The sequence below is a fragment of the Hyperoodon ampullatus genome (assembly GCF_949752795.1).
Source record: "Hyperoodon ampullatus genome assembly, chromosome: 7".
Lineage (NCBI taxonomy): Eukaryota > Metazoa > Chordata > Mammalia > Artiodactyla > Ziphiidae > Hyperoodon > Hyperoodon ampullatus.
The window spans coordinates 76,712,324-76,856,502 of NC_136920.1; the positions used below are offsets into that span (position 1 = coordinate 76,712,324).

A 144,179-nucleotide genomic window follows, 5' to 3' on the forward strand; every position below is an offset into this window, starting at 1 on the left:
GTCTAAAAGTCACAGACCTTAGTGTACCCTTTATAAAGGCCACATTTTCACAAAAGATAGCATTCTTGTAAAACACCTTTATAGAAAGAAAAAGCTATATTTAGAAAGTCCACTCAGTGTTCAGGGTTTTCTGAAGTCGTACTGCTGTTTATAACCAGGTGTAGGCCAGTAGGACAACACATTTGCTTTAATAGCTGTCCAGATTTCTTGGAGTTAAAGATAAGTTTTTCATTATTCTAAGTGTTGACCTAAGAAATTATTGAAAATAAGAATTGTTCTAATTTACTTCTTGAATTGCCCAGTTCTTACATGGCCTGACATGAAAGGTGATTTAAAAGATTGCATTTAAGTTTGGACATATAGCCTTCATCCTGCTGTTTCATCACAGACCTCTTACAGGATAAACACGTGCAACTATTTTGAGTTTCTGAATGGGAGTGCTCCTTATAGTATTTTCCCCTTATAAATTTCTTGCCAACTTACTCCAATTTGAATGCAGGTAGAAATTTATAAATTTCTCCAAGAACTTATTTTTATTTTTATGAATCTTACTGATTTTGTGTTAATACCGAGGACTTTATCAAATTCATAGACATTTGATAGAATAAAAAGCAAAAGCATAATTAGGAAAAATCCAAAAACCTCAAATAGAAAATAAGATGCTATGTTGTTAGTAACAGAAATTAGCACAAATAGACTGAAAAACTGACCACCATTGTAAACTGAGCTTTTAACTATGGGAGTCGCCAGGAAAAGGAGGGTTACCTGACTCAGGGGTCTTCTCCTTTGTTTGCCTTCTTTTAACAATCTCAAAAATTAAAGAAAGGTTGAAATGACAATAAAAATAATTTATTTCCCAAACCATTTGAGAGTAGTTGCCAACACAATGCAATGTCTCCCCCAAATCCTCTAGTATTTCCTACAAACATATATCCAAATATAATCAGGAAAATCAGGAAATTAACACTGACACATGACTACAGAGCTACTAATCCTCAGACCCCTTTCAAGTTTTGTCAATTATCCCAATCATGTCCTTCATAATGAAAGGATCAGCCCAGTGTCGCATGTTGCATTTAGTTGTCCTGTCTCTTTAGTTTTTTAATCTGGAAAATTTTCTCAGGCTTCCCTTGAATTTCATAAACTAGAAAATTTTAAAGAATATGGATCAGCTATTTTGTAGGATTTAGCTGTTTGTATTTGTCTCATGATTATTCAGGATATGTGTAGTTGGCAGGAATAACACAGTGGTGAAGCTCTGTTCTTCTCACTGCTTCCTATCAAACAATTTCGGCAAACTTTTAACTTGTAACCTTACTGGAATATTATTTTACTCATTTGATTAAGGTGTATATCACCCAGTCTTCTCCATTGTAAAGTTATTTTTTTCTCCTTCATTATTAATAATTTTTGTGGTAAGGCACTTTGTAATTATGTAAATATCCTGTTCCTCATCAAACATAATTTATTCAATTTAATGATTTAAATCAGTATGAACTCATAGACTCCTCTTTTATTCAATTGACTATAATACGTTTCTACCATTATTTATTTTGAGGCTTAGATTGTTCAAGATTTGTCCAGTGGAAACCCCTTCAGTTTGGCTTCTATATCCTTTGATGTTTCCCAATTATTCTTTGATATCTCCCTTCTTCTTCTTTTTTTTAACATCTTTATTGGAGTATAATTGCTTTACAATGGTGTGTTAGTTTCTGCTTTAGAACAAAGTGAATCAGCTATACATATACATACATCCCCATATCCCCTCCCTCTTGCGTCTCCCTCCCTCCCACCCTCCTTACCCCAACCCTCTAGGTGGTCACAAAGCACCGAGCTGATCTCTCTGTGCTATGCGGCTGCTTCCCACTAGCTATCTATTTTACGTTTGGTAGCGTATATATGTCCATGCCGCTCTCTCACTTTGTCACAGCTTATCCTTCCCCCTCCCCATATCCTCAAGTCCATTCTCTAGTAGGTCTGTGTCTTTATTCCTGTCTTACCCCTAGGTTCTTCATGACATTTTTTTTTTTAGATTCCATATATATGTGTTAGCATACGGTATTTGTCTTTCTCTTTCTGACTTAATTCACTCTGTATGACAGACTCTAGGTCCATCCACTTCACTACAAATAACTCAATTGCGTTTCTTTTTATGGCTGATCCCTTACTTCTTGAAACAATAGTATGTTCTAGGGTCATCTTATATTTTCCCTGTAGTGGTTCTAGAATCAGCCATTTCTCCAAAGACCTTTAGTTCCTTCAGTTGGAGAGCTGTATTTAGAAACCAAGATCTGGACACTAGGTGTATTCATTGCTCTTGGGAAGCAGTGGTCCCAGGTACTCTCAATAGGCAGAGCTAGGGGATTTATGTACATATATACATACACACATATGAAAACACATATTCATAACCATTTACACATATTCACAAACACATTCATAAACATATGCATACATATAGTCTATGTTTATTTCTATAATGTCTCTATATTGAAAATCATGTGTTCACATTAACATCCTCCATTCCCTTTCAACACCCTTTCATTCTAGTTTTTGCCCTTTTCATATTTTAACTCCCTCCACAGATATTAAAATAACACTGATTACCATATTCTTAATATCCTTAATTATTTGATCAATCTTCCTGTATTTAAGTAAATTCTTGTAGCTGCCACTTTCCCATCCACACATTTTCTCCACCTGGCACGGGTTATGACAATCTGTACAGAGTGGTTGCCAAGGCCACTTCCTCATGTGGATGCCCTTTCACACGAATCAGACTTCAGCAGTCAACTCCAGGCTCCCGTATGCAGACATCCTCTCCCCTTTCTCAGACTCTGAGACCCAATGCCAAGTCATGTGGTTCCTTGAATGCCCACCTCCCCCATGCTGACAAAGGGTTATTTTACCTCACTTAATGGACTAATTTGTTCAAGAAGGGAAGGGATCACAACACTATAAAGCAGTTATACTCCAATAAAGATATAAAAAAAAAGAAGGGAAGGGACAAGGAAGGGGATGAAGAAAGGGAGGTGGACAGGGATGAACAGGCATCTTTTCTTTCTAAACAATATTTGAAGAGGTCCTTCATTTAGAAGTTGCAAAGACATTATGAAGTATCAGCTGAAGAACTGAAACAACGACATATATTTACACATCTGTATCCCTACATCTATGACACACAATGTACACCTAATTTTATAGCAACCAAAATATAATTTAACAAAACTTATGATGCTTAGCCATACACTTTAATACTCAGCAACTTAAAAAAGTATGCAGTGCCATTTGGCTGTTAACTATCATCCATTTATATGAATGGATTTGTAAAACTCCTAGCCAAGAGTGCTTGGGATAGCGTCTCTACTGGTCCTTACTGGATCCTCTTCTTCTTGTGTCACTCTTTTCAGTCATTTGTTGATTCTCGATTGTATCTCATTGGTGACTTGCATGACCATTGGTAATCATATCTGGGCAAATACCCCAGCTTGGTGTCTCTCAAAGGGCTGACTGAAAACCATCTGCAACAGAATCAACTGTGGTACTAGATAAAATTCAGGTCCACAGGCCCTGTTCTGATTTCCTGCTCAGAAGCTCTTTAGAGAGTAATGAGTATTTGGAAAATACCTTAGCTAATTCTCACACATTAACACTGAAACCATGGTGTAGTGTGCATGTCTACAATTCCTCAAAGTTCACGGTTTAAAACACATAGGTCTCACCAACTACAGTTCTTTTATTTTAGCTTCATCAATTCACATTTGTTATTTAACCAACTTGGCAATTGCCAGATGTGTGAATAGCCGCCAAAGTAAAACGTATCTATCTTCTGCAAAAATGTCTTCTACCAAATGTCTCTACAAAATGAAATGTAAATACCTTCTAAGATCTTGCTTGGAGGAATCTTACAGATTTTTTAAATCTTCCAGGTTTTAGGGAATAGCAAGTGCAAAGGCCCCGATGTTGGGAAAGCCACTGCAGAAAGAAAATCTGGATGTGTGTGTGAGAGAATAGTAGTAGTAAACGAGCTTGGAGAGTAGGGCAGAAGAAATACTGAATAAAGCATGTGGGACAGGTAAAAAGTTTAATTTTTATTCTAAAGTGATGGGAACAGGTTTTGGGAAATAATGTAATATGATTCACGTTTTTTTTGTGATTATTCTGGCTATTGTATTGGTTATAGACTATAAGGATTGGGGCAAGAGGGGAGGAAGCAAGGAGGTTGTGGAAGAGGCTGCCTATTGCATTAGATGAGGCAAGCAATGATGGCTTGGAGTAAGTAAAGACGGCAAGAGTAAGGTGAGAGGTAGGTGGATTCAGGATGTATTTTCAAGTTAGACTGGCAAGAATTTCTGATGGACTGGACATAGGAATTGTGGGAAAGTGAGAGTTTAAGGATGAATCTAACATTTTTGGCCTGAGCAACTGGATGAGTTATGGAGCCAGGGAAAACTGGAGTGCAATGGATGGATCAAAGCAAAATATTTAGTTTTATTTGCTAAGTTTGAGATGTCTGTTATGCATAGATTGGAGATATTTAGTGGGAAATTGGAATTAGGAGTCTGGAGGTTAGGTGAGTGCTTAGGGCTAGAAGTATGAATTGGGGAGTCATAAGTCATCTTCCCATTAAAGTAATGGGACTAGATTAAAACTCATGAGTAGTTAAGGTAGATGGAGAGTGAAGGGGGCCAGGAATGAGCCTTAGGGCATTCTAACAGACGTTGAGGGATGGGAGGCATCACCAAGGGAGACTGCCAAGGAATGGTGAGTGAGAGGGGAGAAATCTAGGAGAGGATGGTGTCCTGGTAGCCAGTGAAACAACATATTCATTCTGGAAATTATGAGGTTCATTTCCCAAAGTTTCTTGAATTGATGATCATTTGAAACTTGGTATTTTAAAAAGAGCTTTAGCAAACAGAAAAGAGAATAATTTTCTATCATGAGTGATTGATTGCAGTAGCATGGGGAATGGAAAAGTTGTGAAAAGGGAATCAAGAATCTATGTAAAAGACAATTTTAAACAAAAGTATTCATTTAAAAAACAAGTACACAATATTTAGACATTATATTTTGTCTTTGTGTCAACAGCAGCTACAGCATGCTGTAAGTGAAAGATGAAGGATTACAGTTTAATATCAAATCAGGGAAAAAGGTGAAATAGTTGAATTCTTTGTAGATTTTTAATAGATTTCAAACCTCTATTGGTTTTGAATAATGTCATATTTCAAACATAATTTTCTAAATAATCATAACAATTTTAGAATCAGAATAAACCTTATATAACCTTATATAAAACTTATTTAAATGCACATGTAGTTCATTTTTATGGGTAAAACTAGGACTCTGGTCTTCTGATTACCAGTACTATTTCTTATTGCAACACACTGTTTAAATGTATAGATGATTGAAAAAAAGAGCATACCAGTGATCTCTTAAATGTTTTACAAAATATTAAGTAATTAAAATTAGGGGAACTAAAGCTCATGAGGATTAAATTACAGGAAGAGTTTATAAGAGGGCAAACAAGTAGGAGATGTATTTCCACACAGATAAATATGAGGTTTTAGTAGAAAATGACCAAAACTGCATTTATAAGGTCACGATACTAGCTAAATGAAATAAAGACAACCATCATGGGAATAACATATAATTTTGAAGGTGAATTTTGAATATGGAGACTGATACAGATTAACATCTGATTATAATAAAAATCAGATAGGCAGGGTAACAAGGTCTTCTTCATCCAATCACAGCTTATCAGGAATAAGGGAACCTCTTGATACTTTAGTATGTGCCATTTTAGGACAATGAACTTGCTACAAAGTGAACACATGACATAAGAAATAGTTTAGAAACATAAATATGATTCAAGAAATTCATGGATGGTGAAAGCTATGTTGGATTATTTCAAAAAGTTAGGGATGACTAGGTTAAGTAACTTCTCTTTTTAATAACAGAATAACTGTCACATGAAAGATCTCACTATGCCATTGACAAAGATAAAATCCCGGGACGCCATGGCTTCACAGTCTAATAGTCTAGAGATACAATGTCCAGTATAGTGTCCATTAGTCACAAGTGGCTATTAAATACTTGAAATGTGGGCAAGTTTGACTTAGGAACTGAAATTTTAATTTTATTGAACTTACCTTTAAAAATTTAAAAACACATGTGACTAATGGCTGTCGTTTTTGACAGCACTAAGAACATTTCCATTATCATGGAAAGTTCTATTGACCAGAGCTGACCCATAACCTTTTTATTTAATTTTACATTTATTCCTCTTTGCTAAGAAAATCCTCTCTTACTAAAAAACAATATTAGCAAGATGGCTAGATATAAGCTCAAGATGCAAAAATCTATTGGATTTCTATAATCCAGGAACAAAGAGAGAGCTTAAAAATTATTTAAAATGGAAAAAAAAACTACCTAGGAATAAATCTAAATAAAAATGTGCAAGACATTTATGGAGAAAATAAAACCTTATTGAAAGATAGTAAAGAAGTCTTAAATAAATGGAGAGGTACATCTTGTTTATGGATAGAAAAGACTCATCATAATGGTGTAAGTTTCCCCCAACTTAATTTATATAGTCAATACAATTACAATAAAAATACTTAATAGAGGTTTTACAGGATTGCCAATTCTGAAATTTATGTGAATGGTCAAGGACAGCTCAGACACACCTAAAAAATCCATTCATTCCAAAATGGTCCTGGAAAACTTAATTATTCATAAGAAAACAAAGAAATTGGATAATACAGACAAGTCGATTGTAAGTGCATTAATGGCTTGAATATAAAACAAAGATACACTAGAACTTTCAGAAGAAAATATACTATATCTGGGTAGCATTAAACTAGGGAAGGACATTTTAAGTAGAACAAAAAGACACTAAGCTAAAAGATAAATTTGATTTCATTAAAATTGAGAGCCGCTATTTATCAAAAGACAAGATTAAAAAAGTTAGAAGGTATGAAATAACTTATTTGTGTCATATATAGCTGACCAAAGATTATTTGCTTGTATTTAAAAAACAATACAAATAAGTAAGAAAAAGATAAACAGTAGAAAAATGGACAAAAGATATTCTCTGGACTTCACAGAATAGGAAACATAGGCCACTATTAAACAAATGAAAGGATTCTCAGCCTATCAGTAATTAGGGAAATACAAATTAAAATTGTTATGGACTGAATTGTGTTCCCTAAAATTCGTATGTTGATGCCCCATCTCCCAATGTGGCTGTTTGGAGACAGGGACTTTAAAAACATAATTATGGTTAAATGAGGTCATAATGGTGGGGCCCTAACTGATATGACTGGTGTCCTTGTAAGAAGAGAAAGAGATAAGAGGGATGTATACACACAGAGAAAAGGCCATGTGAGGACATAGCAAGAAAGCAGTGGTCATCTGCAAGTCAAGGAAAGAGGCCTCAGGAGGACCCAAAACTGCCAACATCTTGAGCCTGGACTTCCAGCCTCCAGAACTGTGAGAAGATAAATCTCTTGTTTTTTAAGCCACTGAATCTGAGGCATTTTGCTAGGACAACCTGAGCAGACTAATACAAGGAACAAAAGACTAGAATGGTCATTCTAACTGATGAAGCTATAGAGCAAAAGGGCTGAAAATTGATTCCATAACTTTGGAAAACATTTTGACATGAATTTTTAAAGTTGAATATTTGAATTCCCTACAACTCAACAATTCTACTCTTAGTATGTCTACTCTTTTACTTTTGTTAAATCTTGCACATGTGTACCAGGAAACATTAAAATAAATGTTCATGGAAGTACTGTCCGTAATAGGCCCCAAACAACCCAAATATCATTAATAGAATAATAAACACATTTTCTTGTATTTATACAATAAAATATTATACAGTAGTACAAATGAATGAACACTAGTTAAAGTGGATGATCCTTAGAAACATAATGTTGAGTAAAAAAAGCAAGCACAGAAGACTAAAGTATGATATCAATTTTATAAATCTCAATAATAAGCAAAATCAGATAAAAATTATGTGGATGTTGAACATAAAGCCAAGATCAGAGTGATTTCTGTGGTGAAAGCAGGAAGGTGGGATCAGGGTAGAGAACAGAGAGAAGACTCAGCAGTTTTGATTCTACTTCTTAGTTTTGGTGGTGTGTTTGCAGGAGTTTTTATTATTTCTCATAACTTACATAAAATTAAAGATATTCTTCTATATATTATCTAATAATATTTAAAAAATCAAAATCCATTATATACCAAAGATAACCCCTAGACATTAATTATAGAGAGTCCACTTTGAAACAACATACATAGTTACTCATAAATCTTCTGTAGTTGAAAGCTTTTAGCTATGAAATTCTTCCCCCTTCATATGAGGACTTTATGTTCCATAATGAAGGGAAACTGTTCCTACTTTGGGACAATTTGCCTTCTTTATTTAAGTGATACTAGTCCTTTAGCTGCCTAGAAATTTTAAAAACAACTGATAACTACATCTACTGCCTGCAAGAGAATAAAGGAAAAGGAGCATAGGAGGCAATCTCATACATTATTGATAAACACATACAAAGACAATATTTGTACAAAGCTATTTCTCCATATAGCAACTCTGAATTTTATTAATAAATACATATATATATATATCAAACATTAATAAAAGAATAAAATCCAATATGAGTACATTTGCTCTTTTTTTGCAATTAGTTCCAGGATTCTATTTTAGATTATTACTTCATATCTGCGAGAGTTGGGTGTGTGTTTGTGTGTTTGGTTTTGTGGAAGTTGCATTGTGCTAAAGTTTACATTTCTTTCTTCAATTAAATGGCTTTTCTTATCCCTTGGGAATACTGAAGCTAGCAACAGCAGATTACTACCTACTGGTGGAAAAGTATCAATAGCAACTTTAGCTGCTAGTGATTCTGAAATTGCCCTTAACTTTGTCCTTCTAAAAATGCTCCAAGAATTACGTTTTGCAAATCCACAGATTTACTATCCATATTCAAGTCATTTACGTGGACAAAGAATGTAGCCTGCGGTATCAGTAACAAAGGATGTTATAGCCATCAAGCCATCAGCCACTGAAGCCACCCCCAATGCTGCACCCTGAGGGGATTCAGGATGGAGAAAACAGGATACTGGCCCTAGATAATTAAAGTGCATATCAAGGGAATGATTTCCATGAGACCAGATTCTTGCAACTCACCATATATAGAAAAGTACTAAATTTATTAACTTAAGATGTCTAGTTTCTTTAATTAACAGTAATCTTTTGATGTTCCAACTACCTGGGGTTTTTTTTGCAAGAACCCCTAAATATCCTGTGCCCTCCCTTACCTCTTCAGAACAGTCCCTCAGAGCTATCTGAGAGGCTGTCTCCTGATTTAAGTCCTCAGTATGTCCTCCAAATAAAACATAATTCTCAACTTTTAGGTTGTGCACTTTTTTTCAGTCAACATTTAATTGTATGGCTCACGTAGGTACTATGCCTAGATGTAATGGGATGAGCTGTAAATTATTAAAACTAGATAAATTCTGTCAGCTCTACCACTAGCTGAGATCAGGCTTTCTTCTCTGGATACTTCTGTCATAGACCTTGGCAGATATGGGGTCTGTGTTGGTCTTCAAATTCTTCTTAGAATTGTGGGGACTCATTCATTCTTTCAGCAAATTTTACTGCTTATATTCTGTGTGTCAGTTACAGTGCTGGGTCTTGAAATACAGAAGTCAACACACAAAAATACAAGGATAAAACACATTTTCTACCATATTAACTTTTTCCATTCATTAATTCATCCCTAAGTCATTCAACACGCATCTTCTTATTGAATATTGATGAGGGGTCAAATGCTATGCTAAACACTGAGTATATAACTGCAAATGAGATGGATAGGCCCTGATTTTGATGTCACTACTATCTTTTGTCCTGCCATATAATGGGACAGCTTCATTATTCCCTTTACCCTAAGTTTTTATCACAAATTGCTAATGAAAATAAAACTGTTAGTGGAGTTTCAACATGCATAGGTAAATGAGAACACAGAACTCCCCTTTTGCATGCCCCATTCTCCTCCTTCTAACTCCCTATGTGAACTCACTTTGTCCCAAGACCAAGAATTTGTGCCCCAATAAGAACCAAGCTGATTTCCTCACACTGACTGGGGCTATTGCTCACTTAGAAGACTTGATGCTTAATTTTGATAAGCAACTAGAAGACCATGGAGACAACCTATAAAAATGATTTGTCTTGGGAGAAAATACTAAAAAGGGTTAATGTGCTGTTCCACATGTCTAACCTCCTGGGATTAAACCACAGGCACCAAGATCACCAAGTGTACGTGGCAACAATGAGCTAAAAATGAAAAGAAAAGCATCATACTGTTATTGTATTCATCTTCCCCCAAGGCACTCTCGGATAAACACCACAACCACTAAGGGAATTGAGAACAGCTTCCTTGTGGGGTAGGTTATATATGCATCATTTTCCAAGAAGTTAAATCATATCCAGCTATCAGCACACCTTACTTAAGGTGATTGTAATGTACGAGATTAAATGTTCCTGACTGGAAACCTTCTTGTCCTCAATTCATTGGCTATACTGGATTTTTTTTCTTGGGCCAGACCTTCAGACTTCTACCAGAAATCGTTCCTTTGGGGAAACCAGGCCTTCCCAGAAACTCAGGAAACTGAAATGGAGACAGCAAGAGAGAAGGAAATTATTTGGACATATAGACCTCAATTGTTTGGTTTTAAGTAAACGTCCAAGCAAACATCTTCTAAATGGTATAATAACTTTAGGGAAATTCACGGTTTATAAGTTTGTGTACTGATAAACTGAACATATTATAAGAGTACAGGTGGCATTTTGTGTCTTCAACTCAAGCAAAGACTTCAAAAGAGGCCCAGTTATCCTTTGTTCATTAAGACACAAAGAGAGGGCCCCGCGCCCCCGCCGCCGCTGTCGCCGCCTCGGCGTCCCCCGGCTCCAGTACCTCTCCTAGGACAGCGCCGCCGCCACCGCTCGGCCCTGCCCGCCGCCTGCGCCGCGCAGCCCTTACGCGCTCCCGGATGGCGCCTTCCTCCCCGGACCGGTTTATAATGTAATAATTCCAGAATTTTATCATACAGTGGAGTAGCTTAACAACTGTCTATGTGCTTCCCATGATATGTTCTCTACATTATGAAAAGCTCTTGGTGCTGCAGCCAGGAGTCAGTGCTGTGCCTCTGAAGTGGGAGAGCCAACTTCAGGACATGGGTCCACAAGAGACCTCCCAGCTCCACATAATATCAAGCAGCGAAAATCTCCCAGAGATCTCCATCTCAACACCAGCACCCAGCTTCAGTCAACGACCAGCAGGCTACAGTGCTGGCCACCCTATGCCAAGCAACTAGCAAGACAGGAACACAACCCCACCCATTAGCAGAGAGGCTGCCTAAAAACATAATAAGGCCACAGGCACCCCAAAACACACCACCAGACGTGGACCTGTCCACCAGAAAGACAAGATCGAGCCTCAACCACCAGAACACAGGCACTAGTCCCCCCCCCACCAGGAAGCCTACACAACCTACTGAAACAACCTGAGCCACTGGGGACAGCCACCAAAAACAACGGGAACGACGAACCTGCAGCCTGCAAAAAGGAGACCCCAAACACAGTAACATAAGCAAAATGAGAAAACAGAAAAACACACAGCAGGTGAAGGAGCAAGATAAAAACCTACCAGACCTAACGAATGAAGAGGTAATAGGCAGTCTACCTGAAAAAGAATTCAGAATAATGATAGTAAAGCTGATCCAAGATTCTATTTCCCAGATCCAAAATCTTGGAAATAGAATAGACAAAATGCAAGAAACAGTTAACAAGGACCTAGAAGAACTAAAGATGAATCAAGCATCGATTAAAAACACAATAAATGACATGAAAAATACTCTAGATGGGATCAATAGCAGAATAACTGAGGCAGAAGAACGGATAAGTGAGGTGGAAGATAAAAGAGTGGAAATAACTGATGCAGAGAAAAATAAAGAAAAGAGAATGAAAAGAACAGAGGACAGTCTCAGAGACCTCTGGGACAACATTAAACGCACCAACATTCGAATTATAGGGGTTCCAGAAGAAGAAGAGAAAAAGAAAGGGACTGAGAAAATATTTGAAGAGATTATAGTTGAAAACTTCCCTAATATGGGAAAGGAAATAGTTAATCAAGTCCAGGAGGCACAGAGAGTCCCATACAGAATAAATCCAAGGAGAAATATGCCAAGACACATATTAATCAAACTGTCAAAAATTAAACACAAAGAAATCATATTAAAAGCAGCAAGGGAAAAACAACAAATAACACACAAGGGAATCCCCATCAGGTTAACAGCTGATCTCTCAGCAGAAACTCTACAAGCCAGAAGGGAGTGGCAGGACATAATTAAAGTGATGAAGGAGAGAAACCTGCAACCAAGATTACTCTACCCAGCAAGGATCTCATTCAGATTTGATGGAGAAATTAAAACCTTTACAGACAAGCAAAAGCTGAGAGAGTTCAGCACCACCAAACCAGCTTTACAACAAATGCTAAAGGAACTTCTCTAGGCAAGAAACACAACAGAAGGAAAATACCTACAATAACGAACCCAAAACAATTAAGGAAATGGGAATAGGAACATATATATCAATAATTACCTTAAATGTAAATGGACTAAATGCTCCCACCAAAAGACACAGATTGGCTGAATGGATACAAAAACAAGACCCATATATATGCTGTCTACAAGAGACCCACTTCAGACCTAGAGACACATACAGATTGAAAGTAAGGGGATGGAAAAAGATATTCCATGCAAATGGAAATCAAAAGAAAGCTGGAGTAGCAATTCTTATATCAGACAAAATAGACTTTAAAATAAAGACTATTAGAAGAGACAAAGAAGGACACTACATAATGATCAAGGGATCGATCCAAGAAGAAGATATAACAATTGTAAATATTTATGCACCCAACATAGGAGCACCTCAATACATAAGGCAAATACTAACAGCCATAAAAGGGGAAATAGACAGTAACACACTCATAGTACGGGACTTTAACACCCCACTTTCACCAATGGACAGATCATCCAAAATGAAAATAAATAAGGAAACACAAGCTTTAAATGATACATTAAACAAGATGGACTTAATTGATATTTATAGGACATTCCATCCAAAAACAACAAAATACACATTTTTCTCAAGTGCTCATGGAACATTCTCCAGGATAGATCATATCTTGGGTCACAAATCAAGCCTTGGTAAATTTAAGAAAATTGAAATTGTATCAAGTATCTTTTCCGACCACAATGCTATGAGACTAGACATCAATTACACAAAAAGATCTGTAAAAAATACAAACACATGGAGGCTAAACAATACACTACTCAATAACGAAGTGATCACTGCAGAAATCAAAGAGGAAATAAAAAAATACCTAGAAACAAATGACAATGGACACACGATTACCCAAAACCTATGGGACGCAGCAAAAGCAGTTCTAAGGGGGAAGTTTATAGCAATACAATCCCACCTTAAGAAACAGGAAACATCTTGAGTAAACAACCTGACCTTGCACCTAAAGCAATTAGAGAAAGAAGAATAAAAAACCCCCAAAGTTAGCAGAAGGAAAGAAATCATAAAGATCAGATCAGAAATAAATGAAAAAGAAATGAAGGAAACGATAGCAAAGATCAATAAAACTAAAAGCTGGTTGTTTGAGAAGATAAACAAAATTGATAAACCATTAGCCAGACTCATCAAGAAAAAAAGGGAGAAGACTCAAATCAATAGAATTAGAAATGAAAAAGGAGAGGTAACAACTGACACTGCAGAAATACAAAAGATCATGAGAGATTACTACAAGAAACTCTATGCTAATAAAATGGACAACCTGGAAGAAATGGACAAATTCTTAGAAATGCACAACCTGCCAAGACTGAATCAGGAAGAAATAGAAAATATGAATAGAACAATCACAAGCACTGAAATTGAAACTGTGATTAAAAATCTTCCAACAAACAAAAGCCCAGGACCAGATGGCTTCACAGGCGAATTCTATCAAACATTTAGAGAAGAGCTAACACCTATGCTTCTCAAACTCTTCCAAAATATAGCAGAGGGAGGAGCACTCCCAAACTCATTCTACGAGGCCACCATCACCTTGATACCAAAACCAGGCAAGGATGTCACAAAGAAAGAAAACTACAGGCCAATATCACTGATGAACATAGATGCAAAAATCCTCAACAAAATACTAGCAAACAGAATCCAACAGCACATTAAAAAGATCATACACCATGATCAAGTGGGATTTATTCCAGGAATGCAAGGATTCTTCAATATACGCAAATCAATCAATGTGATACACCATATTAACAAATTGAAGAAGAAAAACGATATCATCATCTCAATAGATGCAGAGAAAGCTTTTGACAAAATTCAACACCCATTTATGATAAAAACCCTGCAGAAAGTAGGCATAGAGGGAACTTTCCTCAACATAATAAAGGCCATACATGACAAACCCACAGCCAACATCGTCCTCAATGGTGAAAAACTGAAACCATTTCCACTAAGATCAGGAACAAGACAAGGCTGCCCACTCTCACCACTCTTATTCAACTTAGTTTTGGAAGTTTTAGCCACAGCAATCAGAGAAGAAAAGGAAATAAAAGGAATCCAAATTGGAAAAGAAGAAGTAAAGCTGTCACTGTTTGCAGATGACATGATACTATACATAGAGAATCCTAAAGAGGCTACCAGAAAATTACTAGAGCTAATCAATGAATTTGGTAAAGTAGCAGGATACAAAATTAATGCACAGAAATCTCTGGCATTCCTGTACACTAATGATGAAAAATCTGAAAGTGAAATCAAGAAAACACTCCCATTTACCACTGCAACAAAAAGAATAAAATTTCTAGGAATAAACCTACCTAAGGAGACAAAAGACCTGTATGCAGAAAATTATAAGACACTGATGAAAGAAATTAAAGAAGATACAAACAGATGGAGAGATATACCATGCTCCTGGATTGGAAGAATCAATATTGTGAAAATGACTCTACTACCCAAAGCAATCTACAGATTCAATGCAATCCCTATCAAACTACCACTGGCATTTTTCACAGAACTAGAACCAAAAATTTCAAAATTTGTTTGGAAAAACAAAAGACCCCGAATAGACAAAGCAATCTTGAGAACAAAACACGGAGCTGGAGGAATCAGGCTCCCTGACTTCAGACTATACTACAAAGCTACAGTAATCAAGACAGTGTGGTACTGGCACAAAAACAGAAAGATAGATCAATGGAACAGGATAGAAAGCCCAGAGATAAACCCACGCACATATGGTCAACTTGTCTTTGATAAAGGAGGCAGGAATGTGCAGTGGAGAAAGGACAGCCTCTTCAATAAGTGGTGCTGGGAAAACTGGACAGGGACATGTAAAAGTATGAGATTAGATCATTCCCTAACACCATACACGAAAATAAGCTCAAAATGGGTTAAAGACCTAAATGTAAGGCCAGAAACTATCAAAATCTTAGAGGAAAACATAGGCAGAACACTCTATGACATAAATCACAGCAAGATCCTTTTGGACCCACCTCCTACAGAAATGGAAATCAAAACAAAGATAAACAAATGGGACCTAATGAAACTGCAAAGCTTTTTTTTTTTTTTTTTTTGTGGTATGCGGGCCTCTCACTGTTGTGGCCTCTCCCGTTGCGGAGCACAGGCTCCGGATGCGCAGGCTCAGCAGCCATGGCTCACGGGCCCAGCCGCTCCGCGGCATATGGGATCCTCCCAGACCGGGGCACGAACCCGTATCCCCTGCATCGGCAGGCGGACTCTCAACCACTGCGCCACCAGGGAGGCCCTGAAACTGCAAAGCTTTTGCACAGCAAAGGAAACCATAAACAAGACCAAAAGACAACCCTCAGAATGGGAGAAAATATTTGCAAATGAAGCAACTGACAGAGGATTAATCTCCAAAATTTATAAGCAGCTCATGCAGCTCAATAGCAAAAAAACAAACAACCCAATCCAAAAATGGGCAGAAGACTTAAATAGGCATTTCTCCAAAGAAGATATACAGACTGCCAACAAACACATGAAAGAATGCTCAACATCATTAATCATTAGAGAAATGCAACTCAAAACTACAATGAGATATCATCTGACACCAGTCAGAATGGCCATCATCAAGAAATCTAGAAACAATAAATGCTGGAGAGGGTGTGGAGAAAAGGGAACACTCTTGCACTGCTGGTAGGAATGTGAATTGGTACAGCCGCTATGGAGAATGGTATGGAGGTTCCTTAAAAAACTAAAAATAGAACTACCATATGAGCCAGCAATCCCACTACTAGGCATATACCCTGAGAAAACCATAATTCAAAAAGAGACATGTACCAAAATGTTCATTGCAGCTCTATTCACAATAGTCCGGAGCTGGAAACAATCTAAATGTCCATCATCGGATGAATGGATAAAGAAGATGTGGCACATATATACAATGGAATATTACTCAGCCATAAAAAGAAACGAAACTGAGCTATTTGTAATGAGGTGGATAGACCTAGAGTCTGTCATACAGAGTGAAGTAAGTCAGAAAGAGAAAGACAAATACCGTATGCTAACACATATATATGGAATTAAAAAAAAATGTCATGAAGAACCTAGGGGTAAAACGGGAATAAACACACAGACCTACTTGAGAATGGACTTGAGGATAAGGAGAGGGGGAAGTGTAAGCTGTGACAAAGCGAAAGAGAGGCATGGACATGTATACACTACCAAACGTGAGGTAGATAGATAGTGGGAAGCAGCCGCATAGCACAGGGAGATCAGCTCGGTGCTTTGTGACCGCCTGGAGGGGTGGGATGGGGAGGGTGGGAGGGAGGGAGATGCATGAGGGAAGGGATGTGGGAATGGATGTATATGTATGACTGATTCACTTTGTTATAAAGCAGAAACTAAAAAAAAAAAAAAAAGAAATCTAAAAACAATAAATGCTGGAGAGGGTGTGGAGAACAGGGAACACTCTTGCACTGCTGGTGGGAATGTGAATTAGTACAGCCGCTATGGAGAACCGTATGGAGGTTCCTTAAAAAACTAAAAATGGGCTTCCCTGGTGGCGCAGTGGTTGAGAGTCCGCCTGCCGATGCAGGGGACACGGGTTCGTGCCCCGGTCCGGGAGGATCCCACATGCCGTGGAGCGGCTAGGCCCGTGAGCCATGGCGGCTGAGCCTGCGCGTCCGGAGCCTGTGCTCCGCAAGGGGAGAGACCACAACAGTGAGAGGCCCGCGTACAGCAAAAAAACAAAAAAACAAAAAAACAACTAAAAATAGAACTACCATATGACCCAGCAATCCCACTACTAGGCATATACTCTGAGAAAACCATTATTCAAAAAGAGACATGTACCAAAATGTTCATTGCAGCTCTATTCACAATAGCCCGGAGATGGAAACAACCTAAGTGTCCATCATCGGATGAATGGATAAAGAAGATGTGGCACATATATACAATGGAATATTACTCAGCCATAAAAAGAAACGAAACTGAGCTATTTGTAATGAGGTGGATAGACCTAGAGTCTGTCATACAGAGTGAAGTAAATCAGAAAGAGAAAGACAAATACCGTATGCTAACACATATATATGGAATTTAAGAAAAAAAAATGTCATGAAGAACCTAGGGGTAAAACAGGAATAAAGACACAGACCTACTGAGAATGGACTTGAGGATATGGGGAGGGGGAAGGGTAAGCTGTGACAAAGCGAAAGAGAGGCATGGACATATATACACTACCAAACGTAAGGTAGATAGCTAGTGGGAAGCAGCTGCATAGCACAGGGAGATCAGCTTGGCGCTTTGTGACCACCTGGAGGGGTGGGATAGGGAGGGTGGGAGGGAGGGAGACGCAAGAGGGAAGGGGTGTGGGAACAGATGTATATGTATGACTGATTCACTTTGTTATAAAGAAGAAACTAATAAAAAAAAAAGACACAAAGAGAGGGCCAAAAGGGCAAGTTTCTAAGTCTTTTTCTTTGAAATTCACTTCCTTTCTTCAGCCTTCATCAAGATCTTCAGGAAATTAACTTTACTAAAGTTAATTATTCATAAAATAATCATACGAACCTGCAGAAGACTATTTCACAGAGACCTGTAATGTACAATACCCATTGCATACATGCACCATGAGCTTGTCTTTTCTAGCACTGGCATACACAAAACTCTCTGTGTGTGTGTGTGTGTGTGTGTGCACATGTGTGTCTTTTTTTGTGATGGAGCCATAGGGAGAAAATAAATCTATTGGCTGCAATTCAGTGATGTAGAAAGATTTAAGGGTAAAGGAAAAGGCTACATCAAGTGAAGCAATAAAGTCATGAGGTTGTGCTTCCATAATAATAACAATAGCAGTCTTCTGTAACCAAGGGAGCAGGCTCCTCAAATTATAGTCACACCTGTTAGACCATCTGCCCATAAATTTCACACTATCATTAATGGAAAACAAATGGCACTGTCTCTCCTTCCCTTTATCCATTGGCCATTCTCATATAAACGATTTTTCTCTTCAAGGTCATGCTCTTTCCTATCTGTTTAAAAACATTAGGATTTAGGAGGAGAGATACATAATGTGCCATGCCTTGGTACCTGTACCAGTGATGGCTCTGTAAGGACCACTGGATTGTTAGGAGGCTATAAATTGAATTCCCCTAGAAGCAGAACCTGAGGCAATAATTTGAATGCAAACTGTTCATCTGGGAGGTGCTTCCAGAAAACTCAGAAGTGGAGTGGGAATTGAGAATGGAGGCATGGAAGGAAGCCAACAGAGGTGCATTACTGAATAAATTACTCCTGCAGGAAACTGCTGCCAGTATTTCAGGGGAGTTCTGTGAAACTCTATAGAACATGTCTCAGAGCTATCCCAAGAATTGGTGAGAAACTTGAAGTACTTATCTTCCAGTCCCCTCTGTCCTTGGTTGAAAGCTACACCCAGATACATTAATTCCTGTACATTTCTGGCCTGCCCTAAGGTGGATAATTGCAGGTGGTAGCATGAGTCTATCAGCATATACTGGAATGATGGGTGCTGGGGAGATATGAGTGGAGCATTGAAACCATCTAATACAGTCGGGGCAGGAGATATTAATTATTGGCTTGCAAGTCCAAATGGGTAAGCTTAAATTCCTGGGTTAATGGTTTTACTTTGAGGTATTTAAGCATGATGTATGAGTAAAAATTTCCTCTATTAAATCAAGTTGAAGATCCTAAGTCCCTAATCTTCTGGAAAACTGTGGGTATCTTTTTAACAGATTTTTGAAAAGTAACATGATTAAGATTTCAAACTGACCATTCATTCATTCATTCATTCACTCATTCAACAAACATTTATTGAACACAGAAAGTAGGCCGTGGGTTAAACTAGACACCAGTGTTACTGTTACTAAAATCATTATCGTGCCACCTAGAAGTCAATGTATTGTGACACTCAAATAAGAAAATCCATAGTTACCGTAAAAATTATTACAGAGTGATATAGGAAGACACGGTAAGACTTTAATTCATGCTGCGGAGAGTAGTATATGGGGGATATCAGTAGGGCTTCCTGTAGAAGGCAATTGAAATGGATATGTAACATGAAGGAAGGGTGAATTTTTGAGGAAAAGAGAAGATAAATTCATGTTTGCCAGAAAACGAATGGTTAAGGATCAGTCCAGAAAGGAGTTCCATTCATAATCAGTATAAGAAATGTCACTGGGGCTTCCCTGGTGGCGCAGTGGTTGAGAGTCCGCCTGCCGATGCTGGGGACATGGGTTCGTGCCCCGGTCTGGGAAGATCCCACATGCCACGGAGCGGCTGGGCCCGTGAGCCATGGCTGCTGAGCCTGCGCGTCCGGAGCCTGCGCTCCGCAACGGGAGAGGCCACAACAGGGAGAGGCCTGCGTACCGCAAAAAAAAAAAAAAAAAAAAGAAATGCTCACTGGAGTGTAAGAAAAGAAGACGATGGAGAGGGTGGTAGAAGCCAGACCATGAATGGTCCATGTATGTATAATAAGTGCTATGGTGTAGTCTTTGTGTTCCCCTCCAAATTTATACGTTGAAATCTTAATTTCCGGAGGTGATAGTATTAGTAGGTGGGGCCTTTGGGAAATGATTATGGTATTAGCAAAACCTGTAGGTTGTAAATAAAGCTGTGGTCACAGAGAAGTTTATGTATTCAAATTAGATTCTCTAAATGTAAAAGGGACAGGAATAAAGCAACTAGAAGATAACCTATCACCCTGAGGTAGGCAGCTCCTGGACTGTACCTGGTGGTGAAGGCAGGGCAGAACTTCAGGAGGCCAGCTGAGAGCACGGTGAACGCCACGTCAGGAGCAGTCTCCAAGAAAGAGCACTTGATGTACAAAGGGATGACTAAAATATATTTAAGAGCTAGCACCTGACTCCTCTTAAGGATGACTTAACGCTGCTGGGGAAAAAATAAGAAGTGCTTGGTGTAGAAGGTGAATAGCTTTATAATTCCCAGGAGAATCTTGGTACCAGGACCACACAAGGAAGAACTTGGAGTCCCCGTGGCTAATCCAGCAGAGAGAAAAGGAGAAACAGAGATGCGAGAGAAAATAAAGGGAACTCTTGGTGCAATTTGGTGCTGCTGCAGGCCCAAGTCCAGGTATGTGCTCTCTAGCTCCCCATCTTAAATAAAAGCCACCATGTTCCTCAGTCCTTCAGGTACTTAGAATTTCTCTTTACAACCTGAAAATGGGGTCAGGTTTCCTGTCTGCATTGCTACAGTCCAAAATAGAGGCAGGATGTTTGAAATAGTTCTCCATCTGGCAGAGGAGGCCTTGAAGCTGTGAGCCACTCACTGCAAACCAGCAGGACATGAAGGATTCTTGAGCAGATCTGAAGCTGCTGGGAGGCCTTTCAGGAGTTAAATCCCATAGTAAATACTGTACCTTCAATTCTCCCTCTCTTTCCAGTCTTCCTCCACTCCCATGGGGGCCCAAAGGGGCTAAATGAGCACTCTTTGACTTGTACTTGGTGGTCCCAGAACTTTACTTGGGCTTGGAGACTTCCATGAAATGTCTGCCTTCCACCTACTGGCTTGGGTTTCTTGGTCTCTCTGCTCCAGGCTAATCCCTTCAACCTGATTTTTCCATTTCTGCCAATAATCCCCCTCTCCAGACCTTCCTAATGCTCTTCTGGGGCGGGAGGAGACTTACTGAGGGCAATGTTTATTTCTAGAGGGAGAGGTGACCACATGACTTCACAGTCGTCATCCCCTTGATTCCTCAGTTTCTGTCTAGATTAGTCGTGCGTGTCTGTGCACCCCAGCCTCACCCCAGGAGGCTGTAGAACACTGTCCTTATCTCAGCCCTGAGCCGCTCTCTAGCCTCCTTCCCTCTCTCTCCTTACCCTTCTTTACCCACAGACTCGCAGGCTTTCTGGACCTCTGAGGAAGATAAGCACGTCACAGAACCTCTGCTACAGAACAAAACATACTGAAACAAAGCTATTGAAACAACAGAAAAAGAATACATGACGATTGTTTCTCCTGAGCGTTCAATTACCTAGGGGGCCTTTAGCAAACTTGGATTGATAAATCTAACCTTTCTTTCCTTGGCAATAGTTGATCACACTGTGAGGAAAACAAGTTAGAGAATGGAAAAATAATATTTGGATTTCAAGGAAATAATAAAGATGCAGGGACTATCTTTGACTTTTGCAAGGTGAGAAGAGAGTTTACATTTTGATTATTGATGGCAGGAATCCCTTTTAAAACAGGGCCAGTCTGCATGATGCATTTAAAAATCAACCTTTTCAAATATAGCCATAGCCCCCACAAGATTTCTTGATTTCTCTGGGGTCAGATAAACCATCACATTTCACAGTGGTGCCCTGTATATGAAAGTGATAAACATAATCTGGAAGCATGGCAGTGGCTAAAAATATGGAGCTGGCAGCCACACGTTGGAAGGATTTTTTGCTTTTAATTCATTGCATAAAATGCTAATGTCCAAATTCAGGCAGGTAGATCTTACCAACCATCAAGAGCTTCAACCCTGCTAACAGCTAAGTATGCACTTTTTTTTTTTTTTTTTTTTTTTTTTTGCGGTACGCGGGCCTCTCACTGTTGTGGCCTCTCCCGTTGCGGAGCACAGGCTCCGGACGCTCAAGCTCAGCGGCCATGGCTCAAGGGCCCAGCCACTCCGCGGCATGTGGGATCTTCCCGAACTGGGGCACGAACCCGTGTCCCCTGCATCGGCAGGCGGACTCTCAACCACTGCGCCACCAGGGAAGCCCTAAGTATGCACTTTTAAACCCTACTTTGACTGCTCCAGAAACTTACTGGGTTTCTTTAATGCCTCTGTTACTATTTCCTTTGTGTCATTTTGTTTTTCTTTAAAAACATAGCTGTGTGACCTTGGGGAAGTTAGATTATTTCCTTGAGACTTGGTTGCCTTCTCTGTGACTATCTGGGTATAATTTTAGTATTGCTCAATAGAATTTTGGGTGATAATGAAAATATTCTATATCTGTACTATGCAAAGCAGTATTCAATAGCTACATGGAGCTAATAAACATCTTTGAAATATGGCAAATGCAACTGAGGAACTGAATTTTTAATCTTATTTTTAAATTTGTTTACATATAAATAATGCCACGTAGCTAGCATCTGCTGACAGTACAGATCTACATAGTATTTTAAGGACACTCTCCACTCAAAAACTCTACCATTCATTAACTCAATCTAAATATTTTTGCCCTCTGACAAACAGAAAATAATTTATGCTTCCCTTGAAATTATCTGTCAAGACCTTTATCAGTTTGGGGACATTATACTCTCAAAATTGACTTTGCTTTATGAAACTTTAATAATGTTGGAGTTCCCTGCCCTTGGTATCACCTTTGTGATGATGGGAAATATTGTGGATGATCAAGGACCATTTCAAGAGATCATGGAGAGAAACCTCCTTCTGGATTTAATTTCATTATGAGGATGTCAAAATGCTTAATTACTTAAAATAAAACCCATACCGTTTTTATGCTGTTATATTCTACATGTAGCTGGAAAAATGTTAAAAATATTTTTAAAGAACTGCACATCTATTTTTGAAGCTGATTTGGCCGTTCAAGGCTTGCTAGCACTTTATCCATCTCAGTACTATTTCACTTAGTAAACAAATGCAGTTGCCATAATTGCTGCACATCTGTCTGTGTTCCCTTCTAGGTTATATGTTTTTGAAGTTAGAAACTATATTTATATCACAGCCCCTATATATAGCACAATATCCATTGCTAATTCAGATTGTGTTTTAAGATATGAGACAAAATTTAAGACTTTTATTATAGTCATAAACATCTAGCAAACCAACCAGAAAATAAAAGCTAATTTTCAATTGGTTGGCCAAGAAGAAAAAAGAGAGGAATACCTAGTGCAAAACCATATCTCTAATAACTACTGTTGGATTTAGAGTATGCAGATGCTAAACTTCTTTTAAAATATCTTCTTATCAAAGATTTGAGGTTGGACCTGAAAAAATTATATCAAAAGTGAAAATAATCATGTGGTCTGACCAGCCTGGATCACACAAAGTAAGTGTATACTATATATAAAGTAGATAAACTACGAGGTCCTACTCTATAGCACAGGCAACTATATTCAATGCCTTGTAATAACCTATAATGGAAAAGGATCTGAAAAAGAAATATATAAATCTGAATCACTTGGCTGTACACCTGAAACACAACATTGTCAATCAACTATACTTCGAGTAAAACAAAACAAAACAAAACAAAACAAAGTAAGTGGAAAGGGAAGTATAGTTTTATAAATTCACCTCTGATATCCAATGGACCAACTTAAAGACAACAGAAACTACAACTTTCTAGGAGACAGGACATGGCCAGCAAACCAGGCCGTTACCCTCGGCCATACCTGCCCAAAAATATACAGACTAGTCTGCATTCATGAATACATAGGAATTCTTCATTTATCTGGCATTATTAGGCAATGAGGTATTGTATGTTAGGAGAAGTTTTTTTAAAATGACAAATTTAAGAGGAGTTATTTTAACCTTCACTCGGTAATATTTTTCTAAAATTAAGAAATGTATCCACTGGTGTATCTAATGTTTCTGTGATAACTCGGGGTCATCAGTTCAATCAACGTTTACATGAATAATGCAAATGGAAACAAGACAGGCATGCTTACTGAAACTGAAAATGACATATCACTGGCTGGAATAACTGATGAGAGAGCAAGAAAACAAAAATGAAAACAAACCGTGATCAAGAAACAATCAGTCAAGTTCTGACTTTCTGTACTTACTTTCAAAAAGAGATACCACAAATCCCAGCGAGAGACTCCAGCAGCATTAGCTGTCTTTCTCCTTTGTTGCCACCTTCCTTTCCTTTTCCTTCTACCCTAGATTGTTCCAGGAAATGTTTATAGCTGCTTCCAAGACAAATTCTAATACTTTCTCTCACACAAACTTCACAATATTTCCATGGGATAAGTAGTGTGGAGGTAGAAGACAATTCATCACAGGGACATCTCCTATGAAAATAAAATTAGAAACTAGCTTCTAAACATGCAGAGAGAAGGGCGTGGTGTCAGGCACTAATTTCCTTGAGAATTCCTCTCCATTTCTAATAGGCCTTCTTATTTACCAAGATCCCTTTTTATTGGTGTCCTATTCCAGACTGTTCCACTCTGCCCATCCTCATCCTGTCAAATACATTCACACTCTTTTGTGACCCTACTTATTTGCCCATTAAATAATCAATCATAGAACTGTCGGAATTAAATATAGAGTGAAATTAAAATACTGGAGTCACTTGGAGGGTTTAAGCAGCTCCACCAGAAAATACTGGGCATGGATTTAAAGAGGCTGAGCGGGACTTGCTCTTGTCCAAGTTCTTTCTCAAGAAGTATCTGAAATAAGCCTAAATTCAGAGTTAATCAGATTGGCCTGCTTTCTCAGGTGGACTGGAATTCACTGCTCTTTCCCCTCAACTCCCTGATGTCAGTGGCACTTTCCGGAGATGAGGTGGACTTCTCTGCCTACTGCAGAAGCTCAGTTCCCCCCGGGCCCACTCCCTGTCTGAATCCCACACTTGAGGCCAGATGCCAGCCTTCCCAGAACATTCGTGGTCTCATTTCAGTTTTTGACCTGCTCAGATTGAGTCCCTGTAGACTCTTTCTCAGCTTGAAACCTGATCTTCAACCCCTTTCCCTGACCTCGATGGTTACCTTCCTACATTAGGCCTCAGGTGCTTTAGCTATAAAATGATATAGTTGCCCTTAATTCTAAAGTCTTCTTCCTAAAGCTCTACAATGTGCTGGCTCCTTGAAAATGTTTCTCTTTGCTGGTTTTAATTTTGTAGAGAATTAAAACCACAGCTACTCTAAAAGACAGTAAGTTACACTGGATAAGGAAAGTCTGCTTTTGTAGTTAGATTAACAGGGATGGAAGACGACTTAGTATGTTTTAACATACTCATGATCCATTCTCGTGAGAGTCAGGGGAAGAAGGGCAAGAGAGTTAATAAAATACCAAACGATTGTGACAAATTAAGTAATAAAGATGTAGCTGATTAGTTACTACTTGAATAAGCCACACATATCCAATTCAAGTTTTCCTTTATTTTTCTAAGAAGGGATCCCAGTGAACTGAGTCCCATGTTCAGGAACTCCACGTTCAATGGCTTAGTCTTTAAAAACTGTTCTGTTGCTGGAAGGTGAAATATTGCCCATCAGTCCTAATTGATGTTTAGCTATCATGCACATTTGAAATAAATTTATTACTTTGCCTGATCTCAGTGTAATACATTTCAAAGTGGCAAAGAGCACACGAAAATGTATGGAGTCTCCATCTTCTACAATAAAGTGTGCCATAAATTACGTATTATTTGGCCATGAAATTCACAAGCCATAGAAACCACACCATTAGCAATGTATACAGTGGTAAACAGCAGGTAATGATAATGATATAAAACAAAATAGACTGTGCATGTTGGCACTGCTGCCAATAAAGCAATCATTAAATACATTCATATGCATCTACGCTAGGTAAGCTCTTTGAGGGCAATTGCTATGAATTCTACATACCTGTCAGGATATTATATATAGCCCACTTTCTATGGCCCTTATTCAGAGACGCTGAGAAAGGGTTACTGTGGGTAAATTCAGACCTTTTCTCAATATAGAATTTGGTCAACATGCATTCTGAACAGCAAAATTTCACACTGCTTTCAATTTTCCTACAGTAATTGCCACCTCAACAAATGCAGGATTAAGTAGAATGGATTATAAGAAGTTAGAAAGGAAAGATGGAAGAAAAGAAGGAAGGTAGAAAAAAGGTGGGTATGGAGTACTTCAACATTTACATAAAGAGTGGACCTAAAACGAACCTGAGGTTACCCTAAACTATTAGCATATGCTATAGAAACTTAAATGAAAAAATTTAAAAAACCCAGCAAGGGAAACTCAAAGATTCTTTGTTTTTTTCACTCTATTGCATATACACGTCCAACTTAAACAATCTATATGCTCATGTCCAATAAGAGAGCATTGTTTTGCAAGGCTATTTGGGTTCTATCAGCATGTAAAGGTCGGACAACTCAACTTTAGCAGAGCTAGCCTTCAGGTGAATAACTGCTTCTTTCAGGTTGTGAGCATCTGAATTTTCCGGAAATATTTCCCAAAAAATGAAAACTAAAAGAGTCCTAGGACAGCATCCTTTAGAAGTTTTATAGTATCAAAGTTTTTGGAGGAAGAGTATCTTTGTCGATTATCAACACGATGATTCCAAGCAGGTCAATTTATGCTGAGAATATTATATAACAGAACCCACTTCACCTCCATTATACTGACAATGGTCTTCCTTACTTCAACCTTGTGCTTCTTAGTAAAGTTGAAAATACTAAGCCAAGAACAGACAGTGACAATGCCAGAGACTCAGATGTACCTATAGGTGCCTTCAGACAACATCGCCACCCAGGCTAAAGTCCTGGTTTAAAACATCCCAACATGAATGACTCTCAAAAACCGTATGCTGAGCAAGTGAAGCCAGATCAAAAGGGCACCTACTGTATTATTCAACTTACACGAAATTCTAAACTGGGCAAAATTCATCTCTAATGATAAAAAACAGATCTGTGGTTGCCTTGGGTTGGGAGATGGGGATACTTTTGCAAAAGCCTAGGAGGAAACTTTCTAGGGTTTTAGAATTGTTATCGATCTTTATGGGGGTGGTAGTTATTCAAATGTATACATTAATTAAAAGTCACTGGACCGTTGAGTAAAGATGTCTGCATTTTATTGTATGTAAATGATACCTTACTAAGGTTGATTACAAAATGAACCAAAACCAAAACAAAGCAGAAGAAAAACCTCTCAGGACCTCAAAGGAAATACACTGTTTTCTTGCAGGGTACCAGATTGGAAATGAGGCATTGGTCTGTTCGACCTCAGATTATCCCTAGGATTATCTAGTCTATTTTAAAGCACTAGAGTCCCGTATCAGAAAAACTCACCCCATGTTTTATTACTTTGATTTCTTCTCTGCCTCTTCTCCCAACATGGTGAAGTCATTTACGGAAGAAAAACCAGCTTTTTCCAACTTTGCATCATCACATATTCTTTCCAAAGCTATTATTATGGAATAAAATTTGGCTACACTTTGTAAAAATCTAGCTTTTTGAGCCTTACAAATCTTAACAGTTAACCTATTGCCTCCATTGGAATTTGGAAAAAAAATATTTTGAAAATGAATAGCTGAGATTTGACATTTTTGTTTTTTGTGATTTTCTCTTCCCCTAAGTGACAAGTGAGTAGGAATGAGAAACACATACATAAAGAAAAAAAATTATCTTGCTGCCTTTGCATGGTTATAATTTATAGGAGGCCCTTTTCAACAATAATCTATTATCAGAATCAATAAACTATAATCTCCATGAAGCCCAGGCCAGGATATTTGTCTCTTTTTCAGCAGATTGCAATACAAACCACATTCATGGATTTGCTTCTCGATGATCTTTGTAATACTGTAACAGCTGACCATTTCCTCATGCCTCTTCACCTTAACTTAAACCTGGTTTTTCACTAATGACCTCACATTTCCTTCTCTATCACTTGGTTGTCGGCCTCTTTTCCAACTCCAACTGCAACTCACATTTCACTATGGAACCAAAGGAAGACTTCCACCTTCCTGCTTTTTAGTGATACCTCAAGGTCATTACCATATTGTGATCACCCTGAAGAATAGCCAGACAATTGCTATTGCAGAGCCATCTGACAGTTTGTAGCTCTAAAAATTAACGAAGGACCACATTTGTCCAAAATATCCTAGTTTAAGATTTTGGGAATACAGCAACAGTAATTCCGAAGTCGTTTATGACAATCAGTGTGGGAAGCACCCTCCCTCAGGAAGATCCTTTGCCATACAATACTCTTTCGCTGTCAGGTAATAAGGAAGCACGGCCGTGGAAAGTAACCTCTTGTGGAAAGAAATACTTGGCTTCGAGACGGCTTGAAGTTCATACATTTTTCTTGAATTAGATTCCCCATTAGTTACTTTATCCACAAAGAGGTAATTATCAGAATTCTGTAAGCAATTAAGGAGATGCTACTGCACATTCTTTCAGCTTGTTGACCTTTCTCACTTTATTTCATGTGGCTATCTGAAACATCAGTGATTTACATGTCTTTCTTTTTTTTTTTTTAGCAGATTTCTGTGTGTGTGTGTCCCCATGATGAAAACATCATTAAAATAAGATATCATGAACAGACTCTTAAGAAGTAGAGTCTACTTAAAGTCCCAGAAAATGTGAAAGCACTAACATTCATGGACAACTCTACATTCTGAAAGTTACTCCAAATTTTATTGATCTCTATTTTGTCTAGGAGTTTTTCAAATTTTCTACCATGATCATTTGTTAGTTTTATAATTACATAATAAAGGCATTACATCATACAATCTTTTGTAATCCATTGCCGTTTTAAAACTATTTGTTTCCTTGTCCTCAGCAGATATGTCATAGATTATTAGTACACAAGCAAAGACTTTCAACATAACAGTACTTTAGAGTGAGAAGAACTATACTGAGCTATCTCTATCCTAAGACAATGCACTAGGAAAGCACTAGGAATTCTTAAGCACTAGGAATACAGACACGATCAAGGGGCAAGTTCCTTGCCTTCGAGTATACATAATCATTATAGCAAATGCTTAAATAGCACTTAGTAGATAACTCACCACAGCAGTCTTATTATACTCCTTTTTAATAGGTGAGCAGAGGAAGCCACAGGGAAGTCATAGGGTAAAGCCAGAATTTGAACCTAGGTAGACTATAGTACACTCTCCACTGCTTTAACTATTACGTTAAAATATGTATATATAAAAGTTATATATATATATATATATATATAACTCCAAGTATTTGAAAGTTACAAAACACTTATCTACCAAAACTCAAAAAGGAGCACACAAACTTGCATAGAAAATAAACATGTAAAATTTCATGAATAAACCACAATATAACCTGCTCCACATAATATATGACTGCAGTGTCCTAGGCCTCTCCCATCCTTAGGTAGCCGGAAATTACAACAAAATAATACTTTTCACCTTTGGAAGCCACACCATCTCTCATACAGACCAACCAATTACTTCCTTAGAGAGAATAGGAAATTAACCTGAATATCATATATATATATATATATATATATGTATATATATATATATATATATATATATATATAGCATTACTGATGTAGAATCTTTGTTTAAAGACAATAACTTCAATAGCAGAGGGAACTTTACCATTGCAGGCTTCAGATAACCTCTATATTTCTCAGGTTTTATGCTAAATCATAAAATGCCATATTGTGTCTGAAGCTATTTTTTCAATAGTCCATTTTCTTAAATGGACTAGCAAAGCAGTAAATACTGAGGAACATTTTGGCTCCCAAATCCTAACAAACAATAGAGCAGGGGTCAGTAAATTATGGCTAGTGGGCCAAATCTAGTCCTCTACCAGCTTTTATAAATGAAGCTTTATTGGAACACAGCCATGTTCCTCAGTATATGTATTGTTTGTGTCTGTTTTCACATCACAGCAGCAGAGCTAAGTAGTTGCAAAAGAGATTGTATGGCTTGTAAAGCCTAAAATATTGACTGTCTGACACTTTATGGAAAAAGGTCTCCAACGCCTGCAATAGTATACAATGAAAGTGATGCTACGTAACATCTAAGACTAGGTCATAAAAGGTCATGCAGCTTTTGCATGATTCTCATGGAATGCTTGAACCCTGGACACTCATTCTTGGGATACTCTACCTTGAATCCTAACTACCACATTATGAGAAGTCCAAGCCACATGGGCAGCCATCTATAGGCACTCCAGTCAACAGTCCTTGTTGGGCCCAGTCTTCAAGTCATCCCATCTCAAGGGCCAGAAATGGGAATTAAAATTATCTAGATGATTCCAGCCCCAGCCATTTCAATCCTCATGAGCTGAGGTTTCAGACATCAGTCATGGAGTAGAGACAAGCCATCTCCTCTGTGTACTGTTTGAATTGCTGACCCACAGAATCTGGGCACATATTAACAGTTTTTTTGGTTTCAACACTAAGTTTGGACTTCTTAATTATGTAGCAGTACATAACTGTGTTATCTATTAGATAACACAGTTAGATATCTATTATCTAATAGATAATATAGCACTGTGTCTGTACACAGGAGATCTACATTTCACAGAGCACATACTTTTAGATGTGAATGTTGACTGCTCAATTTCTAAGAAGAACATATACACACATATAGGTACAAAATGTTTATGTATATGTAAATATTAGACCTATATAAACTAATCTATATTATCCATAAAATGAGGGGCCCTTGATAATGGCTAACGTTTCTTTCTGGTATTTATTGTGTTCCAAGAACTGATAAATTCTTTCATTGTATGAATTTTCTCTTTTAACCCTCATAGTAACTCGATGAGAGAAGTAATGTTATCTCTATTTTATAGATGAGAAAACGGAGGCAAAAACAGATAACATGCTCAAGAGTACTCAACAAGTAAATTTGAGAGTCAAGATTTGAACCCAAGTTCTCAAGTTTTAGATCCCTTACTCATAGTCACTAAGCTATATACTGAGGAAGGGGATGAAAGCTGAAGCCATTACCTCCTGCTCAAGAAGTTAGACAGAAACTTAGCAGGTATGGTTGAAAGAAGACAGGACTTGGAGTCGTAAGTCCAGAGCCTGAGTGATGACATGACTTCTCCTCTCCTCTAGATACAGGTTTGTGTTTAGACAATGAAGAAGAGCACTGCACGTTTTGATGGTTGATTTCTGGACTTAATGACGACCAGAGAGTGGAAGTTCACCAGGGAGCTATTCTGCAATGACATAAATTATTGATTCAAAATCAAACCTGTAGTATAAATTACTGATTCAAAATCAAATCTTTATCATGTCTCCCTTGCATCAGAAGTCTTTCCCACTCTTCATTTCTTTTTAAACCCTTTCCTGTCTACTCTTGGCCAAAGCTTGAAGCCTGATTTAACATTTGGAAATAAAATAATGAAATAGTCATAACACAGCAATTCCAATGCCTACTGAAACAGAAGCTCTAAATAATTTTTCAGATAATTTAGGAAATTAAAAATATTTACATCATAGATGCAAAGACAGAAGTTACTTGTGTAATAAAATAAATGGTGAGACAAAAGGTTTCTGGTCAAGTAGATTTGTTTAAATAGGAACACTAATCTGAGTTCTACCCCTGTGCTAAAACCCAGTGACAGGTTGCATACAGCTTCTAAAGGGATAGTTCAGTGCATTGGGTCAAATTGATGCCCTAAAAGGTGGTATTATTAGTAGTACTAGAAGACAGAGTGTGACTGTCTTCTTTGGGACATAGATGAAGACCCCAAGATAGACAATATCAAGGACAAGTTATGTAGAATATTATCTCAGTCCTTGGGACATGTCATCCAGGATAGAACAAGAAGTAGATTTATTATCAAGTACATGAAGCCAGAGACAGTAAGCAATGAGTGGTAGTTGGTTAAAATAGACAGGTTTTAGAAGTAGAGGCACGGAGGTAGACAACAAACTTAGGGTTACCAGGGGATTGTGGAGGGGAGGTTAAAATGGGAGATTGGGACTGAAATATACACACTACTCTACATAAAATAGATAACTAATAAGAACCTGCTCTTCTTATTAGCACAGGGAACTCCACTCAATACTCTGTAATGGGCTATTTGGAAACGACTCTGAAAAAAATACAAGTGGGGCTTCCCTGGTGGCGCAGTGGTTGAGAGTCCGCCTGCCGATGCAGGGGACACGGGTTTGTGCCCCAGTCCGGGAAGATCTCACATGCCGCAGAGCGGCTGGGCCCGTGAGCCATGGCCACCGAGCCTGCACGTCCGGAGCCTGTGCTCCACAACAGGAGAGGCTACAACAGTGAGATGCCCACGTGCCGCAAAAAAAAAAAAAAAAAAAAAAAGTGGGTATACGTATATGTATAACTGTTTCACTTTTCTGTACACCTGAAACTAACACAACACTGTAAATCAACTATACTCCAATAAAATTGTTTTCAAAAATAGGTTTTAAGAACCATAGTCAGGGAGCAGTGTGGATTGGAAAGACCTGACAAGAAATATTTCTGCATCCTCAGGCAGTGCTCCCCAAGCTGGCTATTGCAAGGGTGAGCATTTAAGAGATCTTTGACATAAGGAGGACATGAGATTAACAATCTATCCCAATGTGCATGAATTATTCTCCTCGGGGCTATCAGAAATCAGATGGCATCCTAGAGCAAGGGTCAGCAGATCTTTTCTGTAAAGGGTCAGATAGTAAATATTTTGGATTTTGTGTACCATACGTATCCATTGCAATTGCCTGTCTGCTGCTGTAGCACAGAAACAGCCATGCACAATACCTTAATGAATGGGTGTGGCTGTGTTCAGGCAAAACGTTATGCACAAAACCAGGAGTCAAGCGAGATCTGATCAGTGGGCCAGAGTTTGCGGACCCCAGTTCTGGGTCAGTGTTCACAGCTGAATGAGTCATGAGGCCTTAAGTTCCAGTTCTCATTGTACTACTTTCTACCTGGGTGAACTTGGGTTCATCCTTTTATTTATATGGCCCACTATGTTAGTCAAGTTTCTCCAGAAAAACAGAACCAACAGCAGGTGTATACAATGTGCCCATATATATTGATAGATCTAGATATAGATATCAATATTGATACGTAGATCTATATCCGTATCTATATAAAGATAGAGAAAGAGAGAGAGAGATTTTAAACAATTGGTTCACACAATAATAGAGGCTTGGTAAATTCATAATCTGCAGGTTAGGCTGTCTAGAGACTCTAGGAAGAGTTGCAGTTCAATTTCTGTAAGTCTTCTGGCAGAATTCCTTTTTGCCACAGGGAAGTCAGTCTTTGTTTTATTAGAACTTTAACTGATTGGATGAGGCCCACCCATATTATGGAGGATAATCTGCTTTACTCAAAGTCCACCACCAATTTAAATATGAATTTCATCCAAAAACACCATCACAGGGACTACCCTGGTGGCACAGTGGTTAAGGATCTGCCTGCAAATGCAGGGGACACGGGTTTGAGCCCTGGTCTGGGAAGATCCCACATGCCGTGGACCAACTAAGCCCATGCACCACAGCTACTGAGCCTGTGCACCTAGAGCCCACGCTCTGCAACAAGAGAAGGCACCGCAATGAGAAGACCGTGCGCCACAACGAAGAGTAGCCCTCGCTTGCTGCAAATAGAGAAAGCCCACGGGCAGCAACGAAGACCCAACGCAGCCAAAAATATAAAGAAAGAAAGAAAGAAAGAATTTAAAAAACACAAAAACGCCATCACAGAAATATCCAGAATAATATTTGACCAAATAACTGGGCATGGTGGCCCAGACAAATTGACATGGAAAATTTACCACCTAAGCCATAGTTTTGGCATCTTTTACTGAGAAATTTGACTTATCTGAACTATTTTCATACCTAGAAGATACCTTCTACAGGTAACATGATTTGGCGCCAAAAGCCATAAGCTAGAACATTTCATTCCAGGTCCCTCCTCAAATATCCATGATAGGTAGAAATTTGACATCAGTAGTTCTTGAAATCTCCCCAGTGAATATAATATGCAACCAGGGCTGAGAATCTGGAGATGTAGAGAGAATTTAAATTGAACTTTAGTTAAACAGTAAAACAAGCTCTGACTCTACTGGCTGGAGTTAGACAAGGGATATGAACTTAGTGGGATGAGAAGATAAAGAACACTAGGGAGTAAATCAAATGCTTTACACCTGTGCTTAGCTAATTGTTACTCAGATAATTCAGACCATCTTACAGCATCGGAACCCTGAAATTCCTTAGTTCTGTTTACAAAAAAGTAACTCTTCAAGTAACTGAACTCTGAGAATCATGTAAATCATAAAGAAAAAGAAAAAATCTTATTTTCTGAATTAGTTGATTTCATATATACTGTTTCACTTTCATGATATTAACTAGTTATCTTTCTTTCCATGTTATGTTTGAGGAAAGTAAGGCTTTAAAAATCTCAGTCATTTTCTCAAGGTCACTTGTTAAGGGTGTGGTAGGCAGCATAATGGCTCCTAAAAATGCCCTCACCCTAATCCCTGGAACCTATTAATATGTTACCTTACATGGTGAAGAGGACTTTGCAGATATGACTGAAGTTATAGACCTTGAGATAGAAAGATTATCCTGGATTACCTCATGGAACAAATCTAATTGCATGAGTCCTTAAAAGCAGAAAACCATTCCCAACTGTAGAAAGAGAAAGATAGAGATGACTTAATAGAAGCAGAATCACAGCGATGCAACATTTTGGGTTTTGTAGGTGGAGAAAGGGGACTCTGAGTCAAAGACTATAAGTGACCGCTGGCAGCAGATAAAGTCCAGGGAACAGAAACACCCCTAAGAGCCTCCAGAAAAGAATGTAGCTCTGCCAACACTTTTTTTTCTTTTTTAACCATCTATATTGGAGTATAATTGCTTTACAATGGTGTGTTAGCTTCTGCTTCATAACAAAGTCAATCAGCTATACATATACATATATCTCCACATCCTCTCCCTCTTGCGTCTCCCTACACCCTCCCTTCCCTATCCCACCCCTCTAGGTGGACACAAAGCATAGAGCCGATCTCCCTGTGCTTTGTGGCTGCTTCCCACTAGCTATCTATTTTACATTTGGTAGTGTATATATGTCCATGCCACTCTCTCACTTCATCCCAGATAACCCTTCCCCCTCCCTGTGTCCTCAAGTCCACTCTCTATGGCTGCATCTTTATTCCTGCCCTGCCCCTAGGTTCTTCATAACCATTTTTTCTTTTTTTTTATATTCCATATATATGTGTTAGCATATGGTATTTGTTTTTCCCTTTCTGACTTACTTCACTCTGTATGACAGTCTCTAGGTCAATCCACCTCACTACAAAAAACTCAATTTCATTTCTTTTTATGGCTGAGTAATATTCCATTGTATATATGGGCCACATTTTTTTTTTTTTTTTTTGTGGTACGTGGGCTTCTCACTGTTGCGGCCTCTCCCGTTGCGGAGCACAGGCTCCGGACGCGCCGGCTCAGCAGCCGTGGATTATGGGCTCAGCCACTCCGCAGCATGTGGTATCTTCCTGGAGGGGGGCATGACCCGTGTCCCCTGCATCAGCAGGCGGACTCCCAACCACTGCGCCACCAGGGAATCCCTGTGCCACATCTTTATCCATTCGTCTGTCGATCCTGCCAACACTTTTACTTTACTCAATTGAGACCAGTGTCAGACTTGTAAAGTAATAAATTTACCTTGTTTTGAGTCACTAAGTGTTTGGTAATTTGTATGAAAGCAATAAAAAACAAATACAGAGGTTCTACAAGAGCCAGGCTATATATTTATACTTAAGTATTTCTGAAATGAATTTAACATTGTGATTGACAGCAACAGCAGCAGCTTCCATGGGATCCCATCACACACCTGAGGAAAAGCAGCCTAATACAAAGCAGTGACAGCAGCAGGTCATTGCCCCACATTTGGAGTAGAGGGGCACTTGTTCTACTGTAGCAGCAGCATAGCCTGAATGGGAACCCATCCTCCTGTGACACTAGTCCCATCAACATTAGTGTAATCTGCTAGCATCTGCTGAGCCAACAGGCCCCACATACACAAACCCTCCAACTCAGCAGCATTAAGTGAGCCAGGCTCAGGGTTTCCTGAAACTCATATCCAATGGCACTGGAAAGACCAGATATCACCTACAGTTAGGAAAACATCAAAAAACAAAAACAGAACACTGGGAACTTCAGAAAGAAAAGGGGAACAATGGAATGGGTGAAAACAAATGGGGTAAATAGAAGAGACTATCATTAGTCTCATGAGTTTCTTAAATACTATATGATGGTCAAAGCAAAAATTATGACACCATCTGATGTGGTTCTCAATGTAGAGAAAGGAAATACTACAGAAAATCATACTTTAAAACTGGGGAATATTAAGAGACCTAAATGGAAGTAAAATTTTGAAACTTCACTTGAAGTCATAAAACACTGATTCCAGTAGACTATGATAAGTTACATATGTATACTGTAATGCCAAAAGCAACCACTAAGAAAACTATACACACAGTATACACACATGATTATAAATAAATACATTAAAATGGGCTTATTAAAAAATGTTTAAGTAACCCACAAGAAGGCAAAATAAGAGAAACACAAGATTGAGAAACTAAGGTAAAAGACAAAACAAAAAATAAAATGGTAGACCTAATCTTTAACATAGCAATAATTACATTAACTGTAAATGATCTAAGTAACCAAGTCAAAGACAGAGATTGGAAGAGTAGATTAAAAAATCACAAGCATGATCCAAGTATATACTGTCTATAAGAAGCTTACTTTAAACATCATGATATAGGTAGTTCAGAGTAAAAGGATGAAAATGATATATCATGTGAACATTTATCAGAAAAAGCAGGAATGGATAAATTAATATCAGATAAAGTAGATTTCAGTGCAAAGGAAATTATTAGGGGCAAACAGGGTCATTACATAAAGATAACAGGAATAATCCACCTAGATGACCTAGTGATACGAAATGTGTGTGCACCAAACAACAGAACTTCAAAATACATGAAGCAAACACTGAAAAAGGTAGTAAAAGGAGAAAATTTTAAATCCACAATTATTATTGGAGACTTCAACACAGCAATTTATAGAACTACCAGACAGAAAAGTCAGCAAGGATATGGAAGAGCTGAAAACATCATCAATCAACAGGACATAAGTGACATTTAAAGAACACACTCAATAAGAGCAGAATACATATTCAAGTGTCCGTGGAACATTCACTCATATACCATATACTGGGTGATAAAAAAACATTAGCAGATTTAAAAGAATTAAAATCATAGAGAGTATGTTCTCTAGCCATAATGGAATCAGACTAGAAATCAATAACAGAAAGACAACAGGAGAATCTTCAATCACATGAAAACGAAACATCACAATTCCAAAGAACTCATGGGTAAAAAAGACAGCGTCAAGGAAAAAATTTTTAATGCATAGAATAAAAGAAAATGGAGATATAACAGATCAAAGTTTGTGGAATGAAGTGGAAGTAATGCTAAAAGGGAAGTTTATAGAACTAAATTGGGAAATAAAATATTTCAAAGCAATAATCTCATTTTCTATATTACAATAGTAAAAAAGGAAGAGGAAAAAACACTAAACAGGCAGAAAGAAGGAAATAATAAAGATGAAACAGAAATCCATGAAACTGAAAACAGGAAAATGGGGGGGAAAATCAATGAAACAAAAGGCTGGTTCTTGGAAATAAACAATTTAATCAATAAAGATCTAGCAAGACTGATAAAGGTAAAAACAGAGGTGGCACAAATCACAGATATCAGATATACAACCAGGGATACCATGACATATCCTGCAGGTTAATAAGGGACAAGTTATTATGAACAAGTCTACACTCTAAATTCAAAAATGTAGATGAAATGGGCCAATTCTTCTACACCCAAAACTACTAAAACTCAGCCAAGATGAAATAGATAATCTCAATTTTCCTGTAACCATTAGAAACACTGATTTTTCATATAAAAACTCCCAAAAGAAATATTCAGGCTTAGATGTTTCACTTTTACCCAAGACTTAAAGAATTAAAACAAATTTTACATGATTTGATAAGAAATAGAAGTAGAGGGAACCGTTCCTAATTAATCTTATGAAGCCAGCATTACCTTGATACCAAAACCAGACAGGAACAGTATAAAAAGAAGAAGACTATAGACCAATATGTTTTATGAAATTGCCTGTAAAAATCTTCAGCCAGATATTAGCAAATTAAATCCAGAAATATATAAAAAGAATAATATATCATGACCAAGAGGTATTTATTCCAGTTATGGAGAGTAGGTTAAATATTTGAAAATCAAACAGTGTAATCTACCATATCCAATAGATTAAGGGGGAAAAGTCATGTGATCCTATCCATTAATGCAGAGAAAGCATTTGACAAAATCCAATCCCATTCATGATTTGGCACATATATACAATGACATATTACTCAGCCATAAAAAGAAACAAAATTGAGCTATTTGTAATGAGGTGGATAGACCTAGAGTCTGTCATACAGAGTGAAGTAAGTCAGAAAGAGAAAGACAAATACCGTATGCTAACACATATATATGGAATCTAAGAAAAAATATGTCATGAAGAACCTAGGGGTAAAACAGGAAGAAAGACACAGACCTACTTGAGAATGGACTTGAGAATATGGGGAGGGGAAAGGGTAAGCTGTGACAAAGCGAGAGAGAGGCATGGACATATATACACTACCAAACGTAAGGTAGATAGCTAGTGGGAAGCAGCCGCATAGCACAGGGAGATCAGATCAGTGTTTTGTGACTGCCTGGAGGGGTGGGATAGGGAGGGTGGGAGGGAGGGAGACGCAAGAGGGAAGAGATATGGGAACATACGTATATGTATAACTGATTCACTTTGTTATAAAACAGAAACTAACACACCATTGTGAAGCAATTATACTCCAATAAAGTTGTAAAAAATAATAATAAAATTTAAAAATTTAAAAAAAGAAGGAAAAAACCCCCAAGCAAACTAGGAATAGAAAAGGAACATACTGAAACTCATCAAGAGGATCTACAAACAACCTATACCGACATTATATTTAACTGTGAAAGACTGAATGCTTTCTCTGTAAGATCAGAAACAAGGCACCGATATCTGCCCTCACCACTTTTATTAAATATATTAATGGAGGTTCTAGTAAGAAAATAAAGCAAAAATAAATAAATACATAAATTTAAAAGTTAAATTTTTAAAACATTTATTTAAAAGATAAAAGGATTATTCCTACTACGTTGAATAGGAAGGAATATATCCTACTGAATGTTGAATAGTAATATATACTATTATATTAAATAAGGAAAAGTAAAACGGTATCTGAAGAGGAGATGATAATCTAAATGGAGAAAATACCAAGGAATCCACAAAAAGCTTGAGAAATAATATGAGTTTGTAAATGTTTTAGAGTACAAATCAACACAGTTTTATCAAATTATATATTAATAACAAATGTGTAGAAGCTTAAATAAAAATATGTGATGCCATTTACAACTGACCTAAATAAATACTTAAATATAAGCCCAATAAGACATTTATAGGTCCTCTATACTGAAAATTACAAAATGCTGATGAAGAAAAATGTAAAAGTCCCAAACAAATGGTGAGACATACCTTGTTCATGGATTAGAAAACACAACATAATAAAGATGTCAATTCTCCCCAAGTTAAGAGGCTTAACAGAGTTACTCTTAAAATGCCCTCAAGGTTTTTGTGGATATAGACAAGCTTATTCTAAGATTTATATGGTAAGAAGAGGCTGAAGAATAGCTAAAACAATTTGTAAAGGAAGATTAAAATGGGAGGAATTCATCTACCCAATTTCAAGATTTTGCAGTAATGATGGAGGGTAGATACACAGATCAATGGAATGGAATAGAGAACCCAGAAACAGACTGACATAAATACATTTAACTTGTTTTTGACAGCAGTGTGAAAGCTATCAAGGAAGAATAGACTTTTCAAAAAATGGTACTGAAACAGTTGGACATCCCTCGACAAAAACAAACAAACAAAAAATGAACCTTAACCTGAACCTCCACACCTTACACAAAAATTAAATCAAAGTGGATCATAATCTTCAATGTAAAAGCAGGACATTTTTAGAAAAAAAAATAGGAGAAAATCTTTGGCATCTAGAACTACGTGAATAATTCTTAGACTTGACACCGAAAGTATGATCAATAAAAGCAAAAACTGATAAATTGGATCTCATCAAAATGAGTTAAAAATGCTTCATAGAAGATCATTTTAAGTGGATGAAAACTCAAATTACACAGTGGGAAAACATATTTGAAAATCCCACATGAGACAAATGACTTGTATCTATAATATACAAAGAACTCTCCAAACAACTTAAAAAAACCCAACTAGAAAATAGGCAGAAGACAGGAACAGACGTTTCATGGAAGAGAATATACACATGGCAAAGAAGCACATGAAAAGATGCTCAACATCATTAGCCATTAGGGAAATGCAAATTAAGACCATAATGAGATATCAGAGAATAACTAAAATTAAAGTATAGTGACAACATCAAATGCTGGTGAGTACATAGAAAAATGATATCACATCACTGGTGGGAAAAGAAAATGGTTTAGCCACTCTGAGAAACAGCTTGACAGTCTCTTTTAATCCTAAAAGTAGATTCACCCTACAACACAGTAATTGTACTCTTGAGCATTTATCCAAAAGAAACAAAAAATTAAGTTCCCACAGAAACTTACACATAAATGTTCATAGCAGTTTTATTTATAACAGCCCCAAACTGGCCACTACCCAAATGTCTTTCAATGGATGAATGTTGAAACAAATTGTGATAAAATCTTATGATAGAATACTACCGAGCAACAAAAAGGAACAAATTATTAATATATGCAAAAATTGAAATGAACTTCAAGGGAATGATGCCGAGGGAAAAATTTTAAAAAGCCAATCTCCGAAGATTAAGTAATTCATGATGATATTTACATATTATCCTTAAAATAACAAAACTGTGGAGATGGAGAACAGATTAGAAGTTGCCAAGGGTTAGAGATGGGGGTAGAAAGTACAGCGGGGGATCTTTGTGAGGTTTTTGTGGTCCCAGTACAAATAATACAGCAATCTTGGTTTTAACCCCGAAAGATGTTTAAAAGCAATTCCTAATAAGAGGTGTCCAGATATTTAGCAATGGCAGCAGATTAGAGGTAGAGCTACCCAACATGACAGCTTCAAAACAGATGGTACTAATTCAATGCATATGTTAATTTTTAAAAGGCCAATCACAATACTTAAATGGTATATATCTTAACGATATTATTCTAAGGATCCAGCTATACCAGATGGACTAGCAGGATTTTCTGTACATTCAATCTTATTTAAGACAGTAAATCTTATAATAAGACAGTTAAAAAAAGAAAAAGAAAAAAAAGCAAACCAACTACAGTTGGATATTCTCATAGGAAGATGAGGTGGAAATATGTAGCAGTGGTTCAAAAGCTTAAGCAGTGGCACCTAAATTTGGCTGCACATTAGAATCATCTGAAGCACTTTTTAAAAACCCTCACACCAACAGTTGGTCATCCTAAACCAAGAAAATCATTTAAAATCGCCTCAGACGATGCCATTGTCTAGCCAGAAGTGAGAACCAGCGGACTAAGCAGAAGGGGATGTTTCTACAAAGATTTCTTAACAATAAGTTCTTTCACCCAATCAGATTTACCTTCCTGCAAAGGGGTAAAGAAGGCTAGATGTTGTCCATACTTGCTTAGCTTTAATTAGCACTTGTGACTTGCCCAAAACCTAGATCATGTTTCCCCTAAATTTCATGTTATTTCCTAAGTTCTTCAAATCCAGGGCTAAGGGGTTTGCCAGGATGAGATTTTAAGTGCTCACACAGGGGAAGTCCCTGGCAAACCAGGACAGAGGTCACTCTACAATGAAATATAAAGCATCCTAAATAACCCTGCCACTGCCCCCAGATACTAGTCTGTGCCAACCAGTGGAGAAAAGGCATTCTCCATTACTACCACGGCAAATGCTGCTGTACTTGCCTTGGCTACTCCCTATCTTTTCCAGGCGTCTCTCCCCTTCACCTGCTGGTGGACGCTTTGGCAGCTGCCAATGCAGATATTTTCAAACTTTAAGGTGAATAAAAATCATCTGGAGGGCCAGTTATAACAGAGATCACTGAGCCCCACTAGAGTTGCTGATTCCATAGGGCTGGGACAGGGCCCTAAAACTTGACTATCTGACACATTATCAGGGGACGCTGGTAAAGCTGGTCAGGTTGTTACCGAATGCACGTTCGTGTGTCTGAAGCACAGTGAGGCCAAACAAACCGAAAGGTTGCAGTCTGGAGCAGAGAAAGGTTTATTGCAGGATCGAGCAAGGAGAGGGGTGGCCCGTGTTCCAAAAACCCTGAAATCTCCAAAGGATTTCAGCAAAGCATTTTTAAAGGCCACGTGAGGGAGGGACGTCCCAGGGAATGTGATCAGCTCGTGCACAATCATCTGACTGGCTGATGTTGAGGCCACAGGGCAGATAACATTATCCATCCTTAGGTGCCAGAAGGTCTGGGGGCTGTGTGCTCATGATCATCAAAGAGTTAATTTCTTCCATTGGGTGGTGGTTTTTAGCATCTGAAAACTCAAGAAATATGCCTGAGATACTGTTATCTGAGGACTTCAGAGAGGAACTACAGCAGAGGCTATGGGGGATGGGTCTGTCCTAGGAAGGCCCCATAGGGTACTGCTTGCTTACAAGGTGACCATACTTTGAGAACCACTGCTCTAGTGGCTTGGAATGTTAAAGTAATGGAAGAATCCCTTCCCAGATCTAGATTCTAGTATCACCAGCTATTTTGGTGGGGGGAAGGGTAAGTTTTGTCCTTGCTTGGACTTCTTGTTCATTTATATCAAAGCCTATTTGAGGCAGTGCACTCGGCAGTCCTGCAGATCTGTCTTTTGCTTCCACAGTGTTTGGAATGAACAGACCCAGGGACGCTCCTTGCTCCAGCCCCCGACCACCCTCCAACATTTCCTCCTGTCGCAACCTTTGGAATCAGCCACTCAGCTATCCTCAGCCTCCAGGACAGGCCAACACCGTTTTTGGAGCTTAGCTCCTTATCACTGATCAACCACGAGTTCCCACGTTCGTCAGAATTATTCCATCGAGGTGGAGGCCGCCATCCACCGCCTGTTCAACATGCATCTGTGGACACTTACCTCTCTCTAAGCTTCTATTTCCACAGCAACAGTGGGACTCTGGACAATGGGGGCCGCATTTTTCGCCAACTGGCTGAAGAGAAGTGTGAGGGCGCCCAGCGACTCTTGAAAATGCAAAACAAGTGCTGCGGCCGCGCCCTCTCCCAGGATGCGCGGAAGCCTTCTCAAGATGAGTGGGGTAAAACCCAGGACACTGTGCAAGCCGCCATTCTTAGGGAGAAGAACCTGAACCAGGCACTATCGGATCTGCGCGCCCTGGGTCCTGCCCGCGCAGACTCCCACCTCTGTGACTTCCTGGAGAGCCGCTTCCTGGAGGAGCAGCTGAAACTCATCAAGAAGATGGGCAACCACCTGACCAACCTCCGCAGGCTGGCTGGTCCGCAGGCTGTGCTGGGCAAGTATCTTTTCGAAAGGCTCACGCTCGAGCACAAACAGGAGTCTCTGACGTCCAGCGGCCTCTGAGGAGCCCCTCTGGCGTCAGAGCTTCTGCCTGAAGCCCAGCTCTGCAGCCACTAGGCAGCTTTGTAACCGCCCTGGAGCCCTCTCCCAAGCCTTGGACCAAATGGAAACAATAACGCTTTTTGCAGAAGGAAAAAAAAAGCCTATTTGAAACACAAACAGAATAAAGAGAAAAAAAGAAATATATATATATATATATATTCACGTTCTTTTAACATATGAATTGCCCCACTTTATCTGTGTGAAATACGTTTGTTCCCGCTATTGGGCTGGTTCTCAAGCTTTGCTGCTCGTATGAATTACCTAAAGAGCTTTTTTTTTTTTTTAGTATTAAATATTTTTTAAAATTAGTTTCTGCTTTATAACAAACTGAATCAGTTATACATATACATCTGTTCCCATATCCCTTCCCCTAAAGAGCTTTTAAGAGAAACTTTGGTGTCTGGGTCCCAGCCCCAGAGATTTTGATTCAGTAGGTCTAGGGAGGAGCCTGGGCACGGGGAGGTCTCAGAGTTCCCCAGGTGATTCTAATATGCAGCAACTTTGTGAACCACCTCTTGGCTTCAATCCAGCTAGTGATCAGATATTAAATCTAAGACACATGGGCTAGTGCGTGACCTCTGCTGCTAGGTGTGTTCCATTTTCTTCCTCCTGGAAGATTCCTGCCAGGGAAAATGATTGATAGTTGTGTTACTTCTCTGAAATGGATAGAAATTTCCAATTAGCGTGAACAGGGGAGGGTGAATGGGTGAATGCAATAAGGTGTATCATTTATGTATTTCCCTATGTGTATGGCTAGAAGCTTTTGCAACTGACGTCTGCCCTACTTTTCATGCGAATGGTAATGCTTGTCCTCCTAATGCAGCTGTAAACTTTATAAGCCCATAGGTAGACAGCATCCCAAAATATTTACCCCTCCCCACTGGCCCACTCTCAAGCTTCACTCCCCTTCCCCAATACACAAATGTACATCAATGTGCTGGAGACCAATATCAACATACTGACCTTCAATTCTTCTACTTTGCAGCTTCCCTCTTATCAGGAGATGTCAGCATTTAGTGCCCAGAGGAGGCATTTCCAGTCATCTCAGCTTAGAGGTCAAATATCCAAATATCCAAATATCCAAAGTAAAAAAGGTTAAAGAAAAGAAGAAGAAGAAGAAAGCAAGGAAGAAAAGAAGGAAACAATTTTCTTATCTCATAGTAATAAGGCAGTTTTCCTTAAAAAAAAAAAAAGACTTAAGCCTTAAATTCTCTTTCCTAATCAAAATGTGCTTTTCCGTCTTTAGACTATTCCTCTTATATCCTGTATTATTCATGATGTTTAATTCTTGAAATAGCACATGGCTGAAAACAGAAGCTAACCTCTTGTCCACTATGAATTAAATCTTCTTTTCCTAGGACCCGTCTACAATGTACAATTTGGGGTTTGCCAACATAATTATTTTCTCTGAAATAAGGTACAGCATTTTGCCTTTTCAATATAGAGTTATACAATACATTGTTAACACAACATAGTTAATATAGTCAATATAGTCAATACAACTATAACACACATGATATGATGCCACTTTGGTGATTTTCTTCATCCATGTAATTCTGAAATTTGACAGTATAGTTTTCATATTCTAATGAGCTGAGTATTACCCTTGCAAGGATAGAAAAATAAAATAAATTCATAATATTCTTGTGTGGTTTGCCCCTGGGGTGGATTACCATAATGGGGGCATATTTGAGCCTTTCTCCAAGTCATTAAAAAGCCTCCAGCGAGTAGCCCCTTGTCCTCTCCAGGAAATTGCGGCAAAGTAGCTTTAATCACAATAATCCTGGGGGGAGAAATCTCGGAAATAAGACATCTGCTTCTGTGCCTTGTTGTTTTGCAGAATAGCAATGATTGCTTTAGCAGCTTCTATTGCCATATGTGTATAGTAAGTAAATGAACATAAAATTGAATGAACGCATAAAAGAAGGATAAACCCACCCAGTATAACAAATCCATTCTCTCACCTGCTGTGCCCTGAAACGTGAAAGAAAGAATCACGGGATCATAAGGATTCATAAAATAACAGTCTCTGTTAACAATATAGACAGGAGGTATAAGGATGGTTTGTCTGATGTGGGACCAACAGCTTAACCGCTTAATTCTTTTTTTTAAGGGCAAATCATTCATTTATTGTTTAAAGATTGCAAGACAACATCTGAATTTTTGTAGCACAATTTAAATGTTTTACTTTTTTGATAAAGCAGAGTATAATAGACAAGCAATTAGTTTCCAGTAATATCTATATCTCTATTCAGAATTAAGTCTTCCACAGACATGTAACCTGGAAACAAAAGCCTGTTACAATAAGCAAAGCTTCAACAGAGCGGCTACTTTTTGGGCCAGGGAAAGGTTCATCCCTATAGGATGATGATGTGCTGTGTAAAATGGCTGCAAGGTCACAGCCTTGAGGGCATTGGAAGTCTGTTATCCTATTCCACATTAAGTAGTTTGGTGAACTTCAAACGACCGTTCGTCTGCAACCAAGCTGCCAACCTTCAACTGATATTTCAAACAGGTAAAAAATAAATGAAAAGAAATCCCTACACTGATGTTCCTTGATTTACACTGTTAAATGGTTCATTAACATGTAATTCTGGCTAAGAATTACATTTGAGACTCCTTGCTCAGATTTTGGTTAACAGTACTAATCTTTAGAAATTCAAGTTCTTATTAATCAATAATTTGTCAGCTAGGATACATTCAGGCATCAGCTGCAACTACAGAATAGGTGCACTGCCTCAGCGCTTTGGAAAGACATAATCACCAACACTACTAGCAGACAAAATATCCGTTACTAGACAGCATATGTGCAGTACAGCAAGACAAAAACATATATTCATATGTGCCGCAGACCAGCCGGAGAAAGAGGATTTCACCGCCCAGGGTCAGAAGGGAAGGGGTAAGGAACTGAAGTAGCACCGACGAATGGGGTCAGAAGGACCAAGACAACTGATGGTTGCAAGGCAAGTTTTATTATGCTACGGTTGCAGATTATATAGACTAGAAATGGAAGGTTGCCAGATGGTGGTTTACATTATCTATAGACTGTCTCGGCTCAAGGTTAACTTCCCTGGGAGAAAACCCATAAGCCCAGAATCATCCAAAATAACCTGCATGTGCAGGGGGGAGACAGCTTTGCTTGTCTCATTTTACATTCTTTCTGATTTCTGGGCCCTGGTGATTTATCTCCCATGGAATGGAACAAGGAGGGGAACAAGTAGGGACAGTCCCTTCGAGCAGCGGCGGCATGCCTGGCATGTCCGTAGCCTGATCTCAAGGCTGACTGTTTCCCTCAGTTCCCCCTTTTTTATTTTTTAATTTTTGCTGCAAAATAATTCCATGAAGCGTAGTGCTGAGAGTAGTATATTGTTGCATGAGGATACGAAACAGACATGAGAAGATTATTATCAATAATAGGCAAATTATGGCCAGGGTAATAAATCCTGACAACCCTCCAGTAATCCACGACTGAGGGTTTAACCACTTTAAATGGTCCAGTAAAGTTTTAATTACATCTTCTTGCGAAATATCATCAAGATGTGCATTTTGTATATCCTGAATTTCAGCATTTAATTTGTTAAGATCAAGACTAATATTATTATCTGACCAAACACTCAGCAGATGCATTTTTACTTTTTCCCATTCCCAAATACAGTCATTGTACTTGTAAGGAGTAACACAAATCCATGTATACTTTTCATGACAAGCTAAACGCATCCTCAATTTTAATGCTGCCATCTGATCTCCAATCCCCAAAATTGTGTTTTTAAATTCATCTAACTTGTTATTCATCTGTAAATCTATGTGACTTTGTAAAGATAAAGCAAGACTGGTATTTTGAGATAACTGATTAGCAAAGTGAGCATGATTAATACTCTGTGAAAGAGCAAGACGGGCAGTAGCCGCGGTAGCAGACAGAGCAGCCAAGGCAAGTCAACTTACTATTAGCCACCCAATAAAGCGTCTCCTTCTCTGCAAGGCTTTAGAGAGTTCCACCCATGCCTGTACTCCAGTATCTTCATACCAAGGTTCTCTCAGATGTACAGGCACCATAACATATATGGGTTGCTTTAGTATAAGCACAGATTGTGTTCCTGCAGAAGGGAACATACAACTGTAAAAATACAATGAACACAGCTAATATTATATCCTCCTTTGGAAGAATTACCAATGTTAATAGAACCAATCAAAAGTGTATATGGAGGAGCAACACAAGTTATAACAGGTGTGTTGGAATAAGTTAGAGCTAGTTTCCATATATCCCAGTTCTTTTGAAATGCGATAAACCTATCTATGACGGGAATAGAAGAGATAAGAATTTACCCCTTGGTATAATCTATACTACACCATATTTGGTTATTATTCCAAGATGCATTGCAACGTTCAAAATTGGATCCAGGAAAGTTAATGGTCACAAAAGGAGGAAATTGATTTTTTGATTTTCTCTTAAGAATAGTAACCATATGTCCAGCCATAAGTATCCTTTGTCCTCCAAGTAAACGCTTCATACACAAATAATTTCCTGAATCTTCACCTGTAACCTTGGCTATAGTAATAGCGGAATCCCTAAGTGGTGAGGCATATGAGATTCGACCTCTAATATTAATAGGTTGCCCATTTTTATAGCAAATGATGGTATCCTTAAGATCCTCTCGTCGGCTGGTAGCCGGGCATGTAAGAGTAATGTTGGTTCCTGTAAAACGAAGGATGCCTGGAGAGCCTGACAAACTAATTGATTGATCCGTTCCCTCATAAACATCTGTATGCTCATAACTAATAGCCTTTACACATCCAGTTTCCAGATTCAATGGGCTAAGACGGACAGGATAGGTACTAAACCAGTTAGTATAATTTACAGACATATTGATTTGTTTTATATTCCCAATAAGAGGCCCATAAACAGTATCATTGTAAAATACAGGAAACTCTGCTTCAGACCAAGATATGGGTTTTAATAGTGGAGGATCAGGTACATAGGCCCAGTAAGTTGCTGCATTAACAGAGGGAACACATGAAATGGTTGCCAACATAGCCAAAAATAAAGTCACAGGTGTAACAGGATTATTCTGTTGTTTCACTAACTCTTGAGCTCGTGAAACCAATTGTTTAATTTGTCCCCAAGTTGGAACATCACTCCTTTGAGTCATCCTGGCAAGTGGTCTCCTCTTCTTCTTCTTTTTCTGAATCAACACTGTCAAATTTTCGGGAGAGATGCAGAGCTGCTTCATCTTCTGAACTAGTTGTGAGCTGTGGCGAGCCATCTATTTGCTTGACTAAGCAAGCGCTCAGGAAGCCAGAGAGGTCCAGGAGCTGATCTGGGAAATATACACACGTGACCACGTCCCCAAATCAACACAGGATCAGGACCATGCCAAGTGCTGGTTAGCGGATCTTTCCCGAGGACCTCCAGAGATTGAAAGGCCAATCTTGGCTCAGCCACCAACCTTTCCCCTGTCAACAGTGAGAAAATTTAAAATACACAGAGCATGATTTATAAGGTTATGTAGTGTTGTTCTATATAATTGCCCCATTTTTAGTTTTTCAATAGTTAGCTTTAAAGATCTATTTGCACATTGTATAATACCTTGTCCTTGAGGGTTATATGGAATGCCTGTAATATTGGTAATTTGTAATGAATTACAAAATGTTGCAAAAGCAACACTAGTGTAAGTGGGCCCATTATCTGTTTTAATAATTTTGGGAAGGTTCGTGAAAGCAAAACAATGTAATAAATGTGTGATAACATGTTTAGTAGCTTCTCGGGTCTGTGCTGTAGCACAGAGGAAACCAGAATAAGTATCAATAGTGACATGAACAAACTGTAATTTCCCAAAAGACGGGATATGAGTAACATCCATTTGCCATAAATGACTAGGTAATAATCCACGAGGATTAACACCAGAATGTGGAACGGGAAGGTGAGGTAAGCACTGTGGGCATTGCTTAACAATTTGTCGGGCGGCTTCACGAGTAAGGGAAAATTGTCTGCGTAATGTAGCCGCCGACTGATGGTGTAAAGCATGCGATTGTTGTGCTGCTCGTGAATTAGTTTGATCATAACTTACCATAATATGAGGGTGTCCAGGACATGGACCATGGGTATCAACAGTATGAAGATAATGAATGCAATACCTTAGCCATTCTTGACAGCATGACGAACGGAAAGGAGGAGGACGGTAAATTGGGATATGTCCTGCTTTAGGGAAAAGAGATTGAGGAGGAAGAGTAACTTTAACTTTATTTTTGGGAGGAAAATGCACAGGATAAAGATCACGTTTAGATCGAGTTAAAACATCTGCAGTCGCTTTCATTTTAGACAATGGACCAGACAAGTTAGAATGAGCACGGATATGCAGAGCTGCAACAGGACCATCGTGGGAACGAATAAGCTGTTGAAGCAAACGAAAAGAGGATGATAATTCAGGGTCATTAGTATATCCTCTGGTTGCAGTCTCCAGAAGAAATAATAAGCTAATAAGATATTTACTATCAGAAAACAAATTAAAAGATATAGAAGGCAAATGTTTAAAAGCCATAATGACAGCATACAGTTCAACACGGTGAGCTGAAGTCAAGGAAGTTTGTTTAATGAGTTTTGTTCCGTCGTCAATGATTACAGTAGCCACTCCTGAAGAAGAACCGTCTGTAAAAACCAAAGGTACATGAGGAATAGGCTGTTGCCTAATTATAGAAGGAAAGATATAAGAGTTAAGTTTGCTGAATTGGATCAATTTATCAGCAGGCTAATGGCATTCCAAGGTACCTGAAAATCCTGCAAGAACAAGACCCCATTCATTACTATGTTGAAAAAGCCAATTTTGTTGACTAACTGAATAAGGGATAATAATTTGAGAAGGTTCTATACCTATAAATGGTAAGCATCTAGTTCTACCTTGCATTATTAACTTAATAATAAGTTCATAATAAGGGTTAATAACTTTAGAGGATGGAGTTTTCATATGAATCCATTCAATAATTCCAACAGTTTGCCATAAGATGGCAGTAGGCACATGAGGTGTTGGACAAACAACTAAAGACATTGGCAGGTGAGTATGTATTCGAGTTAATTGTGCAGAGCTGATAGCTCTATTAACTATTTGTAAAGCTTGAAATCCTCTGGAGTCATAGATCGTGAAGTAGAAGGATCTGAGTCACCTTTAAGAATGTCAAATAAAGGCTCTAACTGAGCAGTAGTAAGTTCTAAGGAAGGCCTTAGCCAATTAATATCTCCAAGTAATTTTTGAAAATCATTTAATGTTTTTAAATTATCAACTCGAATTTACAGTTTTTGAGGCCTAATGGTAGAGTTATCAATATATTTTCCCAAATAGAAAAATGGAGATTGTCTTTGAATTTTTTCTGAGGCAATGACCAAGCCAAATGATTGTAAGGATTGTTGTAAAAATTGAGAAGCAGTCTCTAATCAAGAAATATTATCAGTGGCTAAAAGTATATCATCCATATAATGTATGAGATATAACGTTGGAAACCTTTTTCTCACAGGAGTTAAGGCCTGAGCCACATATATTTGGCATAATGTAGGACTATTTGCCATGCCCTGAGGCAATACTTTCCATTGAAATCTCCTCATGGGTTCCTTAAAATTTAAGGAAGGCAAGCTAAAAGCAAAATGTTTTCTATCTTCAGGAAACAAAGGAATAGTGAAAAAACAATCTTTAAATCTATAACTAAAAGATGATAATTGTGTGGTATGGCTGTTGGAGAGAGTAGGCCTAGTTGAAGAGCTCCCATTATTAGCATAGTTTTATTAACAGCTCTTAGACCCTGTAATAACCTCTATTTTCCAGACTTTTTCTTGATAATAAAAATAGGAGTATTCCAAGGACTACTGGAAATTTCTAAATGCCCTAATTGTTCCAGTACCAATTATTCTGTAGCTTCTAATTTCTCCTTTGTGAGGGGCCATTGGTCCACCCATACAGGGTCATCACTCAGCCAAGTAATTGGATCAGCAGTGAGTGGAGGAGAATCCAAGGCCCCTAAGAAAAACCCAAACCTTGTCTATCACTTTTTATTTTCACATCAATAGGATAGACAGTTCCTTTTTGATTTGTTCCCAGCCCTTTTGTGGGAAGAAATCCTTGATCCAACACCATATTAGAGACTTGAGAATTTGGACTATAAAGTAATACTCCCATTTCTTTTAATATATCTTGGCCCAAGAGGTTTAAAGGCAGCCCAGGCAAAACATAAGGCTGGAAGTATCCTGAATGGCCCTCACTATCTTGCCATAATAATAACTGACTACTTTGCATAGGAGAAGAACTCTGTCCTATTCCTTGAAGTTCTGTAATAATAGGACTAACGGGCCAATGTTTAGGCCAGTGCATCTGCGTCATAACAGAGACATCAGCTCCAGTGTCTAACAAACCTGAAAAAACCTTTCCATTCATGGTTCATTTCATTTCTGGACGTTCTTTCCCTATCTTCTGAATCCAGTAGACAGCACTAGATGATCCAAAAGCCTTTGTTTCTCTCTTTTGATGTTGTAAAATTTGTCCATGAGGTACAAAGGGCAAAAGTAGCAATTGTGCAATTTTATCACCAGGAGAAATCGTTATTATATTTTTAATAGTTTGTGCCATGATTTTTATTTCTCCTTCGTACTCAGAGTCTATGAGTCCTGGCATAATAGTTAAACCCTTCATGGAGACACTACTTCTTCCCAATAATAGTCCAATCAAACCGTTGGGTAAAGGTCCATAGATGCCCATAGAGAGGGCCTGAGGACCCATTGCAGGAGTTAATACATATCGGGCGGAGGTACTGAGGTCCAGTCCTGTGCTTCCTGCTGTTGCTCTGGAGAGCGAAGATATTGTATGTTTTTGGTTTTGGTTAATGTCTGATTGATAGTTTGAGGAGGATACACAGACGTTGCCCCTATTATTTGTTGGGGCCGGGGAAGGCCCCGGGAGGAGTTTCCCGACAGTGGTGTCCCAGCCCTGTGGGCCACTGAGCGACAATTTCGTGCCCAACGTTTTCCTCTATTGCATTTAGGGCATAAACCAGGGATTTTCGGACCATCTGGAGGTTTTTGAGTAGGGAAGGAAGGAGCAGGGTTACAATGAAAAGATCCACATTCTCCAGCAAAATGACCTGCCTTTCCGCATTGAAAACTAGTCTTTGTTCCCTTTGGATTGTTTTTAAACCCCACTTTAGTTAATGCTGCAGCCATAGCAGCACCCTGTATATAAGCAGGCCCAATGTCTGCACAAAGGCGAATATAATCCTCCAGTGTTCCCCGTTTTCTCCAAGGTCGAATCGCAGCCTGACATGCATTATTAGCGTTTTCAAAAGCAAGTTGCTTAACTACAATTGTACCAGTGAGTCCATCCACAATGAGTCTCCCCACCGCCTCTAACAATCTATCTACAAAATCAGCATATGGTTCATCAGGTCCCCGTCTCATTTTTGAAAGATCCTCAGTTTTGTGTGTAGAAGGTAATTTCCTCCAGGCTTGTAATGCCAAATGATTTATTTGAGGATAAGCAACAAAGGTATAAGTTAATTGATCTTGTAAAGAAATATATGGTCATTCCCCAATCAGCATATGATAATCAACTGGAATATCATGGGTAGCATTCTTTTCTGCTTGTTCAGCAGCCCGTTCATAAAAATCAAACTTCCATATTAAATAATCTCCACCATTTAAACAAGCTCGTGCAATAGACTTCCAATCAGCGGGGGAAAGAGCTTCTCCTGCAATAGTGTCAACCATAGCAGTAGTAAAAGGAGCAGTGGGCCCATATTGAGCACAAGCAGATTTTAAATCTTTCAAAACTTTAAAAGGAAGAGCCTGATGCTCCCTAATAGCCTGTTGAGGATGATTAGGATCAGGTCTTTCTATGACAGGACAACAGAAAATTGGATCTTCTCCTCGTTTTATTGCTGCTTATACAGCACGTTGCAAGAGACTGAGCATTTTTACAGATGTAGATTTTTGAGGAAGACAGTCCTTACTAATGTGCAGCTTTTTCACTGTCTTATCTATCATAGCCATTAGAAAATCATCCTCAGGATGATTCTCTCTTTTATGTTTTTTTTTTTTTCTCTCTCTTTTATGTTTAAAAGCCTCATCGGTTAAGTCAAAGTGTTCCTCTTCATCTGAAATATTTAAATTAATTAGCTCTTTCGGTTTAGGAAGTGGCGACACAGTAGCTGATAATACAGTCTTGTCTTCTGTCAGAGGCTTATGTTTTTCTGACTTTACATTCAAATCAACACTATCATGAGAAGAACCTAAACATATGTTTATCAGATTCCACAAACTAAATGTAACAACAGCAGTATGAGTAGGCCCTCGAGACTCATAATAATTTTTTAAACCTTCTCCAACTTTCTGCCAGATTTCTATGTCACAGAGCCGCCATCAGGAAACCAGGGAGATACATCATGGATATGCTGCCAAAATTCAGTCAACTGTGAGGTAGAAACTTTATTACCCCGAGCTATAAGCATCAAAAGTAAAACCTGAGCAAATAATTCACGCTCCCTTGAGCCCTTTTGCCCCATCTTATTTTACTTCTGACTGTTGCCTTATGCCTCTATTAGTTTCACTTTTACTCGTGGCCACACATATTTTGCATAAGGGTTCTCTTACCTGCACTTTCTTTTCCTTTTAATTGCCTTCACGCTTCAGGTCCCTGTTCGGGCGCCACTTGCCATGGACCAGCCTCAGAAAGAGGATTTCACCGCCCAGGGTCAGAAGGGACGGGGTAAGGAACTGAAGTAGCACCGACGAATGGGGTCAGAAGGACCAAGACAACTGATGGTTGCAAGGTAAGTTTTATTATGCTACAGGTGAAGATTATATAGACTAGAAAAGGGAAGGTTGCCAGACGGTGGTTTACATTATCTAATGACTGTCTCGGCTCAAGGTTAACTTCCCTGGGAGAAAACCCATAAACCCAGAATCATCCAAAATAACCTGCATGTGCAGGGGGGAGACAGCTTTGCTTGTCTCATTTTACTTTCTTTCTGATTTCTGGGCCCTGGTGATTTATCTCCCATGGAATGGAACAAGGAGGGGAACAAGTAGTTCCCTTCGAGCAGCAGTCCCTTCGAGCAGCAGCGGCATGCCTGGCATGTCCGAAGGTGCTCTCAACGCTGACTGCTTCCCACACATATGTTGGCTTGTTTAAGCCTCAAGCCCTCGATCCTTTGTTGAAATACAATAATTTCATTCCTATGGTTTTCAATACCAAAAGACCACGACCAGAAGACAAGTTATTATATATAATACCCTAGAAGGCCTGAAACATAATTATCATATACATAGCTGGTCCTTCAGAGCTTTTTACCTGTAACATGTTTTTTGATGAAAGTTATTTAATGTACTGGAGATAACTGTGAATTACTGATCAAATATTTGAATACTTATACTTACCTGGAATTTCATTTCTGCTGAAAGAAAAAGGAAGAACAGGACTCACCTAAAACAAAACAAACTTTAGAAATGAAAGTAAACATCTTATCACACACTATCACTTTTGGAAGCAGCATAGAGGGGCAGTCAACAGTAAAACACTGGTGAAATAGGACAAAACTCTAGGCCAAAAATCCATTATTATTATCATCAGTGACAGTACCACAACTGTGCCCTTCATAATTAATAAGCACTCCTAAGAATCTTCATTTGGCACCAGATGATGTGTTGTTTAAGAGAAACACTCTGGGAGGCTTTGAATCAGACTTGGTTTTTTGTTAGCCAAGTTACAGGAGAAGTTTTAAAGTGGGGGGAAGGGAAGAAGGAAACGGACCAGAAAAAGAATTGAAGCCATCATCTACAAACCAACAAAGCACTGAGAGTTCCAAACGTTATGTCAGACACTAGATTGACTGATACAGGCTCAAGCGGTTTATAAAACCTAGAAAAAGACTACACCAGCAAAGTCCCCATTTATCTGTAGAGTTCAGAAACTAAAACAAGGAATATTTCAGCTTAACACCTGATCTCAAGAGAATCATATACACTTCACATGAATAAAAATACCTGAAACCAAACATTTTTAAAAGCTCCAATACCCAAAATAGAAAGAAAAAAATTAATTCAGAAGACTCAATCCATCCATGATAATCACAAAACGGCTGGGCAATCTCTATCTCCCTTCCACACTAACCATCCATCCCCTGGAAGACCAAGGGAGATCAGACCTTCCAGACTTACCTTCCAGACCTTCCAGACACCTGGTTGCGGCAAAATTCGATGGAATCTCCTTGTGGAACAGCAGTTTCCATTCTCTTGTGTCTCTCCCTGTCATGATCATGAAGGAAGCAAGTCTGGCTGTGCTATTTCTTATCATTGTGTGTCACCCATCTGCAGCATGATATTGAAAAAGTAGTTCCCTTTCCCCCAGAAGGTTGAGGCTCAGCTACAGGGGAAATTCTCCTGGGCACACAGTCATTATTTAGGCCGACTCAGTGACTTCAACAGGCTTAATCATGTGATCAGGTTTGTTGCCAGCTGCATAATGCTCCCACATCTGTAGATAGAGCCGCTCTAGTTCCATCGTGTATTGTTTGGTGTTGAACAGAGGGCTAGATGTTCTCTGCTTCCAGACTTTGCCACGAATTTTCTTCAGGTATTCTACATCAGTTCCCAGTTTCACAGCTATCTCTTCATATTCTTGTCTATTTTTAGCAATCAGCTCAAGACAGCCTAAACAAGTGAGCTGGGAAGCTGCAACTCGGGAAGCAAGAGTCTCTCCTGGCACAGTCACCATGGGGGTCCCTGCCCAAAGGACGTCCATCCCTGTGGTATGTCCATTACAGAGCGGAGTGTCCAAGCAGACATCAGCCAGCTGGCCTCTCCGAACATGTTCCTCTTTAGGAGCAACAGGGGAAAAAATGATACGGTTCGGGGGAAGGCCCATATTTTGTGCGTACTGTTGAATATTAGCTTCTCCTGCTGCTGGAAAACACAACAGCCACAGTACACTATTGGGAACACGCTTCAGAATATTTGCCCACATCTGCAAAGTAGATGGGTCAAGTTTGTATAACTGATTAAAGTTACAGTACACAATGGCATCTTCCGGTAACCCGTACTGAGAACGTGTGGTTACAATAATGGTACGGGGAACCTCCTCTCCAGTAGCAGCCTTATTGTTGATCAGGGTAGTTGCCAGCCCATTGCTAATACTGAATCCATTAATTGTAATCTGAATTTGTCCTCTGTTAATCATTTCAATAACTGCTTCTGCAACAGTATTCATAGGAATGACAGGCATATTAAGAGTTGTATTACTGCTGTCTGCGTTGTCTTCTCCATCAGGACATTTCATCTTGACTATTTGCACATCTGATAGACTATCAAGAAACGCTTGGAGGTCGATGCCATTCAGCACAATCCGATTGTCATAAATGTGCCCATTGGACTTAAAATCGATGACGGCTTTTTTCTTCAGGTGAGGGAACATATTAGCATGATCACCAATAAAGAAAGTATGGGGCATATAAGCCAGTTTCTCAGAATACTGGTCAGCAACTTCAGCAGGTGAAGTTTCCTGATCAGTGATGATATAATCCATGAAAAGCGCGCCACTAGTCCCAGGGTACCCCAGCCACATTGCCTGAATAGGAGCTGGCCTGAGAGCAAAGAGTTCATTTCGAGCACCCCTGGTATAACCATTCAGATTTACAAGGATGTGTATACCATCTTGATGGATGCGATCGGCTGCTTTCCCATTGCATGGAATCTGAGAAAGATCAATGAAATGATTGGCTTCTGCCATCACCTTCGCTCGGAAGTTTGTGCCATCATGTGGGCTCAGGGCATAACAGAATATCTCAAATTTATCAGGATTGTGCATGCCTGGAATAGACTGCATAAGATGAGAAGTAGGATGATTCCCAAAGTCAGAACTCACGTATCCTACACGCAGTCGACCATCACTGAGCTTCAAGTCTTTTGGATGTTCATACGGTGGTTTATGAAGGACACTTATATTAGCCAAGCAGAGGTTCCCATGCCTCTCAGCAATAGCCTTCCTGAAGCCATGAGGAAGAGGATAGAGCATACTATGATGAGGCTGCACAGAAGGCAACCTATTCTTCTCCAACTGGTCAGCCACAATGCTGACCAACTTCTTCATTCGCTCATCATAGTCTGTCCAATCACAGACAACCTGCAGGCAATGAGCCAAATTACAATAAGCGTCAGGAAAGTCAGGTTGAAGCTTCAGAACAGTGCGATAAGAAGCAATTGCTTCTGGAATATTCCCTGAATCGTGGTGAATGGAAGCCAGATTGCTGTGGGCATCCGCAAATGCAGGGCTGATCTGAACGGCACGAGTATAACACTGCAAGGCTCCCTGAACATCCTGCATCTCCCGTAGGGTGTTTCCCATATTACAGTAGGCATCAGCAAAGGTAGGACTGATTCGAATCGCCTCCTTATAATGCATCAGAGCTTCATGCAGTTTTCCCTGCTGCTTTAATACACTTGCTAAATTTGAGTGGGCATCAGCAAAGAATGGGCAGAGCTCTAATGCTTTACGATACAAGCGAACTGCCTCTTCACTGTTTCCCTGTTCTCCTTTGATATTGGCTAGGTTATTCAGAGAGTCTGCATGGGTGGGACACAGCCGGAGAGCTGTATGATAACAATCTTCTGCTTCAGCAACACTGCCCTTCTCTTTGAGAGCGTTTCCTAGGTTGCAGTAAGCATCAGGGAAATGTGGTTGCAATTCAATAGCTCGCCTGTAGGTGTCTATTGCCAGATCCATCAGGCCTTGCTCATAGTATACACAAGCCAGGTTGCCATGTACCACTGCATGATTTGGACTCAAGCTTAGGGCACGAAGGTAAGCTGCCACAGCTCTGTCAAAAATCCGTGCCTCATTGAAGACATTTCCTAAATTGATATAAGCATCCAGAAAATTGGGGTCAAGGGTGATAGCCTTTTCAAAGTGATGAATTGCAAGCCAAATCTCCCCTTGCGCATTGAAAACACAGCCAAGATTACTCCAAGCTACTGCAAAGTTCGGTTGCGTCTCAATTGCTTTCAAATAACATGCCTTGGCTTCTTCTAAGCCACCCAGGGCTTTGAGCAGGTTCCCCAGGTCACTGCGAACACAGTACAAATAAGGATTGTACTGAAGAGCACAGACGTAAGCTTGTACTGCCCCTTCCATGTCGCCTGCTGCTACCAATGCAGCTGCCAGGTTAATATAACCATCGATGAAATCTGGTTTGAGACACAATGCATGCCGGTAATGCTCAGTTGCTTCCTGCAACTGCCCTCTTTCCTTGTACACATTCCCCAAATTCGAATAGGCTTCTGCCAGAAGAGGGTTCTGTTTAATTGCCAGAGTACTAAAGTGGGCAGATCTGTCCAGCCTTCGACACTGGAAGTGTAGAGATGAAAGTAATAAAAGTACACCAGTATTGCCTGGCTCTTGTCTCCAGAGCTGCATGCAGTGTCTCTCAGCTGTCTCAAAATCTCCTGCCTGATATTCTCGATGTGCCAACTCAGCTAACCCTTGGAAGGAAAGCATACGTTTCGTTGGTTCTGTGCTGTCGGCCACGTTGCCCACGGAAGACGCCATCTGGAGCTTCTGGAGAGAGTGAAAAAAGGGGGTAACTGAGTCCCGCTGCCGCCACTACTGGCAAGAATGTTTCTAGAGGTAGCAAACACGAGCGCAGCAGCCATACCACTGCTTTGGCAGGCTTAAGTGGTGGCAACAGTTACAGGCACCGAACCTTAGGAACTCTGGTTGGCCATCTACCTCTCATGCTCTTGAAATCTTAATCCTTAACCCTGCCCTCTTCCACCATTTTTCTCCTAATCAGGGAATAAAAATTACCTATCCATTTGCCTTACAAGAAATCAAAAGTCAGTAGTCCAAACACTTTTTAAAATATTGTTTTCTGTCCAGTTGGAAATGAAATACATGATTGACTTTTCTTCATCATTCATATAGTCAACGTGGAAAACATTAGGGCCATGAATTTCAATACAGTAAGATGAGAAAATTTTAAATTGGCCTTCCCAAACCACTAATAAGTAACCGATGTTGTATATAATGCTAAAATCTCAGAGACTGAGTTTGATATTTTAAAAGTTCTGAAAACATTAGCTAATTTCTCCTCATCAAATTTCTCATGACTCAAACCTGAGTATTACTTTTTAAAAGATAAATTTATTTATTTTTATTTATTTATTTTTATTTTGGCTGCATTGGGTCTTCAGTGCTGCGTGCAGGCTTTCTCTAGTTGAGGTGAGCGGGGGCTACTCTTTGTTGTGGTGCTGGGGCTTCTCATCACAGTAGCTTCTATTGTTGTTCCACAACTCTATGGGTTCCTTTTTAGGTCCTACGAAGAACCCTAGAAATTAGTTCATGTAATTATAGGTTTTTGCAAAATTGTCAAAAGTGAGATATTTTAACTTCCATCAGGTAAGACCAGCGTCTATTTCTTTGCCAATTTTCCTTCTATCATAGTCCGCTATGTTGGATCATATTGGATTGGTCACAGGCTTTTTTGAAATCTGGCTAAGGAGATGTTTTAAGTGAGGCTATTATGTGATTTTCAGACACCACCATATGTAATTGACTATATAATATCCCATTACAGGAATAACTTCCAGTACTCTTACTGACTACTCTACTGACTTAACTAGCACAAGACACAGAAGCGTAAGGACAAAAACCACCTCACAATATAGCCATGTCTTGCACGTCACAGCTCTCAAAGCATGTGCATTTGAAGAAGAAAAAAAGAACTGAAAAGTATAAAACCAGAAGTTATTCTGTGGAAAATTATTTCAATCATCAGGCATGTGAAAGATAAGTCAAAGATTCAGTTTTCTTCAATGCTTAGTCAAAACGGAAATTTCCTTCTGTCAAGAATATACTCCAGGGCTTCCCTGGTGGTGCAGTGGTTGAGAGTCTGCCTGCCGATGCAGGGGACACGGGTTCGTGCCTCGGTCCGGGAAGATCCCAAATGCCACGTAGCGGCTAGGCCCGTGAGCCATGGCCACTGATCCTCCATGTCCGGAGCCTGTGCCCCGCAACGGGGAGAGGTCACAACAGTGAGAGGCCAGCATACCGCAAAAAAAAACCAAAAACAAAAACCAATATACTCCAGGGGCTTCCCTGATGGCACAGTGGTTAGGAAGCCACCTGCCAATACAGGGGACACGGGTTCGAGCCCTGGTCCGGGAAGATCCCACATGCCGAGGAGTAACTAAGACCGTGTGCCACAACTATGGAGCCTGCGCTCTAGAGCCCGTGAGCCACAACTACTGAGCCTGCGAGCCACAACTACTGAAGCTTGCGTGCCTAGAGCCCGTGCTCTGCAACAAGAGGAAACACCGCAATAAGAAGCCTGCACACCGCAACAAAGTGTATCCCCCAGTCGCTGCAACTAGGGACAGCCTGTGCACAGCAACGAAGACACAACACAGTCAAAAATAAATAAATAAATAAAAGAATATACCCCATCAGTAATGTGTGTAATGGAATGGTGTGAATGAGTATTTTATCAGAATTCCTGTAATGCACAATCCTATAGCAGTACTGAAATCAGTAATGCATTTATAATAGTAAATATTTATGAGGAAGTAATCCATAGAGGTTTTCTCAAAGTTAACAATGAAAATTAATGTGACATTATCCATAATAAATTGTGACGCTGAAATAAACTTTTCTAAACTATTAATAACTAAAAGCAAACTCTAATCAACCATGTTAAAAGAAATCTATGTCTATAAACTACAAAGTTTATTTCTTAAAATTCTATTTCTAAAACACATAAACTGTCATATGAGGAGGCAGTTAAAGAATATATAGCTACAAGAGTGGGGAAAAAGTTTTATAGAGACACATCTGGCAGTAGTTAATTTTCAAATGTCATTTTTCTAGATTTTGTGACACCTATAGTATTGATATTTGAAAGCATTTAAAAAATTGGAAATTGAAGATTTGCTACTTCCAGGTAGAGTAAAATATTTTGAAGCAAAACAACATTTCCACTGAGAAAAATTTAAAAAGCCAAATAAAATAGTCAGCATTCAATCAAAAAGTTCTAGACATACCAAGAGATAGAATCATATGACTAAAATTCTAAGAAAGGAACAGATAATACAAAAATATTTATATAAGATATTGTGTATCTTTATCAGGAAAAGTCTTTATCAAGAAAAGACTTTAAAATCATCAGAATTAATATTATATTTTATTTATTTGTATATTTTATTTATATATGTATATAAAGGACTTAAAGATAAAGCCCTAGTTAAGGCAGTGACAAAAGCAGTAGCAGTGGGAGTGAAAAGAAATGGTTATATTCAAGGATATTTTGTCAGTAAAAGTCCAAGATCAAATGTCTGACTGCATACATGGGATGGATAGACGGAGTGGGAAAAATCAAAGTTAACTACAGAGGTCCTAGTGAAGATGGGGTTGCCATCACCCAACCCAAGGGGTTGCGATCATCCCCAAGGTCTGGGAGACTCAAAGGGAAGGTCATGGTCGAGGAAAAGTTAATTGCTGGGAAAATAAGACTCCCAGTCTCTCCATCTCCTTATACTAGTTTTTTTTTTTAACATCTTTATTGGAGTATAATTGCTTTACAATGGTGTGTTAGTTTCTGCTTTATAACAAAGTAAATCAGTTATACATATACATATGTCCCCATATCTCTTCCCTCTTGCATCTCCCTCCCTTCCACCCTCCCTATCTCACCCCTCTAGGTGGTCACAAAGCACAGAGCTGATCTCCCTGGGCTATGCGGCTGCTTCCCACTAGCTATCTATTCCTTATACCAGTTTTGTTTTTCCGCTCATATACGTAGCAGCATTTCATTCAAGGGGAAAGTCGTTGATCTGACTGGTCAAATTAAACACCAGAGTTCAAGGCACATTTACAGTGGTTAGTTCCTCCACAATTTAGAAAAGAACGTTCACAATTTCCCTCTTCCTACACCGCAGAACACATTGGCCATTCCTCCAAAGTTTCCACTCCATAGAGTGGACCAGAGATGACGTTAGCCCAGAACTGAGAGCTTGGCATGAGATGGTGACAACCCCACCTAGAGCTCTGGCATAAGTTATGACCCAACCCAGTTCTACAGAGAGCTCTGCATGGAATCTTGTCTCAGCCATAATAATGTGATTCTGTTTTTCATTTGGTTGTCTTCTTTGCTTAACTTTCCCTGGCCACTCTGACAAACAAAATTTCAGGCAATCCTGGGCCACTCACTAACTTTATTCCATCTAATGTTCTCCAGATTCCCAAGAAAATTACTAACAATAAAGGGGGAAATTTGGAACATGGTGAGTTTTAGGTGCCTGAAATATACAGGTAACTGAATCCAGTTAAGTAGCAAATTATTTGGATCTCAAATATGCCAGTAGAAGAGCAGACTAAGCTCAATTTAATGTACTCTTACTGGAGACACATGTAAATTCTGGGTCAATTTTGAAAAAGTTAAAAGCACATAGCTGAGATTAAAAGAAAGAAAGGAACACCTGCATGTTTCAGAAAGTAACAGAGAAATTAAATCCAGAGAAATAAGAGCAGACTGATGTGTATGGGTTCCGTTCCTTAGTATAGGCCTTATGTAAATAGGGGCTGGAGCTAGAAATCTAACATTACCTTGAGGCCAGGAATTTAGACTCAGGATGGAACAATATTGAGAAGTTAGTACAGATATCCTACAGAAATTTCATGAGGAACTGCTTAGTCCATTAAGAGGGCCAAGGGAGGTGGTGAGGAAGATTGATATCTCTTGAAAACCTTCAGGTACAGAAAACATCAACACCTCTGAAAAGTAGGCCTGTCCTTCCCAGAGTTGTGATGGCCAGGTTGTCACTAACCTGGAAGGCCCTGTAGGAATCAGAAACTGCAAGGAGAGTAATTCAAAGAAAAACAGATGCAGGATGGGTGTGGCAATAAATCCTAGGACCCTACGAGAAACAAAATTAAAACCACTCTAGAGGGAAATTTTAACAAACCAGAGCAGAGAGTATCCTAACCAGAATAGAATAATAATTCTGAGGAAGTTACTTTACTTATTTAAGTAATATTCAATGCATTTCCATGGCCAGGCCCTTTTGAAGAATTCTAAAACATATACAAACAATTCATTTACATCTTATATATCCCACCATCCAGAGCAAAATTCACTTAAGAACTGTACTGGTGGAAATTGGGCAGCACTATGGAGAAAATAAAATGTGTTTACCATCAAAAAACATGAAGGTAAGAAAGATAATGTCTAATGTTTTAATTATCCTGTGGTTTCTTGAAATCTTTTGAAACCCAAAATAGAGAAACCTAGGAGGAAATGAAGATTTAAATATTTAGAGATTTATCAACTCATCTCTAAAAGCTTTATTAATCTCTTCTTTTAATAACATTCCTGAGAGGTATAAATGTGTCCAGTGATAGGGGTGAATAAGCCTGAGAGAATTTCAATTGTTTACTATTCTTGGTCAGCTCTTAAGACCTTTCAGGAGCATATTGATTTTCATGGCCTCATCCAACAAAAGCAGGATATTTTACAGAAAGTCCTGGGCCAATTTTGGCTTGCTTTGGTGTTTATGTTTTTGGTTTTTTCACATCGGGCGGTCCATTAGGCTACCTATTGCATACTCCCTCATTCATGCATGCATTCATTCAAACAATATTTACTGAGTTGAGACATTTAATTAACACTCAATAAATGATGTTTAGATGAATGAATGCGCTTTCTATCAAAGTAAGTGTAAGTACTGAGAAAAATTACAGAATGTATGATCCCAGCCCCACAAAAGCTTATAACTGTGTTGAGGATATAACAGATGCTGATGAAATAACTAATATATCATATTGGACAGTTTCTAAGTTCAAAAATGAGTTTTTATAAATAATCAGAGCCTAAGGAGGACAAAGAAGGGACAGTTCATTATGGGTTGAATCTATCAATAAATGTACATTTCAGATGAGATTTGAGATTGACCTCAAAGAAGAGGACTTAGATATATGAACAGAGAACAAAAAAGGCATGGTGATAGCATGTACATAGATAGTGTGGCCAATATTTATGTTCTTCATTAAAGATAGTCAGAGATAACCCAAATGTAACTGTTTCCATGGGTCCATTCTCAGTATCCAAACAAAACGGCAAATCCTATCTTAGTCAAACTAATGAAAAACACAGTCTTTAACAAAGAGATTGTGAAGGAAAGGGGGAGAGAAAGGCTTGCATCCCACACCACACAACAAAACTTATTGAATTATTTGTTTAATTTTCTCCCTCTGAAAATTTCCTCTCCCCCTCTCTGTATGTGTCTCTTCTCCCACATCTGGCCACACTCTACCAGCCATCTTTCCAGATCTTTCCAGAACTCTCCATCCTAGTTTCATTAGGCCACAATTTAAACATCTCACAGGTCTCCAGGATGCATCCCCATCACTTATTCCACAAAGACAAACAAAGGACACCTCTCAGGATCACGTTTTTTTGAAGGAAGAGGTCATGAGGGTGATTATAAAGAATATAAGGTGGAGAGCAGTGACTTAAAATACCATTTTTCAGCTTAGAATGTGAATACAGGGAACTTTGGGAAACTAGAAAATCTAGAAAGGATTCACTGGTAATTATTTATGTTCAATGAATAAAATAAAATGTAATAATACGGCTAAACTCTGACAGATTAACTTTTGCAAAAGTTGCTTTCACACACCGTCACTATTGGGATGTTTGATAAACACACCTTTCCTTCTTTACTTTCTTCTTTCTTTGCAGATACTGGCACCAAACTTTCAAACAATAAGAACCTTCCCATAAGTCCCTTGCCAGGCAAGATTAGGTATAACAATCCAAACAAATTTTTGAAGAAGATAACTGGTTGAAAGCATAAGAAAAGAGCTGGGTTTCTCTTATTCAACAGTCACATAATGAGTAATGTGGGAATTAGTTTAAAAAGTCTGCATGAAGGGCTAAGGTTAAGATTAGAACTTCTGAGGCCAGAAGAGCAAAATGACTACAACAATCCACATATTTTCAAGAGCCGCCCTTTGGATGTGAGGGATTGATTTTTCCCACTACTTTTTCAGCAACCCAACTGGTGTCTTTATTAAACGACATAAGAGAATACAGTGTGGCCAAGAAGGCTTAGATTTCCTTAGCCCCAAGACAGATATTCTCCAGTGACTGTCCACTCTAATTAAAAAGAGAGATTTACAGAAGGAAACTGGATACAACTGAGTGCACCTTAATTTCAACCCTTTACCTGAGTTATTTGTTTTGCTTTCAATTCTCCGCTGAAGTGCCTACATTAATATATTTTTAAGAACATTTCCTTAAGTTGAAGTATTCATTCAGTATATTCATTTACTATAATTTAGAAAAGCCAAATGATTTAGGCAAATTCATTTCTATATTGCCACAGCAGTGTATTGTGAACTAAATGACACCTGGCAGTTCTTTACTCAGATACTAACTCAATTAGAAGGCAGAACAAGGATACCTACCCATTCAGGGAGGGAAAGGTCACTTAGCCTCTGTAGCTGTCTTAGGTCTCTTATCATCACAGTAACAAATTGAACACTAAAAACCATATGATCATCTCAATAGATGAAGAAAAAGCTTTTGAAAAAAATTCAGTATCCATTCATGGTAAAAACTCTCCAGAAAGTGGGCATAGAGGGAACATACCTCAACATAATAAAGGCCATATATGACAAGCTCATAGCTAACATACTCAATGGTGAAAAGCTGAAAGCATTTCCCCTAAGATCAGGAACAAGACAAGGATGCCCACTCTCACCACTTTTATTGAAGGTACTTTTGGAAGTCCTAGCCACAGCAATCAGACAAGAAAAAGTAAATAAATAAAAGGACTCCAAAATGGAAAGGAAAAAGTAAAACTGTCACTGTTTGCAGATGGCATGATACATAGAAAATCTGAAAGACACTATCAAATAGTTATTAGAGCTCAAAAATGAACTTGGTAAATTTGCAGGATACAAAATTTATATATAGAAATCTATTGTATTTCTATACACTAACAGTGAACTCTCAGAAAGAGAAATTAAGGTAACAATCCCATTTACAATCACGTAAAAAAGAATAAAATACATAAGAATAAATCTGCCTAGGGCTTCCCTGGTGGCGCAGTGGTTGAGAGTCCGCCTGCCGATGCAGGGGACACGGGTTCGTGCCCCGGACCGGGAAGATCCCACGTGCCGCGGAGCGGCTGGGCCCGTGAGCCATGGCCGCTGAGCCTGTGCGTCCGGAGCCTGTGCTCCGCAACGGGAGAGGCCACAACAGTGAGAGGCCCGCGTACCGCAAAAAAAAAAAAAAAAAAAAAAAAAAAAAAGAATAAATCTGCCTAAGGAGGTAAAAGACATGTACCCAGGGAACTATACGACACTGATACAAGAAATTAAAGATGACACAAACAGCTGGAAAGATATACCATGGTCACGGATTGGAAGAATTTATATTGTTAAAATGACCATCATACCCAAGGAAATCTACGGATTCAATGCAGTCTGTATCAACATATCAAGGGCATTTTCCACAGACCTAGAACAAATAATTTTAAACTTTGTATGGAAACACAAAAGATCCTGAATAGTTAAAACAGTCTTGAGAAAGAAGAACACAACTGGAGGAATCATGCTCCCTGGCTTCAGACTGTGCTACAAACCTACAGTAATCAAAACAGTATGGTACTGGCACAAAAACATCAATCACTGGAACAGAATAGAGAGCCCAGAAAGAAACCCATGCATTTATGGTCAATGAATCTATGACAAAGGAGGCAAGAATATGCAATGGAGAAATGTCTGGGCTTCCTTAGGGATGGTTTCATCAATTAATTTGTTTTCTTAAATGGACCATACTTTTCCATGTCTTTGTATACCTTGTGATTTTTTTGGTTGAAAATTTGTCTTTCAAATATTATAATGTGGTATCTATGGAAATCAGATTCTTCCACTTTCCCAGGGTTTCCTGGGCTTTTGATTGTTGAAGGCTGTAGTAGTCTGTTTAGGGACCTTTCCAAACTATTTTTGCAATGACTGTTTTCCTTATCGTATGTACGCACTGAAGTCTCTGTTCCTTTAGTTCATGTTTAGCTAATGTTTTGACAGAGATTTCCTTGAATTCCTCCAACTAAAACAAACAAAAATAAATATACACAAGCACATCCACATGCACACTCAAAACCACACACCTCTGCCCATTGTGCAGATTGCTGGATCACTCCTTCAACATTTAGCTGACCTGCATTGAGTTCAGGGCTCAGCCCATGGTCAAAGCTTAGAGACTCCTCTGGTGTTTTCAGAACATGCATCTTATCTTGAGTATGCATGTGGCTTTCTTAATTTCTCTGGACACATGTGTACTTTTTGTAGGTTCTAATTTCCCAAAGAATCTCCCCCAACTTTGGCTCCTGCATCTTCTGTGGTCTATTGTATTTCAATGCACAGTCTTCTGCCCCAGACATCTGTGCTTTGTTAGTTCACCTTGCACTTTTTTTGAGCAATGACCGCTGCTTTTCCAGACTGTGTTCCAAGTTAGCTAAGACAGAGATAAGCATCTTGTGTCAGTCCTTCAGGTAGCTCCCAGACAGGTTAGAACAGATACACATAATAATCTGACAGTACGGTCTCTTCTGCTCCCTCCTGAAGCAGGATGGAGGGTCCCATACTAGGAATGGTCTGCTGCTACTTTAAGACTATCACTGCATTAAGACTCCACCACTTTAAGACCATCACTACACTAACAGTGGATGGGGCAAGGGCAAGTAAAAATGCCACAAAGCTTTCCTGCCATTTCCAAATTGCCTCTTCCCTGGTTCAGTATGTGTTTGGTTGCTATAAATCTTTGGCTGATTTCAGGACTAAGAGAAACTCAAAGAACCCCACAGCAAGAAACAGTACAATCAAACTCTCAGAAGCCAAAGGACACAGAAAGAATCTTTTCTCCCAAAGGAGAAAGAAAAAAGAAATTTGTTACAAAGCAGGGATCCTCAAAAAGATTAGAGCTGGGCTTCCCTGGTGGCGCAGTGGTTGAGAGTCCGCCTGCTGATGCAGGGGACACGGGTTCGTGCCCCGGTCCGGGAAGATCCCACATACTGCGGAGCGGCTAGGCCTGTGAGCCATGGTCGCTGAGCCTGTGTGTCCAGAGCCTGTGCTCCGCAACGGGAGAGGCCACAACAGTGAGAGCCCCGCGTACCGCAAAAAAAAAAAAAAGAAAAAGATTAGAGCTAATTTCCTATATGAAACCACGGAAGCAGGAGGCCAGACATATTTAAAGTGCTGAAAGAAAAAAAATTGTCCACCAAGAATTCTATATTTGGCCAAACTGGTTTCAAAACATAGGGAGAATTTAACGCATTCCCAGATGAACAAAGGCTGAGGGCGTTTATTTTACAACTTCCTACCACTGCCCTAGGAGAAATGCTAAATTGAACCTTCAGGTTGAAATGAAAGGACACTAGACAGCAACTTGAAGCTGTAGAAAGAAATAGAAATCTCCAGTAAAGATAAATACATGGGCAAATACTAAAGCCAGTATTGTGTTATTGGCTTGTAACTCTACTTTTTATTTCTTACATGATTGAAAAAACAAATGCATAAAATAATCATAAATCCATGTTATTGGGCTCACAAAGTATCAAGGTGTAATTTGTGACAACAATAATGTAAAGAGGAGGAATGGAACTGTAGAGGAACAGAGTTTCTGTGTGCTACTGAAGTTGGTTTCAATTGAAATTATATTGTTTTAACTTTAGAATGGTAAATGTAATCTTCTTGAGAACCACAAAGAAAATATCAATAGACTATATGCAAAAAGAAATGAAAAGGGAATCAAGAGTTCACCACAAGAAAATCGGCTAAGCACAGAAGTCAGTAATGGAGTAAATCAGGGGCAAAAAATGCATAAGACATACAGAAAACAAGCAGGAAACAGACAGAATTAAGTTCTTCCTCATCAGTAAGTTTTGAAAAAGTAAGTGGATTAAGCTCTCCAATAAAAAGATAAACATTGGCAGAATGGACTTTAAAAACAACCATAATCCAAGTATATGCTGTCCGCAAAAAACTCACTTGATTTCAAAAGACACAAGTTGCTTGAAAGTTAAAGCATAGAATAAAATATCCCATGCAAATAGTAACAAAAAAGAAGGAAAGAGAGACAGAAAAAGAAAGGAAGGAAGGAAGGAAGATAGATCTGGGATGGCTATGTTACTATCACATAAAATAAACTTTAAATCAAAAACTATCACAAGAGGAAAAGGAGGCCACTATATGTTGATAACAAGTTCAATCTATCAAGAAGATATAACAACTATAAACATATATGTACCAAACAACCCCCAAATATGTGAAGCAAACATTGACAGAATTGAAGGAAGAAATAGATAGTTCTAAAATAATAGTTGGAGATCAATACCTTGCTTTCAATAATGGAAAACACATCTAGACGGAAGATCAGTAGAGAGGTAGGGGGACTGAATGACACATTTAATCAACTAAACCTAACAGCCGTATATAGATCACTCCACTCAACAACAGCAGAATACACATTTTTCTCAAGTACACATGGAACACTCTCCGGGAAAGACCATATTTTAGGCCACAATACAAGTACCAATACATTTTTAAGAAATTGAAATCATACAAAGTATCTTCTTTAGCCACAGTGAAATGAAGGTGGAAATCAATAACAGAACCATTGATAGCCATTTCCCATCATGCCTGCCACACATGATATAAAGCAATGAAGGGAAAAACATAATTTACCACTTAGAAAAGTGGGAAAGAGGACATACCATTGACACAGAGTGTGTGCTGTTTCCCGTTGTCAGGGATAGAAATAAATTAGCATCATTTATTCATTAGTGTGTTAATTTCTTGGTCAGTCGTTGGGCAGCCAGTGTTTCTGCCTGATGGGAAGATTTCCTATACTCAGTGTTGAGTGGAGCCAACCTTGAAAGGGACATTTTAAAGGATTATACTGTGGTGGGCTTCGCAGTACCCTTCCTCCTATGCCAGTATTTAGGCTGGGGTATTTCCATGGAGTGTGTACAATCGTAGGCCCCAGTTCACCAGAATTTAGTTTGACTCGTTTTGTTAATACATTCCCTCAGTACTTTGTCTTTTGTATCCTTTTGCATTTACTTCATTCTTTATTATCACTGCGAAACAACTTTGCTTCCTGTTCAGATGCCAAAAAGTGGATATCAATACCTCCTGAGTTTTACACATCACAGATCAGTTTTGGATATCAGGGACAGAGACAACAGCTATTTCCAATGACTTTGAGACATACTTTGAACATGTGATTAACATGTTGAGTGTTGAAATGTGTGTCGAGCTCATTATACGTGCTCTAAAAGGTTTCAAACTGCAAATATTTAAAACTCTCTATCTTTGAATAGTTTTCCTGTGCTGTCCCTTTGTGTCAGACTGTTAATGTGCAGTCTGGCACCTTTAAATAATGTGGCTTTGTAACCAGTTATTTACATGTTGTTTTATCCACAGAGAATCTTTTTTTAAAAAATAAATTTATTTATTATTTATTTTTGGCTGTGTTGGGTCTTTGTTGCTGCACAAAGGCTGTCTCTAGTTGGGGTGAGCGGGGGCTACTCTTCGTTGTGGTGTGCGGGCTCCTCATTGCTGTGGCTTCTCTCGTTGCGGAGCACGGGCTCTAGGTGCTGGGGCTTCAGTAGTTGTGGCACGCGGGCTTCAGTAGTTGTGGCTCATGGGCCCTAGAGCACAGGCTCAGTAGTTGTGGCACACAGGCTTATTTGCTCCACGGCATGTGGGATCTTCCCGGACTAGGGCTCGAACCCATGTCCCCTGCACTGGCAGGCGGATTCCCAACCACTGTGCCACCAGGGAAGTCCCCACACAGAGAATCTTAAGGTCAAAACATACAACTCGATTAACTACACTTCCTCCTGTTCACATTTCCCTCATCTTTTCTTCATCTTCTGTCTATGTTTCCTTGGCCCTGTTTATATTAAGTGCTTTTGCCATTATATTTGATTGTCTGTATTCCGGTGAGTTACCACAATGCTTTATGAGACACGCTAGGATATAAATGCATTTAAGTAATATGTATATATATATATATATATATATATATATATATATATATATATATACACACACATATATATGTAGTTTGCTTGAGTGCAGTGTTTTTTGTTTTCTGTACTGAATTCATTGGCATGGGTCGGTATAATATTTAGCATAGGTCGATATGTAATTTGTAAACTAATGAAGTCTTAAAAGTGAGGAAATAAGTCTTTCAAATTTAATTATTTATTTTAAAGAGCAGAATAGCATACATAAACAGGTGCGTAATGAAAACTTGTATTCTAATTTGGAAGTCTCATGAACACCTATTTTTTTGTTCTTCTAATGGTATGATAGTAGGCCATTTGATTATTTTTATTTTTATGGCTTTAACTTTAGAACAATGAAATATTCGTAAATTTTAAAAAGTATTTTTCTTTATTTCATGGGGGTGGGATACTGGAGAAATGAAAGGTCAAACACCTATGGAGGAATCCATACTTGTCTATATAGTGTGTACTTTTATTTCAATAACTGATTTCAAATTCCTAAAAGGATGCTATAATAAGTTATTATGCCATTTTACAGACTGAATTAAGTGAATTTCAGAGAGGTATGAAACTTGCCTAAGGCTATCCAGCTGCCAAGTGGTAGAAGTGAGAATTAAATCCAGGTATACCTATCGCCAAAGTTTCTGCTCATCTCTTTACATCATCCACTTTTAATAGCCAATGCTTTTCTGCTTACAAATATGACTGAGGTTTCCAGACAGTCAACATGGCTTTTTAATCAGATAGAAAAATTACTGTTGCTTCTCTAAAGACATATTCCTTTTCCATTAAGTGACTTTAGTTGTTCAGATAATACTTCCAGACAGTAGTCATCATACAGTTGGAGACTAAGAACAGAACTCAGGGATGTGTCTAGCAGTCAGTAAAGACCAACTGGGCTCACTGATGGTACTTACGGTCATTTCCTCTAGACTAACATAATCTTATTAATAAGACCCTAACAATTCACAGTACTGCCCTTGCTTGTTTGTTCTTCTCCCTCTATCACTCTCTCTTTCCCCATATTATTATTATTTTTGACAATTTTTGGTGAATTAAATTCAGGGATTAGTATTCAGGAGCACTAGTCACAAAAGCAGAGAATCTTAGCTCACACCAAAGGAAGAAAATAGAGAAAAAGTATAAATTATATGAATACACACATATCACACATGTACCAACTATATGTTGCACTTCTCCAAAATCTATTCGGTATCTGCACATTTACTGTATATTAGCAGTAAGACAAGAAATGAGCGTAACGCTCTGTTTACAAGATACAGAAAACAGACCCAAATATGAAAATTACTAGCGATGAGAATGGGCAAGAAAGACTACAACAAGGAATGTAGATGATATTTTTGTTTCTTAGCTATGATGCCAAATATTGAACTTTCAACTTGAGACAAGGAGGCCATAAAAAGTTGTATTAGTTTCCTAGAGCTGCCATGACAAAGTACCAGAGACTGAGGAGGTTAAACAACAGAAATTTACTCACTCACGGGTGTAGAGGCTAGAAATCTGAGATAAGGTGTCAACAGGATTGATTTCTTCTGAGGTACCTCTTCTTGGTTTGTAGATGCCATGTTTTCCTTTTGTCTTCACATGGTCTTCTCTCTGTGCATGTCTGTGTCCTAATATTTTCTTTTTATAAGGACACCAGTCATATTGAATTAGAGCCCACCCATTTGACCTCATCTGACCTCAGTTACCTATTTAAGGGCCTTATCTCCAAATACAGTCAGATTACGAGGTATTGGGGGTTAAGATTCCACATATTAACTTGAGCAGGACACAGTTCAGGTGATAATAGAAGATAAGAGTAATTTAAGCAAGTAAGTAACTATTGTTTACAGTGAGTTGCTTAAGGATATGAATTTACTCAAGAAAAACAAGAAGAAAGTACATAACACTGTATGTTATACAAAGATATTAAATTAATCATCATAACATCCTGTGAGATGGGCATTAAATTAGACTAAGCAAGAGTAAGCAACTTATCCAGAATTGTATAGTTGGTACTTTCCAGAATTTAAACCAGGTATTTTCCCAGTTCCATTCTACGTTATATATTCATTTCATTATTTGAAATGAATTTTGAGTCTTCATTTTGCTTAGTTCCTGAAGTTATATGGGGATAGAATGGAGTTGGATATTTTCAGTGACATTCACACATGGGGAAGGAAATTGAGTCCAGAAGCTTCAGCAATGTTTCCATGGAGAAAGCTAACAACAGAACCAGAAACACTGTTATCCTTTTGGTTCAGTGATCTTTCCTAAAGCACTACAAGAATCAATTTTAAGAAGCCCAATGTTTTCCAAACTTTCACCAATGGGCTCTGTAGGGTCCTCTAACAATATCTAAGGGACTAACTAGTTTCACATTCCAAGCCACTTAAGACAAGGAGTTCTGATTGTTCTCTGTCAGGAAATCAAGTGACAATCATAGCTGGTAATTTAGGATAGTTTCTTCAGGGCCCAGGCAAAACCTCATACACAAGTAATAATCATTGTTAAGTGCATCTTTGACAAGGATTCATCAGGTATCAAAGAGGTCTATAAATTGGGAGAAATTATGATCAAAGACAAACATAGACCACAGATATTTAATTAATGCTCAATTATTTATGAGTTTAACTTTGGTTAACCTCATTTTCCTTCTTCTAGACAATTTCCAATTCATCTCCACAAAGAGACCAGAATACTTACCTTCCAAAACAAGATTTATTGTGTTCCTTTAATTCAAAGCATACAGTGATTTCTACTTTCACTCCACCAAGTTTTGCTAGGAGAGAAAAGGAGACATTATATTTTGTCTTGAATTACATATGCCACCATACTTGACTTAGCTCATCCTACTGGAAGCACTTTTTTTTTTTTTTTTTTTTTTTTGCGGTACGCGGGCAGCCTCTCACTGCTGTGGCCTCTCCCGTTGCGGAGCACAGGCTCCGGCCGCGCAGGCCCAGCGGCCATGGCTCACGGGCCCAGCCGCTCGGCGGCATGCGGGATTCTCCCGTACCGGGGCACGAACTTGTGTCCCCTGCATCGGCAGGCGCACTCTCAACCACTGCGCCACCAGGGAAGCCCCTGGGAGCACTTTGACGGCAGATTCTACAGTGTTGTCTTACATCCTCTACGGAATCAAGCCAAGGGAATCACACATAGTTACAGCTGGAAAAACGTTTGTTCTGGGTTGATACTTTTAGCCTTTACCACCAAGACTTTATCACCAAGATCTATCTTTACAGTCTCTAAACAGGAGAACTTCTTGCCTTCCGTTTTCATATTGACAAGGAAGGTAAAGGGAAGAACTGAGAAGTACCCAAAGTCAGCTAGCAGCCAGCACAGATAAATCATCTGTGGAGATATTGTTTCTTTCAAAAGATATAAACATGAGAGGAAGTCCTAGTGTTTGAAACAATTGTGCATAATAAAATTCCATGAAAACCTAGAAATCCAGGTGCAGATCAGTAACATATTGGCTAAATAAGCTGTTATGTTCATGCAATGGATAAGTGTACAGACATTAAGAAGAACGAGATACTCTTTTCTGTGAGATTCTCTTTTCACTGAACTCATCAGTGCTGCAAAAACAATGTTACATAATACTTTTTCTTTAACATTATATCAGGCATCCTCATCTTGTCCTGCATTTATTGCCAGTGTTACTAAAGTTTATCATTTACCTCTTTCTCTTTTAGACATATAATTTCTTCTTATTTTGGAAGCATTCATCAATCCCTATTTTACTCTTTCTTTTAAATTACAAACGAATATTGAATTTTATAAACTATCTTTTGGGGGCTATTTCAAGTGATTGTATAGTATTGCTCTCCTTGGACCTTGTTATATGGTAAATTATATTTTGTTATTTTATATATGCTATTTATTATATATCGTATTATGTTTACTAATTACATTTATTATATTATAATTACATTATAATTAAGGTAGCATTTTGTTTTAGATAGACAAAACAACCAGTGGAATAGGAAGCATCTTAAAATTAGATGCAAGAGCATAAGGGAATTGAGATTAAACTAAAATTCACATTTTGGATCAGTAGCAAAAATTATTCCACAAAAGTGGGAAAATATGGCTATCATTACTAAATTCTAGATACAGCAAGTAGTTAAAAGTTAAAAAATAATGAAACTGTAAAAGTATCAGAAACCTGGGAGACATGAAATAAAGTATTCATGAGGAATACCTTTCTAAGATACAAAGAAAAAAGGATACATTTAATTATATAAGAAATAAAATTTGCCTCATGGCAAAATGCACTACAAAGGTCAGAAAACAAGCAAAAGAAATTGGGAAATATATTAAGAAATGGATATGCTTTGTTTACAACTTTTGAGAGAAGCACATGTTTCTTTTTCCTTTAACCTGTTATGGGGGTATTAATCTATAATGTAAGTGCATGGTTCCTTTCCTTTAATCTGTAATGTGAGATTTAATCTATATGGTAAGTGCATGGTTCCTTTCCTTTCATCTGTAATGTGAGTGTCAACATGGGGCACTGTTTCCAAGCACAGACTTTGGATGTTCCTGTACTGGTCCCATCACTGCCCATCCACAAAAACTTACAAATGTTGCTTCACTTTCCTGGGGATTAGAGTCTTAGCTAAGAAATGGAAGCAAAATAGAACTTTCCCGCAGGGATGATAGAAGGTTTAAAGGAGTAAATATGTAAGTGACTTAGCACAGTGCGTAGTACAAGAGAGATCAATGTAAGTACTTATCAATTTTTTAAAGAGACAGATGAAAGAAATAAAATGTGGTGTTTTCAATCTATTGATATATATTCTTGACATTAAACTACCTTTTCATTCATTGGATGACCTAACTTGCTCATGCTTTTTCTTACTCTAGTGAACTTGGGTAGCTAATATCATTGTTTAAAATTTTTGCTTTTATATTTACAAGTAAATTTGACCTGTAAATTTCTTTTTCCTTACAGTCCTAATCTATTTTCAGTATTAGGATTATATAGACTTCAGAAGATGAATAAAGGAGCATTCTTCCTTCGCTTTCTCTAGAAGTTTTTCTTTGTTAATATTGATGTTATCTGCTTAATAGAAGTTCGATAGAATTGACCTCCCAAATGATCTGGCTGGGTCTGGTATTTTCTTGGTGAAAGACTGTAAACTATAGACTTCATTCCTTTACTGGTGAAAGAACTCCAGCTATAGATTTCCTCTTGTGTCAGTTTTGGTAAACTTTAGGAGCTAGGAAATTGTCCACTTTACAGAAATGTTCAAATTTAATGGCATTTTATATATTCTCTGTTTGTACTCTCTGCTATAACATTGTCCTGATTCTTTCTGTATATTATTTACTTATGTTTTTGTTTTGCTTAATCAAAGTGTGTTTTTTAAATCTTTTCAAAGAATATTTTTTGACTTACTAAATCACCTCAATTTATACTTTTTTCTGTTTTATTAAGTTCTGCTCATATCTTTATTTTATATTTTTTCTATGTTCTCAGGGTTTATTGTTTTACTCTTCTGATGTCAATTAAAACACTTGGTTATTAATTTTAAGAAATCTTTTTAGTTATAAATAGTTGAACTTTTTGAAGATTCCAGCTTAGTTGTAAGTATCTAAGGGTCAGCTCGTCCACACTGTTGCTAGCCTAAGGCTAAGTTCACCCTACCGCAATGTATATATTGACATTTTTTCCCCTCGACTTTCTGTGTTTTGCTACTTCTCACTTTTCTTTGGAGAGAAGCCCTTTGAAATACCCTTAACTTATTTTACAGCCAATAAGTCTTTAAAATAATGTGTATTTTTTAAAGATAAATCTACTTATATAATTAGGCAGGGCTTCCCTGGTGGCGCAGTGGTTGAGAGTCCGCCTGCCGATGCAGGGGACACGGGTTCGTGCCCCGGTCCGAGAAGATCCCACATGCCGTGGAGCGGCTGGGCCCGTGAGCCATGGCTGCTGAGCCTGCGTGTCCGGAGCCTGTGCTCCGCAACGGGAGAGGCCACAACAGTGAGAGGCCCACACACCACAAAAAAAAAAAAAAAAAAAAAAAAAAAATTAGGCAGAAAATCTGACCTGCCATATTTTTAAAAACAGCATAAATAAATTCACTCTTCTCCATGATTAATCTGCTGTACTACACAACCTTCGAGTTTTTAGCTTTATCAATGACATGTACTTGAAAAATGTTTTAAAGATCCTACCCAGTCTTTTAAAACATCCTTGTTCCTTGTTTCAGTTCTAGTTTTATGTATATTTTCTGCCTTGCACCTGATTATTCCAACATCTGATGGATAGCCTTGGGAAATCTAATTCTGGTATTGATTGGTTTTTGCTGATTCTCTCCACTTCTAGCTGATTTCTTCATTATTGTGTAAATTTAGATCATGAGCTCATGTTTACCTAAACTTTATCTGTGGGAATGCTATAGGCCTGTGTTGAAGGTCTACCTCTCCAGAAAGGGTTTAGTTTTGTGTTTGGAATACCACCGATTTGGGAGCATTTTAAGTTAATTTCTTAGCTTCTGTTTGCAAGACCGCACATAAATTTGCAACCCAAACACTGGGAACACACATCTGGGGTTCAGAATTCTCAAGATTTCCTACCTGTTTCCTACCCAGAGCAGAGGCCAAGAGAATTTGGTCTTAGTCTCCCTTGGCCAGCAGATATTTTTTCTCCTGGCACACCCTTTCATTGAAGGTGAAGCTAGGGATAGACAGGTTTAGTTCTAACTTCCCATCTAGTAGGGATGGAGTCTTACCTCCTGCCTCTCACGTGGTTATGGCCATTTAAAAACAAGTCTCTATGTCAGGTGTGTCATTAAACTATGGCCTGTATTACAAATCCAGACAGATGCCTATTTTTATGGCCTATGAGCTATGAATAATTTTCACATTTTAACTGGTAACATTTTAAATGGTTATATAAGTACCTAAATAATATCCTCAATTTTGCTCTTTGGTCTACGAAGCCTAAAATATTTGCCACTTGGCTCCATAAAAACAGGATTTCCAGCTTCTGTTCTAAGCTATCAAGATCTTCAATCCACTCCTAATATAGCTATAACTCTCACACACGTACCACCCTTCTTTCATGTGTCCTGGAAATTTCTACTGCATACTTCAAAAATCAACCACGCACTTAAAAATAAGTTGTGTACATTTAACCTAGCATACCTAACCCTTTTCCTTTAGGAGAGTTTTTCAAGTAATCTTGCCCAGCGTATTCTTTAGCGCTTCATTAATAATGGCAAAAAAATTAAAACAACTTAACATTCAACAAATGGGAATTGTTCATAACAATTACAGAAGCACATACAGTACAAAACTATACACTGTTATTGAAACAGTGAGACATAACTAGTTTTATTCTTAGAGAACCATGTTTATTTAGGTCCCTTTTGTTTAAATAAGTATATTTCTGTGTATGTATGTATATAGTCATGTATTTATATACACATATATTATTTGTATGATATAGTTATATAAACGTATGAAATACAAACCTATACACATACCTTTGATTTATATTTGTATACATACAAAGGAATATAATTATATATATTATATAGTTATATACATTGAACTGAAAAATGGTAGTATACATATATATCGTGTAGAAATGTGTGTCGTCTATGTGCATGTGTAGAAAAGCAGGTTGAGAGATATGGAAGCATGAGTTAGACAGGGTTCACGATTATAAAAGTAGTTATGTGTAGATAGTGAAGTTAAGGCCCATTTGATTGAAAATATTGCATATTTTTACATCAATTGTTATGATGAACAGATTCCTATGCAAATAAAATTATAAATAGCTATACATACTTGTATGTGTAATGTATAATTAAAATATATATAGTTTTATAGATGTATTATATTTATATTACATAATATAATTGTCTTATACTAATACATTATGTATTGTGTTATATAGAATATATTAACTATAGTGTATTATATCAGATAATAATAATTATATATTTATAATATATATAAATATATATATTTATAATTTATATATTATGATATAGTTGTTTTATAATCAATATTACAGGATATATCATATTAATATTATGAACATATTAACCATATAAATACACTTCATTACCCATATATTTTGTATATAATATATGCTAGGCAAAAATATATATTAATATAACACATAATTGTTATACATTAATATAAATATTAGTATATTACATTAATATATCAATATAATATTTAATATTGGTATATTTATATTATATTTAATATATACATAGCTAATGCTCTTTAAAGCCATCTGCTACAAGTAGAATAAGACCAGGAGTATGGCCAAAGCAAATTCTAAAAATATTAGATTACTTATATTCATTTATATGTCATTTTCCTGGAATCTGCATCTGGCTATTAGAGAGGACACACAGCAAAATCAACAAAAAGTGCCCAGGAGGACATAGGATCCTTTATTTATCGGAACCTCAAAGGAAACACAGTGCTATCCAGTCCCCCATCAAAGAGCCAAGAGCAAATCTTGAAGCACCCAGTAAAAGCCCATTCAAACACAAAAGCTTTCCCACTTAAACTGGAAAAAGTTAAGTTCCCAAGAGACCCCCTACATCAACCACCAAAGCTCATTTGGCAGTAAAGACAATAACGTTCACCGAACAACAAGAAACCCGAAACATTAGTTGTTTTAGCACAAACACAAAAAAGCAGCTAATTAGTGTCTCTCCTGTTTGAAAGAAGGGGGTGGGAAGTGGGCAGAAGACCTGATAGGAAAGATAAAAAGAAAAGGAAAAGGAAAATAAGTTTCCAGTTTGACACTCAAGCTGTCTTCTGCATCCATTTTGTCAAGACCACCAAGTCAATGTGGAGGCTTTTTCCTCCTTCCCTTTCTTTTCATGAGACTGATCACAACCAGCACTGCAGAGTGCATCAAATTAAGGAATGCTGTTGCCTACATGTGTGAATGAGCTGTGAGTAAAGTACTGAAGTAGAGGACACCTAAAGTGAAACGTCTTCATGAATGTCCATGTGGCTGAGCAGGAAGTTAATCTTTCATAGATGTGCTAAAGAAGAAGAGTTGGCTTTTATTTTATTTACTTTTCCCTGCACTGTGTTGAATGACTATCATCTACAAGTTCAGGCTACTTTTTGCTGAGGATTAATGCACTGGGAGAGCTGAGAGAAAACTGAACAGTAGAGCTGTCTTTTTCTTGACCAGTTCACCTTACTTTCCCAAACTCTAAGTCTTTCCCTAATGCTTTCTCCTTTTTATTGTAGTAAAATGAACAGAACACAAAATTCACCATTTTGATCATTTTACAATTCACTGTACCATTCAGTGGAATTTAGTACTGTCACAATGTTGTGCAACTATCACCACTGTCCAGCTGCAAAACATTTTCATCACCCCAAGAGGAAACCTACACCCATTTTAAGGACTCATTCCCTATTTCCCTCTGTTCCAAACCCCTGGCAACCACTAATGTATAATATTTGCCATGTGTATGGATCTGCCACTGCTGGACATTTCGCATAAATGGAACCATACCATATGTAGCCTTTCGTGCCTGATGATAAGTTGTGCAGTGGTATGAAAAACTAAAATGCGATGTACTGTATGATGTATGTTTTACTGAAGTGGCTTGGTCAGATTATAATGATTTATGATAAAATCACGTAAAGCAAGCATCACAATTCTCCAGGAATGTTCTGAAGAATGCTAATGCTAATTATGAATATGTGAATCCCAAATCTTTCATTTGTATTGACCTTATCTCATTAATTCTTCTCCCAACACCGCTATAACTAGAGTTGACTTCTAAAATATACCTTCCTCTTTTCCCATAGAAATTGTCCCACAACTTCAAAAAGTTCTCAAAGGTGAAAAAGTGCACACGACATTTATCACGTTTGCAAATGCCAATGGAAATGCTAAGCTAACACTGTCCAAAATGCAATATTCTTCTGTGAGAGCGCCCAACTTTAAACAAATACACATATTCTAAATACAACTTAGATCTGTGACATGTTTTGGTCACTGAAGTATGAGCAGACATGATGGCCTTAAATGAGCAGAAGAGGCCTTAAATGGGCTTGTGCGGTTGGGCTCACCTCTTATGTTTCAGTGAACTTTTTGAGAAGACAGGCCCTGGGAGCTGAGGCCTCACAGTTGGGCTCCAGAGGAAGATGTGTGTGAGAGACCTCAAACTGACCCAGGAAACGGAGCAAAACTAGCCATCTAGAGGTCTAAAAGAGAGCCACTGCAGCTAGCCCATAGGTCCAAGAGAAATAAATTCTTGTTTATGTAACTGAGTTTGGGGTGATTTGTTCCAAAGCATTATCACAGCAAGAGCTGACTAACACAACATCCTCCAAATCATTGTTGTGTAAATGGATGCCACCATGCCTACATTTAAGGCAACTGTGTCCTCAAATTGTGAGAATTCTTGAACTCTTGGTGCCTCTCCAACACAATGTACATGGCTAAATTTCCACAAATAAGTTCACTAATATGCCACAAAGATCTCCCTAAACTTTTATTAAATGTAATGCAAAGTTCTTTCTTTTCATTTTCTGCTTCTACATAGTTAAAATGCTGTTTATCAATGGAAAACGGTTCTTGCCGTTTGGCTTCTGTCGTTAGAGTCTTTTGATCTCTTTGGCTTTTCAGCTCTTAGGCTGTAACATTTGAATCAGCAAATGCCCCAAGGAGAAAAGCTGCACCAAATGTGAAGCTTGCTTCTGTTTCCCTTCTCTCCAGAACTTGGCCCACATGTCTTGGTGTCTCTCTAACATTCAGACGCCAGCGAACAGAAGTTTTCCTACTCTATCCAGCTTTTCTAAAATTTCTTTAGACTTTGCCTGATCTTATGTTATTATTCAACTATCATCTCAGTTACCCCTAGGAAGAAAATGTACAATTTTTAGAGAAAACGGAATCCTGGTACACTGTTGGTAGGAATGTAAACTGGTGCAGCCTCTGTGGACAAAAGTACGGAGGGTTCTCAAAAACTAAAAATAGAACTACCATATGACCTAACAACTCCACTCCTGGGTATAAATCCAAAAAGAACAAAAACACGTGTTTTCAAAAACATGTATTTGAAAAGATACATGCACCCCAATGTTCTGAGCATCAGTGTTTACAATTACCAAGATATGGAAGCAACCTAAGTGTCATCAAGTGATGAATGGATAAAGAAGATGTGGTACATATAACCAATGGCATACTACTCAGCCTTAAAAAAGAAAGAAATGTTGCCATTTGCGGCAACATAGATGGACTTGGAGGACATTGTGGTAAGTGAAATAAGTCAAACAAAAACAAACACCGTAGGATATCACCTATATATGGAATCTAAAAAATACAGCAATCTACCGAATATAACAAAAAGAAGGGGAGTCACAGATATAGAGAACAAACTAATGGTTGCCAGTGCGGAGGGGGAGGAGGGGGCAATACGGGGTGGGGAAGTGAGAGATGTAAACTACTGGGTGTACGACAGGCTCAAACATGTATTGTACAACACAGGGAATATAGCCAATATTTTGTAATAACTGTAAAGTATCCTTTAAAAAGTATACAAAATTTTTTAAAACAGAAATCATACTGAAAATTGGAAACAATTTAAATGTCCATCAACAGGAAAATGCACATATAAATTATTGTATTTCCCTACATGGGAATCCTACATAGTGAGGAAAGTACATGAACTAGACAGATCTTTACGTGTCAGCATGGATGAACCTAGCAAAGATAACACTAAAAAAAGCAAGTAAGAAGAGAAAACATAGTAGAATACTATATGAGGTTTAAGAATACTTAAAAATGTAGCCTAAATAGAAAGACATCCATGCAGTGATGGAGACCAAGTTCAGAAGAGTGGTTACCCAGGGTCAGCTGGGGAGTGGCTGTGTTTGGGAAAGTGGTCACAGCAGGCTCTTCAACAGGAATGGTAATGTTTCAGTTCACACGCTGGCTGGAGGACGGAGGAGTGTCTGCAATGTTATAATGTGAGCACGCTGCATGTGAAAGCCATTGCTGACCACGTCTAGGGCATCTGATACGTGGGAGCTGGTAGTGGGTGGAGGCATCCAGAAGGTGGTGGTAGAAGAGGAACGTTGTATGCATAACGCCTAAGGCCTCACCAGAGGACGACCACTGTTCTAGAAACTGGACACAAATCCAACTTCTACGGCCAATGTTAAAAGACAAACTGAGGCATGTTTAAAAGAAGACTTTACGTGAGCAAAAATAGATTCAATTCAGGCACCGCCAAAGCGGAAGTGGTGAGGAGCGCTCCAGCCACAGGAGATGCAGAGATTTTTAGTTTCAAAGGGCAGAAGCAAAGCAAGGAAGTGACTGACTTGCTATCGCTTTAAAGCCTAGTTGGTGGTTTGTGACTGGTTGTCCTCAGCGGTGTGCGTCACCCTGAGGCATTGACAGGCTTAGATTTTGGTTGCTTTACGTAGGCGGCCGCATCACTAGAGCCTCCGCAGGCTAACGGCCTCCTTGCAGGGTTCATTTACTAACACCAATTGTCTGAGTCCTTACTCTTACTCGGTCACTTCACTTCCTACGCCTCAGTTTCTCTTCTGTAAAGTGGATATTCAGTAGTAAATTCTCTGTGGAGTTGTCAGTACAAAACAAAGTGATTATTAGTAACCACGATCATGTCTTGAATGCATGGAACACATCACCATATGCCAACTACCGTGTCAAGTTAGCAGAAACTACAGAAATTAAGAGCTCTCCGCATAAATTCACACACCCGTGCACCAGGTAAGGGACCACAGGCAGACGTTCACTCAGCCTTTCGTGTGTCCCTCACGGAATACACGCTCTCTCCTGGGCGGGGGGAGCACAGACACTTACGGGAGTTTACTTTTCAAATGCGTTGATACAACCAGGTCTCACTTTTGTTTGGATGAGTCAGCAAACGCGTTTTGGAAACCCCAAAGTCTCCACACCTCCAACGTTTCGCGCTGCCTTAGTCTCAGAGCTCAAGGCCCTACTCTTCAGGCCGCGTCACCATGGGAGACAGGGCTGCATGCGGACGCGACGCACGGCGAGCGTGCTGACGTCCTCGAGCCCCGCCCCCACGGTCCCGCCCGCTGACTTAAACCGCAGCCCCGCGGCGTGGAGGGCGTAGATGCGTGCGCCAACACCAGGCCCTGCGGGGTCTCTGGAGCACGGCATGGGGGGGGGTTGGCGTAGCTGGGGCCCGTGGCCCTACGTCTTCTGGCTGCGACGCCGGTCCTGCGCACGCTGCGGGGCCGCAGCCGCCGGGCGGTGGGCGCCCGAGGGGCTGGGAGGCGAGCCGGAGCCCCCAGGCGGGTGTGGGCATCGTGTCCGCAGCCAGCGTCCCCGAGGCCGCGCTCGGGCCATGATCACTTGGTGAAGCTGCGCCGGGACAGCGTGGCCGGTATCTTTCCGCGCTCTGAGGACCTGTGCGCGCTGCAGGACTCGGTGCCTCTGCCCTCCGTGCGCGCTTCCCTACAGGAGGGCCTGCTGGACTTAAGGCCGACCGCTCCTGAGCACCCGCTGCCCCTGATCTGTATCCAGAGCTTCTTCCAGCCACGGCTTGTTGAGACAGGTTTGTACTTCCCGCTTCCAGGGCCCCTCGTGTGGGCGCTGAGAAGCGGGGTTTTAAATGGTGCAAGGTGGAGGGTGGGCACTAGAACCAGCGCCCAGTGACCGGGTGTGCGTGCACTAGACGGGGCGTGCGGCCTAGGACTCCTGCCAGCTCGGTGACCCCGGCCGAGTGCCTTAAGGCTTCAAGGTCTCAGTGTTCTCATCTGCAGCGTGGGCTTAATAGGACCCAGTCTCTGTGGCGGTTACAAGGATGCACTGTGTTAATGCTTCTAGACTCTACAAAGTAGAACACTTAGCACAGTTTGGAGCATCGTTAATTGTTGCACAGATGTTACCTGGTCTGTTGAATGACTTTGCCTGGTACACACCAAAGCGATTAGGAAATGGATATATCCCAGCTTCATTTCCTTTCCATTAAAACAGGGCTCAGGAAAAAAAAATTTGTTTTTCAGTAGTCGTATCATATAGTGGAAAGAGCACTGGTGTGAAGGCAGCCTAGGGTTTGAATTCCAGGGCTTATGCTGTCTGTGGCCTGGGCAGGTTTCTTTTGCACTACAATCCCCACACTTGTCAAATGACATTAATAACCACTCTTTCTGTGGGTTCTTAGAATTAATTAAGCAGGTTATGTGTGTAAAGTAGCCTGGCTCTTCAATGAGTTGTCAGAACCAAGGGCTGCTGGAGACGATGCTTCTGCCCTAGGTAATCTTCCCTTCTACTGGGCAGCAAGTAAACACAAGCACAGTAGTCAGTGCTCTGGAAGAAGTGAGTTCTGGTGCTATAGAGCACAGAATCTCTTTTTTCTTTAATTTAATTTTTATTTTATATTGGAGGATAGTTGATTTACAATATTGTGTTAGTTTCAGGTGTACAGTAAAGTGATTCCGTTATACATATATCCATTCCTTTTCAGATTCTTTTCCCGTACAGTTTGTTCCAGGCTATGGAGTAGCGTTCCCTGTGCTGTGCAGTAGGTCCTTGTTGATCATCTATTTGATATAGAGTCGTGTGTATATGTTAACGCCAAAGTCCTAATGTATCCTCCCCCCCGACCTTTCCCCTTTGCAGAGCACAGAATCGTGGAAGGGAAAGTTCAGGGTAGGCTTCTTGGAGGAGGTGCCATCCTTTCTAAGGATATGTAGAAAGAAGCTCCTGGGGTGGCAGGAGAGAGCAGTGTGTGTCGAAGTTTGAGAAATATAAGAAAATATGGCAAAACTACTGTACAGGACTGGAACTCAGGGTTTGGGAAAGAAATGAGAGTTGATACTGGAAACGTAGTGGGGCCCAAGAGAAGGGGGCCTTGTTTGTCCTGTCAGAAGTTTAGATGTTTATCCTGAAGGCTGTGGGAAACCCTAAAGAACAGTGAGATGGACTTCTGGTTTAGAGACTTACTCGGACCTCCATGTGCAAGGCACTTGATTGGGTGCAGGGTGAATTGTAATCTAAGGTTCCCACTTAAGTTATAAAAGGTTGGACTGGCTTTTGCAGATCTGAGAGAGAATGGGTGGGGCCTGGTGACCAGTTAGAAAAGGGAGGGCAGCAAGCGTGGGTGACAGTTTACAGGTGCATCTTTTTGAGAGATACAGAGCACAGTGGGAAGGGATTGGGGGTGGGGAGAGGATCTTACTTCATCTTCAGTGCTTTAGAGGGGCCTGGTAGACGGGTCTGGACCCAAGGTACAGATCTGGGCTTTTTGGGAGGACAGGTGTTTGAAGGCATGGTAGAGACTTAGGTTACCCACAAGAAGATCCAAAGAATCATAGGTCTGAGGGCTTTTTAAGTGGGTATATTGAGGAAGTTTATAAGCTGAAAGAAAGCAGCCAGCAGAGAAAGGGTGTGAGGATCTAGGAGAGGAAATGATTGTTCATTTGTTTTCAAAAAGATGAATACTTATCGTGTGCCTGGCCCTTTTCTAGGATCTGGGGTTCTCACCATGTGTTACCTCTTCTGCAAGGACAGTTCACCTCATCCCCTGGTGAAGAGAAGTCAGATTATTCTTTGCGTCCCATTCAGGTATAAGAACTGTTCTGTACCTCTGAAGGGACTTTACTTAACCAGAGTAATAAGTTAGAAATCAAAAGAAATTAGAGCTGGAAGGGACCTTAAAAGCCACTGTACTTAATTTTGCCTAATATTTTACATTGATTGTAAGAAAAATGCAGAGCCCATTCTCTTCAGAATTCCTTCACTGAACTTTCTTTATGACTTTCATCCAGTGGGTCTAGCTTGTAAATTTTGGCCTCCTCCTAAATTTGCTTCTTCATCCATATTACATTTTGCCCAGACTATGGCAGAAACTCCTGGGTGGTTTCACGGCCCCTGGGTTCAGTTCCTCTAAGTTCATCTGCCTCCTCGGGTTAAGTGATCTTCTAACAGAAAAAGATGTGCTTAAAATAATGCTGCTGGGCTTCCCTGGTGGCGCAGTGGTTGAGAGTCCGCCTGCCGATACAGCGGACACGGGTTCGTGCCCCGGTCCGGGAAGATCCCACATGCCGCGGAGCGGCTAGGCCGCTCGGCCTGCGTGTCCGGAGCCTGTGCTCCGCAACGGGAGAGGCCACAATAGTGAGAGGCCCGCATACCACAAAAAAACAAAACAAAACAAAACAAAATAATGCTGCTAATGGCTTGCCCACACAGAGTTAGTGCATACTAGCCGCCCAGCGTGTGCTCTGCACAGAGGCCTGTAGTCTGAACTGTGCTTTGCCAAGCCTCCTGGAGCTCTTTGGCCCTGAGGAAGGGGAGCTTTTTGTGATCACTCCCTTTATCTAATTGGTCCTTCAGCAGCGGGGCGCCTTTTTCTAATCAGCGGAGGCACCCTTACTCAGCCAGTGGTAGCCCCAGGCCTCATCACCTGTGGGATACAAGCCATGCTCTCTCCCAGGCTTGCTTGGGCCAGCATCTCTATTTTCATTTCTGTCTGTTCTCACACTTGGACCCCTGGTCTTTAGTCATCCTCCCCTGCAGTATTTACAGTGCCCTGCAGGTGTCAGGCTTGAGTGTCTTTGCACAGGTGCTCCCTCTGCAGTTAATGCACCTCCTACTCCAACTCTGCATAGCCTCATCTTTCTAGACTGTACTTCAGGGTTATCATGAAGCCGTCACTTAGATATAACTTTTGGCCTCCATAGGCACTTCTGTGCTTAAAGGTTATGGTTCTTTATCTCATGTGATTGAAATTTTGAGTTTATAGATCTTCCTCCTTAATGAGGCTTTAAGGACAGGAGTCATTTCTAATCCTTAGCACAGAGCAGATGCTTTTTAACGGTGATAAAATGTATGGTTTAAATGACTCATTTTACAATAATTTTGCTTTAGCTTCCGATAGAAATAAAGTTTCCAGATGTTGTGTTCCTGCAATAAGAAATAAAGATGTGACCTTCCAGTTGTGTAAAGCTCATTAATGCTGTGTAAGTGCATCGGGTGCGCTAAGGAACGTGGAGCCAAGTGGGCTAGTTGTGAGAGAGAGAGACTTAACTATGTTAACAAAGGTAAGCCTTCATTGTGTCCTGCCAACATTTGATAGTTGCTTTTGGGCAAAGTAAAGCAATAAAATTTTAAACTGTTCATCCCCATTAAAGGGATTGAATATTTGGCCACTTTGGTGCACCTGTGTCTTGTGAATTGTCCAATTGGAGATGGAGGTTTAGAAAGTGAGTTTCAGTCTTGTTTAAGTCTCTTCCCATCAGACTGGTCTCGTGATTTCCTACACACCACGTTACTTCCTGTCTACCTTTCCTTGGTGTTGTTCATGCCTGGATTGTCTCCTGTACCTGCTCAAACCTTGGTCCATTCTCATTTGTACCATGGAAGTTTGTCATGCCGGATACTGTCAGAACTAATTTTACTTAAGTTTGTGTTAAGGTGCAAAGCACACGTTTTGTATATTATCTGTTTTTTGTGTTTGTTCATATTTTTATGGTTTCTCTTCAAGAAATATTATGAGTAGGGAAATAACAAGATGTAAAGAGCAAAAAAGTCATCATTCTCTTTTAAGTTGTTAGAACATCTGCCTGCAATCATAATGCACTGTGGTATGTGTTAAAATAGGAAATATATGTCATGTCCCGTAGGAGCAGGAAAGTCAGTGGTGTTAGTGAGGGTGTGTCATGGAAGTAATCACTAAGCAGGTGACTGCTGGTTGGGGTCCTGAAACATTAGTGTGTGTTCCCTGTGTCCAGTAGTGGTCTGGAGAGGTCAGGAAGCCTGCCTTTGAATTTGAGGGAACAGAGGGTTTGAGGTCCTCTCTGTTCTATTGCTCTAGTATAGTATACTGCATAGCAGCTCATAAAATACTGTGTTTATAGTTGATATTTAAATCGCTGATTGATCATCAAGATTGGGATGTATCATTGGAAATGAAAATAGGAAGAGTCTTATGCTTTTTAGGTTTTTCCTTTTTTTCCGATGTCTCAGAAGGCTCTTTGACGGGGGACTTTTTATTCTCCCATACAATTCCATGAATACTTATACCCTGGCACTTATTTTAATGGCATTTTCAATTTATAAATGTCTCTGAAACACATACTGTAAACTATTTGAGGGTAATGACCGTGGCCATTGATGACACATCTTAAATGTGCATCGTGTTAATGTTTGAGTGTCAGGTGGTCTACCATCAGTGCTTCCTTCTTTCACCCAGTTTTCTTCCTCATTTCCTTCTCCAAATTTGTCTCATTTTTCTACTCTCCCTTTTGCTTCTCTATTCTTGCTTTCTCTTTCCCATTGCATGTGTCCTTCTTCTTCTTCTTCTTCTCCTTCTGACTTCATTATTATGGCCAACCAAAACCTTTTCCAGGATTGTCTCTATCTTCCTTTCCTCTTCATTGCCATCCACAAACTCTTAGAGAATATTCTTGCTTGACTCCCTTACTTCCTAGCATACCCATGTACTTCCTGATCACTTTAGAACATTGAAAAGAGTTGGAATTTTTAAAAATAGGTAATTATAATCAGTCTTCTTTCACCTCTGGCATAAGACTCTTCTTCCTCAATCTGACCATTCTTAAATCTAGAAGTACTCCAGCTCATTGGTCTCCCTTACCCCCATGTTTAGGCCAAAGAACTTGTGAAACCTTAGCCCTGTTTAATACTTGAATTTATCAAAACATACGAGGGCTAATTCTGCCTAAGGGCACCAAAGAAGAGTAAAGATGCCACAAATAAATGTTTAGTCCAGATTTATAATGGACTCTTAAGTGCCTAGTTGAGTGCTAACCATTAACTCACTTGAACAACAGGGAGGTCATGACACAAACTAACATGTTAATTGTAAAGACACTTCACTTCACCATTCCTCAATGTAGCTGATAAACTGCATCCAGTTAGCTTAAATAACATGAATGATGAATTTCCCTGTGTATATAAATTGGGAGTTTCTAAAGTTTTCTTTTTCCCTTTGTACAACTACTGACTGCCACCTCGCTTGGTCAGTGCAATAGGAAATGATGACTAAGAAACACATTGTCTCAATATCAGTGGACATAATGTCCTAGTAGTCTATAAAAATCTCAAAATTCTTAATCTAAAAGGTAGGTCTGCCAATCTTATATCCTTTTCCTTTGTTAATATAAGTATCCAATCTATGAAGGTCTCAGTTTCCTTACTTAGAATATGAGGTGGATAGATTTGCTAATATCTAGGGACCTTTCCAATTTTAATATTCCCTAGTTATAAGGGCTGAGCCAAATACAATGGCTCCCTTAATCATTAACCTCGCTCATGATGAAAGTTATCAGCAGGTTCTACTTGTAAGAGATCAAACATTCATATCCATGTATATTGTAGCACATTGACTTTTACAGAACTCAAAGTAACACAACATAGTTACATTCACAGACTTAAGGTCACTGTGGTATACTTTACAATTTTTCTTTTCCCTAGGAAGGAAATGTAGATCCCTAGGAAGGGATTTCTTTCTCTGCCTTTCAGTAATGTAAGCCTTTTATTATCTCTTGGATCCTAAAAATGGGTAGGGTTTTGGCAGGTGGAGCTTAGGACAGACATTCCAGGTGACAGGGACAACAGGAGAAAGGGCAGAAGGAAGAATGGATTTTCAGAAAGACTTGATATCTTACATGATGAGAGCAGCGTTTCACCATCTCTGTCCTGCAGAACACTGGTTTTAGATGATGTTAATGTAGTTACAAGACAGAAGCATTTGGGAAGAGCTGTACTCTACATCCCGACATGAAATTCAAGTTTCACTTTGTTTCATTATATACTCTGAAAAGTTTTGGAGGAAGGAATTGATTTATTTTTGTTTAATTCAGTCTTACTCACAGTTACTTGACAAACCTATATTCAGCTGATGGGACTGTATTTTGTGAAAGGCCAATCGGAGAAATGGTGAGATGGAGCTTAGGATATTTCTCTGTTGGGACAGGCATGTGATTATTTTTCTTATAATTCTTTACTGTTTGTCCTAACAACTGTTACTTTGCAGGCGTCAGTTTTTTTGGTTTTTTTTTTTTTTACACCTTTATTGGAGTATAATTGCTTTACAGTTTTGTGTTAGTTTCTGCTGTGTAACAAAGTGAATCAGCTATATGCATACATATATCCCAGGATTCAGTTTTAAGCCCTCTGTTTTTTTCTGAGTTATTGGGACTCTTAGAAAGCTCAACAATCCTGGAGTCTTCATCTCTGATGTAGTTTCCAGAAGCTCCTGGCACTTACCACTATTTCCTCTTGATTCTTTTCCTCCGACTTCAGACTTCTTACAATTATGAGCTGATGGTTTTCTCAGCCTCTAGTGTCAAAACCAGCTACCTCACTCATCTTCATTGTCTCAGTTACAAGGTGCAATATTTCCCATGTTTATATGTGTCAAAATATAAGTCAGGGATTGATACATAGCATATGCGTAATAAAAATTGTATTTCTTTTTTTTCTTTGTTCAAAGGTATCCAAACAGTGGCTAAGTTCTTAAATTGAAAGTAGAGTGATCTAACTTATTCAGCTCATCCAACCATCAATATTGAATATTTGTCTTTTTTCTTACACATATTTCTTGTATTCCAATTGTGACATTCTAGAGCACAGTGAGTACATTTATAACTTATTACTGCATTACTACCTTGGCTATTCCTTGACCAAAATTTACTTCATACAACTGACAGCCTAATTAACCTCCTAGAGTTTTTTTTTAATGTACGCATATATTAAAAAAACTCTAGTAGGTTAACTGCATTGCTAATAACTGAATTTTTACATCTCTATGCACCCATGTATCCAACACCAGATCAAGATATTATAAAATATTTCTAACACCCTACACGGTTCTCTGTTACTTCTTTCTGTTCCATACTCTCCCAGGGCAACACCTAAGCTGACCTCTATCACCATATATGACATACGTGGAAACACACAGTGTGTATTCTTTGGTATCTGGCCTCTGGTTACATATCATTATATCAGTAGTTTATTCTTTTATTGTGTTTTCCTGATTTTTTTAAACCTAGACATTCATACAGTGTCAAAGTACCACTGAGTTCTTCATATTATTATGCTGACCTCCATCTTCAGGGGCTTTCTACAGTCTTCCATGTGTCTTTGCACCTACTTTCTCTTCCGTCTAATTATGTTTCATTTAACCAACCTCAGCCAGCCTTCCCCCATATCCCCCAACACGTAGCACTCCTGTGTTCAGCCAGTTTTGTCCCCTATTCCATAAGCCCTTTGTGCCATTCCTGACACTGTGCCTGTTCCCTGCCCGGAAGGCCTGTTCCCTACCCTCTATATACTTGTTCAAGACTCAGTTTAAATGCTACCTGTTCTGAGAAGTCTTCTCAGAAGAAGCCAGTACTTTTTGGAATCCTTCTTTAATGAAATCCCATAGCAAGTGTAATCTGTCCTCCCTGATCTGGTAATTAATTATCCATCGTTCCTATCATATAGTGTTTGATTTCCTTGTGTGCTGTTATTATTTATTGAAGCAGATTACAGTGACTTGAACCAGGAACTGGGTCATTTTCCTCTTCATTTTAGTGCAAGTTTCTGTGATATGAAGTTAAACTCTTTTTCCCTCACTTCCCATTCACCCTCAGCAGTTGTTAAACATGAAGTACAAGTGAAACTTATTGGTTAACAGGTTTTTGTGGTCCTTGGTTCTGGTCCCTAGGTCTAAGCTGCACTTCTGTAGTGCTAATTTGACTGATTTCTTATTGTCACATAACTCAGGCATTAACTAAATCCTTACAAATTTAGATACATATAAGATAGTATTAAAAAAAACCCAGTGGATATCAAAAGTTTTGGCCTGGAGGAGAGTGTTGTATGAGTCCTAGTTTGGTGGGGCTCACACTTAATGATCGAGCCTTCCAATATTCCACTGTAAGTAAGAAAGAGGTATGCAAATATATGGTTAATATTTAACAGTGTTGATAGAAAAGAAAAGAGAGAAAGGGACGACAGATACTTTGAGGGCCTTTTGGAATTCATGAACAATTATGATTGGATGGGGAAAAAGAAGAACCGAGGGCTAACCTCCCACAAGTGAAGTCAGGAAAGAGAGAAGGGCTCATCTGGTATGCAGGTAGAGAGGTTTGACCTACAGAATCTTAGAAAACCTCAACAATCTGAGCAGCGTTTGCAAGAGGCAAACTAAAGTGCTAACAAAATCTGCAAAAGTCTCACACAAAGAACTCTGGCATGGTGTTCATCATCTAGCTAATCCTAACATGCAGACATTTATGAGAGTAAAGTCAGGTCTTTACCAGAGTGGGTTTCTTATTTGGGCAAGTGGGTCAAATGAAGAAAGGCAGGTGTAGGCTGCCAGAGTAATAAATAAGGAGAGGAAAAACAAAAAGAACGAGACATATCATTCATCAGTGATTTCCCCCCAGTATTCTTAGCCTCCACCTTATCTCCATCTTACTGCTAACACAGGAACTAGACCGAACAGTGAGGTAAAAGGTCTCTACAGAAACTGAGGTAATATAGAAAATAAAAAAATAAAACATAAAATTGTAAATTTTCTTCCTAGGGGTAATTGAGATGATAGTTCAATAATAACATAAGATCAGGTGAAGTCTAAAGAAATTTTACAAAAGCTGGATAAAGTAAGAAAACATCTGTTCGCTGCCATCTGAATGTTAGAGAGACACCAAGACGTGGGCCAAGTTGTGGAGAGAAGGGAAACACATACACAAGCTTGACATTTGGTGCAGCTTTTCTCCTTTGGGCATTTGCTGATTCAAATCTTACAGCCTACGAACTGAAAAGCCAAGGAGTTCAAAAGACTCTAACCACAGAAGCCAAAGGGTAACAGCTCAAGCTAAAGGCAACAACTAATGGAATGACAAGTTAAGTGTATCTTTAGTCTCACAGGGCTGCGGGAACCATTACATTTAAAGCCTAACAAATACAAGGGTAGTTGGGAATAGGGAGAATCCAAACTTTCACATGGTAATCCCAAAGGGCAACACCCGTAGAGGAAGGACAAGACAGGAATAGACCAACCTTCACACAGACTGAAAAACGGCTTTGAATGAGCTCAAACTGAGAATGGACTAAGGTTACCAGTCCCTATAGTAACTGTCTGCCATGGGCCACAGTAAATCTTTTCAAGAGAAAGATAACAACATCCAGAATGTGGAGGTATCTTTATAGTTTCCTAAAATAAGTTAAGCCCAATTTTAGTATAAAAAATAATTGGACATAACCAGGAAAAAGACTAAATGATCAAAAGTTCAAAAAAAGAAAGAAAGAAAAAAGACAACATAAGTAGACATAGGAGGACAAGAGTTAGCAGGCCTTGGTTAAAAAAAAAAAAACAAAACTACTATGGTTAAACAAAGAAAATAGACACATGGCAAATAAGCCTATGAAAAGATGCTACACATTCCATGTCATCAGTGAATTTTGAATTAGAACGATAATGAGATACCACTACACACCTATTTAAATGGCTAAAATCCCCAAACTGAAATACCGAAGTTGGTGATGATGCAGAACAATTGGAATTCTCATTTGTGGCTAGCGGGATACTTGGCAGTTTCTTACAAAATAAACGTACTTTTACCATACAGTGATCTAGTAATCCTGCTCTTTGGTATTTACCCATAGGAACGGAAAAGTTCTGGAAAGTTATGAAAGTAAGAGCCTTTACAGTGAGAAAATTCTATGATTCTATGGTTTTTCAACTCATTAATTTGTGTAGTTCATCCATTTTACTCATTGTATACACTTAAGTATATTGTTCCTTGAAATGGCCATTCAAAGTTGTTTCCTGTGCCACACACTATGAATGTTAGGGTTGGTCCTGTGTAAATCTTACCCGCATTGATTTAGTATTATCCCTAAACAAGCAACTTTCTTCCATAAGGAAACAAAAAAGAGGTTCAGAAATGTCCAAACTAAGTTTTTATAAAACTGTGTTATCAAACCTTATTTATCAAAAAACTTCAAACATAGCAGTATGAGTTCCCATATACCCTTTACTCAGCTTCCCCAAATGTTAACATTTTATATTACTAGAGTATAATTATTGAAAGCAGAAAGTTTACATTGTCACAATGCTACTAATGATTTATAGACACGTATTCAAATATTGCCTATTGTCTTGTGGTCCAGATTCAAATCTAGGATCCCTTATTGCATTTGCTTGTCATATCTCCCCATTCTTCTCTAATCTAGGATAGTTCCTCAGTCTTTTTTTGTCTGTAATGACCTTGAACTAATGGAAAATCTTAGCCAGTCATTTTGTAGAATTTTTCTCAAATAGGGTTTGTTTGATATTTTCTCATGGTTAGACTGAGGATATGTATTTCTTGACAAGAACACTTCAGGAGAGATATTATGCCATTTTCAGTACATATTAGAGGTACAAACAAATCTGTATGTCTCACTACTGGGGATGCTAACTTTGATGACTTAGTTATAATGATAGCTGCAAAATCACTATTTTTCCCTTTGTAATTATTTGAGATTGTTCAAATATTCTGCTTCTTGTTTAATTTTCCCATACTAATTTTAGCATCCCTCAATAATTTTTGACTCCACCAATTACTGTGGTGTTTGATGATTGTTCATTTTCTATTCCCATCATTCCCTCTACATTTATTAACTATAATTTGAGTATAAGAAAGAGCTGTTCTTCTCCTTCATTTATGTATTTATCTGGTTATTTGTTCATATATATACATACATCAGTGTGAACTTGTGGATAATTATTTTATTCTACGGGTTAAAATTTATTACTATCATTAATTGTTTTGTTTCTCAAAGTGTTCCATATTTGGTCACTGGTACTCCTTCCAGCTGTCTCCTATATTTTTCCTATATGGCCATACAGTTTTTGGAGTAATATCTTACTTTCTGACACCACAAAATGCTCCAGACCCATCTTTTACTTTCCTCTGTCTCAGCCTTGAATCAGTCATTTCTCCATGGAGTTCTTGTTCCTTGCATTAATAATGGTATTCAGAAACCAGAATCTTGGTATGAGGTGGATTTATCACTATCCAAGCTACCTCATCGTGTTTTCAGCAGAGAGAGCTAAAAATATATATACGAATACATAAAAATATACAAGTATCTCTATTTTCATATTATCTATCTGGGTGTGTGTGTATATACACACACGTGTGCACACACACACATTATCATCTGTCTATCTACATATATATATATAACTTCAAATTGATATATGAATTCAAATTGATACCTTGATTCCAATCCAACAGCACAGGGTTTATTCTAGCCTCCCTTACCCTTTCCTTATTTGCCACTCTTTAACAATTAGAAACCTAATTCTCATTATTTGCAGCCTATTCATTTGCTCAATTCTGGAATACACATAAAATATTTAAAAATCATTAACCTGTACACGTGTGAAAAATAAATTTACTAACAAGTTCAATATTTGTGTACATTTCTTTTTGTCTTTAGCTTTTCAGTATATATTGTGCATGGTTAATTACAGTATATTAAAATACTGTTTTCCAAAGTTACTTAGGTTAGCTCTTTCCCACCTCCTTCAGTGTGTTTTTTTTTCTTCTGCAATGTGAGAAAATCTAGTACTTTGTGTTCAACTCAGACTACCAAACCAGAAGTTCTAGCAGGAAAGGTGATAATCCATATGTGCAATAAGATCCCCAGGTGATTCTTTTCATTGGAGAAATATGAGGAACACTGCTTGACGTCTCTACAACTAAGATGTCTAAAATGAAACTTCAATTATTCCTTCTTCCAAACTTTTCCATCCTGCAAATCTTTTCTTCCTCAGTGAATGGTGCCATGATTCACACAAAAAGTAACTCCATGCAAAAACCTGGGAATGATCCTCAGTTCCTTCCTTTTGTTCACTTTCTGCATAGACTGCATCATTAGGTCCTCTGGAATGTCATCTCTCTCTCTCTCTCTCTCATCACATATATAATGTTTCTCTTCATCTTCATTGCCACCATCTTAGCTACTACCATTTCTCCTTTGCTCTACTTGAACAGCCTAGTATCTACACAACTATCTTTTCATTTAATTGCTTTCTCTTGCATCTAAGATAAAGTCAAAATCCTTAGCCTTATAGATTCTGGCCTTGCCTTTTCTTGTAAGTTGTATTTTCATACTTATAAGTACAGGCGCACTCACACACACACACACACACACACGTATAGTTGGTATTGTTAGTTTAGGTTTTGTTTGCCCTCCCATCCTAACATGAGAAAATTAAGAAACAAAGTCAAACCAAAAAAAAAACTTTAAAAATAAATTTGAATAATATCCTTTCCCTCCAGAACATTTCTCTAAAGCAGTATTATCATTAATGGCACTACAGACCAGAATTTTTTCCCTTAGACATAAAGGCATGGTGAAGAAGTCTCATTAAAAACTGGAATCTAAGCTTTCAATGTCAAATTCTGTCTCTAATCTTCTGCAGTAAGCCATAATGATTAAAGTATAGGAATCTGAATCAGAGGTCTGGTTTAGTATAATCTTTTTTGTAATAAGCTTTGTACCTTAGACAAGTCATTTATCTCTCCATTCCTTAATTTATTCATTTATAAACGGAGATGTTCAGAGTATTGATATTCAAGGCTAATGAAAAAAGAATGCATCTAAGTACTGTATCAAACACTTTAAAAAGTAACCAGTTCAGGTTCTCTGCCCATTTTTAAATTGGAATATCTGGGGGGTTTTGATATTAAATTGTATGATTTCTTTAGATAATTTGGATATTAACTCCTTATCAGATATATCATTTGAAAAAAATCTTTCATTCAGTAAGTTACCTTTTCATTTTGTGATGGTTTTCTCCTCTCTGCAAAAGCTTTTCAGTTTGATATAATGACACTTGTTTAATTTTACTTCTGTTGGCCATGCCTGAGGAGATAGACCCCCCAAAAATATAGCTAAGATTGATGTCAATGTATTTTTCCTAGGGGTTTTATGGTTTCAGGTCTTAAATGTGAGTCTTTAATCCATTTTAAATTTATTTTTATATATGGTATAAGGAAATAGTTCAGTTTCACTCTTTTGCAAGTAGTTGTCCAATTTTCCTAACACCATTTATTGTCTTTATTTCATTGTATGTTCTTGCCTCCTTTGTTGTAGATTAATTGATCACATAACTGTGGGTTCATTTCTGGGCTCTCTATTCTATTCCACTGACCTATGTGTCTGTTGTTATGCTAATACCATACTGTTTTGATTACTATAGCTTTGTAGTATAGTCTGAGATCAGTGCATGTCATACCACCAGCTTTGTTTTTCTTTCTCAATATAGCTTTGGTTATTGGAGGTTTTTTGTTTGTTTGGATGATTCTATACAAATTTTAGGATTATTTGTTCTAATTCTGTGAAAAATACCATTGGTATTTTGATAGGGGTTACATTGCTTTGGGAATACATACAAATGACCAAAAGACACATGAAAAGATGCTCAATATCACTAATCATCTGGGAAATGCAAATCAAAACCACAGTGAGACATCACCTTACACCTGTCAGAATGGCCATCATCCAAAAGGGAACCCTTGTGCACTGTTAGTGGGAATGTAAATTGGTGCAGCCACTATGGAAAACAGTACAGAGGTTCCCCCAAATGTTAAAAATAGAATTACCATATGATCCAACAATTCAACTTCTGAGTATCTATCCAAAGAAAACAAAAACACTAATAAGAAAGGATGTATGCACCCCTCTGTTCATTGGAGCATTACTTATAATAGCCAAGATATGGAAGAAACTAGTGTCCATAAATAGATGAATGGATAAAGAAGATGTGGTGTATATATACACACATATATAATGAAATATTACTTAGTCCTAAAAAAGAATGAAATATCTTCACTTGCAACAACATGGATTGACCTAGAGTACTAGGTGTGCTAAGTGAAATAAGTCAGACAGAGAAGAACAAATACTGTATGATTTCACTTATATGTGAACTCTAAAAACTAAAACAAAGAAAACAAAAGAGAAACAAACTTGTAGATACAGAGAACAAACTGGTGATTACTAGAGGGGAAGGGGAATGGGGACTGAGAGAAATAGGTGAAGGGGATTAAGTGGTACAAATTTCCAGTTATAAAATAAATGTCTTGGGGATGCAATCTACTGCATAAGGAATATAGTCAATAATACTGTAATAATTTTGTATGGTGATATATGGTTACTAGACTTATCATGGTGACCAATTCAAATGTATTTAGACGTTGGATCACTATGTTGAACACTTGAAACTAACATAATATTGTATGTCAACTCTACTTCAATAAAAAAGTGACCAGTTAACATTAATTGGTATTATAATTACATTTTCTCTTCATAAAGGCACATTTTATTAATTTTTTCATTATAAAGTATAAAAGTACCTTTTACTTTCAAGATGAGTTCTAAGATTACTTGCTAATGTTAATGTGGTAATTTAAAATACGTCTAGATATAATTTAATTTTAATTGCCTAACACAACTCTGTCTGATATTCACCATTATGAGTTCAAACCTTTTAGTAAAGATGTCAAATGAGTCACCAAAACATTTTTGTTTATTGCCTCTCATTGAACCCTAAATGTTAACAAGACTTTTTGTTGGAATGAGGGATCAACATTTTATACTCTTTAAGAACTAATGCCATAGCTGTTTTATTTTTATCAATAAAGCTCTTTCCGTTTACTTTGTAGTGTACAATTTTTGAATGGCCTGGAAAGAGAAAAATTATTCTTTGGGCTGACAAAAATGATAAAGAGGCTCATTGCTGATGAAGGGAAGAAGACAAAGAAGAATAGAGAAAGAAGGATTAGTTCCTCTTTCAAAAGGGGGTAAGATACTAGAGCTTTCTGCAGGGAAACTGAAGCACACCTTTCTTTCTGAGATTTGAAAGGAAGAGATGCCCTACATTTAAATATCTAGAGTATATCTTCCATTTAAAAATGAACCTAGCTAATCATCCAGTGAGGAAGAAAAGAGTAAAATAGCCTTTGATCAAGTCCTTTCTGTGGTGTTAAATGCAACTAATTATAATGAATATCACATATTTAATGAGTTCAAGAATTCCCCTTGGAAGAATTGGTCTGTCCTTTACAAAAAAGAGAGTTCAAGTGAGTTATTTGCATTTGGTAGGGAAGCTCTACTGTCTAAATCATACTCATTTAAAGGTGAAGTTCAGGGCTTCCCTGGTGGCGCAGTGGTTGAGAGTCCGCCTGCCGATGCAGAGGACACGGGTTCGTGCCCCGGTTTGGGAAGATCCCACATGCCGTGGAGCGGCTAGACCCGTGAGCCATGGCCGCTGAGCCTGCGTGTCCGGAGCCTGTGCTCTGCAACGGGAGAGGCCCGCGTACTGAAAAAAATAAAAGGTCCAGTTCAAAGTCTGCCATAATTTGTTATTATATATGTAATTTTTGAATGTAATATACAGTTATATATGTATATGACATCAACAAGAAAGTGACCCACTTAGAGTCAAGAAAATATATAGGTGAAGTGTAAAAGGGTTGGAATAGATATACCATAACAGTAACAACAAAACAAAACAAGACAACAACAAAAAAACTGGAGTGGCTAAGAAAATATCAGAAAAAAATATATTTTAAGATGAAAATTTTTACTAGAGACGAAGATATTTTAAAATGATAAAAGGATTATACCATCTAGAATGTATAATAATTATAAACTTATATGCACCTAACAACAGAACTTCAAAATACAATGAAGCAAAATCGACACAACGGAAAAGAGAGACAGTTCTACAATAATAGTTGGATACTTTAATACCTTTCTTTCAATAGCAGAACAGACAGAAGATCAACAAGAAAATAAAAAAACTTGCACAACATTATCAATCAACTAGACCTAACAGCCATCTATAAAACATTCCACCCAACAGCATCAGAATATACATTCTTTTCAAATGCACATGGATATACTATATGCTAGGCCATAAAACAAATTTCAGTACATTTTAAAGGATATAAACAATACAAAGAGTGCTCTCAGATGACAATAGAATGCAATAAGAAATTGTTAACAGAAATTTGTTGAAAAATCACAAATGGAAATTATACAATATATTCCTAAATAATTCATGGGTCAAGTAAGAACTCATAAGGGGAATTAGAAATAATTTGAGATGAATTAAAATGAAAGTATAACATATTAATACTTGATTAGTCGCACATAGTCTTTTGAAAAGCAGAGGGGTTAGACAAAGAGATCTAAATTAATTAAAAAATCATTTATTATTCTGGGAATAAAAAGAACTGGGCTTAGTCTCAGTTTTGCCTTTCTTTATCTTTGTGTCTGTTGATCATCTTGGAATAGTCATTACATAGTCAGAATACAGTTGCCATCTCAGGAATCAAATACTGTTATCTCTAGGGCTACCATAACAAGATACCACAAACTTGTTAGCTTAAAAGAACAGAAATTTATTTTATCACAGCTCTAGAGGCCAGAAGATCAAACTCAGAGTGTTGAGAGGGCCATATTCTTTCTGACACCTCAAGGGGAGGATCCTTCTTTGTCTTAACCAGATTCTGGTGGTGGCCATCAATCACTGGTGTTGGCATTTTTTGATTTGCAGCTGCATCACTCTGGTCTCTTCCACTGTTGTCACATGGAATTGTCTCTGTGTGTTTCTGTCTCTGGAAACAATTTAAATAGAAATTTCTATTTTAAAAAATCAAACTGTTGATTACTATGCTCTGTTTAGATAGTTCCTCTAACCCACCCACCTCCATTTCCCCATATGTATTTGAGAAGGAAAGAGGAACTCCTGTGAGCTATCATTTTGGAAAAAATCAATGATACAGTGTTTTACTAGAGATGCCTCTTATCTAAAATATTTGAATTAAATATAAAATCTGGGGAAATTATCACCCAGTTTCCCTCTTCTACAGGCATGATCTAAATGATAGGCAGCAGAATATTTTATAGCCATGAGGTTTGCTGACATTATTGATTTGATCCAGAATCTGTATTTTCTCTCTAAAGAAAACAGTATTCTCTCTTTCCTTTCTTTAATTTATAATGTTGATGTCTTAAGACTATTGTCAGAGAGGATGCTTGTAGTTCAAATGATTTGGCTGTATTTCACCAGTATTATTACAAGATAGTCACACAATGGCTGGGCTCCAGTATAGACCTCGGTCCCTTTGTTCCACTGGGATACGGATGTGAAAGCCACTGTTTCCTTATATTCCGAAGACCAAATAAATAAACCAAATAAATAAACACAAAAAAACAAGTAAATGAAACTATCTTAAAACCAACTCTCTTTTCTTCCTCATCCATGTTAATTCTCTTCTACCTACAATTACTTCCTGGAAGTGATTTTTATGTTTCTTAGAGCCTCTTTATGTATATATCCACACTAATGCATATAAAACTGTTCCTTGTAGATCTTTTACTTTTTCCATTTGAAGAATTATTTTCATATGTCATATAGAGTTTATCCATTGTCCTAGATATGCATTTTTCCTGTGTATTTGAGCATCATAGGAAGATAAATTCTACTCTTGAAAATGTTAACTGGTGACTGAGACACAGAAAGCTATTCTTCTTACCATTTTTCAGTAGTGAGTAGTAGATTCTGTAGGGGTGGAATTTTAAGATGTAAGTATACTGTTTTTCTACACTCCAATTACGTTCTCCTTATCATAGAAATTGACCAGTGATGTGTGCTGCTGACTTTTCAGAATCCATGTACATACAATCCATTAAGTTATTAGATATAACGTTGGTCAGAAAAGCATACTGTGAAATGTTGCTTTTATTTAAACTCCCACTATTTTCACTCCATGGTTTCAAGATTTGACTTCTTTATTGCCCTCTGGTGGTGGGCTCTGTGAACTGCATATTTACGGGTCTGGAGCACATATCTTCCCGGAGGTATTCAACTCCTCGGGTACAAGCTAAAGAGTAGATGATAAGAAGCATTCAGATTTATTAAAACTAATTAAGAATATCAGTAGCCTGACTGTTGTTTCTAAAAATATAAAATATTTATCCTTCTGTTGTCAAACAACCATATTTCATGAAAAGAAGTATAAATCCTTTTTTGCTTGCAATAAAAGAACAATGATTGAAGGTATTCTTCATTTGGACCAAATACCTTCTCTGAAAATATAAGTTAAAATAGGAGTTGAACTTTGCAAAATATTCTTTAGTAAATAAAACTCCACATATAATTTCAAATTATCATTGAATTTTACCTTAAATTTAAATATCTATATTGACTTAAATGGTGTACTCTGTAATTTCGGATGATTCCCTCCTTTATATCTTCTTCCTCTCTTCAACAAATAAAATACATATGAATGCCTAACATGAGGTAGGGTATTCTCTGTGAAATAATGATGTTGGTATACTTGATTTTGACTTAGCAGAGGGATTGAGCCTGTGTGTTGGTGAATTCTCCCCAGATGGTGCGTGGGGAGAGGGTCAGGCATGTCTCTGTGCTCCTGAAGTTTTCTCTGTGAAACTGTCAACCTCCAATATCAGAAATAACTTCCTTCGTCAGAAGGGATTTTCAGACATTAAAAGTTTTCTCTTAAAGTGCAAGTATTTTTAAAATCTATAAAATATAGGGCATTATAAATTTTCTTTAGTTACTACAAGCTGAATTTTAACTGAGAAGACTGGGGACTCCATGTATGTGTACATGCATGCATGCGTGCATGTTTGTGTGCTACACACGTGTCTGTGTGTGTGTGTGTGTAGGTCTACTGAGGATACAGAACATATTCTGGACATGAACGAGCAGTGGTGTATCAGAAGGGAAAAGAATATAAAGGACCAGCTTCACCTGCTTAATTTGTCCCCTGACCTGGTGTCGTCTTATTTTCCACCATCCTTTGCTGATCTGTATACTAAATACCCAGGGTTCCTGGGTACCCCCAGGTACCTCTGTAAGTTTTACAAGCCTATCAATATCCCACGTACAGTGGATGGAACCTGGACTTTTTGCCCATATAGTTTTCCTTTCCCTCAGAGTTTTTGTCTGAGTTATGTCATGGGGTAGGTACTGTTGTGAAAATTTGTGCTCACTTGTTAAATAGAAACTACTTATTTAACTGTTTAAACAAATAAACAGTATCTTGAGTCAGTTGCACGGCACCTCCAGTCTCCGCAAAGCAGAGTTACTTTGGGACAGGAAGTTCTTTTAGTTTCCCCTTAAATCAAAATACAAAGTTATTGAGCAATTCTAGGACCAACCCTATAGTTGCAAACTTGGGAAGAGATCACAGGATTCTGTAATTGTCTGCTTATCCCCTTACTGGGACAGGAAATAGCTCAATAGTTCTTATACTGAAGTTAAAAGGAAGAATAATACCGGAGCAAAGTCTGCATTTAAAGTCTGTGTCTTATTTTTATTTTCTCTTGGCACATAGTAGGTAACCGTTAAATGTTCTCTTGATAAATATTAAAAACACACAAGATACTTCATATACTAGGGGTCATAAAATTTCAACTTTTCTTTTGGTGTAGGGGTTGATGATGAAAAGTTTGGAAACTTCTGGTCCATGTTAATGTTCCTGCTTTGAGAACTGCAGGGCGCAGCTTTTAGATGGAAAAAGTTGCCAAGAGGACCAGAAGTAGAATAAAGACATTTCTGTAATTCTTCCTTATAATTTCATTTATTGGTTTTCAGCATCTAACTTTGAAAAGTTGCCTGAGGCTGCCTAGGGTCTGCAATAAGGATCACAGCTGTGCTGTCCTACCCCCTCCCCACACGTGGGAGCAGAGCCTCCCCCAGCAGTGCTAATAGAGCCCCATGGCTTTCCGCCCACCTTGGTACTGCTCAAGGCGGTGGCTTTTTTCTACCAGCCTCACCCTTCTCCATGTGAATCTTTTTCTTCTTTCCAGTTTTATTGAGATGTAATTGACATATAACACTGTATAAGTTTAAGGTGTACAGCATCATAATTTGATACATGTATATATTGCAAAATGATTACCACAATAAGGTTAGTTAACACATCCATGACCTTACACAATTAATTACCTTTGTGTGTGTGTGTGTGTGTGTGTGATGAGAACATGTAAGATCTACTATCTCAGAAACTTTTGAGTATGCAATAGTGTTGTTAACTATAGTCACCATGCTGTACATCAGACTCCCAGGATTTATTCATCTTATAACTGGAAGGTTATACCCTTTGACCAACAACTCCCCATTTCCTCCACTCCCCAGCCCTTGATGGCCAGCATTCTACTCGGTTTCTGTGAGAGCAGCGTTTTTAGATTACACGTAAAAGTGAGATTATGCAGTGTTTGTCTTTCTCTCTCTGACGTATTTCACTTAGCATAATGCCCTCAAGGTTCATCCAAGTTGTTGCAAATGGCAAGATTCCCTTATTTTTTAAGGCTGAATAACATTCCATTCTACATATGTGCCATATTTTCTTTATTCATTTGTCTGTCAATGGACACTATAGAAACAGAAACTCCCTCAGTTCCTACAAGTGTCCAAGGTAACAATAGACAAAATATGGATGTTGGTGGGTGTAGATCCAGGCAATAGGTTAGACTACATCCCACAGGCAGGAAGGCCACTATTTTAGGAGGAGCTGCTTTGAATATGAATCAAATAATAATTGATGTATATATCACCAGTTCAGAACTAACTCATCTGTTTTAGACACCTCACCATAGATATGAAATGAGAATGAGTGGAAAAAGAGGCTTCTGAAGGCAAACAGTCATAAAACCCATTATTATTCTGTAAAAAGGAGACTATACAGTCTTACCTTTAGAACCTCAAATCAAACAAAGACATGTAGCAGCCTCAGTAGGATATAATCGCAACAGAAAAAATACAGGCAGAAGGCAGAGGAAAAAGAAGTGCCATTTGGTATGGGAATAAATAGCTCTGTATGTCTCAAAAGCCTCCTATAAACATGTCTGGGTGTCAATATAGTGTAATAATTAATATCCATAAACCCTGAGTCTTAAGAAAAAAGAACTGTATCTTTTGCTGTCTTTTAGAAAGGGACAGAAAGGTAAGTATATTTGCTTTAATAAATACAGAGACTTAGTGCACTTAAATATTTGATCAAATAATTAAAAAAATGTTTCTTACAGTATACATCATTTTCTGATAAAACGGGTAAAATAAGGTTCTAGGGTGTGAGGCAGGCATGAGGTATTATACACATTTTCTTTTCTGTCCTTTTGTAGCTGAATATCCTTTTCCAGGCCTAAAGAAGTAGTAAAATTATGCACCTAAGATTGAATAAAAGGTTTCATAGACATATTTTACATATATGCCATTAGATTTCCACAGAGTTATTTCAGGCTGCTGACAGGCTGCTTGCTTGAGCTGAGACCCCTCTAAACAAAGCCCAGGAAGAAACTAACAACTTTGAAAGCCAACTTATTTATTCTGTGAGTAACTTGGCTGCAGAGCAGACTAATTACCCCTTTAACCACACTGTTTGAACTCATTGTACTTATCTGGGAATCACTATTCTGAAAGTAGAGAAGGGGACTAGGGAAGTTAAAAGAGACAAAAGATGTAAATATGGTCTCTTGGCAGAATCTCAAAGGTCAGGCAACAGGCTTATTTCTGATGGTTTTAAAAAGAGCAGATGAGCTGTGGTGTAAAGGTCCACTTTGGAATTCAAATTCTACCTCAGGTGCAGCCTGAGTGCTAGTCTCCACCTTGAGTGAATCACTGAAGGATCATTTCTCAGCACATAGTCAGTGTTTGTTAAATTTTCATATTATTTTATCCCAGTGAATAATACTGATGAGGGATTTTGAAACTATTAAATTCCGCCAAAGGGCTTGATTTTGTAATGATACCAAACCTTGGAAAATAAAGGAAGTAGAGATTGGTGAATCCTTGACAAATTATTAGAGTTACAACTGATTGTTTCATAAGGAAAGATAGGGAATGGATCATTTAGGAACCTGAATGAATACTTTGAATCTCATCTATTTCTGTGAAAACTACAGGTTAGTTGAGCTCAAAAATTGTAGGTATAAAAATTGTGTTTTTTGGTAATAAAATTTGTTTTAACCCTTCTCTCAATTATGCATTTAAATGTTGACCAATTCACAAGTAACTGTTTACAGTCAATGGATTGGCCAGTGGCTTTGGGATCATTCATTTTATAGTCTGGGATTTCCAGTGTTATCTTTATTTTCCCATGTATACTCTATTTCATACATTTTATTAGCAGTAGTAGTAGAAATAGTAGTAGTAGTATCATTATTATTTAGTTAGAGTAGAATTGTTTCTATAACTTCTTACGGTCAGACATATACTAAGCAACACACATTTTGAAAGCACTAGTGTTGGAGTAAATTCGATGTTGATGAGACTAGTCACTGCCCTTAAAGGAGCTTGTCTTCTAGTTGGAAAGATGTGACATATACAATAATCTGAGGCATTAAGTAAATACATGGGTCTGAGGGCAGAAGATCCTGAAGGAAGCAAGCTGCAAAGAACTCATTTTGAATCCTGGCATTAATATTGGCAGATCTCCTCACACCTTTTTAGGACAGTTATAGACAAAGCAAGTAGGACTGGAGAATACACTACAACGGCCAAAATAAGATTTAATGTCATTTCAGCCTAGGGGATTCTTTCTAGGCTTTGAGCATATGATAATTTAAATGCCACCTAAATAGTAAATTTACTTTAATGCTGACAATGTAGAAAAGATATTTTGCTGCAAAAGTATACACAGTAGTAACAAGTGGATTTTGGAAGAAACTAATATTTTGCCTTATACTGATGCTACACTATTGCCCTAGACCTAGCAGCAGCCTTTACTCTTTGTTGTTTTCTTCTAAGACTAAAGAGCCTCTTTATTGTTTGTGCTGATTTTTTTTCCACCAACAGATCTCAGAGCAATCTGAGTGCACTGGCCAGTTGGGACACAATTATCATTAGAATTCTTGGCTAGAGAAGAAAGCTCCTAATTTAAGAATGGCTTTTTGCCTTCTGAGAGCTCAGAAGAGCAAATTGCAAGCCATCTACATTTATAAAACATGTTTTAGTATGGAAAATTTCAAACATCTACAGAAGTAAAAAGAAAGAAGTAGAAACTTTCATCAATTGTTCTCATCAAATGTCAATTTCAGGCCAATATATTTTCTCTATACCCTCTCTTACTACTACCACCATAATCCCCAGCAATTTTAAAGCAAATCCCAGATTTCTTTTTCTCAGTGAAAACGTCAGTATACATATTTCTAAAATGCAAGAACTGCCCTTTTTAAGCTCAACTATGTCATTATCACACATCCGCAAATAATAATAATTCCTTAATATCAACAAATAGCCAGTCAGTTCATGTTTCCTTGGTTGTCCTATAAATGTATTTTTATTTTAATAACCATTATTTATTTGATTGCTGATCCAAACACAATTTCTTTTAAAGTATAGGTTTAAAAGAACTCAATTTGCTCATTTTTCTTGCAAGTATTTGTCATTGAATTCAAAGCATTCATCCAGTAGGGTTCCCAACTGTCTGGATTATGCTGATTGCATCCCCTTTATGCTTCTATATTTATCATGCTCCTTTGGCCCATGTATTTACTGTCAGTTGGTAGATAGATCTAGAGCACTGACATAATTCAGGTGTGGTTTTTTGTCAAGTTTACTTCATAGATAATATTGATGAATTCCAAAAGGAACTATAAAGTGTCTGTCTTACTGTGACGTTGCAGCCATTAATGATCAATGTCTAGATCCATTAATTTATTAAGGGTACCAAATGGTGATATTCTACTAATTAGATTATTATTCATTTACTAGCTAGAAGATTATTTCATCAACTACTTGGTTGCCCTGAGTTACAGTTTAATTAGGAAAGGAAGAATAAATGTTTCTTTTATTTTATTTACCAGTTTTACAAAAAAAGAAAAAACAGGAGAGAGAAAGGTTGACTGCAAAGTAGCTTCCGAAGATGACTAATGAGGTATTTTCTTTCTTTGTTGTTGTTTTCAGTGAGGTTGTTATAAATATCGATGCAGAGATTGTCCCCTCTTAGGTTCACGGATCCTGTTCAAGTTGGCTCCTGAGTCCTTTCCACACAACCACAGTAGTCTTTGAAGTCTTCCCAGCTCTCTTGTACGACAAGGTGTAACAGGAACATCTAGTTCGTTTCTTATGCTGGATTTGAAATCAGCTATTTCTCCAAGGAGGCATTATCCACTGTGTTTATTCAAACTTGTGTTCCTTCTAGTTTAACCTTCTCTCGAGACATGATTTTTTTTAAACAAATTACTTACTGAATTTTTTCACCTTTTCAAATCTTGCTATTCTCCAATCACTTCATTTCTGATTTTTTCTAATTTCTTTTATGTTTTTCTTAAAGCCAGTTTCTATTCCTTTTAAAATTTCTTTTACTTTTTCCGCAATATCAGGCAATAAATTTCATTTGTTCTGTGGACGTGTCTTTCTGTCACGTTTTCAGGATTTGCTGGAACTTTCTTTTCACCCTTCTTTTTTCTTTCTTTTTCTCACTGATTTTCTACAGGATGTGAGTGGAATACTCTTCTGTCACTCATTTTTAAATGAAATAAGTTTCCACTTTAGGAGGGAATCATAGATCAGAATATAATTTCTAGCTTCAGAACTCCAGGGCTCACTATCTTCTATTATCTTCACAACATAATTTTTAAAAATGACCTTAAAATTTCTAAAATCTTCCTCCTCGGCCCTCCTCTGCCCATTTACCCAGGGCTCCTCTTTCTTGTCCTTGTTGAGTATGGGGATTTGTTCTGGAATGGTGCTTTGGTTTGATAGGTGTCAAGGTTTCACAGACCCCAGAACACTTGGCATCCTCAGAACATTTCAAAGTTCTTGCACTCAGCTGCAAAGTGGAGCCTGCAACATTCACTCCCGGTTTCTGTCGCTGTTCTCAGTGAGTTTTTCAATCTCAGTGAGTTCTTGAACCATAGTAACCTTTGGCTCTCCTGAAAGAGAGAGAGAGTCCTTCCCTCGTCTTCCTCGCACACACCTTGGGATACACATATGTAGGTCTTTTTCCTGTTGTTGATTTGTTCCTACCTGGCTGTATGTTGCAGTTCATGTGGACACCTTGTTGTAGATGTTGTCTGTGGGTTTTTGATCTTGCTATTCTAGATGCTTTTCTTTCTTCTTTGTGGGGGTGGGGGCTTGTGTATTTAGGGGAGGGGTGGCATATTCAGGGATAAAAATCTTCTCTGTAGCCACCATCATTTCCCCAGAATCCTCTGCCATTAATATTTAAAAGAAAATCATAGGAATCATTATCTGGATCCTTAGGATAATCATTACATTGTATCTGTCTTTTTTCCAGGCTTCAAGCTGCCTGTGGCTCCCCACGTTAGTATACTGACATGACTGGGCAATGCCTAATTTGACAGGTTCTTTCTGTACTACCTTCCTCCTAATCATGACAGTCTTGTACGCTATACGTAGTCTTCTTTACTGATAGGGAATTTAGAAAATACAGGAAGCCATGGGTTTAATAGCTGAAAGTGGAATTAATGTATTATTTTTCTCAGGTAAAATATCATAAGACTCCTTAGGCCAAAGTTGTAAAATGAAATCGCAAATTTCCTGGAATCATTTTGCAAACGTGAATGCCCACATAAAGTACACTAGGACTTGAATCCAAGGAATAACACATTTTTAGAGCCTCCAGATTTATAAACTTAGTACAATTCTGCATTACTTCTTAAGGCAACTGAAGAAAATAATTTTGTGATCAAATAAATATTGATTTTATTAACATAGTTATTTTAAAAGTTTATAAGGCTTTTAAAAAATGTTAAGGCTCTGTCAGCCTCATCAGTTGTTATTTCTTTTCTAGAATCTTGGATAAAGGAGCAGTGGTTTGAGGGGAAAGATGGTATAAAATGGGAAGATAATCTAACAGTGAAGATAGTTATATCTCTTCCTGTGTGATGAACTACTCCTAAGCTTGGTGGTTTAAAACAGCAGGCACTTTATCTCCTCACAATTTGTGAATCAGCAGAATGGGCTGGGATCCCCTGGGTGGATCTATCTTGCTTTCACCTGAGGTGACTACTGAGGCTGCCATCATCTGGTTGCTGGACTGGGGCTGGTTGCTTTCACATGTGTGGCCATTGGTGCTGGCTGTGGCCTGTGCCTATTCTCCACTAGGTTAGCCAGGCTTCCTAACATGTCAGGTTTCCATGAGGACAAGCCCTAAAGCACGAGTACTCTCCAAGCTTCAGCTCTTGATATGCCATTGGGCCAAAGCAAGTCATGTGACCAAACCCAGGTCAAGGTGGAACAAAACTACACAGGGTGAGAAAACGGGTGGAGGGGCATTTTTCACTGGGGGTCAGTAGTCTAACAAACTGCTGCAATAACTATATAAAGAAAAGCCCCCCGGAGGACAACTGGCAAAAAATAAATGTGTGCGGGGTGGGGTGGGGGCCTGGCATGGAGGGGCAAAGGCAGTAAACAGGGGCTACCAAAATCTGAAGATTCTGGAATTTTTGGAAAATCCACTGGGATTAAAGGAGTTACACAACCATGTTCGGACACCAGAAGAAAGGTCCCAGTTGAGCATCAGGGAAGTCTAGCGCTCTTCCTCCATCGCATCAATTTCCACATTTCTTTGACTCAGCATATTTGTAGAATGAATCATGACTTCCTATAAATTTTTAGTTCAGTTTTTCAAAGAAATAGTGACCTCGCTTCTATCTGCTGTGCCACAAAAATGCCGTAGAAAAAGATTCCTTCTGTTAAATCGCTCACTAGGTGAAATTGTATGTGTAACCTAGTACCAAAGAGGTATTAAGAATCGCCACAGCCGAGCCGGCCCTCGGCACCACGCACCCTATAGCAGCCAGTGGGTGAGCCGGGAGTCGAGGAGGTCACCGTGGGAAGGAGGGGTGCGGGCAACGTGTCAGCCTCCTTCCGTCTCCGTGGAGCCACCTCCTGCCTCTGGTACAGGGAGTCGTCCACAGCAGCCGTCGGTGGCCAGCCTTGCAGTGCTGTGTTCTAGGTCAGTAGCTTCCAAGACTCCAGTTGGATTCATTGGAGTAGGCAACGTGGGGAATCCAATGGCAAAAGAGCTCTTGAAACATGGCTAGCCGCTCACTATTGCTGATGTGTTCCCTGATGCATGCAAAGAGCTGCTAGATGCAAGTGAACCCGGTAGTGTCTTCTGCAGCGGATGTAGCCGAAAAAGGTGACAGAATTATTACAGTGCATCAATGCGCTAGAAGCTTATACTGGAGCAAATGGAATCAAAAAAAAGTGAAGAAAGACTATTAATAGATTCTAGTACTGTTGATCCTATGGTTTTGAGAGAATTGGCCAAAGAAGTTGAGAAAATGGGAGCAGTTTTCTCGGATGCCCCTGTTTCTGGTGGTGTGGGAACGGCTCGGTCTGGCAACCTCACATTTAGGATGGGAGGGGTTGAGCTGCTGTGGTGCATGGGCTCCCATGTGGTGCATCGTGGAGCTGTTGGGACTGGCCAGGCTTCGAAGATCTGCAAACACTTGCTGTTAGCTATTAGTAGGATTGGAACTGCTGAAGCTATGAATCTGGGACTCAGGTTAGGGCTTGACCCAAAACTCTTGGCTAAAATCCTAAATACGAGCTTAGGACGATGTTGGTCAAGTGACACTTACAATCCTGTACCTGGGGTGATGGATGGAGTTCACCTGGCTAATTACTATCAGGGCGGATTTGGAGCAACACTCATGGCTAAGGATCTGGGATTAGCATGAGGCTCTGCTACCAGCACGAAGAGCCCAATCCTTCTGGGCAGTCAAGCCCATCAGATCTGCAGGGATGTTGTGCGTGAAGGGCTACTTCTCATTCGTGGTCCAGTTTTTGCAAGAGGAGGAGACATTCTGAGTTTGCCCTCTGGCTGTGAACACTGAAACATTGAAACCAAACTGTGTCTTGGAGCCCCTTATGGCTCACTCCACAGGAAAATGGGCTTAATCAAAGGTCAGCTGTCTGCTTTTGAGTGTCTAGGTCAGGGGTCCCCAACCCCTTGGCCTCGGACGGGTACCAGTCCACAGCCTCTTAGGAACTGGTCTGCACAGCAAGAGGTGAGTCGCAAGCAAGCCAGCTATAAGCTTCATCTGCCGCTCCCTATGGCTCACATTACCGCCTGAACCCCACACACCCCGCCTCCCCTCCCTGGAAAAATTTGCTTCCAGGAAACTGGTCCCTGGTTCCAAAAAGGTTAGGGACCTCTGGTCTAGGTCACAATAGATCCTGGGATTTTTCACCCATTTTAAACTGCTTATTCTTTTTATCTATTTAACAAACATATCATCTGTAATTTTTTTTTCTGCAAGCCACTGATGGTAACTGCTAGCTAGCTAGCTGATTGGCCTTTTTTAAAAGTTTGATTCCTGAGCATCTTCAGCTAAAACGCTGCCTACTTCACTCAGGATATTATTTACTCCACTTTACAAATAAAACTAAAATTGTTTTCAACAGGATAAAATCTATCCTCGAGGAAAGAAAAGAAATTGGTGTGAGCAAAGGTATTAGAGAAAGGGGAAGTATAGTGAATTACTACCTGTGTGCCTCAGAAAATTTGTCCTGTTATCCCAGTGGTGATATTCTTGCATTGAGATTACTGGTTTATTTTCTAGGAGTTGTTAAAGCAAGAGAACTCCTTGCTGCATGTTATGTAATTTGGACTCTTACAATTATCTTGGTGTGCTCCTCTTGTAACAACTTCCCATACTCAGCAAACTGTTTTTTTCATATTTTTGCTTCCTTGTACATTTTTACTGCATATTTTTTACTTCAAAAGAATGACATCTTTAGAACTGTTTCAGAGCCGGCGATGATACGTGCTTTAGATAATTATTACACTATGCTAAATATAACCATATTCTTTTGAATTCAAATAAATTTCTATGCTGATAAAAAAAGAGAGGCACATTTCATCAATGTTTAAATAGTATCCTTCCTCCTCTAAAACTTAAAATAGGATTCAGTCTGATTCCTAAAGGGTTATTTTCTTCAACAACAAGAGCTGACTTAGGCCATTTCTTGGCAGTGGAATCTGAGAACAGAGGTCTCTGTCTCACTGCCCTTTGATTCTCACTCACGGTATCCTGGGTGAATGTAATGGATGGGCGTGCCCTTATGACTTAGCCCACTGCTACTGCTCCTGATGAGGGCTAATGGTGTGGGCCACTTTAAATCTTGCCCAGCAAAGTGCTGACATCTGGGGTTTCCTATCAAGTTTACCAGATATTCCACAGTAATTTCATAATTTACACAACATAAAAACACTGATCTTGAGCTTAGGAAAGCATTTCATTTAAACAGATACAGAACACTACTCTACAAAATGGTTTAAAATTTGTGAGCAATTACATTAAATAAACTCTAATATAAATTAATCTAATACAAGTAAACTAATAGTTGCAAAGCTACTGGTCGCTTCAGAAGTGGTGGCTACGGGTAACTTCAAAGTTGTTTCCTCAATGCATTAAGAGGCGAAACTATTTGCTGTCAACTTCTTCTTGGGGAAGCTTTTTTCCTTAGTTTGATGCTGATTCGCGTTATGAATGTATAGGAACCATTACTGGTTCTTCCTTTCCATATTCAGTGCACCATTATACTTCTATCCTCTTAAGATCTGGATATCTGTTACTGCTACTGTTGGCTGGAGCCTGGCAGGAGGAAAGCTATCAAGAAAAAAGGTCAACAAGTGTTAAAGAGTTTTAGCATACTACTGAGACTTTTTATCTACCATAATCATAAGAAATAATAATTAAAATTACAGCCTGGTCAGTGAGACCTTGAGTAAATTGTGGAAGCATCCATGTTTCCTACAGTTTCAGGGGATGGATATTTCCTGTTATTAACTCTATATCCTCTTCAACTGGAACAGAGAGACCTTTCTCTGTTGAAGCAGTTTTGTCTTTTTCCTGGGCATTTTTAGTTTTCTCTTATGAGAGACTTGTAAAGCTTACCTACACAAACTTTCACATACACGTATAAAGCAAAGAAGGGATAGAGTAGTCTTGAGAGGACACTGTTTTGTAGCAGGCACACAAGACAGAGGTAATACTCCCTGATTGCATTTGCCTCCCTAGCCCCATCTCCTTTGTGGAAAGCATCAGCATTCTGACTGGTCTCTGCCCCCCACTAACTGGACGGAACACTGCATTGGCATTCTTAGGGAGCACTGATGGTCCCTACGGAAACTGTGGTTAGAGCTTGTGCAGCCACAGTGCACAGGAAAGAAACAAATATACTTCATATAACATGCTTACTCTGTTTTGCTTAATTAGCACTTATTCCCTGTAAAAGGCTGATTTCTGCTTTGACAGGGAGTAATCGAACTCTGTATTCACCCAAACCATAAAATTAAAGTTAACATACCTCAGCTTTTCATCCTACTGGAAGAAATGTATGAAATCTAAAGTTATTTTTTAATTGCTGCTGTTTAGAATGCCTGAGGCCCATTTGCTGAACTTGTTAAAGAGCAGTGTTAAGGAGGGTATTTTTCGTTTCTTTCTTTTCCGACCACAGCATGAATTCTCAGCCCAAAGTGTGCCCTGTTTCCCACAATAGAGACGGGGAAAAGTGAGAGTCTCTCACCACAAAGCATGAGACAACTACAAATACTTTTCTCCCAGAGTTAACATTGATGACAGTCTTTGTGGAAAAGGACTTCCTCTTTTTGCGGGAATACAGTAGAAATGCAAGTCATATTCTCCATAATTTCACTACTGGAAAAATAATTTCATAGTCCATATATATATATGTATATATATATATATATATATATACACACACACACACACACACATATATATATATATATATATATTTTTTTTTTTTGCGGTACGCGTGCCTGTCACTGCTGTGGCACTTCCTGTTGCAGAGTACAGGCTCCGCACGCGCAGGCTCAGCGGCCCTGGCTCACGGGCCCAGCCGCTCCGTGGCATGTGGGATCTTCCTGGACTGGGGCACGAACCCGTGTCCCCTGCATCGGCAGGTGGACTCTCAACCACTGCGCCACCAGGGAAGCCCCATAGTCCATATTTTTTATTGGTCTTCTTAAAAACATATACAGTGTTTACAATAAGGAGTAAAAGAGAAGATTTTCAATGCGATATTTCAAGGAGCATTTTGTAAAGGCGGGATCCAGTCCCAACTTTGGAAAATTAACACACACCTATGAGATCAAAGAGTCACCTGCAAAAAATTTTATTATGTTTTTCTTTCATACTAGTTTCCTAAAGGTGCATTGTTACTTCTTGGTAATGTAATAGTCAGAAATGACTATATGGTGGCCATTGAGGAAGAAGTAGCTCTTACATAAGTGTCTAGTGACCTTATCTCTTTTGATACAATACCTCTTGGTTTCAGAGGCTTGCACAGATTTCCTCTAAATGAATAAACTTAGTCAGATTTTTCTAACTATCAGTTAATCTAAAAGTAGATTTAGAAATCTACTTCTGAAGCAGTTTTGTTGAGTAATTATTGGTCAGTTCTCTTTCTGATTGGTACTTCTTTCTGCAAAACAAATCCCTGTACTTAGAACAATTAATACCACCATCCCTGGCCCCTTGATTATTACACAGTGATGTTTCTTGAGAAAAAAGCTTACCCTTTTTGGGGGGAAACTTCAGTCCATGAAGTGAAACTTCATTAAAACTAGATCTGCTTCTAATGCCAGTGTGATGCAGATCAGTATCCCCTTTCTTTTGACTTTCCAGGCTGTGTGAAGAGAATGGTATGGTTTGGTTTAGGAAGGGTTGTAGCTTAAGAGGATTGCATTATGTTTCTGTGTCACTTTGGGGGGTTTTATTTCAATATTATATCCTGTTCTGTAAAAACACCATAGTCATTCTCTTACTTATTATTAAATAGTTAAACGCTGCCCTTTGTTTACTTTCCCCTTCTGATCAGAAGACTCCTCTCCACTCTAGGCCTTGATCTGAGTTCCAATTCATCAGCTTGTAGTAGCTACACTTCTGGTTTCTTTTTTTTTTTTTTTTTTACTGTATGCGGGCCTCTCACTGTTGTGGCCTCTCCCGTTGCGGAGCGCAGGCTCCGGACGCGCAGGCTCAGCGGCCATGGCTCACGTGCCTTGCCGCTCCACGGCATGTGGGATCTTCCCGGACTGGGGCACGAACCCGTGTCCCCTGCATCGGCAGGCGGACTCTCAACCACTGCGCCACCAGGGAAGCCCTACACTTCTGGTTTCTGAAGTCAGACAGATATGGGTCCCATTTCTGTCTTCATCAGTTATAATTTATTCTCTGATATATGCATACCAGAGCTGGCAGTGACAAACATTTTGCTTCTCCTTATAGGGTTCTGTGCATTTTAGTAGAGGATCACAATATTTTAAGTAGAGCTGGGATGGGGTGGAAAGAAAGAGCAGGAAAACATGCTTTTAGGAAGGTCTGAAATACAAATCACATGGAGGTAACTGCTTGAGAGAAAACCACCCCTACCTGAGTATTGTCAATAAAGTAGCACAGGGAGGCAAACGAATCAATTGTTCACTAAAAATATTTTTCTTTAGAAGAATAAAATTCACAAGAAAGCCTCATTGCAAATAAAATATATTTGTTTTCCTAAAGGTAGATATTTGAAAAGTCGTAGTAAATACCTGCTTTGACCTTCTGTGTCCCTAGTGTTCTATCTCCACTAAGTTTTATGAACACTACATAGAGGAGGAGCCTGAGTCTCAAAGACCATAAGTAAGAGGTGGATTCCAGAGGCTTTGCAAGGTCCATTATGCCCCATGACTTCCCATTGCTTGTGCTGTTCATCCAGATAGGTGCTTAGGATACCAGAATGAATACATCTCTTTCGAGAGGTTTTTAACAGACATTAGATACTAAACAAGTACAACACCTAACAAATAGAACAGAATGCTTTATTTAAAGCAGAAACAGAATAAATGCTCACCTAGTATCGTTTAACTCCCCTTTAAATTATTTTTTGAATGAACATGTTTATATTTGAGGGTACTTTCTTATTTTTTCCTAGTTCCCTTTACTTGCACCTCCTTTCTTTTTCTCTTTTCCCAGCTGAAACGTTTATGGTTTCAAAACTAATTACTTCTTTTTTTTTTTTTTTTGTGGTATGCGGGCCTCTCACTGTTGTGGCCTCTCCCGTTGCGAAGCACAGGCTCTGGACGCGCAGGCTCAGCAGCCATGGCTCACGGGCCCAGCCACTCTGCGGCATGTGGAATCTTCCCAGACCTGGGCACGAACCCGTGTCCCCTGCATCCGCAGGCGGACTCTCAACCACTGCGCCACCAGGGAAGCCCCAAAAGTAATTACTTCTTGAAGAAAGTTTTCGTGTATACTAAGTGCTACCTAATGGAAGCCATAAGCATAGAGTCTGCTAGCATTTAGAGTGGTATAATACACAGCCAGGTTGAATCAAGTGGGAGAGAAGGTTAATCATTCTTTTAAACTGGCAGTGTTGCCGGAGGTGGATTAATATGCTTTTTGAATCTCTTATGTGCTGTAAGTCTCCTTGATCACAATCACTATGTTAATGGTTGAGGTTTTGAATTAGAGGTGTCTCCTGGGCTCAGCTGGGCCAAGTCCCTTCATCTCTCTGGCCATATTAGGTGATAGTTTTCTCATTTCAATACACGATCTATGTTAGAGGGAGTGTTGACTATACCAGACTTTCAACGTGGGCACCCAGAAAGTGGAAGAATCTCTCTATTGGTGATTAATCATAACTCTTTTCATTGTGAATATAGTCCTTCCCTTAGGTAAGGCAGGAACACCATGAAAAATAGAAAGTTCTCGGGTGTCTGTGGAAGCTGGAGTGCTCTCGACCTGTCAGCTCACTGGCAGAGCAGGCTTCGTCCGGACACTAGAGAACAAAATGTGAAATTGGCACCAGCCAGCCTCTCCATTGCACAGGATATCCCTATTTAAATTTGACAGCCAGGATATTTTACAATTTGAAATTCTTGTCATCTAGTTTTCTTTAGTTTTTTCTTTGGGCTGAAAAGACTGAGAAGCTTGTTAAAAAATCTGGGATTCTGATGGTGAGGCTTAACCAGATCTATTGAGTCATCAATCAGCAAACATTGACCAACGCTTATCATTCCCCCAGTTACTGTACTAAGGACCCAGACACGTCTCAGATAGTGGCCTTGCTCATTCACTGTATTTACAGTACTTTTTTCTAAATGTAACCAGAGCTGAGGTAAAGACAAGACATTGATTTGAGTCTGAAGTAAACAAAGTTGACTGGTCTGATCCCTTCAGTTTCCAGAATTATTTTGTTTCAGGTAGTAATTTTCCCAGACCAATAGAACAAAGTCCTATCGTCTATTTATTTAATATTTTATCCCAATAGTCCTTGCCCCTTTGACCTCTAGTGAGGAAACTTGCATAAGAAACTGAAATATGCTTAGGTTCTATGGGTAAGTGCAGATAATGATATGAATGAAATTGAAAATGAAAGCCAAAGGTGGAAAAGGCAGTTCTGAATAGATGAAGTAAGACAGAGGTATTTGAAAAATCAAGTAGAAAAGATACCATAAGGAATGGAGAACTTCTGGAAGTTTTCTAATAGGTGAGGGGTTGGTACATCTTTTTTTTTTTTTTTTCTTAATAACATGTCTGGCAGTTGTATGTCAGAGAAAGTTATAAGGGGGTTGACTATATGCATGAAGTCCAGTGAGAACACTGTTTCTGTAGGCCACTGACGATGTTCTGAGTGTACATTCTATAGTACTAGAAATTAAGTTAGGAAACAAAGGGTAATCTGATGTCATTTTAAATGAAATTTCACAAATGATTAGAGCTAAAAGGTGTCTTTTTTCACTCAGCCAACACGTTGAGCACGTACTATGGGGCAAGCACTGTGCTTATGGGTAAGAGATAAAAGAAAAAATAAAGGCCAGAGGAACTCAAAAGAGAGTGTGAGAGATGCATGAACAACTCATTACAATCGAATAGGGATAGGCTATTAAATAAATAGATCATAAAAATATAAATTTGTAAAACAGAACTTGGAGTCAGTAACCCTTCTAGGGGATATTAAAGAGAATGCCAACAATGAGGGGGTCTTGGAATTAGGTTTTGAACGTCAGTAGGAATGTTCCACGTGGAGAGAAGGTCAGGGGCATACCAGGCAGAAGGAACATCCTGGACTTGGGAACCAACACAATATATTTAAGTGACTGTAAATGAGATTCTTTTTGACTAGAGCGTAGGGTATAAGTTGCCAAATGGTAGAAAATAGAGTATAAAAGTTAGGCTGGAATGAAAGTATAAAGTGTCATAATTCTTACGATGAAAGATAGGTGTTTTCTACAAAATGGGTTACTTATAAATATTTTAAAAATAGAGACCCCGAGAGAGGAGCACGCCCGAGGAGCAGCCCCCGGACCGGAGTCTCGGGAGCCCGGGGCTGGTGAGCGAGTCCCCACGGGGTAGGTGTTGCGTCTGCAGGCCTGCAGGCGGTTGTGGAGCCTGCGGCCCTTGGAGAGCAGGGCTTGGGAGACCGCGGCTTGGAGAGCGGGGCTTGGCTTTGCCCGCCCCAGGGCCCGCAGTAGAGCCACCGGGAGGGTTTGACTGCTTCCCGGAGGTGGAGGGGCTGGGCTGGAGGAGAGGGCCTGCTGCTCCTGATGGGACTCCCCTGGGACTTGTGAGCTCCGGGTGTCCTGGGGGAGCAGGGTCCACAGGCTCGGCTGGGACATGCCGCGTCCTCCCCTCCGTCCAACCCCGATCCTCCTCCTCGTCCTCCCCCTCCTGTCGCCATCTCGGCATCTCGCACGTGTGTCTCAAGGCGCATCAGCACCTTGGTTGTCTAATGTAAGCGTCCGCTGCCCCCCTGGGTTGTGCCCTGTGGAATCGCACAGTGTAATTGGTGCAGGATGAGTCTGCAAGGCTTCTGTCCTGCTGCCTCGGTTGAGGAAGGAAGCGATTGGGCCTGAGAAGGGAGATGACTTGTCCTAGATCCTCACCGGGTGTGCACGTGGGGTCGCTCACAGGACTCCAAACTCCTAGGGCAGGTGTTCTGTCCACTTAAAGTCAGTTTTAATAAAAGATGTTTTTGAGCGTCGCACTTAAGTTTGTAAAGTTTGTACAAATCATTGCAAGACTGAAACGCACCTGAGTGTGTCCCTTTATTCTGGGTATCCTGTGGATTTTCTGATCTAAGTTGTTAACAGACTGAGAAGAGGTAAACTATAAGCGTTTTTAAATTTCATATTTAATGACGGAGGTTTATTTTAATAGGATTCAATGTACACTCGCTACAGAAAAATAGAGTATCCCTTCAGGTACCACAGTCACGTGGGAGTCACAGACCTGAGCGTGGTTGCTCCCTCCTTATTCTCACAGGCCCTTCTGAAGGTGAAAGGATGGGTCTCCCACAGGTGTCTCTTGTGGAGCGCGGGGCGGGTGCTCGTGCACCCCGAGCCGCTTCAGTCGTAGCTTCACTGCCTGCGTTTTCCTTCTCCAGGTCCGTCTCCACTGTCACAGTCCTGCACGTTGTTCCAAGAGCAGCGGAAAATGAATCAGCCTCTGGTGAGTTTTGCTGTTTACGTATTTACCTGCTGCTGTTCTTTTGTGAAAACACCTTGGGAGGCGAATAGTTCAAAAGTTAAAATGGGTAAGTAGGAGTAGGTAAAAGATGTGGTTAGACAAAGCGTAGAGGAGCAGGTCAGTACCAAGTGTTTCTGGCAAGTTCTACGTGTAGATCCCAGGATCCTCTTAGAGCCACAGTACAAGCCTCGTGTTCTTGACATTTGTGGCAAAACACCATCCCTTGCTTGACTTACATTGTCCTGCCAAATCACTTTTGTTCTCGGGCGTTAAAAGGTTTCCTTGAGGATCCTGCTGTAGGCCGGAGCCTTCCTGAGAGACAGCCCCTAACGTGTTGACATTGGTGCCTTCCTTGTGCTTCCTGTAAGCCGAGAGCGTGCTGTCCAGGGAGCACTCAGTGCATATAACTTGTCTGTTCAGTAGAACACCGTTGTCACATAGGTACATTGTTTTCAGTGCTCAGTCGAGGGATGCAATGAGGATCATCTGGAAGAACAGCCTTGTCACCCTTCCAGTAAATTTCGCTCTTTGTCTCTTACAATCTCAGAGGGTAGCGTTACACACCATGCAGTGAGGTCTCTGGCAAAGATTCTTGTTTCCCAGCTGAATTGTATCATGCAGCCTGCGGTCTTGGTTCTGCCCCTCCACGGAACCTGATCCGGTTGAGGTGACCTGGCATCCAGCATACAAAGCAGTGGAGATTTGCCAGTCGTCACCTCAGACCACTGTCGCCTTGCCATCTGCAGAGTCTGCTCTGTTGGTTTCTGTGACAGATCTCTCCTTGCTGTCTTCCTGACTGATTCTTTCTTCCGCCCTCTTTGTGTGTTGTCTTTTCACCCTTGGTTCATGACTCTTCAACCCGTCTGATCTCACCCTCTGGTGCTTTTCACCTCCAACTCTGTCAGTTCTCCCACCTGGACCAGATAGATGCCTCTGTCCAGCCACTTGCCAGCATCTCTATGGAGTTTGTCCAAAGGGCACCTCGGATTACTAGATCCAGTAGATCCAGAAATGATTATTTACAGCTCCCCTGCCCCTTGCCTTGTCCTGTTGTCCCTGGCGGCTCATCGTTGCATCATCCAGCCTGTCACCAGCCCAGAAAAATGAGTTCATTCTAAAGTCCTTCTCCATCCTCTGTTACCACGTTGTAGCATGAGGCTTGTTAATGTCGTATTCTAAATGGTTTTTATTCGTTCTCCTTCATCCCATACTTGCTACCATTAAAACAGCTTATCTGTTCATTTCTGTAGTTACAGAAACTTTTTTTCTGTGCCGCTACCTCTTTCATCCAGCAGCTCAATTGTATTCTCCACGCTGAGTATTTCTCCTAAAATATTAATCACAGCGTTTTGTCTGCATGTGGGAAGCACTTTAGAGGTTTCCTGGGTGACTGGACAAACGAGGTTGCCGTTCTGTGGAGCCATTAACCATCGAGCCCAGCACTGGGGGGAGGTCATACCTCGCCGATGATGCGTTTGGATGGATCTGTGGGGTAAAATCCTGATGGGAGAGGCTTAGGAGAGAAGAGTGGGAGTACTGGGTTTGTTCTGTTCCCAACTTTTTCAAGACATTTTGCTGTGACGGGGAAAATAGAAACTGGACAGTGGCTGGGGTAGGAGCTGAGGTCCGGGGAGGATGTGTTGTGTTGTGTTGTGTTGTGATGGGAGAAATAACAGTGGGAATGATCCAGTAGATGCGTGTGGGGGAGGGGAGAGCTGCTGCCCGTGGTCCTGGAGTGGGGAGGGGATGGCTGAGCAGGGTTGCAGGTGGGGAAGCCCTCCGATGGCTTCTCTGTTCTCAGGGAAGCAGCTCCTCAGCTGAGGGTGAGGGTGAGGTTGGGGGTTTGAGGGGAGAGCAGAGCTCTGGGGCCCAGCTCCATCGTGACCATCAGCACACACAGTGCATCCAGCTGGGAAGACTGTACTTGCCTTCCCTGCCTGAAAAGCCATCTCCTTTCTTAAATGTGGGAGTAATTACTCTTTGGGGAGCCTGTGTAATTACATGGGTGCTTCTCAGCTCAAAAGGAATTGAGTGCCAGTTCTGGCCACTGACATTTTCTGCTCTGCTGATGGAAGGGTCCCCAGAGGAAGTGTCCTGCTTGCCTGGCTCTTGGCCTCAAGGACCCTTCACACCATCTAGTGTTCTGTCTTTTTTCTTTGACATAAACATCAAATGTCTTCAGGTTGTGCATGTGATCTAAAGAAGCAATTCCCTGCTTCCAGGAGCTTCTGTTCTCCTCGGGAAAGGCACTTCACAGACGTAATTACAGGAGAGGACGGGAATCCTGCCCGTCGATACGTAGGGAACTCCAGAGTGCTGACAAAGCAGAGCCTGCTTTTATTTATTTATTCATTTAAATTTTTTATTTGTTTACTATTTAACTTATTCAGTTTTGGCTGCATTGGGTCTCTGTTGCTGTGCACGGGCTTTGTTCTCTAGTTGCGGCGAGTGGGCGCTACTCATCGTGGCGGTGCGCGGGCTTCTCATTGAGGTGGCTTCTCTTATTGCGGAGCATGGCTTCTAGGCATGCGGGCTTCAGTAGTTGCGGGTCCCGGGCTCAGTAGTTGTGGAGCGCAGGCTCTAGAGCGCAGGCTCAGTAGTTGTGGCGCACGAGCTTAGTTGCTCCGCAGCACGTGGGATCTTCCCGGACCAGGGTTCCAACCCGTGTGCCCACCATTGGCAGGCGGATTCTTAACCAGTGTGCCACCAGGGAAGTCCGAGAGCCTGGTTTTAAATGCATTGTCAGAGCACGTGGCTCAGTGACTCGGGGAAGGGGGACGGCCCTGAAGTGACCAGGACTTGGGTAGCTGCAGAGGTTGGCGAGGCTCTCAGAGCAGCGTGAGGTGGACTGGATGAGGCTCCTGAGGTGCTGGTAAGGACCTCCTTCCTTAGGATGTGGGCCTCCCGTCAGGAAGAGTGGGACGTGAAGGCAGGCAGACCCTGAGGTTGACTGAAGAGCCTCCCCTCTGTGCTGGTTTTGGTTTCTTCCTGTGGAGAAACTGAAACCTTGTAATTGGGACAGTGAGTCATCTGATCAAAAGATGTCATGTGTAGAGACTGTGGACGGCATGAAACGCGGGGTGGGGTGCGGTGGGTCAAGTCAGGGGGACTCTGGGCTCCAGCGCGATGCCCGACAGGAAGGGGCGAGGCCGCGGCGTGTTCCCGCTCATCCTAGGCCCCGGTAAGCAGTATGGACGTTCCCTTGGGGTTTTTCTGAATCGTGAATGAGGTTGAGAGTATTTTCACGTGCTTAGAAGCTGTTTCTTCTTTTTAATTGGTAGACAGTCTTTAGAGCAGTTTTAGGGTTATAGGAGAATCAGAATCGAGCAGACAGCACTTTCCTATACCCGTCCCTCTGGGTTCCCTCCCTTGGTAACATCTCTGGCCTGTGTGGCGCGTCATCTCAGTGATGGATCGGCATTGACACCTAATTCTCCCCTGGAGTCTGTAGTTTATATTAAGGCTCACTCTCTGTGTCCTACTGTTCAGGTTTGGACAGGTGTGATGACCTGCAGCCACCACTGCAGTGCCACCCAGAACCATTTCACTGCCCGAAACACCCCTGGGGGCCACCTTCCCTACCAGTGCCCTACCAGAACATCCTACCAGTGCCCCCAAGCCCCTGACAGCTGCTGGTCTTGTTACTGTCTGTGTATTTTTGCCCTTTCGAGAATGTCACGTAGTTGGAGTCCTTCATTCTGTGGTCTTTTCAGACTGGTGTCTTTCTGTTTTTATATGAAGGGCCTGTTCATGTCCACTGCCCGTCTTCCTGCCCCAATACTGTCTTGTTTTATTTTGTTTTGTTCTGTTTTGTTTTCCTTGTCTTATTGGCTTTCAGAGTCGTCTTAAATGTTTCTAAATTTTTCCAGTTTGGGTCCTGTTAGTAAACATTGTTTTCCAAGGTTTATTGTCATTTTCCTGTATTTTCCAGCATTGCTATATAATTCATTACTTTTTTTTACTTTGAGAGGTTGAATACCATGCATTTCAAAAGCTTCTCAAAATCAGCCCATTTGTGTGGATAAGATTCCTAGTTGAAGAGCACCCTCCTTGGTCAGTACTGGGGTGCAGCTTCTTTGCGGGGGGAGGAATGCATCGGTCTCGTGGTTCCCTTTCTGTTGGGTCTCAGTTCCCCTTTCTGGTTCTGGGCACTGCATCAGCCACTCTCCTGGGATAGGCCAGGCAGGTGGGGTCCTCACTTCCTGGCTCCAGAAGTTGTGTGTGTCTGAGACCACCTTTGTTTTTCCCTGAGGAGCAAGAGGACTCTTTTGGTTGGGGAGCGGTGTCCTAGGACTGCGGCCCTTGGGCCCCCACTGTTCTGTGTCATTTGGGCCCCAGCCATGCGTGGGAGGTCTCTGACACAGGGACGCAGCTGTTAAAGTCCTCTTGGGGTTGTGTCATTTACAATCCTCTGAGGAACACTCCTTTTCTTTAATGAAATTCCAGTGCTTAAGCTTTCTAGCCACTCATGAAAGGAATCTCAGAAAGGAAAGGAGACTGGTCCTCTCTGCCCCCAAGCAGGGGAGTGAGCCGACACTGTTAACCTAACACTGAGAAAGTGGCTTGTGGGAAATGTGTAACCAGTTCTGAGTTCTGTGATTACAAGGCTGTCTGTGGAATCTTACTGTACCAAGGGGTCTTTTAAGACACATATATCATGGGTTGTTCCCTTGTGTTTTGAAACTAACCTAAAACCCCTAAATATTTGCAGTTCTGATTGCTTTCTTAATTTGTTATCCAGGTTTCCTGAAATCCAATTTCTTAAGGTTTAAAGTGCGAGAAGAGTGCAATTTTCTCATCTTCCCTTTACATAAAAGTGAATGTGGTCAAGCCGCTTAACCCATCACCAAATAGAAAATCATCTGGAACGTTCACATTAATGCTCTTTTCAAGCAGGAACAGTGCGTATATCTTTATGCCCATTACCAGTGAAAACTATAATATTTTCTTATTGTGCTGTTTTTTTCGCATCAGGCAAAATGACAAGCAATTAGAAAAGCCCCACAAATCACACATTTTGTGAAATTACAAATGCAAAACTGGAAAGTAGAATAAGGTGCGCGTGATTCTACTTAGGCATTAAAATTAGAGTAGTTCATGGCCTGATCCCTCACTCTCTTGCATTTGGTAGTAACTTTCAGTGTGTGAACGAGTGGGCCCCCAGTCTTCATCCGGGCAGCCACAGATGTGACCAGTGACACCTGAATGGAATATGTGCAGAGCTTCTGGAAGACTTGCTGTCGATTTCTGAGACAGGCTTCTCGAGGCTGAGCCGAGGCAGTTCTGCACAGACGCTCGTCTGCCTTGGGCGGCAACCAGCTCTTTCCCCCGGCCCCCCTCATCCCCCCACCTCGTGTGTCCTGTCAGCAGCTGGGCACCCTCAGCCTTCCCAGGCCAGCAAAGCCTGGGTCCCGGACATCTCTGCATCTGGAGCTGGGGGTCAGGTGACCTGGCATCTCAGGGGACCTTGCTAACAGGACCCATCCTGCCTCTTCGACTGTTCCACATAAAGAACTTTGATTTGCAGTCAATGTCAGGAGTGTGTTGCCATCTGAAACGGCCTCTGAGCTTGGCATGGTCTTTTCCTTAACCTCCTCCACACCATTCCTTAGTTACACTGTGGCACGTGGGGTCTCAGTGTCCTGACCAGGGATTGAACCCAGGTACCCTGCATTGTAAGGCAGATTCTTTAACCCTGGACCACCAGGGAAGTCCCTACCCTTATGTTTTAACAGTTTTGGAGGTCTTCACGGAGATCTTGGATGTATTCACCTAACATCACCAGGTAAACTTCGTTTCAAAAGTAGTGCACCTCATTCCTCAAAACTTTTAAAGTAGAACTATTATAAGATCCAGAAATTCCACTTCTGTGTATTTTTTCGGAAGAAAACAAAAACGCTAGTTCAAAAAGACACATGCACCCCTCTGTTCATTGAGCATTATTTATAATAGCCAGTGTATAGCAGCAACCTAAGTGTCCATCCATAGATGAATGGATAAAGAAGATGTGTCATATATACATATATATTTATATGTATACGTATATATATATATATACATATATATATGTATATGTATATATATATAACTGTACACACACACACAATGGACTATTAGCCAGAAAAAAAGAAAAGAAGAAGAAGAATGAGGGGCTTCCCTGTGGATGCAGTGGTTAAGAATCTGCCTGCCAGCGCAGGGGAAATGGGTTCAAGCCCTGGTCCGGGAAGATCCCACATGCCACGGAGCAGCTAAGCCCGTGTGCCACAACTATTGAGCCATGCTCTAGAGCCTGTGAGCCACAACTACTGAACCCACGTACCACAGCTACTGAAGCCCGCTCACCTAGAGCCCATGCTCTGCAACAAGCTAAGCCACCGCAATTAGAAGCCCATGCACCGCAAGGAAGAGAAATCCCCGCTCGCCGCAACTAGAAAAGAGGCTGCATGCAGCAACAAAAACCCAATGCAGCCAAAAGTAAAATAAATAAATTTTTAAAAATTAAAAAAAAATGAAATCTTGCCATTTTGTGGCAACGTGGATGGAGCTAGAGTGTATTATGCTAAGTGCAATATGTCAGACAGAGAAAGACAAATACCGTATGATCTCATTTGTATGTGGACTCTAAAAAACAAAACAAATGAACTAATGTCACTAAACAGAAACAGACTCATAGATACAGAGAACAAACAGGTGGTTGCCAGAAGAGGGTAGGTGGATGAGTGAAATAGGTGAGGGAGATTAAGAGGAACAGATAAGCAGTTAGAAAATAAATGAGTCATGGGAATGAACTATACAGCATGGGCAATACAGTCAATAGCATTATAACTTTGTACGGTGACGGATGGTAACTAGACCGTAACTAGAGTTAATCTTGGTGATCATTTTCTAATGTACAGAAATACTGATATTATGCACCTGGAACTAACATAGTGTTGTAGGTCAGTTACACTTGAATTAAACTTTTTTAATTCAAACAAAAACAATAGTGTGCCTCGTTAACTAGAGATGCTTAGTCATACAGCAGTTCTCTAGAACATATTCATCCTGTGTAACTGTAACTTTATACCCGTTGAACAACTCCCCATTCTCTCCTCCCCCACCCCTGACAATTTGTGGGTGACTCTTTTAGATACCTCACCTCATGTAAGTGGAAACACACAGTTTTGTCCTTCTGTGACTGACTTATTTCACCTATCATAATGTGTTCTGTTTATATCCCCGTTGTCACAACTGGTAGGATTTCCTTCTAATAGGAAAGTCTGAATAATATCCTATGTATATACCCCATTTTCTTTATCCATTTCTCTGTGGATGAAAATTTGCATTTTTTCCCTATCTTGGCTCTGGTGAATAATGCTGTAATGACTATAGAGGTGCATGTATCTCTTCTAGATATTGATTTCCTTTTCTTTGAATATACAGGCTATATTATGTTGTATTATATTCTATTACATTATATTCTATTATAATTATTGTGCTTCCCGGATCTTGTGTTTTTCACAAATTGAAGGTTTGCGGCAACTCTTTGTTGAGCAAGTCTGTTGGCACTGTATTTCCAACAGTAGTTGCTCACTTCTTGTCTTTGTGTCATATTTTAGTAATTCTCACACTATTTCAAACCCTCCATCATCAAAAAGGTTACTACTCGCCGAAGGCTCAGATGATGGTTAGCATTTTTTAGCAGTAAAGTATTTTTAATTTTCTTTTTGTTTCGGCTGTGCTGCACACCACATCACGTGGGATCTCAGTTCCCCGACCAGGGAATCAAACCTGCGCCCCCTGTAGGAAGGCGGATTCTTAACCACTGGACCACCAGGGAAGTCCCTAAAGTATTTTTTTTAACATCTTTATTGGAGTAGAATTGCTTTACAGCGTTGTGTTACTTTCTGCTGTATAACAAAGTGAATCAGTTGTATGTATACCTGTATCCCCATATCCCCTCCATCTTGCGTCTCCCTCCCACCCTCCCTTTCCCACCCCTCTAGGTGGACACAAAGCACTGAGCTGATCTCCCTGTGCTATGCCGCTGCTTCCCACTAGCTATTGGTTTTACATTTGGTAGTGTATATGTGTCCATGCCACTGTCTCTCTTCGTCCCAGCTTACCCTTCCCCCTCCCCGTGTCCTCAAGTGAATTCTCTATGTCTGCGTCTTTATTCCTGTCCTGCCACTAGGTTCATCAGAACCACTTTTTTTTCCCTTTGGTTTCCATCTCGCTTCGTCCCAGCTTACCCTTCCCCCTCCCCGTGTCCTCAAGTGCATCCTCTACGTCTGCATCTTTATCCCTGTCCTGCCACTAGGTTCATTAGAACCACTTTTTTTCCTTTGGATTCCATAAATATGTGTTAGCATACGGTATTTGTTTATCTCTTTCTGAGTTACTTCACTCTGTTTCACAGACTCTAGGTCCATCCACCTCACTACAAATAGTTCAATTCCGTTTGTTTTTATGGCTCAGTCAAATTCCATGGTATATATGTGCCCCATCTTCTTTATCCATTCATCTGTCAGTGGACGCTTAAGTTGCTTCCATGTCCTGGCTATTGTAAATAGTGCTGCAGTGAACATTGTGGTACGTGTCTCTTTTTGAATTATGGACTTCTCAGCGTATATGCCCAGGAGTGGCATTGCTGGATCATATGGTAGTTCTATTGTTAGTTGGGTTTTTTTTGTATAAATTTATGTATTTTTATCTATTCATTATTTTTGGCTGTGTTGGGTCTTTGTTGCTGTACGCGGGCTTTCTCTAATTGCAGCGAGCAGGTGCTTCAGTGTTGTGGTGCGCGGGCTTCTCATTGCGGTGGCTTCTCTCGTTGTGGAGCGCGGGCTCTAGGCATGCGGGCTCAGTGGGTGTGTCTCGCGGGCTCTAGAGTGCAGACTCAGTAGTTGTGGCACACGGGCTTAGTTGCCCTGCGGCATGTGGGATCTTCCCGGACCAGGGCTCGAACCCATGTCCCATGCATTGGGAGGAGGATTGTTAAACACTGCACCACCAGGGAAGCCCTATTTTCAGTTTTTTAAGGAACCTCCATACTGTTCTCCGTAGTGGCTGTATCAATGTACATTCCCACCAACAGTGCAGGGGGAGGGTTCCCTTTTCTCCACACCCTCTCCAGCATTTATTGTTTGTAGATTTTTTGGTGATGGCCATGCTGAGTGGTGTGAGCTGATACCTCACCGTAGTTGTGATTTGCCTTTCTCTAATGGTTAGTGTCGTTGAGCATCCTTTCATGTGTTTGTTGGCAATCTTATATCTTCTTTGGAGAAATGTCCATTTAGGTCTTGTGTCCACTTTTGGATTGAGTTGTTTGTTTTTTTGATATTGAGCTGCGTGAGCCGCTTGTATATTTTGGAGATTAACCCTTTGTCAGTTGCTTCATTTACAACTATTTTCTCCCACTCTGAGAGTTGTTTTTTTGTCTTGTTTATGGTTTCCTTTCCTGTGGAAAAGCTTTGAAGTTTGAATAGGTCCCATTTGTTTATTTTTGTTTTTATTTCCATTTCTCTAGGAGGTGGGTCCAAAAGGATCTTGCTGTGATTTATGTCATAGAGTGTTCTGCCTGTGTTTTCCTCTATGAGTTAGACAGTGTCTGGCCTTACCTTTAGGTCTTCAATCCATTTTGAGTTTATTTTTGTGTTATGGTGTTAGGTAGTGTTCTCATTTCATTCTTTTACAGGTAGCTGTCCAGTTTTCCCAGCGCCACTTATTGAAGAGGCTGTCTTTTCTCCATTGTATATTCTTGCCTCCTTCATCAAAGATAAGGTGACCATATGTGCGTGGGCTTATCTCTGGGCTTTCGATCCTGTTCCATTTATCTATATTTCTCTTCCCCAAAGTATATTTCAATAAAGGTATGTACATTGTTTGTTTAGACACAAGGCTGTCGCACACTTAACAGACTACAGTATAGTGTAAACAGAAGCTTTTCATGCACGGGTACACCAGAAATTTCATGTGACTCGCTTTATGGCGGTATTGGCTTCATTGCAGTGTTCTGGAACTGAAGCTGCAGTGTCTCTGAGCTGGGCCTGTATTCCCAGAAGTGGGATTGCTGGATCATATGGAAATTTTATTTAAAAGATTTTGAGAAAACTCCATACTGTTTTCCACAGTGCCTGCACAATGTTACATTCCTGCGTACAATATGCAAGGGTTACGATTTCTCTACCACCTTGACAGCTCTTATCTTTAAAAAAAAATAAAAAATTGTAGGCATTCTAACAGATGTGAGGTAGTATCTCCTGATGATTTTGATTTTCATTTCCCAGATGATTAGTGACGTTGAGCACCTTTTCATGTACCTGGTGCCGTGTTACGTCTTTCTAACACACATACACACACACAGAGGGATAGAAGGAATCTTTTGGAAGTGATGAGTATATTACCGTGATGGTGGTGATGGTATCACAGGTGTGTGCATATGTCCAAACTCATCAAGTTATATACATCAAACATGGGCTAGATTTTGTATATCAGTTCTACGTAAATAAAGCTGTAAAAGCCCAGCAACAAGTGGTGTATTTCATGAGCCAGTGAAGCCCAGGTACATCTTGTCTCCTCTCCCAGGGGTGAACCCAAGCAGCCTTTGAACTTGGCTCACTTTCTGTTTCTTTAGTTTCCCCTTCTATTACTTTTGTGTTTCTCCTTTGTTTTCAGATTCCAGCTAAGTGGTTCCCCATTTGTTGCAGCAGTGATTCTGAGTTTGGCTTTGTCGTTTGAAGACTTGATGGTCTCTAAAGGGATTAAGTTTCTACAGAACTAATCTCAGTTAGGTGAGAGGTAACAGAGGATCTAGTTTGTTAGTCTTTTCTTAGTCTTTTCTGTTTGTCTATTTGTCTACTTTGACAAGCTCAAATCAATTAAGAATCTCTTGCCCAATGGGATGAGAACGGCTCTTTAATATCTAGACTGGTGACTGTTTATTCCTGACCCAAGTGTGACTGTTTATTCCTGACCCAAGTCTAAGACTTAAAACTGCAGGTAAAAGTTCCATTTCTCTGTATGTCTGTGTGTCTGTAATTCAAAAAGGTCTTTACCTCTGACAGTGCGAGTATGTAATGTTTTCCTACTTCTGGATCTATTAAAGTAGATTGTAGAGTCTGTTAAATTAAAGGGTTTCTGTCCTGATTGGCTTACAAAGATACAAATGTGCTTATAAAAATTATATATCCCTAAAATTCTCAGAGAGAAAGGAATTAGAACTTCTAATACTTTAAATGTGCTAGAAAAATATTCTTATTGAAATCAAGTCAGGGAATTCCCCAGCGGTCCAGTGGTTAGGACTCGGTGCTTTCACTGCCAGGGTCCAGGTTCAGTCCCTGGTCAGGAACCTAAGATCCAGCAAGCCCCTCGGTACAGCCAAAAAAAAAAAATCAACTCAGAAATTTAAAGACTTCAAGCTTACATAATTTAGGTAAATCTTTGACACATGAAGCTAGTTTAATATTTTTGGTTTCATAAAAAGTTATTCGTATCTTATTTATCAGTATTAGGCATACATTTAAAACAATTCTACTTGGGTGTGTTCTTCCTAAATTTATATAGGTGTGCCCATCAAATAAGCTCATATTACTTCTACTTAATGTTTAAGGTTATGAAAAATGTAAGTTTGTGTTTAACCACATTTAGTTTTTATTCTGACAAACTTTCTTTCAACAGTAACTATGTTTTCTACTGTGTTAGCTTGTCGATAAATTCCAAGATCTTCAGTTTCCGTAAACCCTTGAACTGCTACTAAATTGTGTTACTTACTGGCTAATCATTGGATACCGAGGTCATTTCTAAGCAAGACAGAAACCTGAGGCATTGATTACTAAGCATAATCTCAAGTTATATGCTCTTGCTGCATATGTTTACTTGTTACCTAGAGGCTCTGTCTGTGGGTGTGTTAATGAATGTGTTTGTCTCTGCCACTTGAATAAGTTGTGTAAGGGATGTTTGTGGCTGTGTAAAGTTGTGTTATGTGTGTTCATGAGCTCTGCTAGCCTGAAATGCTGATGTGTGATGGGCAGTTGTCAATCATTCACTCCTAGTTTTCTTTGTGAAATGGAAGTAACTTTGGTTCAAAGTTAGTATTAATATACTATGAATGAGACTTGACCCATCACTGTTCCAGTGATGTTATCGGCTGGAACAGAACTCAGGTTCAGCTGCTCATCGCTCAGAAGTCAGTGTTCCAGAGACAAGGGTTGGTGGAAGAAGAAAGATGCTTTATTCAGGAAGCTGGCAACCTGGGAAGATGGTGGGCTAGTGTCCCCAATACCATCTCCCAGTTGCCAATGAGAGGGAAAAGGGGTTGATAGGGAAAAGACGGGAAGTCTCTGGGCTGTGCCGGTGGGGGCTCCATGCAGAGTAGCACAGTCAGCTCTGACCATCATCTTGAAATTGGTCATGCAGCGGTGTGGTCAGTGTCATGTTGATTGTTTCAGGCACAGTTAATCTTCAATTCCAGTGTTGGTTTGTTCCCATTTCCTTGAGGCCAGTTCCTGGAATTGTGTAAGCCATTGGTTCAGGTCTGCTCAAGATGGAGCAGCTTGTGTCATAGCTCCAGTCTGGTCATCATACAGTTAGCTTTCTCCTCTTGTAGTGGTTTTAGTATCTGCAAAACAAGTTAGGAGTGTGTGTCTGACACTGTTACTTATGTCCTTCGGGAGGAACTAAAGATTCTGTGACTGCTGTTGTCCTAATCAGTAACTGCTTGAACCTGTTCTTTGGTGACTCAGGGGAGGCCTGGGAGACTGCAGCTATTTTACAAACAAGAGGCAGGGGACATGGAAGGGCCGTGCATGGTCCTGCTTGGTTCCAGCAACTGAGAGGTACAACTTTGTATGCAAGATAATGCGATGTAGTTTTGTTTATTAACAGGAACAAAAATAGTTTGGTCCTAAAGTAAAATGACTGATTGTTCCAGCACCAGAAAGAGGATAGTGAAGGACACAACCTGAATGAGTATAGAAAGTTGTAGGAGACGGGTAGAAAGGGAATTTTATTTGTCTGAGCCGAAGGCAGCTCAGTTTTGATGTTTATTCCAGAGATTTTCAAAAAAGAGCTTATGGTTCTCTTAGTAGCAAATATTATATTGATGCAAAGCTGGAGTTTGGTTTTCTCTCTGTACAAATGATAAATTTTTTTCATGGAGTATTGGTCTCTTTAATAAGTGGTTGGAAAAGTTGTTCTCTAAATCTGCCTAAACAGCAGAGATTCTGTATCTCACTGGAAGAGGTTTCTGCACCTTGTTCTGAATTCATCCGGCCTTATTATTTTTTTGAAAATAAATGCACAGGGACTTCCCTGGTGGCTCCTTGGTTAAGAATCCGCCCGCCAGTGCAGGGCACACTGGTTCAAGCCCTGGTCCGGGAAGATCCCACGTGCTTTTAGAAACTAGAGCACGGAAAGACTAAGGTCATGTGAAATTTGAAACGCTAAATATTGTCATAGTGTTAAGCAGTTTGAAGATTGTTGGAAGAAATTATTTGTCATTCATTCAAGCAATAAACATTTGATGAATACTTGCAAGACATAAAAAACCTCTAGAGCCCATGAGCCACAACTACTGGAATCGACGTGCCTAGATCCCATGCTCCGGAACAAGAGAAGCCACCGCATGGAGACGCCGACGCACCGCAATGAAGAGTCGCCCCCGCTCCACTGCAACTAGAGAAAGCCCACGTGCAACAACGAAGACCCAATGCAGACAAAAATAAATAAATATATAAATGAATGTATTGGGGGAAAAAAAGAAAGAAAGTAAATGCACAACAAAATTTCTGCATTTCTGAGAAAGTTAAGCTTCCTTAAAACTGTGTTCCTTTTGGTCTGGTTTTTTTTTTTTTAAAGTCTACTGTCAGGAACTCCCTGGCACTTCAGCGGTTAGGATTCTGCGCTTCCACTGCTAGAGGCCTGTTTTCGATCCCTGATCAGGGAACTAAGATCCTGCAAGCTGCGTGGCGAGGCCGAAAAAACAGCCAAGACAAAATAATCATCTCTTGGCTGTTAAACAAAGTCAAGGACCTTTAGTTCCTCCTCAAGGGCTATTGGGTAATATTCTGAGCCACGTCCTTGGAGCTGTTTGGCAGAGACTGAAACCCCCAGCAGGTGGAAGAAGTTAACTGCATGTTGCCCACAAGCACGTAGACCCCAGACCAGTTGGAACCAGAAGGCTGATGATGTTGAGTCCCCGTTACCTCACCACTGGCCAATCAGAAGAATGACCGTGAGCTGATCACGCACCCTGTAACCCTCTCTTCAACATGTAGCCCCTTTCTCTTTTCCCTGTATAGTCCTCAAGCAAAACTTCAGGAGGGGAGAGTTGGTTCTTCGGGACATGAGTCCACCTCTCTTCTGGACTGCCGGCTTCCTCAATAAAGCTATCTTTCCTTTTACCTAAGAGTTGTCTCTCAGTATTGGAGTCCTGAATGATGCAAGACCTGCCTCATCTTCTGTAGTTTTCTCTACATGAAAAATAATTGAGGACTATTTTTCAGAGTTAAGAAATGTGGTTGGATAATCACAATGCCATTAAGCAACACCTCGTTGGACAGCAAAGAGGCGAAGCCGACTGGTAATGACCACACACATCCTGACTGTGAGAAGACTTTCATCTTTATTGTAGTTCTCCAAAAGCTGCATCGCACAGTACTCTTGAACAATCTAAAATAACATACCAACATGCTGAGGCAAGTTAAAAAATTACGACTGAATTCCCACAATTCAATAATGAGAACTAAAAAAATACAAATTTATGCTTACAAGAATTGAGAGGAAATACCCACTATGCTATAAGTAGAATGGCAATATTATGTAATAGATAAAATCAACAATCTCTCTTGAAAATGTGAGTAAAATTGTATATATGTGTAAATATACAACAGCTACAGTTCTCATCACAAAAGTTTGTAGTAATAAGATGTTTCAAAATGAAGACTATTTCAAAACTATTTAAAATAAATATATAAATATAAAATATAAAAATACAATAATTTTATAGGTGACATTTTCAAAATAAGCCAGTGAAACTTAAGTCATGAGTCATGACCCTGTGGCTGTAATTATATATATATATATATTTTTCTAATTATATATTTTAATGTTATTCCCTCCTATTCTGAGCCGCTACACTCCACCTTCAAATGCTTCTAGACTGGGGCAAACAAGTGTATAAAAAATGGGACCTCCAATGTTCGTCTCAGGGGAGATGGAAATGAAATGATCTGAAAATAGAGGTGGTGCCTTCCAAAAGGGTGGAATCTGAATAAACCCTGTTTTCTTATTGTCCTGCCACAGACTCCTAGAAGCACGCCCCGCTCCTAGGAGTAGAACACGAAAAGTCGCCTCCGCTCATTCTAGAAGATGCTGGCTTCTTCTCGATGATCTGCACAAGAGGCTTCTCCCTTCCTTCTTCACGGCTGTCGTCAGTGTCTGGATTGACCTCTTGTTGAACATCCTCATCTCTCCTGGGCTCTGTGATCTGGAAGTAAGAGAAGGAGCAAGGATGTCAGATTTCAAAGTGGCAACTGTCCAGATATAAAGGTTTTCACATTCTTAGTCAATTCTAACCAGAATTGAGACTCATTTATGATTGGAGTTTTATCTCAAATTCTCCATTCTGAACCCCAGTCCTGAACCATTCATTGTTTTCAAGTGCGATTCTTGGACTTTGGTGACCCTGACTCCAAAAACTACTGAATACACCCAAGGTCAGGCCCAGTAATCTGCTTTATAGCCCAGACTCCAGGTGATTCTGCTCAGGGAGCTGGCATTTGGAGAATGCTGCTTTAGTCTTAACTCACCTTGGTCCTTTGGCACCACTTAAATTCTGAACTTGGAAGCACACTACAGACATCACTGACAAGTCAACATCGTGGACCAGGAGACCTGAGGCCGGATCCCTAACCCTAACCCTGCATCCTAATGTCTATGTTATTATTAAGTTTTCATTTATTTACTTATTTTCTTTCTTTTATTTTTGGCTGCATTGGGTCTCTGTTGCTGTGTGTGGGCTTTCTCTAGTTGTGGTGAGCGAGGACTACTCTCCGTTGCTTCTCCTGACGGCTTCTCTTGTTGCGGAGCACGGGCTCTAGGCGCACAGGCTGAGTAGTTGCGACTTGCGGGCTCTAGAACGCAGGCTCAGTAGTTGTGGCTCGTGGGCTCTAGAGCGCAGGCGCAGTAGTTGTGGCGCACGGGCTTAGTTGCTCCGCGGCATGTGGGGTCTTCCCGGACCAGCGCTCAAACCTGTGTGCCCTGCATTGGCAGGCGGTTTCTTAACCACTGTGCCAACAGGGAAGTCCCTGGATCCTAATGTTTAAATAATACTCAGCCCTAAACTTGGTTAGTGTTATGTGCTGAATGTTTGTGTCCCCCAAAATTCTTATGTTGAAATCTTAAAATCTTAACCCCTAAGGTGCTGGTATTAGGAGGTGGGGTCTTTGGGAGGTTATTAGGTCATGGGGTAGAGCCCTCATGAATGAGATTATTGCCCTTGTAAAAGAGACCGTGCTGTGTTGTTTCTAAGCAACGCGGTCTGTAGTAGGGCAGGTTGAATGGACTAAGACAGCTAGTTTGCAAGATTTAAACCAAATGTTTGCTCAATCCTCTGCCCACATCTAGAACTCTAATGTGTCAATTGTAATAAGCCATGCTGAAGATGGCATTCCTTAACCTTCAGTCGTTGTGATAAACCCCCTTGACCATAAACGTGAGGGGGAAAAGGTGAATTGTACTAGAGGAATCATTGGTCCAGAAGTGGTGAGTCAGGGGGAATAAAGAGTCACAGGTGATCTGGCCATAGGCAATTTGAAAGTAAATTTGGATGAATATAAAGCTAGTCATAATTCATCTTTTCTTATTGAACGTGTGGGCTGTTCTATCTAATATCCTGTTTGTAGACATTTACTTTGTTGTAGATAAATGCTAGAACCCATAACCCTGAGGGATGTCAGGCCAAAAATGAATGAAAAAGAGAAACTGGAAACACAGTATATGGAAAACAATCACCATCTCGTCAAAGCTGTTATTTGGACCCAATTGCTTTGGGTGAAATAACTTCAGTGAGACCCATGCGTCTGGGACAAACTGGTTTCCCCGAGGTCTGGTGCCCACGGGCCCCGCGGTGCTGGTGTCTGTGTGTGGCTGTCAGTCCGTGGCTGGCGCAGAGTCGGCATGTGGCTGTGTGCCTGGCTGGCCCCCTTCACAGCGTGAGAGGTGATGCGGGTCCAGCAGTGGGATTCCTCCGATTTCCTCAGTAGACAACACGTCATTCCACCCGCACCTTTGCGCACGCAGACCTACCTTTGCGCAGGCCGATGACCTCAGGCCTGCGTGGTCCTGGGGCCTCTGGGGCAAGAGGGCGCGATCTCTTCCCCACACCCAGAGCTCTGGATCAAAAGCCTGGATCTGGAAAGACAAACAGCCCCTGGCAGTGAGGATGCCGCTGCCTCCCGTTGCCCCGCCTCCGGTTCTTTCTCGTCTGTCCCCAAGTCCCAAACCGAGTCCCCCATGATCCCCACCTCCTCTCCGTCCCTCCCCCTCCCCGAGACCGCCACAGCCCACCCACCTGCTCGCACTCTTCCCGAGTGACCCGTGCCTTCCAGCCCATGGAACGGATGAACTGGGAACGCAGTTTGTGGAACAAGGCATGCTGGGAGCTGTTCTTTCCATAGAGGAACGAAACGATGGCCTGCTTGGGGGCCTGGTTGTTCTCTTCCATGTCGCTGGCCACATAGCTGGGGAAAGACATCAGGTCGCTGTCATCAGGACAGGAAGGGCCTCCACTTGAGGTCAGCTTCCCAGAAAAGAGGCAGGCTGAGCATCCTCACACGACCCACCCAGCCCTGCCCAGCGTCACCGGGAGCCGCCCAGTCATCAAGGAGCCACTGCCAGGCAGGACCTTCGGAAGGGTGCCTCTCACACCTTGATGATGAGGACACGATCCAAACCCCCCGTTCCCTTCAACTTGTTTTATGTGCACACACCTCTCTTCCTATGTTGTAGGTACATGTACAGTTCCTGAGGGCAGGAGCTGATCTGATCTGTTTCTGCATTCATCCCTCTCCTAGCAGATGACACATTTAGGGCTTGGTTCATATTGATGCATGAATTCAACAGCCTTTTGTGAATCTCTGTTCCCACCACCTCATATTCCCCAGCATGTAGGGTGTACTTTATAAGGTTTGTTAGATGAATGAGTGAATGAATGAATGAACATTTTATCTCATGGCCAAATGCAATACTGATTACCTGGAAGTCTCACAATAACAAACATTTGCCCAATGAAAAGAATTGTGCTGAGTGTTTTGGGAGTGCATCGACATTTTGACGAGACCTGCCTTCCACATGGTGTCTAGTCTAGTGGGACCGGGGAAGGGGAAGGGGGGAGATAAGAAATGACTATAATGCAAAGCATCACATTATAATACAATTTGAACTAAAGTGCCTCTGGGATGCAGAAGTTAGGGAGATCGGGCATCGTGAAGGTTTTGGTGTTTGAACCCACTTTAAGGATAGGGTCGTTTTCTTCAGATAAATGTATGGCAAAGATACCTGGATAGAAAGCTCAATAGAAACTTAGAGGGCAGGGTATTTGGAAGGAGCAGTGAAACACAGGAATAAAGTATCAGGACGGTGTGCTGGAGATTGCAGAGAGAGTTAAATCCCAACGCAGAACTCTGGCCTTGATTTGGCATGTCATTAGCCAATGAAATCGTGTGAAGCGGTCAGACCTGTGTTTTGGAAGGATGTTCAGGCAAATAGAGCCAACTGACTTGGGAGACTTGGAAGAAACATCAGTGGGGAGCATTTGACACCAAATCCGCGCTATGTGATACGGGCCCCGGTTGTGGCATTTGTCGTGGGAACGCAGAAACGGAAGATAATCACACTTGGTGCTGATGTGGGAAGACCCGAGACCGGAGAATTCGAACCGGAAACGTCTCAAGTCTGTTACTCGGGGGCAGGATGGTGTCAGTTCTTTCTTCCTCTCCTCTTAGGAAAGTTTTGCGTTTTGCTTTGTTTCTTTCAGTGTTTTAATTGACATTAGGGTAGTTTGTTTTGACAATGAATGCTATAAAAAACAGAACATGGTTTGAAAAAGAAACCACGGTACCGTAATCCTGTCATTTTCACACCTAGAGTCAGTACAAAGGGGTTTAAAAAAATAGATGAAAGGTCAGAGCCCCACGTCTCTCCCTCTGCCCTCCCAGGGTGTTGAATATTGATGGCGGGGATGGAGCAAGGTACTCACAGAGCTATGAAGAAATGGATTCTCTGGAATTGCCAGGGGAAGAGCCCGGCCCGGCTGACATACGCTATCACCATCGACAGGAGATACTGATGGAAAGAGGGGAAAAAACGTAGGAGAGAGGTCACATCCTGGAAGAGGAGAAAGAGTGGGAGGGAGAAGGGAGCAGGGGACGAGGAATGGGTGGTGCCACTTGGAGGAGAGACCCCCGTGTGGGGTGAGCCTGATTATTTGGGGAAGGGGAGAGGACAGAAGGTCAGAGTTGGCGGCGCTCCAAGGATGGGAGGCTGTGGGATTGAGGGCGTGGACTTAGGGCCGCGGGCACAGGACGGTGTTGGATGAACCGGAGCCAAGGCGAGTCCCCAGGAGCTGAGAGGAGAGGGGACTTAGGCAGCAACCACCAAAGGGGCACTCCTGGGGCTCAGATCCCAGAAGGGACCTCGAGGCCCCTGGAGGGAAGTGTTGACAAGGCATGAGGTTAGGAGGGGAGTGGAAACGTGGGTGTAGAAAGCACCCAGCGCGCCCACCTAGAACAGGCGCTGGAGCAGGAATCCATCTCAGTGGGTGACTTACCTTGTCAGATACTTCCAGGTTTTTGTCCCAGGTGAGGAATTTCTTAACGACGGGATCCTCTGTGAAAAAAGGGCAGATGTTGCCAGTGGGAACAGGGCTGTCGTGGGAGCATTCCAGAGCCAAGAGGGTGAACCGTGCCCCCCTGGGGAAATGCCAAGATGTGGCCCAGGGTGAAGCTGACGGAAAGAGGGGAGGGAAGACCATTCACTGTGGGAGGAAAGGGGGTGACTCCCCTTCTGGGGGGGCCGAGTGACAGGGAGTGATGCCCCTTCATCATGCATTCACGTACCTGCAGAGGGCATCAAGATACTCTCAGCCAGTGTCTCAATTGACAGTCATGTCAGGGGGTGAAGATGGCTTGTCAGCCCCTCCTCCCCCCACCCCAAACATGCCAGTAAGATTCAAAAGGCCAGTAAGAGCTAGAGTCTCGGGTACAGTTGAAACCAAGCGCACCTAATCCTGTATCATTTCTAAATCTAACCTAGTCTTGTATCATTTCTAAGTCTAACCTCATCCTGTATCTTTTATGTGTCCCCCGTATCCTTTATCCGTAGACAGTCCGCCAGGGACGGAGAGTGCACCAAGTAGCAGGGAATTCTTTTCCACTGGGAAAGTGTAGTCATGGGAAGTTTTGGTTTGTTTGTTTTTCAAGTATAGGATTGCTGGGCAGGGCGGTGGGTCCTTACCAAGCATCTACTTGAAGACCTTGTGGTGCTCAGGCAGCACTGAAGACACCCGCTGTCGCTTCAGCTTCATCTTGAGCCCACTGAACGACTCCACGACCCAGGTGTCGGCCTCGTGGTGCTCAGGCAGCACTGAAGACACCCGCTGTCGCTTCAGCTTCATCTTGAGCCCACTCAGCGACTCCACGACCCAGGTGTCGGCCTCGTGGTGCTCAGGAAGCACTGAAGACACCCGCTGTCGCTTCAGCTTCATCTTGAGCCCACACAGCGACTCCACGACCCAGGTGTCCTGGGCCTCAGCGGCCGTGTTGCCCTCCACCTCTGCTCTGAACGCCACTGACCTCTTCCTCTTACAGCCGGGGCGCTGAGGCGGGGGGCTGCAACCAGCCCAGGGAGCTGACGAAGGAGAAGAGACTACAGTATGATGCTTTCGTCTTCACTGGTGACCACCCACCCCCACCCCGACTCCGCCTCCCGCCCCGAAGCACCCCCGTGCTTTCCAGTCTCACAGACCGCTGACCTTGCCCCAAGTCATCTTTCCATCTTTCTCTGTCCATATCTACCTATCCCTCCCCTGACTCTTTTTGTCATTTGTCCAGCTTCCCGTCCTCGAAACTCTTTCTCATGGTAGATAATTTCTCCCACCAGGAATAAAAAAAAAGAACCCTCCCCTTGTTTCCTCTCTCCTCTTCTCTCATCCTTGGATCTCATCTCCTAACCCTGTTTCTTGCTCCCCAGGTGTTCCGTGTCCCCAGCTCCTGTGCTCTCCTCCCTCAATCCCTGGCTTTCTGAATGTCTCCTTTCTTTCATAGGCACCTTATGCAGGTGCTCCTTCCTGACCTCTGTACCCTTTCCTCCTTACTGGTCAAATCTCTGAAATTCCTTCTCATGCCAGCTCCCTCACCTGACGGTCCTGGGCTTTCTTCATAGACAGTCAACTCCAGGGGGTACCCTGAAGAGCTGGACTGGGAATTCAGCTCCTCAGCCTGGGAAGTCGGTTGACGATTGTCCATGATGTCTCCCAGACTCTTCCCTTCCTCGAAGCCTAGACTCTGCTTTGTCCCAACTCTTCTTCTGGACTTGGGCTAAACACAAGTGGTCGTCCCTTCTCCAAGCTGCGGG

General features: G+C 39.9%; 2 protein-coding genes and 3 pseudogenes across 5 annotated transcripts in view; 3 read left to right on the forward strand and 2 right to left on the reverse strand.

The window, feature by feature from the left end:
- Positions 1-6,709: 6,709 nt before the first annotated feature.
- LOC307055612 (ferritin light chain-like) lies at positions 6,710-43,914 on the forward strand (annotated as a pseudogene). The gene is made up of 3 exons: positions 6,710-6,775; positions 10,874-11,061; positions 43,372-43,914. The product of its transcript is annotated as a ferritin light chain-like (transcript).
- Positions 43,915-56,381: 12,467 nt separating this feature from the next.
- LOC307056690 (UDP-N-acetylglucosamine--peptide N-acetylglucosaminyltransferase 110 kDa subunit-like) lies at positions 56,382-59,522 on the reverse strand (the record flags this gene model as incomplete). Its single annotated transcript, XM_079709536.1, has 1 exon — positions 56,382-59,522. One exon carries the CDS (start codon positions 59,520-59,522, stop codon positions 56,382-56,384), a length of 3,141 nt encoding a protein of 1,046 aa, XP_079565662.1.
- A 25,429-nt stretch (positions 59,523-84,951) lies between these two features.
- Positions 84,952-144,179, forward strand: part of LOC307055613 (centrosomal protein of 78 kDa-like) — a 591,539-nt pseudogene continuing 532,311 nt past the window's right edge. Inside the window, exons 1-3 of the transcript in view lie at positions 84,952-85,128; positions 85,242-85,620; positions 88,935-89,107. The product of the transcript in view is annotated as a centrosomal protein of 78 kDa-like (transcript). The remainder of the gene's footprint in view (positions 85,129-85,241; positions 85,621-88,934; positions 89,108-144,179) is intronic.
- LOC307056579 (3-hydroxyisobutyrate dehydrogenase, mitochondrial-like) lies at positions 109,979-113,898 on the forward strand (annotated as a pseudogene). The gene is made up of 2 exons: positions 109,979-109,990; positions 112,877-113,898. The product of its transcript is annotated as a 3-hydroxyisobutyrate dehydrogenase, mitochondrial-like (transcript).
- On the reverse strand, positions 137,854-144,070 carry LOC307056580 (speedy protein E4-like; the record flags this gene model as incomplete). The annotated part of the gene is made up of 7 exons (XM_079709419.1): positions 137,854-138,033; positions 139,854-139,958; positions 140,119-140,287; positions 141,805-141,890; positions 142,375-142,433; positions 143,232-143,453; positions 143,962-144,070. The coding sequence occupies 7 exons, from the start codon at positions 144,068-144,070 to the stop codon at positions 137,854-137,856; spliced, it is 930 nt and encodes a 309-aa protein (XP_079565545.1).